This window comes from Aquarana catesbeiana, linkage group LG04, assembly GCF_042186555.1.
Source record: "Aquarana catesbeiana isolate 2022-GZ linkage group LG04, ASM4218655v1, whole genome shotgun sequence".
Lineage (NCBI taxonomy): Eukaryota > Metazoa > Chordata > Amphibia > Anura > Ranidae > Aquarana > Aquarana catesbeiana.
The window spans coordinates 128807634-128951812 of NC_133327.1; the positions used below are offsets into that span (position 1 = coordinate 128807634).

General features: G+C 44.9%; 2 protein-coding genes across 2 annotated transcripts; one reads left to right on the forward strand and one right to left on the reverse strand.

The window, feature by feature from the left end:
* Positions 1–1624: 1624 nt before the first annotated feature.
* Positions 1625–33118, reverse strand: LOC141141192 (uncharacterized). Its single transcript, XM_073628889.1, has 3 exons — positions 32873–33118; positions 2315–2476; positions 1625–2166 (listed from the first exon to the last, which is right to left on the reverse strand). Exons 1-3 carry the CDS (start codon positions 33116–33118, stop codon positions 1909–1911), a joined length of 666 nt encoding a protein of 221 aa, XP_073484990.1. The 3' UTR covers positions 1625–1908.
* Positions 33119–40401: 7283 nt separating this feature from the next.
* Positions 40402–67689, forward strand: LOC141139458 (apolipoprotein L3-like). Its single transcript, XM_073625555.1, has 3 exons — positions 40402–40487; positions 61472–61559; positions 66832–67689. The coding sequence occupies exons 2-3, from the start codon at positions 61491–61493 to the stop codon at positions 67600–67602; spliced, it is 840 nt and encodes a 279-aa protein (XP_073481656.1). The 5' UTR covers positions 40402–40487; positions 61472–61490; the 3' UTR covers positions 67603–67689.
* The last annotated feature ends 76490 nt before the right edge of the window (positions 67690–144179 follow it).

Genomic DNA, 144179 nt, shown 5'->3' on the forward strand with positions numbered 1-144179 from the left:
GAGTGTGCGAGTGAGCGGTTAACTTCCACCTATGACAACCCTTCCTTATCGATGATCGTGACCCAAGGGACAACACCCGGGCGGATTTCACGGGAGGTTACCTCCACAAGCTCTAACAGACATACTGCTATATGGCAGATATGTCCTACAAGATCTGGTAAGAGTACCTAACCATAGATGTCTATGACGTGTTCCCTGTGGTTGCCTTACATCTAAGTCTCCAGTCAACGTTCTTGTTCGAGCACCTCCTCTGTTTGAGAAGACTCCTTTATTTTTATTTTATATTTATGGACTCTGGTTCCAGAGCATATTACATTGCATATTAGACATTTTTGTATATTTCACGTGTTTTTGTATTGTGTTGATTCACAATTACTTATAGGTTCTTTATGTCACAGATTTATATTTGTTCCATACACGATTTCAGTTTTTGTTTGGGACTCTAGCGCTGTTTTACATACATATTTTTAATAATCCAATAGAAGCCGGCTTAAAAAAATCTCCTTTCATTTTGTGAGTTCTGCCTGTCTGCTGCCCATCTCTTTCCACAACTTCCTGGATTCCCAGCATGCTTTGCAGCTTCTCCTCTTCACACTCAATCTCTAAGGACTACATGTCCTATGGTACCTTGCTGCCTGCAAGCAGTGATTCCTGTACTGACTCTGCCTCCTGAAACTCCTCCTCTCAGCACCTCTGTAGTTCAGAAGTCTGGCTTTGTGAAATGTGTGACACATCCAGGGCTGGTGCAAGGATCTTTGATACTCTAGGCAAAACCTAATTTTTGCGCCCCTCCGGCTCCACCCCTGACTCCACCCTCTTTGCCCTGCCCATGTATACCCCACCTTTTAATGAAGCACCTATCAAATGCAGCCCAGCAGCGCCCATAAAATGCAGCCCCACCAGTGCCCATCAATACAGCCTACCAGTGCCCATCAATGCAGCCTACCAGTGCCCATCAATTAATGTTTGCTTGCTTCCATTCACTTGGGAGTCGGGACACAGACACAGTCCTCCGCTGCGCCTCAGACACTATATGCAAATGGAGCAGCTGCTGCCTGCTGATGCTGAGACTTAGTTGCTTGCTGCAGGGAGAAGGGAGTAGGAACACCGGTGGCCGGGCGCCCAAGGCAGCAGTGCGCCCTAGGCAGCTGCCACTATGCACAGGGCGTAGTGGCAACGTGTCACAGAATTCAAGGTAGTAAATATGTAGGGATCTTCACAAAGTAAGTTTGCACACTTCAAGATCATTCAGATGAAAAGCAGTAGGCTAGAAATAATTAAAATACAATGTGGAATATGAATATATGATTTTACACTTTGACCATAGATATGCTTTAAGTAAACATTCAAACAGACGGAAGCCAATCAAATTCTGTAAGCAACATTATGGTTTGCGAGCCATGGGTTAGGAAGGGCTGATAAATATACATACTGTGTATATAGGTATGCATTCTACTCATCACTAACTTCTGATATAAGTCCCATAATTTCGGCAAGCAGGTTTTTATTATTTTCTCGCATGTCATGCCTTGTTCCCAGCAAGCTAAAAGCAACCTCCCTTATTTGTTCTGCTGTCTCGGTTTTGGCACCTTCTTGAAGCTCTGCTGTTCCTTGTATAAAGCTGGATTCCGGCTTTAAGCACTGTAGCTGCTTACTTTAAATAAGTAGACTTACCTGTCCTGGGTGCCCGCGATGTCGGCCGCCCAAGGCCGACCCGTCCCTCAGCTCTCGGGTCCTGGCACCGCCATCCTAGGTAAGGGAAACAGGCAGTGGAGCCTTGCGGCTTCACTGCCAGTTTCCTACTGCGCACACACAGTTCCCAGAAGGCAACGGGGCTGCTCAGCTAGGAGCAGAACAAGCCGCAGAATAGGAACAGGCAGATTAGGGAGATTGCCTAGCAACAAGGGTTCAGGAAAGTTTAAATTTTTTTTTTTCAAATTTTTTTTTTTTTTTTTTTTTTTTAGGATTTTTGGTGCAATTTTTTTTCTCAGGGTGACCCTCCACTATAACATAAGCAGTATCAGTGAACACAAACAATGCTGCAAATACTCCAGAAATGGCACGCATTGTTCGAGCTCCCTGTGTTTCTAACTTAGCCCCATGAGCTGCAGCTGCTGATATCTTCCCCAGATGAATCTGCCTGCTTCCACCACAGCAAACATTCCTCTACCCCCCATTCTGGCTATGTCAGTGGCTTGTTCTGCTAAGGGAACAGTCTTGATCACTTCAATTGTGTCACTGATATTTGTAGCAATGTTTTGTACCGCATTTATCATGTTGTCAATTTCGTTTACCTTCTCAATTACTGTCTCACATTTCTTTTTGGTGTTAATAGAATCATCCACAGAAGCAGATACTCCAGTGACTCCTCCAGTGTCAGTGGAGCCAGAGCTACCCCTATCAGAGTGGTGATACCACCGGCAATCACAACTGCACTTCCTACAACATTGGCGATGACTGCATTCCTATGGAACTTCTAAAGTCTAAAGTAGCCTCCTCCAAAAGGGATGATTCTTTTTAATACTCTTCATGATAATTCAACTGTTCCAAAAAAAAAAAAAAGAGAGAGAAAAAAAAAATCAAAAATATTTAGTATATATCATGTTTGTTGCAAAGGCATGGCTGGATTTCTGTATAGCCATCACAGACGCTGACCTAGAGTGACAGGGCTGCCCAGTACAGCACACAGTTGCTTATACATCATATTGCTTTTTGTAAGCATTGTATTTATGGATATAATAAAGATTAAGGCTGGGTTCACATATAAGCTGCATGCGGCTCACAGCAGGGGTCCGGTGCGTCCTGGTTCACCGTTTAAGGTTCCGATTTCAGCCCAAAGTTTTGGCTGAATTCGGACCTGAAACAGACCAAAAGACGCACAGTATTCTTGTGCTAATCGCACCGGACCCGCTCCGGAGATATGTGAACCGTTTTCATAGAGAGACGGTCAAAATCGCCTGCTATTGCAAAATCCAATGAGCAATGGTGTGAACCCAGCCTTAGTCATTTTTTCGGACTGGGCAACCCAGCTAGTTCCTGTTATCATGCTTCCTCTACAGTGTATTACTGTTGGTAGAATTATGTACCTACAGTTCGCACAGTGGATGTGTACACCTAGAATTGAACCGCTAGCAAAGTATGGTTGAAAGCTGCCGGTGAAGAGTGGGAAAATCAACTTTTTCATCTATTCCTTTCCCAGACCGTGTATATTGCTTGGATTTGGCTTCTGGTTGTGTTAAAGTGGAACTAAACCATTCAACTATACCTACCTTGCAAAGCACCCTCCTCTAAAGCTCATAAGTCTTAAAGGTAGGAGGAAGTGGACACAAGATAGTTGCCCTAGGTGAACAGGAAGTTTAAAATGGTCCAAAGCATAAATACAGGGAATGTTTCAGGCATATGAATATACAGTATATACACTATATTACCAAAAGTATTGGGACGCCTTTGCATGCACATAAACTTTAAGGGCATCCCAATCTTAAGGTCTGTATACACTATATGAAAATCGGATGGAAAGATTCGTACGACGAGCTGTCTGCCGATTTTCGGATCCTTAGTACAGTGCTTTCGATAGCCGATTTCACTTTTTCGTCAGACAAAAGCTGGATGTGCAGACTATAAAAAATGTTGTCGGATGTAAACTCAACATCCGATTTTCATTTTATCAGTATGGTTTTCATACGAAAAAAATCGTAAGAGCAAATCTACGCATGCTCAGAAACAAAAGAATACATACAAAACTATTCAACACATTGGGGTTATTTACTAAAGGCAACTCCACTTTGCACTACAAGTGCAAAGTGCACTTTAAATTGCACTGAAAGTGCACTTGGAAGTGCAGTCGCTGTAGATCTGAGGGTGACATGCAAGGAAAATAAAAAACAGCATTTTAGCTTGCACATGTTTGGATAATAAAATCAGCAGAGCTTCCCCTCATTTCAGATCTTCCCCTCAGATTCAGAGCAACTGCACTTCCAAGTGCACTTTTAGTGCAATTTCAAGTGCAGTTTGCACTTGTAGTGCAAAGTGGATTTGACTTTCGTAAATAACCCCCAGTAAGTAATCTGTTCATTTTTAACATGAGACTAGCATGGCGCAAAAAACGGACGTTCGGTCGTCCGAAAATCTAAGCGTGTGTACGAGGCTTTAGTCCATGGGGTTCAATATTGAGTTGGCCCACCCTTTGCAGCTATAAAAATTTCAACTCCTCTGGGAAGGCTGTCCACAAGGTTTAGGAGTGTGTCTATGGGAATGTTTGACCATTCTTCCAGAAGCGCAATTTTGAGGTCAGGCACTGATGTTGGACAAGAAGGCCTAGCTCGCAGTCTCTGCTTAATTTATCCCAAAAGTGTTCTATCGGGTTGAGGTCAGGACTCTGTGCAGGCCAGTCATGTTCCTCCACCCCAAACTCGCTCTTCCATGTCTTTTTGGACCTTGCTTTGTGCTCTGGTCCAAATCATTTGGTGGAGGGGGGATTACGGTGTGGGGTTGTTATTCAGGGGTTGGGCTTGGCCCCTTAGTTCCAGAGGAATTCTTAAGGCGTCAGCATACCAAGACATTTTGGACAATTTCATGCCCCCAAATTTATTTTTGGGTATGGCCCCTTCCTGTTCCAACATGACTGCGCACCAGTGCACAAATCAAGGTCCATAAAGACATGGACGAGCGAGTTTGGGGTGGAGGAACTTGACTGGCCTGCACAGAGTCCTGATCTCAACCTGATAGAGCACCTTTGGAATGAATTAGAGTGGAGACTGCGAGCCAGGCCTTCTTATCCACATCAGTGCCTCACCTCACAAATACGCTTCTGTAAAAATGGTCAAACATCCCCATAGACACACTCCTAAACATTGTGAACACCTTCCCAGAAGAGTTGAATCTGTTATAGTTACAAAGGGTATTGAGCCCTACGGACTAATGCCCCGTACACACGGTCGGATTTTCCGATGGAAAATGTCCGATTGGAGCGTGTTGTCGGAAATTTCGACTGTGTGTGGGCTCCATCGGACATTTTCCATCGGATTTTCCGACACACAAAGTTGGACAGCAGGAGATAAAATTTTCCGGCAACAAAATCCGTTGTCGGAAATTCCGATCGTGTGTACACAAATCCGACCGACAAAGTGCCACGCATGCTCAGAATAAATAAAGAGATGAAAGCTATTGGCCACTGCCCCGTTTATAGTCCAGACGTATGTGTTTTACGTCACCATGTTCGGAACGATCGGATTTTCCGACAACTTTGTGTGACCGTGTGTATGCAAGACAAGTTTGAGCCAACATCCGTCTGAAAAAATCCATGGATTTTGTTGTCGGAATGTCCGAACAAAGTCCGACCGTGTGTACGCCCTATAAGACTGGGATGCCATTAAACACTTCAGCCCCGGAAGATTTTACCCCCTTCCTGACCAGAGCACTTTTTACAATTTGGCACTGCGTTGCTTTATCTGGTAATTACGTGGTCATGCAATGCTGTACCCAAACAAAATTTGCGTCCTTTTTTCCCACAAATAGAGCTTTCTTTTGGTCACCTATGCGGTTTTTATTTTTGTTCACTATAAACAAAAAGAGAGTGACAAATTTCTTCATCAGTTTAGGCCAATACATATTCTTCTACATATTTTTGGTTAAAAAAAAAATAATAATAATATGCAATAAGTATATATTTTTTGGTTTTCGCAAAAGTTAGTGTCTAAAAACTATAGGAAAGATTTATGGCATTTTTTTTTTTTTTTTTTTTTACCAGTAATGGCGGTGATCTGCGAATTTTAGTGGTACTGCGACATTACGACAAACACTTTTTTTTTTTTTTTAAAGATGTGACACAGATATAAACAAAAAGACAACTTCGTATTGCATAAAGGTTGCTACTAATGCATCAAGTACATCAATCATACATATCGATTGCTTGTGAGTGGAGGGAACTACTTGATCAAGCTCACTCCTTTAGCTGAAGTCTAATACAGGGTAAACTAAAACTTCTGTGCTCATCACTTTTGTCTTTTAATTGAAAAAGAGAAATGGGGGGGGAGATGGGCGGAGTCTAGCGGAGCAGACATGCATTGTTAGAGCTCCGCACCGCTGAGGAGAGAAGAGAAGGACAAAGCGGAGCCTGCAGGCTCAAAAGGTATCCATTTGAACCTTTTTGCCCCAGGGAACAAACTGTGAAAGTTTGGGCAGGAAATATGGTACTGGGAGGAAACCGTGGCAGAAATAAAAATCACCTCACAAAGAGCTCACAGGCACTCACTGCAACTAAAGCAGCTCCAGTCACCTCACAATATACAGCATCAGGGCGCTCTCACAGACAGAAAATGTCACAGCAAGACTCTCCATTTGAGTCAGATACAGAACAAATCCTCTCACAAACCTCTCCACAAGCCTCCTCAGCATCCCCAGTAATATTATTACAATTTGAAAAGATGCTTCATAAGGCTTTAAAACAAACCTCAGACCAAATAACAAAAAGCCTAACCAAAGAAATAAGAGAGCTGGGAAACCGCACCGCAGCCTTAGAAATAAAAATGGATGAAATTGAAATTACAACCCAAGAAAATATAACAGAATTGGAACAATTAAAAGAAGAGAATTTAATACTTCAAACTAAGCTCAAAGATTACGAAAATAGAGCCAGACGTTCAAACTTGCGCATAAGGGGAATACCTGAAACTGTGACAGACCTGCAATCTACTATTACTGCTCTATTACAAGAACTAAAGCCAGATATCCCTAATAAACGTTTAGAACTGGACAGAGTACATAGAGCCCTCACAGCCAAAAAGAAAGATGGACCCCCACGTGATATAATCACAAAATGTCATTATTACAGAACGAAAGAACAAATACTAATTGCTGCAAGAGAAAAAAAGGAACTTAATTTTCAAGGACACAATTATCAAATTTTTGCTGACCTATCCCAACTTACTATTACTAAAAGACGATCCATGAAACCCCAACTAATGGAACTGCAACGCCACAACATTATGTATCAATGGGGCTTCCCCTTTTCAGTCAGATTTAACTACCAAGGTACAATTTACAGAAGCAGATCAGCAGATGAACTACAACAAACCCTTTTAAAATTAAATCTGACAGAACCCACAAGCAGCAACTCTCCCACACGCAGAAGAATGGCATCATCTTCACCTTCAGGCAGCACCCAGAAAATTTCAGAACAAAATGGGAATCATCATTCTCACAAAAGAGGCCGTTATGCCACATCATCCATGGACCAAGAAGATTCAATGGACTGACATCCTAATTCCTGATATCTCTTCATTTATTATACTAAGAGATGGTTCTCTATAAAAAACCTGTATTTATAACTGAATGTAACTGCATTCTGATAGTCACACACTGTGTGGGATCATGTTACATTCCAGTTATATTTCTTATTACTTCTGATTCATATAGCCTTAGAATATATAAGTGAAATAAGGAAATTCTTGTTCAGTTATATATTTTCAGGTAATAACAATAGATTTATTACTTTTTAGGACAAATATGTTCAATAATCCAGAAGTAATAGATGCTTTTTCTTTCTTTTCTTAAAACAAATATATTATTACCTAACTAGTTCCTAGAACTATGTTTTTGTTTATTCTAATCTGAAGCAATACAACCTCAATTTTATGAGTTAACATATCTAAACAGTTACATATGAATAAAATATGTAATTGTTTACTCTAAAAGGGTTAAAATCCCAAAATAATTCAAACTATCTTCATCAATACCAAAGTTATTAACAGTACCTTTCTAACTGAATTATTTAGCCTAGGGCAAGACTAACTATATACAACCACCCTGGAATAAATCATTTCAACAAAAACTATATTCTGCACTCCAATTAATGAATCATCATTTTGATGTCTTTTGACATAGCACTTCTCTCCTGTAAGCGGAAGATTCGTGTACCCCCATTAGCCCTCCTCATTCTCCCAACCATATTATGTGGGAGTGTGACGAAGGCACTTATTCCCCTGAGAGAGGTATTTATTCTCTTTCACGGGTAAATTGTGATTACTTGCAAAAAATAATTTATACAATGTATCATCTAATCTCATATGTTTTTTGTTTACTCTTTACTCCAGAATTCACTGGTTTCTTTTCTATCTTTTCATCTCTTCAGTCCACACAGGTTGATCTGCGCAGTCAGCTCTGCATAACAAAAAGTAAGTCAAAACTATTTGATCTGTTGCCATGGCACCACTGAATATACTTTCCCTGAATGTTCAGGGAATAAATGTCCCTCAAAAAAGGACCAAAGCCTTCCGTACTTTCCATAACAAGAAGGCTCACATAGTATGCCTCCAAGAAACACACTTCACCAAAGATTCTACTCCAAAATATATTTCTCCTTTTTATCAACAAATTTACACGGCTTCTGCCTGTACCAAACAAAGGGGAACTCTAATTGCATTTCACCGATCCACACCATTCACCTTATCATCAGAAATTAAAGACCCAGAAGGTAGATACCTGATACTCATGGGTTATATAATGGATACAGCAATCACGGTGATTTCCTACTACGCTCCTAACAAACAACCTACACCATTCCTCTCACATATATTACAAGTGATTAATACACACAAAATAGGAACAGTGATAATGTGTGGGGATTCAAACCAGGTCCTCCTCCCATTTCTAGATAAATCACCTTTTACACCATTCAAAATAACCTCTAGATTACCTTTTTCTCAACTTCTTTCCAAATACAATCTGGTAGATTCGTGGAGAGAAAGTAACCCAATGAAAAAGAAATTCACTTATTTCTCGCACCCTCATCAAACCTTCACCAGAATAGATCATATTTTTCTAACAATAGGAATGATACCAGAAATTATTGCATCAGATATAATTCCGATTCCGTGGTCTGACCATAATGCAGTATACACTACTATAGCCTCAGCCATACCAAAAGCGCATGACCCAACGTGGTACTTACCGGACATAATGCTCAAACACCCACTACATCAGATGGCCATTGAACAAGCTTTAAAGGATTACATATCAATTAATAATACAACAGACATCTCCCCAATAACACTGTGGGAAGCTCATAAGCCTGAATTGCGTGGTACAATACAAAGACAAATGGCACTATTTAAACAGGAACGCAAAAATCTAGCAAAAAATCTAGAACTCAATTTTAATGCAGCCTACATATCATTCCAAGATAATCCATCTCAGAGTACAAAATCTCATCTGGAAAAATCTAGATTGGAATACGATCTATTTCTCACTGAGTCAGTTGATAAATCCCTCAAACGCTCCAAACACAATTTCTACATGAATACAAACAAACCAGGTACATATTTGGCTCGGGCATTAAATTCAACTAACAAATCTTTCAAACCAATACGTTTGAAATTATCAAAAAATGTTTATACTTGTAATCCAGTTAAAATAGTCCATAAATTTCACTCACATCTCGCAACTTTATACAAGACAAACAATGAATTTAATCCTACAGAGGCTGAATCCTTCTTCTCAAAAATAACCTTACCTGAGTTGTCTCAGAATCAAAAAAGCAGTTTGGATGAGCCTATAACTATAGATGAAGTTGCTAACGCCATAAAAGACCTAAAACTTAACAAAAGACCAGGCCCAGACGGCTACTCGGCTTTATACTATAAAACATTCTCAGAAATACTCTCTCCCATTCTCACTGAAACTTTTAACAAACTTCTAGAAGGACATTCTTTTCGGCAAGAAACACTAATGGCAATTGTTTGTATGATCCCAAAACCCCTTTCTGATGATACTTCCTGTGTGAATTATCGGCCTATCTCTCTGTTAAACCTTGATATTAAATTATTAGCAAAAATAATAGCAAAACGCCTCAATAGCATTATAGGAAAATTAATACATAGAGATCAAGTAGGCTTCATGCCAAATAGACAGGCAGGCGATAATATACGCAGGGCAGTGTTATTGGCACATATTGCTAAAAAACGGAAAATCCCTTTATGTTTTCTATCTCTCGATATTAAGAGGGCATTTGACACAGTATCCTGGCAATATATGCAATATTCATTACAAAAATGGGGTTTTGGACCCCACTTTTTAACATGGATCAAAGCATTATATAATAAACCCAAAGCCTATATAAAATATGCTGGATACAAATCTGATGCCTTTAATATCGAAAGAGGTACCCGACAGGGTTGCCCATTATCTCCCTTATTATTTGCCCTTATACTCGAACCCATGGCCCAATATATCAGAACAAACCAAACTATAACTGGCATTGAAGTAGGAGGTATTACACACAAATTATGTATATTTGCAGACGATATATTACTTTTTCTATCATCACCACAGGTCTCTGGTCCTAACTTAATACCAGCTCTTGATGGATTTGCAGCCCTATCCGGCCTTATGATTAATCCTAAGAAATGCCTAGTGCTTAATATTTCGCTCACAAACATGGAATTGATCCCGGCTAGGGCTGCACTCCCATTCACATGGGCAGAAAAATCAATCCCATATCTTGGAATTCATTTAACAGCATCTCATTCTGACTTATTCTCAACCAATTATCCTCCTGTATTAAGACAGATCACAAATCTAATAAAACAATGGTCGCAACTTCCTTTATCCTGGATAGGGAAGATTAATGCAATCAAAATGACTATTCTACCCAAATTGCTTTATCTATTCAGAGTCCTCCCTATTCCAATTCCTTCCTATTTTTTGAGAATAGTACAAAAAAGAGCAACTTCGTTTATATGGAGCTCTTCTAAACCACGTATACCTATACACACACTACATCTTCCCAAAAATAAAGGAGGCCTGGGATACCCTAATTTTACTAACTACTACAGAGCAGCACATTTGGCCAGTCTGTCCAAATACCATGCAAAACAGGAAATCCCATTATGGGTATTTATAGAGGCTTCAGAAAATGACCCTCTATTAATATCAAACTTGTTATGGCTTGATCCTAAAGACCGCTTTAAAATTCATAATCCCATAACTAAACACTTCTTATCTCTCTGGGATAAACTAAAAACCAAATATCAGTTACAATCTCCACACAATCCTCTCCTTTCTTTTATCAGATATCCGGCCTTTTATCCGGCATGGATCTACCCAAATTCTTTTAAAGCTTGGACAACATCAGGCATTCAGACACTAAATGACTTCATAGCATCTAAATCATTCCTTTCATTCCCATCGCTTAGAGAAAAATATGATCTACCAAACTCTGAGATATTTAGATATCTCCAAATCAAAAATTTCTATACACCATTCCTAAAGGGCGATACACCATTATCCCAATTATCCATTTTTGAATCAATCTGTACAAAAGATCCATTTGCTAAAGGTACAATTTCATCACTTTATAATCAATTATATGGAGTAGTAAATCTTAATAGACCCTCTTACGTTCAGAGGTGGGAGGAGGACCTGGGACGAACTTTAGAAGACACGGACTGGTCTAACATATGGCTCACATCTAAGTCATCTTCACCCAACATCTTAGCACTGGAGACAAATTATAAAGTCCTAACTCGCTGGTACCTTGTACCCGCTAGAGTGGCAAAATATTCACCTAATACCTCAGCTCTTTGTTTTCGAGGATGCCCAGAAATAGGCACACATTTACACATATGGTGGACGTGCCCAGTAATCCAAACCTTCTGGAAGGAAGTCTTCGTGATTGCATCTAAAATATTTAAAAAAATAATACAACCAGATCCATATATAACTTTACTTAATCTAAAACCGGAATGGTTAACACTCTCTCAATTCAAACTTATGATCCAACTAATAACGGCTGCAAAATAAACAGTATGGAGCAAGAGGCAATCCCAAAAAATGTGTAAGAGGGTGCCTGAGTGTAGGCGGCAATGCCAACAGCGATCAGTTTGTAGCAGATATATCTTAGCCAGCACCGAAGGGGTTCTGTACCAGCGCGCCACTATTTTATATGCGGTCTCTTGATATTTGCTACAAAGAGAAGATTTCTGTGTGAAAAAGAGTATGCGTTCTTTTTGGGGTTCTGTGAAGGTGATTTGTCTCTCTCCCATTTTGCTAAGAATGGGGGGTCTCCAGTGGCGTGAAGGTCTAGCAGGGACTTGAAGGAGGTTGATAAGGACCTCCGGGTTGGTCCCTCTCCCAAGCAGAGTTCCTCAAAAGAGTGAAGCTTTCTGACAAAGTGGGTTGGTTTGGGCAACGAGCCAAGAAAATGAGATAGTTGATTGACCCTCCAGCGGTCTAATGAGAGTGGAGCCCGGCCTGAGAGCAAAGTCTCCGTAGTTAGCCAACCGGAGGAATGTAAGAACAAGGAGGCCCTCATGAGTCTTCGAGGAGCCTGCGAGAGGAAGGATACGAAGGACACTTTTAACCCATTTTTGGGACCATTGACACTTATACAGCGATCAGAGCTATAAAAAAAGGAATGATTACTGTGGAAATGTCACTGGTAGGGAAGGGGTTAACACTAGGGGGCGATCAAGGGGTTAAATGTGTTCCCCAGTTGTTAGTGTTTCTTACTGTATGGGGATGTTACTGACTGGGGGGGAAGACATATCGCTGTTCCTACTTTCTAGGAACAAACGATCTTTCTCCTCTACCCTGACAGAACAGGGATTTGTGTGTTCACAATCCCCGTTCTGGCTCTCCGGCATGCGTTCGCGGGTGGCCGTCGGCGATCGCACCAGCTGGCCATGCGCATCGGGTCCCCCGCCATGCCGCAGGCGTGCGCACGCGCCTCTGACGGCTCTTAAAGGAGACAATGTACCCATACGTTGTTTCGCGCACCCGTGCCTTTTTGCCGACGTATATCGGCGTGAGCCGGTCGGCAAGTGGTTAAAGTTCATGTGCATGTAAACGCAGGCATCCCAATACTTTTTGTAATTTAGTGTGTGTAATATAATATAATTATATATATATATATATATATATATATATATATATATATATATATATATATATATATATATAGGGCCAAAAATATTGGCACCCCTGTTTTACTGTCAGACAATGTACCACTTTGCCCAGAAAATTGTTGCAAAAAAAAAAAGTTTAGGCATTCTCATGCTTATTTCTTTTTTTGTATTGGTGTGAAACAAAAAGCCAAATATGATACATTCCATGCAAAACTCCAAAAATGGACTGGACAAAATTATTGTCACCTTCTCAAAATTGTAAGATGATTCTGTAATTTGTAATTAGGCTCACATTTGTAGTCAGAGTCAGGATACTGGATGAGACGTAACCCCACCTGTGGCGACCTGAGGTGTGCCGTGGTCGCCCGTGAGAGTAATGCCGCATACACACGAGCAGACTTTCCAGAATACTTGGTCCGACGTTCTTCCCACTGGACTGTCCGGTGGACTACCGCCGGAGTTTCAGAGTGAACGGACTTGCCCACACACGGACAAGTCCGTTCATTTTGAACGTGACTCGGGTACAACGGGACCAGAAAAGGAAGTCAATCTTGCCGCTTTTATTGGCGAGATTGACACCTTGCGAGCACCGTCGCAGGGCATACCAGGCCCTTAAGTCTGGTATGGATTATAAAGGGAACCCCTTACGCCGAAAAAATGGTGTGGGGTCCCTCCTAAAATCCATACCAGACCCCGATCCGAGCATGCAGCCCGGCCGGTCAGGAAAGGGGGTGGGGATGAGCGAGCGCCCCCCCTCCTGAACCGTACCAGGCCGCATGCCTGCAACATGGGGGGGTGGGTGCTTTGGGGGAGGGGGGGCGCCCTGCGGGCCCCCCCACCCCAAAGCACCTTGTCCCCATGTTGATGAGGAGAAGGGCCTCTTCCCGACAACCCTGGCCGTTGGTTGTCGAGGTCTGCGGGCGGGGGGCTTATCGGAATCCGGGAGCCCCCTATAATAAGAGGGCCCCCAGATCCCGGCCTCCCACCCTATGTGAATGAGTATGGGGTACATGGTACCCCTATCCATTTACCTAGGGAAAAAGTGTCAATAATAAAACACTCTACACAGGTTTTTAAAATAATTTATTAGACAGATCCGGGGGGGTCTTCCTCCGGCTTCGGGGGTCTTCTTCCGGCTTCGGGGGTCCCTCCGGTTCCTCTTCTCCCGGCGTCCGGTTGGTTCTTCTCCGCTCTCTCTGGCCTGTTCTCCCGGTGTTCCAGTTCTTCTGCCGGCTCCTCCACTGTCTTCATGCCGCTCTTTTGCCAGCAGAGGCCCTGAAGAACTGAAGGCCCTGAAGGAGCCGGCAGAAGAACTGGAACACCGGGAGAAGAGGCCAGAGAGAGCGGAGAAGAACCAACCGGATGCCGGGAGAAGAGGAACCAGAGGGACCCCCGAAGCCAGAAGAAGACCCCCGAAGCCGGAGGAAGACCCCCCCGGAGCTGTCTAATAAATTATTTTAAAAACCTGTGTAGTGTGTTTTATTATTGACACTTTTTCCCTAGGTAAATGGGTAGGGGTACCGTGTACCCCATACTCATTCACATAGGGTGGGGGGCCGGGATCTGGGGGCCCTCTTATTATAGGGGGCTCCCGGATTCCGATAAGCCCCCCGCCCGCAGACCCCGACAACCAACGGCCAGGGTTGTCGGGAAGAGGCCCTTGTCCTCATCAACATGGGGACAAGGTGCTTTGTGGTGGGGGGGCCCGCAGGGCGCCCCTCCTCCCCCAAAGCACCCACCCCCCATGTTGAGGGCATGCAGCCTGGTATGGTTCAGGAGGGGGGCACTCGCTCGTCCCCACCCCCTTTCCTGACCGGCCGTGCTACGTGCTTGGATCGGGGTCTGGTATGGATTTTAGGGGGGACCCTACGCCGTTTTTTCGGCGTAGGGGGTTCCCCTTAAAATCCATACCAGTCCTAAGGGCCTGGGATGCCCCGCACTTGCCGCAATAGGAAAATTTGTTTTTTCTATTGCAGCGAGCGCGAGATGCAATACCCTGTCCATCGGACCAGCATACAGAAGAACGAACTTTCTGTCAGGAACGGAGTTCGGCAAGTCCGGCGGACTAAGATTTGAAACATGTTTCAAATCTAGGTACGGCGGACTTTTGGGAAAAAAAGTCCGCCGGAGCCTACACACGATCAGATTATTTGGTGGACTCTGGTCCGCCGGACCAAGTATGCCAGAAAGTCCGCTCGTGTGTACGCGGCATAAGCTTAAAAGAGGGCAAGAAGAGAGAACAACTAGGTACAGTAAGTGGAATTTAATGAAAACATGACAAATAACTTAATTCAATAAAGTAGCAAAAGCACGTTTGACCTCCACATGGGGATCAGGAATGTAACGACTATAGCAAGATGATTGCCAGCGTCCCATGTATTGGATGACATTAGATGGGACCCCCTGCTTGGATGCTGAACCGATCCTAAATGAATGACCCAAGAACTGTTTCGGGTTCAACCCCAAGTTAGCAATCAGAATCCTAATATGAGAGATAAACTGACTGGAAGTCAGAGCCCGTGTAGGGAAAGGAAGCAATGGGCTATCGTGAAGGGCTGCTGGAAACAAGACGGCAAGCTGATCCAAAACCTGTACTGGACACCAGACAGTGTTGGTAGCGTAATAACTAACCACAAAACCCTGCCCAACCTCCCGATTCTTGTTGTTGGGGAGTTGAAGAGCATAGTGATCAGGAAACCTGGTGAGATTCCCCTTGAGGAGAACTGGTGCATGCAAACCCGCTCGGGACACCTCCCAGGGTCTGAGGAAACCAAAAGTAGCTAAGGTAGATTGCCGCCCTGAGAACCAAACTGGGACCCAACCCAAAGGGAGAAAGGGACAATAAATCTGCTAGATCACAGAACATATGCCCGGAGATAGGCAAGCGTGTGACTCCTGGTTTCCCCTGCATTTTCTGGATACCTTTAAGCATAGCTTTAATAGGATGAGCTGCAAAAAAGGACGGTCTGTCAGGATGGAGAAGTGAAGAGAAATGCTAAATATCTGCAAGGTATAGCTTAATGGTATTAACTGATAGTGACAACTTGTTGTGACAATAGGCCATGAAAGACATCATATACTTGACATCCCCCACCCAATTGCAGGGATAGAGGGACCTAAAAGCACCGAAACACCTCCATGCTGTCTTGTATGCCCTGAGCGTGTTCCTTGACAGTGACGCATTCACCAGGATGGATGCCTGCACCCTGAGTGCGACTAATCCAATGTCAGCAGGGTCAATGGCGGAAGCGGCTGACCCACCTGATTCGATGCGTTTCGTCTGCATAGGACTTCAACTGGGGCATAGTTGAAGTCCTTTGCAGACGAAACGCATCGGGTTTTGATATGCTTGTTATGCCATGACTCACGTAAGCACTTTTTAACATTTGTTCATACCTGGTCCTTCATTGTCCTAAGGAGCCAGAGTGCTTTTATACGAATTTTTTATTAAAAGTACTTTTTGAAGCAGTCTCACACTATGTGGAGAAATTTTTTTCATTTCCTACCTTGAGGGCTATATCTCTTCTATGCTGCTTTGGAGATCCGATTTACCCATCATTACACAACCTGCTACTGTGAAGATCCCAATGCAGGAGGACCCCGAGTAGGTGATTGGTGAGTGATGCGGCCATCTTAACATCAAGTCGGGATGTGGAATTAGATCCGTTCTCCCTTGGACAACCATTTTTGGTCCTCCTTCTACAAGCCTGTTAGACTCTCAGCCGTATGGCTAGTGAGTCCACCTGCTCCGGTAAGGGTGTTTAATCTGCTTATACATGCTTTGGGCACTTAAGTAGTACATCACTTCAGAGTCCGTCCCAGCCATGGATGATTGATACACTCTGCTGAAGGCTCCATAAGTCTGCTGATACACTCTGCTGAAGGCTCCATAAGCCAAACTCCTAACAACCTTTGATGCATGTTTTGTGAATACTCTACGAACTTCATACATATTTGTTTTGGTTGCAGTGTATCCGCTGATTTGTACACTATTTATTTGAATGCATAGCATATTTAATTTTTTTGGAGTTATATATTTTTTTTGCACTTAATAATTTTTGCACTTAATAATGTTTGTTGCACTTATTTTCTAATTTTTGTGACTATTTTTCACATATTTATATATTCCTTTATAGTCTTTGGACTTTTAGGGGCTCTTTTGTGCACTATTTAGGTTTGTTTGGATTCACAGACACATCTGTGTCCTTATATATACCTTTATTGTGTTTTCTCTCCCAATCTTTTAGTCAGAGACACGTTTCATCAAAACTTTATTGTGCATTTTGACTCCCAGATGACCATTCTGGTTTGTCTTGCCCAATAACGAACACCATTTTTTTAGCGCCACATTTTGTTATTTATATTTGCTCACAATTGGTCTGATTGTTATGTTGGCTGGTCTATATATCTTAGTTGGCGCAGTATTTTTTTATATACCCAAATGTGTTGAAGAGCCAAGGACTGCTTTTGGAGCCAAATGTCAACTTGGTAGCGAAGTAATAATGCTCCCGCCATTTGAACCCATGCCATTGCCAGAGAGAGGGTTTGATGGGAAGTAATTTGAAGGCATCTGAAATGTCTGCCTTAGACAACCATGTGCCCTGACCCAACTGTAAAATATGTTGGATGGCTAAGTCTACCGATGAATATTGCAATGAAAATTCTTCTGAGGGAATGAGAGAATTTAAACTAGGTATGGGTGAAGAATGAGGAGCTGACAGGTCATAGATTAAACTAAATGTATTAGAAAATTTAGCTCTTACCACACCAATGGGGCTAACCCTCCACATGCTAAATGGTGAGGACACGAAAGGCCCAATGACGAACCCCTTGGCTAATTCATCTACTACCTGGGTGTTGGCAGCAGCAGACAACAAATTAGCACATTCCACTGTCTGCAAAGGTAGTGTGATAAGACCTGTATGAAACCCCTCAGAAAAGCCTTCAACCAGAAACTGCCTCAGGGCCGGGGAAGGGTGGTGCAACAACTAAAAAACTAGCCTGGGGATGTTAACTCGGCTCAGTCAGGAACTGGATGCCTTGATGGGACAGGCAGACTTGGGGTGTGCCCTGAAACAGTTGGCACAAATATGAAGGAGTCTGCACTGGTTGTAATTGCAGACCGTGTAGTTAAAATTGTTGCACAACTGAGCTTTCCCTAACAAATGGATGGGCCTGCCCAGTTTATCAAACTGTCCCGAAGGCCCTGACACTGAACCCTGGCCTGTTAGACCCTGAAGCCACCGGATGATCCAGGTTAGGACACCAATTGGCAGTGTGGGAAGATGACTGACAGTTGGCACAAGTTGGAGACTTTTGACTAGCAAAATGCCTACAAAAAAGATCAGTGTCAATGTTGCTCCAACAAAAGACCAACTGAAACTGTGCCCAAGTGGCAGCGACTTTACCTGAAAAAGATCGGTGGTAATCATAGAAGGTGGAACCACCATATTTGTGGGCCAGATCTACCACCTTGTGGAGATAAAGGTCCATCTTCTCCCTTCTACCGGGACTGACTTCACAAATAACATCCCTGTAAATACCAAAAGCAAGGACGAATTCAGCAATGCACAACTTGTGATTAAGCCTCGAATCACGGGTTTTGAGGACCACCGAGACTCCCCGCAAGCATAATCCTTGTTTTCCACGACGTCCTGTGACGCTATGAGCAAGGAAGCCAAAATTGACATCCTTTCCCTCCAAAATATCCTTTTTAAGATTAGCAAGAATAAAATGGGCAGGAGACAGATGGTAGTATGGACAAAGGAGATGGAACAGCCAAAGGTAGCGGCACACTGGTGTTACCTAAGGAGGACCTAGATGGCCCAGGATCTGCAGAAGATGTTCTAGCTACCACGCTGGCTGCAGGAAAATCGAGGAAAAAAAGGAAGTCGCACACCGGTGTAATGATGAATGCTTTTATTGGTAAAAAGCTAAATCATAAAGGAACACAAAACACTACAGCAGAAGCGTACAGAAACAGCTGACGCATTTCACACTCACAACGAGTGCTTACTCATAGCTGACATGCATGGAAATACATAACATATATAAAGCCTATGTTGGAAACCTGTGTGGTCATATGATCATGTTAATAATTGACAACAGCTGAAGGTCAATCATACCAATTCTCGGCACCTGTTGTTAAACTGATAGGCTTTTATGGTAGAGACTCCCATGTGGATGATATATAAGCAGTAGTGGAAAAAAGAAAAAGTAAATAGTGGAAAAATTGTGAAAAAATAAAAAAGTGAAAGAGTATGTAAAAAGAAAAAAATGTTATTGATATGTGAAATACAATATTGTGTGATGTGTATATATGCAGAAATGTATTTGCAAATGAAAATATGTAACCAGAATATAAAAGAGATAATGTGAAATCAGAAAAAATCATTGTCCAAATAAACATGTTTCAAAAAGTAAAAATCTATATATATAATGTTATGTGTACAGATATATGGAAATAAAAGACGTATATAATTATACATGTATGATAATGTGATAATGTACACAAGAAAATCGCCTATATAGAGCGATACGTGCAATGAAACTGAAGAGTAAAACCAATCAACGTGTGCCATATATATTCAAATGGATCTAAAATAGGAGACAACGATTTTAATAGGAAATATTGTTGAGTGAAAAAAAAGAGATAAGATTAATAAAGTGACGTTGTATAGTGTGTGTGTTTAAAAGCCATAGTGCTTAAATCTGAAATGAAGATCGGCTTGTGTATGTTCTCCTGAGCGATTAGAATTCAGTTTAAATCCTGGTCTAGAATGTAAATGAAAAAGAAATAGATGAAAATATTTCTAGCAAAAACGAAGGTCGCTGTCAGCAGCAAACAGAGATGCCAGGATAACTTGTATCCAAATTGGCTTGCTCGTGTGCATGTATCTGTCTTTGTCCGTATAGAGCTACAGGCTGGGTGTATAGAAACTTGTTTCAGTCTGTACGAAATGTATAAAGAACATGAACGTCAACAGATGGAATAGAAAAGGAAACACAAAACAACAGGTGCCATCTGTTGCTACTATTCTGTGTAAAATGTAGTTGACATTAACTGTTGATGATTATACAGCAGTGTGTTATAAAGTACAGAAATGAAACAATGTTAAACAATTCACAGAATGAATAATACAATGTCCCATGCTAAGATGGTAGCCATCGATCAAAATCAAATTCCAAAATTTGAAAAACTTTGGCATCCTTGGATAAAACAACAGTTCCTGTCAAACTTCAATGACTCTGTCCTGTTGCCATGGTAACAGATTAAATGACTTACAGAGAAACCCATTCTAAGGCTTCAAAGAGAACTAAAAAGAATAATAAACTGACGAGCGGGACAACCTTGTGGATCATACCTCTACCTTTCAACCCTTTTTCTTCTTTCTCTTTCCTTTTCTCCACCTTACGATTAAAGCTCATTATCAGAATTTATTTGACCTATATACACTCTACTTGTAAACAATATGTATAGTAGGTATAAATCATTTAAATACCTACAAAAGTAACTAAGGAAATTATATATATCTTTAATTTAGGTTTACGTGAACCCAATGTTTAATATTTGAAATTTCATGATATTTACCTATATAAACCCTACTGTAAAACAATGAGCTTACTTTATAGATCCTTGTAAACTTACTTTATGTATCTTTATAACATTGTATACTCAATAAACTTCTTTTGACAAGGAAACAATGTTGATAGTTTTTCATAGGCAGACATTTAACTCAAGAAACAAATCCAATCTATAACAGAAGAATAAAAAAAACTGAAAATAAGAGATTTTACTCAATCATAACAATAATGTAGACAGATTAATCTAAGACTATGATAAAGAATTTGTTAATCAAAATTAAATAGCATGATAAATGAATAATTCCAACAATATTAAAATTATGTTGTTTACAAAAAAACTGAACTGCGCTTATCAGGACAGTGGATGTATTTCAAGCAACAATGAAAATGTTTAAATAATCAAGTGACAAAATTATAATTCTAATACATACTGATATTGAATACTGTATATACTCGAACCGCTAGTCCTGACCTAAAAAGGATTTATAGATTTATATATAGGAATCCAAGAGCGAAAGGACATTTTTATATAAGATAGCTATTGTCCCAACCAACGTGGATCCCACAAAATACTCCCAAAAGGTTGTTGATTATATATTGAAAACCATAGTGAATTATATGTAAAAGATTTTATATATAGAGTATCCTATTGATTGAGCAGCGTCCAACTCCCGTGAAGTTGTAAGGCTACAAAGGTAACTCATGTATATGGAAAAACACGTATATGTGGATAGTGACAATCAAGGGTACAACCTAATTTGTCGCACCTTCTGACAAGAGATGTATAATGAGGGAGCAAAAAATGAAAGAGAAAACATTAATATTCTGATGAAGACTATAATAGAGATTAAAATGTGACGGACATAGGGAGGGTAGATATCAAGACTTTACTCATAATAATAGGAAACATCCCATTCAAAGTTCAAACCTAGTGGGATTCTGGTATTCAAAAAGAATATCCAGTGCACTTCGCGTTTACAAAGTAGTTGAAATCTGTCTCCCCCTCTAATGGGTGTCACAACTTTCTCTATGCCTTGAATGTAAAGGCTCGATACGTCCTTCTGGTGCACAAAAATCCAGTGTTTAGCTACCCTGGTTAGTTTATCCTTTTCTATGTCATGTAAATGGTCATACAGACGATCTCTAAGACGTCGTGTCGTGCCTCCTACATACTGTATTTGACAAATATCACAAGTAATGACATATACTATATATTGAGTGTTACAGTTTATGAATGAGGGGATGTTAAAAGTTTTGCCATTTGTGCAGGATTTTATCTGTTTGCCTTTTCTAATATGGCTGCAATAATTGCAACCTCTTTTGCCACATTGGTAATTGCCCACAAGATTTAACCAATTTGATTTGGATGTTTCGGTCAACACCAAACTAGGTGACAAAGAGCTCCCCAAAGTGGGTGCTCTGCGAGAAACCACTTTGATGCCTTTGGAGAGAACTTTGTCATATACAGAGTCATTTGATAAGATAGGAAGATATCGAGTAATTATGTTTTTAATTTTATTGAACTCTGCACTGAAGGGTGTTGAAAAAACTGGGATGTTATTAAGAGAGGAGCGTGGTAATTTTTTATCCTGTAAGAGTGACTGTCTAGAGATAGTGCTGGCCCTGGTAAATGCTTTATTAACCAGGGCGTCTCCATATCCTCGGGCCTTAAAACGCTGGGCCATGTTGTTCGCTTCCATTTGGAAGCTCTCAGGTGTGCTACATAGGTGTTTTAGCCTATGTAGCCTATTTTAGATCCATTTGAATATATATGGCACACGTTTATTGGTTTTATTCTTCAGTTTCATTGCACATATCGCTCTATATAGGCAATTTTCTTGTGTACATTATCACATTATCATACACGTATAATTATATACGTCTTTTATCTCCATATATCTGTACACATAACTTTATATATATAGAATTTTACTTTTTGAAACATGTTTATTTGGTCAATGATTTTTTCTGATTTCACATTATCTCTTTTATATTCTGGTTACATATTTTCATTTGCAAATACATTTCTGCATATATACACAGCACACAATATTGTATTTCACATATCAATAACATTTTTTTCTTTTTACATACTCTTTCACTTCACTTTTTTATTTTTTCACTATATTTCCATTATTTACTTTTTCTTTTTTCCACTGCTGCTTATATATCATCCACATGGGAGTCTCTACCATAAAAGCCTATCAGTTTAACAACAGGTGCCGAGAATTGGTATGATTGACCTTCAGCTGTTGTCAATTATTAACATGATCATATGACCACACAGGTTTCCAACATAGGCTTTATATATATTTATATATATTTACTTTACTTTATATATATTCACAGAGAAGTCACGTCAAGTCACCGTGCGTCAGAGGGGGGCGGGGTCACCGGGTGGCCCCCCACCATTATTTAAGAACCGTCAGAAGAGGAGACGCGTCCCACAGCGGGAGCCTCCCACCATGCCAGCATGGATGCGGAGCGACCCGGAGAAGAAGATGAAGAAGAGAAGAAGATGAAGAAGAGAAGAAGATGAAGAGAAGAGCGGGAGCCTCCCCCCCATGCCATGGGTGCGGAGCGGCCCGAGGAGAAGAAGATAGAAGACGCCGCGGAGGAGATGCTGGACGAGAACACCGGAGGAAGAACCAGAAGAGCCAGAAGAAGAAGAAGAAGATGAAGGAAGATAGAAGAAAGAAGAAAGAAGAAGCATTTAAATAAAGGAATTGTCAAAAACTGTCTCTTGTCATTTTTAACATTTTTGACAGTTTTTTAGTGAAATGGTAGGCCCTTACCATTTCACATGGGGCGGCGGGATCTGGGGGTCCCCTTGTTAAAGGGGGCTTCCAAATTCCGATAAGCCCCCCGCCCGCAGACCCCCACAACCACCGGCCAGGGTTGTGGGGATGAGGCCCTTGTCCTCATCAACACGGGGACAAGGTGTTTTGGGGGGATACCCCAAAGCACCCTCCCAATGTTGAGGGCATGTGGCCTGGTACGGTTCAGGAGGGGGGGCGCTCTCTCATCCCCCCCTCTTTTCCTGCGGCCTGCCAGGTTTCGTGCTCAGATAAGGGTCTGGTATGGCTTTTTGGCGGAACCCCACGCCGTTTTATTTTTTAATTTTGGCACGGGGTTCCCCTTAAAATCTATACCAGACCTGAAGGGTCTGGTATAGAATTTAGGGGGACCCCCACATCATAGGCGTGATCCCTCGCAAGATACATTCGGCTCACCGCCCGCTCCCTTGGGAGTTGGTCCGACACGGGGGAGACAGGGGAGCAGAGGAGAAATCGCACCACCTAAAACAATCTACAATGTTTAAACCGAACGTAGAAACGTCAGAATTCCTGTAATAGGTAATTACACGATCTAGGCAACTATAGTAGATGGTACACATGTATAAGTTTGGTACTGTTGAATTTGATGCTATGTTTGACACATGTTGACCTCTTCACAGTGGACAACCATCCTCTGAAGAAGACCCGGGAAGGGTCGAAACGCGTCAGGATTTACGCATAGAACTTCCGTTGTTCCACATACACCGTATTGTATTGCCCCCAATTATAGGCATTGTCTGTTGTTACCTATTTTAAGAATCTAACATTTGAGATAACCTTGGTTGCCCTTTAACACATTGTGCCTGGCATTGGTTTTAATTGTATGCTTTGTTCACTGTAATTGTACGCCATATCCAGTTCATGTCCTGACTTTAATAGTCAGTATTTATTTTCAGTGATTTTTATAATATGCTATCTATACTTTTTGTACTAATAAAATTAAATTTTTTCAACTACCAATACTGCACTTTATTGGCTGCTTTAAAGCCCCGTTAGGGGGTTTTCGTATAATTTTTTAGCCTTTAAAATTAGTACTTTTGATTATTCATGTTCGTGTCCCATAGACTTTAACGGTGTTCGCGTGTTCGAACAAACTTTTTTTCTGTTCGCATGTTCTGGTGCGAACCGAACAGGGGGGTGTTCGGCTCATCCCTATTCGTGAGGAGACATGTAACATGTTCCTTAGCACCCTCACACCAACCCCAGAGGCCCATCCCCTGTGAAAGGGGTTCCTCTTCCCTGCAGCCGCTGTCACATTTAAAATCTGCATGGCTGTGCAAAGCTCCATCTAAACACCTGCTAAATATGATGATCATCAAAATATTCCTGTCTGTACACAGACTTAGAGCTTGTATATATGAATTGTAGCATTTGCTTTTACAGGGTATTCATTAAATTACCATTTTTAGCAACTGTTCCATATCTTCCTGTAAGCCATCTGTTTGCATAAGATAAAAAATAGATGCGCAACCCACAAGTAAAAACCTAATTAGGGTTGCCACCTTTTCTTCAAGCCAAACCCAAACACATTAGCATCGCACAGCAATTTTTGTTTTTCAGTAATACATTAAATTTATTACCTCTATACAATGCAAGGCAATTTTTATGTATTTATGTAGTATACACTATACATATATTTTGTGATTAAATAACATTTCTAATCATATGGAGTTAATCACAAGATTAATCCCCCTTTACATCAGAGTCAACAAAGTTGACACTCTTGGCTTACAATTGCAGTGAGCAACCCTTATGGGTAGCCACAGTCTGGGCCAGGGGTGGACTGATAACTCATGGGGCCTCCGGGCAATTGAAGATCATGGGTCCCCCAGGTTTAAAGATGGCTGTCTCATGAGGGCCAACATTAATGTGGCAGGCCGAAGCTTAGAGGCACCGAGCTCTGCGACATGCAGAGTGGCAGAAGGAGTGTGGTGGGTATGATGGGGGCAGTATGTACAGAAGAGGATTGTGGAGGGTATGATGGGGGGCAGTATGTAGAGGAGAGGAGTGTGGAGGGGATGGTGGGGGTAGTATGTAGAGGAGAGGAGTGCGGAGGGGATGGTGGGGGTAGTATGCACAGGAGAGGAGTGCAGAGGGGATGGTGGGGGTAGTATGTACAGGAGAGGAGTGCGGAGGGGATGGTGGGGGTAGTATGTATAAGAGAGGAGTGGGGAGGGGATGGTGGGGTTAGTATGTATAGGAGAGGATTGTGGAGGGTATGATGGGGGCAGTATGTACAGGAGAGGATTGTGGAGGGTATGATAGGGGCAGTATGTACAGGAGAGGAGTGCGGAGGGGATGGTGGGGGTAGTATGTAGAGGAGAGAAGTGCAGAGGGGATGGTGGGGGTAGTATGTAGAGGAGAGGAGTGCAGAGGGGATGGTGGGGGTAGTATGTACAGGAGAGGAGTGCGGAGGGGATGGTGGGGGTAGTATGTACAGGAGAGGAGTGCGGAGGGGATGGTGGGGGTAGTATGTACAGGAGAGGAGTTCGGAGGGGATGGTGGGAGTAGTATGTATAGGAGAGGAGTGGGGAGGGGATGGTGGGGGTAGTATGTATAGGAGAGGAGTAGGGAGGGGATGGTGGGGGTAGTATGTATAGGAGAGGAGTGCGGAGGGGATGGTGGGGGTAGTATGTATAGGAGAGGAGTACAGAGGGGATGGTGGGGGGTGGGGGTAGTATGTATAGGAGAGGAGTGCGGAGGGGATGGTGTGGGGAGGATGTATAGGAGAGGAGTGGGGAGGGGATGGTGGGGGGAGGATGTATAGGAGAGGAGTGCGGAGGGGATGATGCCAGCTGGATGTATGAAGTGGTCTGGGGGTGATGCACCAGGGGGGAGTTGGGGGCTGAGAAATAGTGATGTATATAAAAACAAAAGCTATTGTACTCATCCACTAATATTTTCAACAGTGAAAACTGCCAGCTCCTAGCACTCTGTATGTACAGATGATGTGAAGGTAATGTATGACCATTCATATACCCCTGTGTTATCCAAGCTCTGTACAATCAGAAGTTTACACTCTCCACATTCATACAGGGTTAATGAATGGTCATAAATTACTGCACATGATCTGGACCAGTGTTTCTCAACTCCAGTCCTCAAGGCACCCCAGCAGGTCATGTTTTCAGGATTTCCCTCAGATGAAACAGCTGTGTGCCAATTACTAAAGCAGTGAAACTGATCAAATCACCTGTGCAAAATAATAGTAAGCCTGAAAACTAGACCTGTTGGGGCGCCTTGAGGACTGGAGTTGAGAAACACTGATCTGGACTGAGGATGGGGGATGTTTGTATAGACAGAGGTGTGAGGCTTGGAAGATATCTATCAGACCAATCCTCCTGTCACTTTAACCCTTCACAGCCACTCTTGCAAAACAAATCCTGTCAGCTTTCCACCCTAGGAGACTCAGACAAAAACTGAGTCTCCTAGTGACAGTGTGTTGTGTAGTGGAGAGAGGAAGGGGGCTTGATCCGTGCAGCCAATGAAGCGGCTTCTTTAGCTGCACGGCCCCTTCCCTCTCCACTGAAGGAGAAGACAACGGTGACGGCGACGTGTCTTGCCGAAAGTTCCCCAGCCCCGTACTGCGCAAGCGCTGCGCCTGTGCAGTACAGGGGGTCCATACTTGCCGAGGGGAACTTTCTCGGCAGGCAGAACACCGGCCGGCCGCACCTGCACTGAGCGGGGGGTGAGCGGGGGTGAGGGGGGGCTGCATTGAGGGGGGGAGTCTGCACTTATAGAGGGGGGCTGCACTGAGGGGGCTGCACTAATTGAGGGGGTCTGCACCTAGGGGGGTCTGCACTAATAGAGGGGGGGCTGCATTGAGGGGGGTCTGCACTAATAGAGGGGGGGCTGCACTGAGGGGCTGCACTAATTGAGGGGGGGCTGCACCTAGGGGGGGTCTGCACTAATAGAGGGGGGGCTGCACTGAGGGGGGGCTGCACTGAGGGGGGCTGCACTAATAGAGGGGGGCTGCACTAATAGAGGGGGGTCTGCACTAATAGAGGTGGGGTCTGCACTGATGGAGGGGGTCTGCACTGATGGAGGGGATCTGCACTGATGGAGGGGGACTGCACTGAGGGGGTCTGCACTGATGGAGATGGTCTGCACTGATGGAGGGGATCTGCACTGATGGAGGGGGTCTGCACTGATGGAGGGGGTCTGCACTGATGGAGGGGATCTGCACTGATGGAGGGGGTCTGCACTGAGGGGGTCTGCACTGATGGAGGGGATCTGCACTGATGAAGGGGGTCTGCACTGATGAAGGGGGTCTGCACTGAGGGGGTCTGCACTGATGGAGGGGATCTGCACTGATGGAGGGGGTCTGCACTGATGGAGGGGGTCTGCACTGATGGAGGGGATCTGCACTGATGGAGGGGGTCTGCACTGAGGGGGTCTATACAGACTCTGCCATGGGCACCTGATGCAATGACAGGCACTACCGGGGGCACCTTATGCAAGGACAGACTCTGCCGGGGCACCTGATGCAAGGACAGACTCTGCCGGGGGCACCTGATGCAAGGACAGACTCTGCCGGGGGCACCTGATGCAAGGACAGACTCTGCCGGGGGCACCTGATGCAAGGACAGACTGCCGGGGGCACCTGATGCAAGGACAGACTTTGCCGGGGGCACCTGATGCAAGGACAGACTCTGCCGGGGGCACCTGATGCAAGGACAGACTCTGCCGGGGGCACCTGATGCAAGGACAGACTCTGCTGGTGGCCGGCGACGTGGCTAGTGACACGCTCAGGGATCCCACTATTCGGCATTATGGTGAGTTGAATGACTTAATTTTATATTACAATGTAATAATAGAAATAATGTGCTTCAATCATCCTGACACCATAACAACCATGGTCCTGGGATGATTGAAGCGTTAACACCTGGTGTTTGGAGTATCTTTATCTGCTGATTGTTAAACTTTCTAGAATACACATATTTTTATTGTGTAGGATCTGGGGCTGCTGTCCCATCATTCCCCTCTCCCCCTTTCCTTCTTCCCCTTTCCCTCTCCATCCCTCATTCATCTCAGACTCTAACCACACCCTCTTGAGCCACGCCTGTTTAAGCCACGCCCACTTTTCCACGTAAGTCACGCCCAGCTTCGAAATTTTTGCTGGACCACGCCTACAAACGAATGCCCCGCCCCCTAATTATTGTACGGCTCCTCCTACAGCCAAAAAAGTGACCCACATTTTTTTTTGCAATGTTGGCAACTATGCCTACACTCAGCAGCTACTTTTTTCTGTACAGCTTTTCATTAAAAAAAATAATAATAATCTCAGCAACACAATTCATTTATGCATCTAGATGTATTGAAGACGACTTTATGAAGTTCAAACGGGCATATTAATGTTGGAAAATAGGGCTTGTGTTTTGGTGTTATATGGGATGGTGGGAGTATTTAAAAAACTGCTTATTTGCAACTATTTACACAAACAAATTTCTCTATGTTACATAGATAATCGTGTTAAAATTGAGAAAATATTCCCCCATCACATCGCATCGCCCCCCCGCCAAATCGCATCACCCCCAGCAAATCGCATCGCCCCCCACCAAATCGCATCGCCCCCAGCAAATCGCATCGCCCCCGCCAAATCGCATCGCCCCAGCGCATCGCATCGGCCCAGCAGATCGAATCGCATCAACACATCGAATCGCATCGCCCCAGCACATCGAATCACATCTCCCCCAGCACATGGAAACGCATCGCCCCCAGCACATTGCATCACCCCCAGCACATCGAATCGCATCGCCCAAAGTACATTGCATCACCCCCAACAGATCGAATCGCATCAGCACATCAAATCGCAACGCCCCTAGCACATCGAATTGCCCCAGCACATCGACTCGCATCTCCCCCAGCACATTGCATCACCCCCAGCATATCGAATCGCAACGCCCCCAGCACATCTCATCTCCCCCAGCACATCTCGCCCAGCACAGCACATCTCCCCCAGCACAACTCCCCCAGCACAACTCCCCCAGCACAACACAACTCCCCAAGCACAGCACAACTCCCCCAGCACAGCACAACTCCCCCAGCACAGCACAACTCCCCCAGCACAGCACATCTCCCCCAGCACAGCACATCTCCTCCAGCACATCTCCCCCACTCGACACTGCGCCCATCACACTCTTTTTTTAAATACTTTAATATGCTGTGGTGTCCCCCTGGATGACAAATGTACTAACTTCCACTAGAAAGGCGCTTGTACTCTGCCCACGATGTCGCTGCTATGGACGCTAGATTAACACTGGCAACAAAAGCCACGTTGCCCTTATTGAAAATGATGCCGGCCTCCGCCGCCTTGCACCGCGTCATTTCCAGTTTGGAAATAACGCGATACTAGGGCCCAACGGCGCCTATTGCCTCCTGGGATTGATAAAAAACATCACCCAGGAGGCATAGCGGACAGGGGATGACGCGTTCAGGCCGCGGCCGGAACCAGGAAATAAAGAACAAAATTAACAATAAAACCGTGAGTTAAAAAAAGTGAGTTAAAAAAAAATGCCAAATGTGTTTAAGGGGACAAATAAGCAGGGGATGCAGAGGACTTGAAAAAGAGGGTGGAACTCCACTTTAAAGAAGAACTTTAGTCTCTCAATCGACTATATTTAAACCTTATGTTACTAGCATTTGTAAATAAATTTGGTTGGATAGGTTGGTATATCATATTTACTTATTTTCAACTTTTTTTTACATTTCTACAGTTACTTTCTGGTTTCCAGGCCTAGGAAAATGATGTCATGCATCCCAGGAGTCTTCAGGAGGGGTAGAGGGTCTTTCTCGGCTAAGCACACCCTCCTGCCTGCTTGCCTGGGCTATGGGCAGATGGATTCCAGGAAATAAATTCTACATGAATCAAAAAAAAAAAATGGACTTCAGGGAATTATCTCTCCCCTCCCTCCCAGGCACAAACCCCACCTGATAATTATGTACCCACCCGGTTAGCCAAGCTTTCAACCTATCAGCAAATATTTTGGCAAAAATTTTTATATCTGTATTTAATAACGAGATTGGCCTATAGCTTCCAGGCGCTGCTGGGTCTTTCCCTTCTTTCAATATAAGAGTGATGTGGGCCAACAATGACTCCTCCTGGGGCATCTCTTCTGCTCCTAAGGCATTAAAATAATTGCACAGTTTAGGTACTAAAAATTTGGAGAATTTTTTATAATATAGTATAGAGTATCCATCGGGGCCAGGGCAGTATTTCCCAGGGCAGTATTACTTATCGCTCTTTCCACTTCCTCCTGCGAGATAGGAGCCTCCAAGGACTCTACCTTCTCCTTCTCTGCCCTGGGAAGGTCTAGGCCCCGCAGATACTCCCCTATCAGTTCCCTCCTCCCTTTCCCCTCTTTGTGATCCACCTTGTATAGACAACTATAATAGGAATGGAATATTTTAGCAATGTTGGGGGAGGAAAATTCTAATCCACCCCCTTCATTTCGAATCTTGGGTATAAAAGCTCTATTTTTTTTTCCTTAACTCTTCTCGCCATCCATTTCCCTGATTTATTGCCACCCATATACTTTTCCCTATTTATAGAATGGAAAGCTCATTCCCTTTCTTGTTCCAACAACTCATCTAGTTCTCTTCTTTTTCCTATTAGTTCTTGCTTCTCAGGGATCCCTCTAGGTCGCATGCCTTGCTCGAGTTCCTGGATTTCCCCATAGAGTGATGTCATTCTTTTCCCCCTCTCTCTCTTTTTCCCCACTCCAATCCCGATCAAAATCCCCCTTATGTAAGCCTTATGTGATTCCTAAAGGGTGGCCCTAGAAATTTCCGTTGTGTGGTTGATCTCAAAATACACTTTCAATTCTTGTTCTATTTTACGGATTGTATCCGGGTCCTGAATGAGGGAGTCATTCAGTTTCCAATTCCTCCCAATTGGGACAGCCCCAGTTATCTCCAGTCTGATTTTAACCGGAGCATGGTCGGACAAGGTGATGGCTTTAATTTCAGCGGCCTGCAAACATGGGGCTAACTGGTGTTCTATCAGGATATAATCAATCCTTGAATATGTCTTATGAGCAGGAGAATAATATGTATAGTCCCGCTTCCTTGGATGGCTGATCCTCCATGCATCAAGCAGCTGAAAATTCATAAGCCATTTTTTAAATGCCTCATACCTATGAGCCGTAAATCTAGGGGTACCTCCTGAGGAATCAATACGTGGATCCATGCTCCAATTTAAGTCCCCTGCGATCATCAATTTGCCTTCTTTAAAAGCTTCAAGTTTTTTAATACTTTCTTCAAAAAATTATCGGGGTCTCTATTTGGAGCATAGATATTTGCTATTGTACACATCATGTTGAACAGTTTCCCCTTTATAAAGAGATACCTTCCTTCAGGATCAGCCAGACGCTCCCCTTCTACAAACATCATCGTTTTATCAAATCCAATAGCCACATCCCTAGAATGAGTTGATCCTGTGTCCCCACAGAACCACTTTGGAAACTGATATGACGCTAACTCCCCCCCCCCCCCGACACATGCGTAATATAAGTCTCCTGGAGGCACGCCACATTTGCTCCCAAGAACTGCAATTCCTTATTTAATTTATACCTTTTTTTCCCTGTATTTAATCCCCTCGCATTTTTTGTGACCAAGTTCGCAACCCCCATACCTCACCCTGGTAAGAGCGTCTGACCGATCCAAGAAGCCACCCCACATGGGGAGACACCGAGACACCTATAGGGGTAGGAGAGAGAGAGAAAAAACCCCCGTCCCCCATACCCTCCAAAATCCCCAACCTTTGGGCCCCCCCTCCCTCCATCACCTCACCTCCCCCCATGTCTGGAACGAAGTGCCTACAAAAAGGCCAGGCAGACCTCCTTTTTGTTGCAATATATGGTCCCGATGCCACCCTGTTACCATATGCCCAATGGGCTCACGTTCCCGACCCTTCCAAGCACGCCCCAGACCTCCCGGTCCTTCCCTTCTAGCTCCGCTCACCCCAACTCAGCGCTTCCCAGGAATACTGCTAATTAGTGCCTCTCCCCCCATCTCCCCCCTTTCTCCAACGCAGCCTCCCCTGAGGGACTATCGGGCCCTCCGCCTCCCCCCAGCAGGGGATGTGTGAGGCGGAATGTCCAGCCTGCCACAGAAATCCTCCAGATCCCCTGGAAACCTCAGAACCACAGTCCGGCCATTCTTTTTCCCCACCAGGCAAGCAAGAAACCCCCATTGATAAGGTATCCCAGATGACCTCAGCAACTCTGTAAGGGTCTCAAAAATCTCCTTCTAGTTAAAGTCTCGGTCGCCAGATCTGAGTAGACCTGCAATTCTGCCCCTTTATAACATAAACCTGGCACATGCTGTGTTTTTCCATAATTCTGGATTTTTCTTCTGCATAATGGAATCTCACTATCACATCTCTCGGACTTTCAGAACTATGGATAGAATAACGTGTAATCCTGTGTACTCTATCAAGTTTCAGGGGTTCTGACATTTCTCTCTCTAATAAAGGGTTAAATAGTTGCTGTATTGTTGTCAAATCCTCATTTTTATATTTCTCCGGGAGTCCTTTAATTCTCAAGTTGTTACGTTGGCTACGATATTCATGCTTTGTAGAGTTTTAATTTGATTGCTGATATCCTCAAGTCTTTGATCATGATCGTCCAATCTACCCTCGGCCTCCTCCACCCTTCCAAGTACTTGGCCGATATGCGTTCTTACTGCAGCTATATCCACTTTCAGTGAGTCCTCCATTTTTGCTAACATTTCTGCAAGGATCCCTTTAATCTGCGGGACGCTCTCTTGGGTCAATGGGTGCAGATGTCTTTCTCCCATTATTTCCTCCTCCCCCCCACTTTTCCTTTGGGACCCCCCCTGAGCCTTACTACTTTCTTGAGGGTTACTTCCATTACTTCTCGGCCTTATAGTTTTCCCCTCCTGCCCCTTTCCAGTTTTATTCAACCCTGAGCGTATTGGTGCCCCCTGTGGTATTAATAGGATCAGAACACCAGCAAATGTCTTCGGGTAGCCTTAGGTGCACATTGTGCAGAGGACACAGTACACTAACTGTAAATACTGCAGCTGTCTGCCTGTGGTACTTATAGGATCAGAAGAACACCAGCAATTGTCTTCAGGTAGCTTTAGGTGCACACCGTGCAAAGCACACAGTACACTAACTGTAAATACTGCAGCTGCCTGCCTGTGGTACTAATAGGATCAAAAGAACACCAGCAATTGTCTTCAGGTAGCTTTAGGTGCACACTGTGCAGAGGACACAGTACACCGACTGTAAATACTACAGCTGCCTGCCTGTGGTACTAATAGGATCAGAAGAACACCAGCAATTTTCTTCAGGTAGCTTTAGGTGCACACTGTGTAAAGGACACAGTACACAAACTGTAAATACTGTAAATACTGTAAAAAAACCTGCCTGTCAGTATATTAGGAAGAGAATAACAGGAACGGATTTAGCTAAACTGAATACAGTGTATATATATATATATATATATATATATATATATATACAGGCGGCCTTATATAGTGTGGCTCGTGTACTAAACCCCCTGAGCCATAATTGGTCAAAGCCACCCTGGCTTTGGCCAATTATGGCTCTCTGTACAGACGGCGCTGTGATTGGCCAAGCATGCGGGTCATAGTGCATGCTTGGCCAATCATCAGCCAGCAATGCACTGCGATGCCGCAGTGAATTATGGGCCGTGACGCGCCACTGGAATTTGGCGCAAACGGCCCATAACGTTTGCAAGTCGACGAACAATCGAACAGGCGATGTTCGAGTCGAACATGGGTTCAACTCGAACTCAAAGCTCATCCCTACTCTCCAATGACCATAGCATTTTTGTGGTATAAGAAAACAGGAACAAAATATAACTGACACTTCAAAAGTTTTATTATGACTTCCCATATCTCCACACTGAAAAATGTCACATGGGAAGCCTTTTGCCGAAATGTAGTTTATTGAAGTAGACAGTTTCATTCTGCCCAGTGCCTGACAAGGTGATGTTGTGATGTTCAATAAAATTGTTTTCACTGTAGAATTTACCAGAGAGAGATTTGGGCCATAAGGGGTCAATGAAGGCCTAAATTATATTGGTGGTCAGTGTAAATGCTTCTGTTCCATTGACAGTGTAAATGCCCTTATAAGTTGATTGGCTGTGTAAATCAAGCCCTACGGTATTGAAGGATTCTACACTAATGCCCTGTACACACGGTCGGATTTTCCGACGGAAAATGTGTGATAGGACCTTGTTGTCGGAAATTCCGACCATGTGTAGGCTCCATCACACATTTTCCATCGGATTTTCCAACACACAAAGTTGGAGAGCAGGATATAAAATTTTCCGACAACAAAATCCGTTGTCGGAAATTCCGATCATGTGTACACAAATCCGACGCACAAAGTGCCACGCATGCTCAGAATAAATAAAGAGATGAAAGCTATTGGCCACTGCCCCGTTTATAGTCCTGATGTACGTGTTTTACGTCACCGCGTTCAGAACGATCGGATTTTCCGACAACTTTGTGTGATCGTGTGTATGCAAGACAAGTTTGAACCAACATCCGTCGGAAAAAATCCTAGAATTTTGTTGTCGGAATGTCCGAACAAAGTCGGACCGTGTGTACGGGGCATTACACTGACTACCAATGTAACAAGGGTTTTTACAGTGACCACCATGTGACAGGGGCATTTACCCAAAATGATTAGAAAGTACACAGGAAGAGGCTGGGAATAAGATGCTCTGTCATATATAATTCTTTTGAGGTTTGATATACAGTCAGATCCATAAATATTGGGACATCGACACAATTCTAATCTTTTTGGCTCCATACACCACCACAATGGATTTGAAATGAAACAAACAAGATGTGCTTTAACTGCAGACTTTCAGCTTTAATTTGAGGGTATTTACATTTAAATCAGGTGAACGGTGTAGGAAATACAACAGTTTGTATATGTGCCTCCCATTTTTTAAGGGACCAAAAGTAATGGGACAATTGGCTGCTCAGCTGTTCCATAGCCAGGTGTGTGTTATTTCCTCATTATCCGATTTACAAGGAGCAGATAAAAGCTCCAGAGTTAATTTCAAGTGTGCTATTTGCATTTGGAATCTGTTGCTGTCAGCTCTCAATATGAGATTCAAAGAGCTGTCACTATCAGTGAAGCAAGCCATCATTAGGCTGAAAAAACAAAACATTAGGTGTTAGGTGTGAGAGATAGCAAAAACATTAGGTGTGGCCAAATCAACTGTTTGGAACATCCTTAAAAAGAAAGAACACACCGGGGAGCTCAGCAACACCAAAAGACACGGAAGACCATGGAAAACAACTGTGGTGGATGACCGTAGAATTCTTTCCCTGGTGAAGAAAACACCCTTCACAACAGTTGGCCAGATCAAGAACACTCTCCAGGAGGTAGGTGTATGTGTATCAAAGTCAACAATCAAGAGAAGACTTCACCAGAGTGAATACAGAGGGTTCACCACAAGATGTAAACCACTGGTGAGCCTCAAAAACAGGAAGGCCAGATTAGAGTTTGCCAAACAACATCTAAAAGCCTTCATAGTTCTGGAACAACATCCTATGGACAGATGAGACCAAGATCAACTTGTACCAGAGTGATGGGAAGAGAAGAGTATGGAGAAGGAAATGAACTGCTCATGATCCAAAGCATACCACCTCATCAATGAAGCATGGTGGTGGTAGTGTCATGGCGTGAGCATGTATGGCTGCCAATGGAACTGGTTCTCTTGTATTTATTGATGATGTGACTGCTGACAAAAGGAGCAGGATGAATTCTGAAGTGTTTTGGGCAATATTATCTGCTCATATTCAGCAAAATGCTTCAGAACTCATTGAACAGTGCTTCACAGTGCAGATGGACAATGACCCGAAGCATACTGCGAAAGCAACCAAAGAGTTTTTTAAGGGAATGAAGTGGAATGTTATGCAATGGCCAAGTCAATCACCTGACCTGAATCCGACTGAGCATGCATTTCACTTGCTGAAAACAAAACTGAATGGAAAATGCCCCAAGAACAAGCAGGAACTGAAGACAGTTGCAGTAGAGGCCTGGCAGAGCATCACCAGGGATGAAACCCAGCGTCTGGTGATGTCTATGCGTTCCAGACTTCAGGCTGTAATTGACTGTAAAGGATTTGCAACCAAGTATTAAAAAGTGAAAGTTTCATGGATGATTGTTAATCAGTCCCATTACTTTTGGTCCCTTAAAAAGTGGGAGGCACATATACAAACTGTTGTAATTCCTACACCGTTCACCTAATTTGGATGTAAATACCCTCAAATTAAAGCTGAAAGTCTGCAGTTAAAGCACATCTTGTTCATTTCATTTCAAATCCATTGTGGTGGTGTATAGAGCCAAAAAGATTAGAATTGTGTCAATGTCCCAATATTTATGGACCTGACTCTAATTTGTTAGTTAGTATAAATTTATTTTGCAGGATAATATGCATTTTCACATTATATACTTTGTGACATTATGAAAGGTGGGTTGATTGCTCAAAGTTATGTTTCACCTCGCATGCGTTCATTTGCAGAGAACTAAGGTGGAATCCGGTCCGGGTTTTACCAGCCACCTTGTCAGGGTTGGTTCTGGACCAGATTTTGCAGTCCACTTGTGTCTACCAACATGTGGTATAAATAAAGCAGGACTGGAGCAGAAGTTTGTACTTGGCCTGGGACTCAGCAAGCCATACCTGGGACTCAGGAAGCCATACCTGAGAAAGCTACTGATCTGATGTTTGCTTTGTGAGGAAAAAGAAAAGGTTTGCATTATCTTTGTTTTGTGGGTGACTGGGAGAAGCCCTTCACCTGTGAGTTAGGAACCTGAAATGTTTAGTTAGTGCCTGGATGGCAAGGATTTTGTTTCTGTTTTGTTTGTTTGATTTTCATGCAACCTTTTAAAATAAAACTGGCTACAAGTCAGATTTTAAGAAAAAAACTCAGTTTGGACTATCCTTTTATCCAGGGAAGGTGATCCCCACTGAGCTAACCCCCTAAAGCTTCTACACACAATATGCTATTGTAGTCTAAAATCATTTGCTGTTGCTTGTTGATCTAATTTGCTATTATGTTGTGATATGTTCTTCCAGTCCTTTTTCCTCATTTCCTGTAATGGAGTCATACAGTATATTGTGCTGTTAGTGGATGATGCTGGATGATTTGGAATGCTTACACAACAGGCATATTAAAATGTTACTAAATGCTAAGCATTTTGTACCCTAATGCATTTTTTATTAAAGCGGAGCTCTACTCAAAAGGGGAAGTTCCACTTTAAGCACTCCCCCCCCCCCCCCCTCAAATGCTACATTTGCCATGTAATTTTTTTTTTTGAGGGAAGCAGGTACCTAGTTTTGACAGGTACCCACTACCCCCACCCCCCTGCAATCTTCTGGGACACGTCACAGAAGATTGCCCGACCATTTGGGAGACGCAGAGCGACTTGCGCATGCGCAGTGTGCACCAGTCTGTGATGCTGTAAGCTGTCACAGCCGGGTGCCCACAGTTGTAATGCTGGTGCTGGCAATAGGAGAGGGAGAGAATCGAGGGTTCGGGCGGCCACATCGCTGGATCCTGGTTTTGGGTTTAATACCGCTTTAACAACTGTTGTAGCCATAGCTCCCAACTGTCCCTGATTTCGAGGGACTGTCCCTGATTTGGAGCAATGTCCCTCTTTCCCCCTAATTTGTCCCTCATTTTGGTCTGATCTATATAGTTGTATATGTAGCACTACCCCCGTAGGAGCTGCTGATGAATGTATAATCCTGTACCCTATCAACCCCAAGAACAGTCTCAACCCCTCTGGCACACCTGTATGGTAATATTAGTGTGAGACCCAGTGGTAAAGAGAAACACAGCAATGGTACACTACACAGTATATTACCGTAACTTTGGAACCCCTCACTTCACTAGGTGTAGTAATAGATGGAGTCTCACACAAGTTGTAAATGAACCACTTAGGAAGTTTACTAAGAGAATGTTTAGCACAATAAACACTGTGGTAATTTAGATATAAAGAATGACAATAGAAAACAGTCAACGTGTACATGAACTGAGAATTCAATGATCACATGGAGGGTATATGGAGACAGATACACAGTGGGACGAATGCTCAATATCATACAACACTTATGTTAAGCACTTTCCCACTGCAGCCTCAATGCACACCCCAAACCCAAACATATTACATTCACATAAACAGGATAATGCAGTATAATATTCAGTCCTATACTCTAGGGCTCCCCCTAGGCTGCAACTCAATGTTCAGAGAGTATAGTGACACCCTGATACCACGCTGAGGGTGATAAGAGTGCTTTATCTTGAATTATTCTTCAGCTAGCCTTTTGAATTGACTAACTGCAGTTATTTGTAATCCAACATGAGGGAACATAAAGAAACAGACTGTAGAATGATGAATGTAATGAGAATTACTCCTTGGGTGGTGATGAACAAACAACACTCCTTTAACTCTTCCTTGTGGATTGTAATGATAATGCAGTCTCACCTCTACAGCATGGGTAGTAATAGACCTCAGAGTTCCGCTGTGCACGGCCTATGAATAAGCAGAACCACCTCCGTGGAACTACAAGTCTCACTAACAAACAGTGTATTCTATTGGTCTGGGCAAGTGCCCGCTCACCACAACAGACCCAGGTACTGTAGAATTTCTTCTGAACTCTTTTCCTGAGATCTCCGTCTGATCCAAAGCCGGCGCCGTCACACCGCACCGCTCCTTAAGATGGCTGATGACTTGTATACAGGAAAACTCAAGATGTCTTGGGTCCTCAGGTCCGTCCGCACACAGATCCAGCTGGCTGTGCTCTGGAATTCCTCAGAGGCCGATCGATTCCACTCCGTGCCTCACAGGCCACAGTCTCCCGGTCACACTCACAGACCTCACTGCAGGCATGTGTTGAATGGTGTCCCAAAAGGCCCAAAAATGGCCATGCTGTTCTTTTTATTCCTGCTCCTAGCATGCAGCGCAGTAACTTTGCCTTGTGGGTCTGTGTCCGGGCATTGTGGGTTTAGTAGTTCCAAGAATTAAGTTAATACATGAGTCCTTTCCTCATTAAACTACATCCCCCACAATGCTTTGTAACTCTGATTACAGAACTGGTTCAAAAGTCTCAATAGCATTAAAAGGACGCTAGAGGGAGCCAAACTCTTATTTAAGAACCAACTTATCATTAACATGATAGCTTGGGTAGTAAAACCCCTACGCTACATATATAGAATGCACTTTTTATCTTTCAAAAAGTGTTTCCCAGTGCTAAAGCTTTCATCTAAATTCTAAATTGCTGCATTTGTAAATTTTAAAAGCCAATATAAAGAAATAGTAGTGATAAAAAAAAGCCCTTGTGGATTTTTTTTTTTTTTTGGTTAATTCTCCTTTTAAGGGGGTGTGACAGGAGGGTGTGTCCTTTGCGTCCTAGAGCGTCTGTCCTTATTTCCTGCATTGACAAAAAAGAAAGCAAAACAATACGAAAATAAAATCATGTGTGCATGTAGAATTGTTTTCTAGGAAAATGGTTTGATGCATTGGCACCCATAGTACCATACCTTATCAAATTTTTTTTAACAACCTCTAGTTTTATAAGTTAGTTTATACAACGTCTAATCTTGGTTAAAAAAAGTCCTAATTTAGGCCTCATGTACACTGCTGCTGGTAAACGGACGTTCTGAGGCAGTTGGCTGCTTTTTTCAGCTGCCCCTGAACTCATCCAATGTTATCTTATGTGTACATGTACACAGGTTCGTTTAATATAGTTTTTAGGCAGTTGCCTTTAGAGGCTTTTCTTTGAAGGCAAAAAAATGAGTTTAGACGCCAACGTTTCTGACATTTCAGACGCCGTGCCCGCGTTAAGCTGTGTTTCATTTATAGGCGTTTTTCATTTTTGGCTTTTTGGAAAAAAAAAAAAATGCTTCCAAACACAAACATGACAAAACGCCACTAAACGTGGCATGTGAATGCGGCAAAACTGACGTTTTAAACGTGGGTTTTTATCTGTCAAGTTGAATTGTTCAGGAGAGGTTGTAAAAACGCCCTGTGCACATTGAACCTTAAGGGTGAAGATGGAGTTTGCCTTACATCAATATCATATTTTTGCTTTCACTTTGCAGATGAAGACAGACCACTACGCAGCTAACATCTCTCACTATCCAGCGAACTGTATGTATTTCTTCATCAGTTGCTAATCACATTTTTTTTTACATTTTATACAATAGCAGAATGCACTTGAAGTCTGTTCAATATTGATTAAGGCATGCTTAGAATTGTTTTTGTTTGATTACAATTGAAATGCTTTAACTATGTGCGGTGACTGTAAACTTTCTGCACTTGATAAAAGCCAGTCACCACAAGAGCACAAAGAAAAACGTTTTCTGTGTACCCCATTCACACCACAACACTGCTGTGCATGCAGTGTGTAAAAATGCATTAGCACACTGGATAGCACCACATGTCACAGCAACACACTGCTGTGCGGAAACATGAATGAAGCACCACTTTGTGCACTAAATATAAAAAAAGAAAAAAGCAACCAGTAAGGGCCCTTTCACACGGGCACTTCCGTTGGATGGACTCTGCTTTGTTCAGAAGGGGATAGCCCTGCTGATCCCCACTGAGCAGGCGGGTGACAGGTCCTTCTCCGCTCACGGTGCAGAGCACAGACGGACAGAGTCCCGCTCTCCTCTATGGAAAGATCGGGTGAAAACGGACCGCCTGTCCATGTTCATCTGATCCAATCTGCCAGATGGATGGAAAATAGGACTACCATCCGTCTGGATTTTGCAGACAGGATCGGATCAGATAGCAGCAGGTGTCAGCGGACATGACATCAGCTGCTCCACAGGGGTGAATGGATGGTCCACAGGGTCGAATGGATGACTTAAAAACTGACAGGCGAACCTGATCGCACAGCCTGTGTGAAAGGACCGATAGATGTGTATCACACTGCCCTGTCACAGCAGTGCTCCACAAGGAAAAACTGACAGCTGATTGTTATTTTAGATAAAGATCCCAGAGATATATTTAAAGTGTTCTTGTATATTTAATTTCCAATCTGCTTTCAAGCAGATATGCATGTAAATCCTGGTATGCAACAGTTTATTCAACAATAACTTATCAAATACTTTGCATACCAAAATTATTTTCATACTATTTCTTTACCCTACGACAAAGAATAGGACTTTTTAGGTACAAGTATGTAATGGTAAATGAAATAAAAGATTTTATTATCATAAAGTCCTCAAATCATATTAGATAATATAAAACTATGTGAATAGAGCAGCGCTAGCGACAATAAACAAAATAATAAATATGTTACTGCTGCTGTAAGAAAGTACTAGTACTTAAAAATTATAAAACAGACACATGCAGCACTGGTAAAATATGTGCTATACCATGAATATCCTATATATAAAGTGCTCTGTGCAATACTGATATCCATAAATGACATGGGTAGTGAATATTAGTGTACACTGGGTGCAATACACAAATAGACTACTAATTCCCCATAAACCTCATACATAAAGTGCAAATTACAATAGATCCGCAATCGGTATTACCCAATTGCTAGTGAAATAATAAATATATTTTATGTGCTAACAGAGTTGATATAGTGCTAATAAATATATTTTATGTGCTAACAGAGTTGGTATAGTGCTAATAGATAGTCCTAAATAAATACCGGCTGGGCTACTAAACAAGGCTCTCATTAGCAGTCTCACTAGAAGCAAACAGCATCTCTTCAGCCTGCGCTGTCAATCAATCACCATGGATGTTTATGAAGTGATGCCTCTAATGTAGGAGCCGATATAGATGTTCATGCAGATAAGTCATATACTTGTGGATGTTGACCCCAAAAGAAAAAGAAAGGCAATATGGTGAAATATTGTGGCGCTGGGAAATCACTTGCGCATCACAGCGCTACTCACAGAATTCACTAGCAATTGGGTAATACCGATTGTGGATCTATTGTAATTTGCACTTTATGTATGAGGTTTATGGGGAATTAGTAGTCTACTTGTGTATTGCACCCAGTGTACACTAATATTCACTACCCATGTCATTTATGGATATCAGTATTGCACAGAGCACTTTATATATAGGATATTCATGGTATAGCACATCTTTTACCAGCGCTGTATGTGTCTGTTTTATAATATTAGATAATATGACAGTCATCAACAAAATGTTGATATTAAAGCAGTATTCAACCAAAAAGCATTTATTATACTGCACATCTAGTATATATACGCTCAGAAGTATGAGCTTGAATACTAAAATATAATGCTATAAAATATTTTAAAGTGATAATAGTGCAATACATGTAAACAATAATGTTATAATATAATAATAAATAACCATGCAATATTGTGATAAAATAAAGTGACAATGTGCAATCACCTGATGAATGACTGTATGTTTAAAACACAAAAGTCCAAAGGATCATAGAAAGCAATTGATCCAAACTCCTCAAGATAAGGTAAAGTGAAAGTGCTTCTATTTGTTGTGCTAAGTTCAAAATGATAACAATCTATAAGTGCTCCATAAAAATCATGTGATTCGGAAAATGCTGTGAAGGTGATCCAATAACAAGATGCTGTGTTCTCACTCAGGTGCTCCCCCCTAGGTAATGGACGCTCACCTTAGAGCGTGTGACCTTGCTGTTAAGCCTGGACAATACACGCATTAGAACCACTTCTGGGTTCAGCAGTATATCCGGAATCCTGGACTGGACCCACCACTGTAGGGCTGTGCGGGGCAACAGGTGTTATGGGTCCGCTCTTCTACAAGGAGCCGGTGTAAGGAAGGTGAGCGTCCAATACCAAGGGGGGAGCACCTGAGTGAGAACACAGCATCTTGTTATTGGATCACCTTCACAGCATTTTCCGAATCGCATGATTTTTATGGAGCATTTATAGATTGCCATCATTTTGAACTTTGCACAGCAAATTGAAGCACTTTCACTTTACCTTATCTTGAGGAGTTTGGATCAATTGCTTTCTATGATCCTATGGACTTTTGTGTTTTAAACATACAGTCATTCATCACGTGATTGCACATTGTCATTTTATTTTATCACAATATTGCATGGTTATTTATTATTATATTATAACATTATTGTTTACATGTATTGCACTATTATCACTTTTAAATATTTTATAGCATTATATTTTAGTATTCAGGCTCATACTTCTAATAGCGCAGTGTATATATACTAGATTTGTTTACCCCTGCATGCTGTATGAGACATGTGTAATGCTTGCAGCTGATTCATAAGAGAAAAGCGATATTACTGGATTTAGAGTTATAGGACGTTTTTTATTCTTATTTATTATACTGCAACTTACTAATTTTTAGATGTGATGGTTGTGTTCGTTTACTTTTTTTAGGCTTTTTTGCTTTTATATTTATCTGGTGATCTGGCCATTAAAGTGGTTGTACACCCTCTATAACCACTGGTAAGCCTATAATAAGGCTTACCTGTAGGTGCTGGAAATATCTCCTAAACCTCCACGGTTTAGGAGATATTTACAAAAAAGCCGAGTGCCGATGACATTGGTGCATGCGCACTTTAGAAAGGGCACATCGTGCCGTTTCTAATAGGGGCCATGACGTGACTGGCAGCTCTCGCGCGCATGCATTTTTTTGGGATATATATATATAGGATAAAAATGATCTGTCACAGTTAAAACCTCAAACGTAAAAGAACATCATATCCAAGCGGCGCTTTTGTCAAAATTCTAAATAATGACACATCTGCATATAAGCTAATATACATGCAATTGTGATAGCCAAACAGTAAATCGCAGATACAGAAGTGAATAAACGTGAAGATCAAGTCCATGGCAGGCTTCATATGTAGATATAGAGGAGAAATATTCGGATAGTGCACCAATCACCTTATTCCACACCCCATGCTCCACACGCCCCTTTGGGGTTCAAACTCACCACAAAGATGTAGATAACAAGCCTTCATGATATCCCACTAGTTTCCTGTGTCGGCCAGCTCGGAAGATCACAACATTCAAGGATATAGAAAAAGATAGGCTCCACATAGAGTAGTTCTATTTTCAAGTTGTTTTATTAAAGATGTGTGTCATCCAAAGCGTTAAAAACCTTCTGTTCCATACAGCTACTCTCATTACCAGTACATCCAATGGCTTGATGTCAACTATAACACTAGCAGTGATTCACCAAAGGGCCGGAGATGTCTGAAAGTACTGCGGGGGACACTGCAGGTCCGCTCACCGGTCAGTACTAATGTCTTCTGGAATCAATGCTGGATGATAGAGCGCAGCGTCCAATGCGTGTGTTCAGTGCACCGTAAGGTCATTCCCTGATCGATTTCGTCATTCTGACTTTTTTCAAAAGGACGCCCCTTTGACAAAGTCGGAATGACTAAATCGATCAATTATGGCTCAGGGGGTTTAGTACACACCCGATATGATCCGAGGTAGAGGAGACGTTGGTGGAAGTGGCAGCAGAGGAGCCACGCTGCATAGAGGGATGCCTCATTGCTGGCTGGGCATCCGGATCTGAGTTCACTTATGTGCCCGGTTTGCTTGCTATCCGTCGCGCTGTATAGAGGAATGCTTCACTGCTAACTGCATACCCGGATTTTGGTCTATCTACGTGCCTGTTGTGCTTGAAATTTGGTAAGTGTGCATTTTAGGTGGTGGAGGATCACTGTGAGGGGTGTTTCCATTTCCTACCTTTCCACATTGGCCCTTATGAAGAGCTATTAGGGGATTCTCCCTATCTCCCTAGAAGATTCTCTGGATTTCTGACTTATGGACTTTGCTATATAATATCATTTTGTACACTTATGTTTTGATGAATTTTGATGTCTTTGCATATTTTTATTTAGCATAAATTGATTTTTATGCACTTATTATCATTCATGGTATAGTGCAGTTTTTTCTTTGTTTTCCTTTAGTACACACCCCACACTATATAAGGCCGCCTGCGTGGCGGCCTTGTGTAGTGTGTTGCGGCGGCAGAGAGAGATAGACAGAGAGACAGTGTCATTTTATTTAAGTTAGATAGAGAAGGCATTCGAATCAGTTAGCTGCACTTACAGTGTATTGTGTATATATATATGCATCCTAGGTGTTGTGTATATATAATATATATACACTGTATTCAGTTTAGCTAGATCCGTTCCTGTTATTCTCTTCCTAATATACTGACAGACAGGCAGGTGTTTTCACAGTATTTACAGTTAGTGTACTGTGTCCTTTGCACACTCTGCACCTAAAGCTACCTGAAGAAAATTGCTGGTGTTCTTCTGATCCTATTAGTACCACAGGCAGGCATCTGCAGTATTTACAGTTAGTGTACTGTGTCCTCTGCACAGTGTGCACCTAAAGCTACCTGAAGACAATTGCTGATATTCTGATCCTATTAATACCACAGGCAGGCAGCTGCATTATTTACAGTTATGCCCCGTACACACGGTCGGATTTTCCAATGGACAATGTGCGATCGGAGCGTGTTGTCGGAAATTCCGACCGTGTGTGGGCGCCATCGGACATTTTCCATCGGATTTTCCGACACACAAAGTTGGACAGCAGGAGATAAAATTTTCCGACAACAAAATCCGGTCGCGTCATTTCCGACCGTGTGTGGCCTGTTCCAACGCACAAAGTGCCATGCATGCTCAGAAGAAATTTCGACACGGGACAGCTCGTTCTGGTAAACTTAGCGTTCGCAATGGATACAGTACTTTCGTCACGCTGCAATGTTAAAAATGGTTTAATACAGGGCACTCTCTTCTTCTTTATAATGTGACAAGAATTAAGTAGTTTTGCTGCTCATATTCACACACACTTCTCACAAACTTCTTTTGTTACTATTTATCGGGATTCCCTCAATATATTTTGATTTCTCACATCTGACAACATATTTTTGTATATTTTTTTTTTTTTTGCCTTTAATGTAGAATCTTTTTTTGTGTTTCTCTTTTTTTTTTTTTTGGTGATTTTGATTTGTACTCCCAAAAATGTTTGTGTGTTTTTTGTGACAAGTTCCCACAACACCATTGATATGTTGTTCTATTTAATCTGTAGGAGATTGTTTGGTGTTGTTGTCCCTTGTTAATTTCACATTTTATGTTAGAAATGTACCTGAATCGTCACCAACAAACTGTCCTTTTTGGATGAAAACACACACAGGAGAGTAGAATTTACCTAAAAAAATTTTATTAAGGGGTCACAACTATAAAAAAACAAAGAGGGAGGCAACGCTGGAGAAACTGCAGAAGTGGGCGAAGCCTTGGACCCCCAGGGCAGACATCAATTATTTAAAAGCAAAATTGGTGGCCTGAGGAGTCCATATCTAAGGGAGGGCAGTCTGGTCCAGAAGTCCCAGAGATCCGGAAAGCAGCAGATGACATCTGTGTCCCCAGGCTGTGGTCATACGAGAGACTGCGTCTTCTGTCAGACCAGACTGAACCCAGGGCAATCACTCTTTGGTCTTCTTTCCACGCCTCCTTCCATGCGGTGGCTGTGGTGGTGGAGTTGTGGCAGCAGGAGGAGGAGGAGGAGGAGGATCATCGATCTCAATGACATCCGTCTTGGGTGTCAGTTCCCCACTCTCCCCCATACGTAGGACTTTATAAATCAGGTCCTCAGAGAGCTTGCGTTGGCCCTCCTGCATGCCCTGCAATTTGGTGGCAGCCATGCAGGCAAAGGCCTCTGCAGGACTGGGGAAGGCTCTGAGGGACGCAGAAGCCTCCTGGATCAGCCTGTATGCTGAATCCTGCACAGGACTGAGAGTGGCCTTCCTGGCCCTTTTGTATGGCAGGTGGAGGGGAGGAACCTGAGACTCAGTCAGGCTGCGACTTGTCCCAGGCTTCTCTTGGCTGACACTTAGCCCCGCCTCCTCCTGGCTGACACTAATCCCCGCCTCCTCCTGGCTGACACTAATCCCTGCCTCCTCCTGACTGCCACATTCCACAGCCTCCTCCTGGCTGAGGTCTTCCTGTGTATGAAAAAGGGACATAGTTTTAGTATTTTTTACATCAATCACACACAATTTTCACCTCCTGACTGCTGCAAATTGAATGTTAACAAATATAACAGACTATCATTCTGAGCCCAGCATTTTGCATTCTTGTCCCAATTTTGGGTGCCCACTACTGTCTATTGATATGTAAAACACTTTTTTTAATCAGCAAATAACGATCAATAATAACATCTAGTAAACATCATTTATTTATTGCCCAGAAATCTGTAGAAGAATGCTATACCTGACTCCAGCTGGGCTCCTCCACTTCTTCCTGGCTGGAAGGCCCAGGTTGGACATCAGAAGCCTCAGCTGGTATGGAAGGAAGTGTGGAAGGAAGAGTGGAGAGGGATTCCCTGACTTCAGTGTGGTCTGACAGAAATCGCAGTCTCTCATAGTACCACAGCCTGGGGACATAAACGTCATCTGCTGAAGCTCCGGACCTCTGGGAATCTGTGACCTTCTTGCGCTCCCTAAGATACATGCTCCTCAGGCCACCAATTTTAGCTTTTACATAAGGGATGGTTGCTGTGGGGACCACCGGCTTCACCAACACCAGCAGTTTCTCCAGCACTGCCTGCCTCTTCTGTTTGTGGTTATAATGGGGGTGTCTCACTTGCCACAGACAGGGCAGCTCCCTGTATTTGTCAATAAACAGGGGCAGGAAATTGTGGTCGTTGAACCCATCCATTTTCTCTGCAAGACACAACACAAGACAAACCCTAATGTCAGGCCAAACTCCCCTAATCTTGTTACAATATAGGCTTCCATTTCGAAGCAGTATAGGCCCAAGTTTAGATCCTACCTTCGTTAGCACGATCGGCGTCTCCGATGCTCCTTCCTCCGCTCACAGATCGTACGTAAGACGCGCGCGTGTTATGATTTCTACACACTGCGCATGCGTATAACTCCGCCCGCCCCTGACGTTCTTTCTAGTCTATTCCCCGCCCCTTTTCGTTCGGCCCAGTGGGGGAAGAGCACATGGCGGATAGACAGCAGGATCGTGCTAATTGTACCAACGAGGAGGAGGAGGAGGAAAGGCCGGATCCGGACACGTCCCGATCCAGAAGGAGATTGAAGGACTCAAATATGTCCTTTGGGGAGATGTTGGAGATGGTGGACATCCTGAAGAGGGCCGACTATGATGGAAAGTGTGGGCCTTACCCCAACCCCAATGTCCAAAAGGCCAAGATCATGGCGAAAGTGGTCAGGAGTCTGCACCGGAAATTCGGGGTACGACGATCGAAAGATCAGCTCAGGAAGCGGTGGTCGGACCTGAAATTACGAGAACATGAGCAGTACAGAAAGATCCGGAGAGTGCTGCAAAAAAGTAAGTAGTAGTGCTGTGTTCCTATTGTTCTTGTGTTTATTACGTTCGTGCTGCTCCATGTGCTTTTAGGAACTGTTGTACAGTTTAAAATGGCAACTTTCATGTTCATGGGCACATTATTGGTTCGGATCACACATTTTTATTTCGGACTATAAAATACCATTGCTTAGCCCATATGCATTTGGCCACCATTTTGAAGTCCTATACTTGGCTTCAAAGAATTGGGTTGTGTAGATGGCTTTGTTACTAGAATGAAATGCCAACTAGATTGTGTGTAAGGAGAGGACACTCAGCAGCTGTTTTCACATCTGGACACTGGAGCACTAGTGTGGGACACAAGAACACCATTTTTATTACGGGGGGCACACAGGTGCTCCAGTGTATACTATAGGGGGGGCTACATCTGTGAAGCTTGTACTAAACAGGTAAAGTATTGCAGCTTGACAAAGGCCACTAAAAAATATACATCTTGGAACTCTGCTAAAATAGATAATTGTACCCCACTTCCAAGCAATGTTTCATCTTTATAGTTCTGATATTAAATATCTGTGTGCTAATTATACCATTTTTGTTTTACATAGGGGAGAAAAGACTCTGAGGACACCCCTCATCCGAGGAGACCAGAGCCCCCCCCCCGGAAGAAAATCCCCCCAACACAAGATGAGCAGGAGGAAGAAGACGTGGTGGAACTAGTCACCACAACAGGTGAGTGTCTGCGACCACTGGCTCCGATAAAAGATGGCTGGCGGCATTTTTTTGTAAACCTAATTTATTTTGGGGTTCCTCTCTTTTTAGGTGATCGTGAGGTTGTGGATGAAGATCCTTTCACATCCGAAAGTGCCCAGACCCTGATCGGGGAGATCATGGGGTGTAATTTACAATTGGAAAACATCAAGCAAAACATCAATGATGTTATTCCAAAATATAAAAACATCATTGATGTTTTGGGGCGAGTTTAAAACCCCTCCAAATCACTTTCTTCTTTTGTGTGCTACAATGTGCGAAATGTTTTTGTGATTTTTCCCAAAGCCAAATTTGGAGGATGCACACAGCGTGCCAACATGTGCTATCTGCCATCACGGGAGATCAATGGACGCGTTTTGGGGGTGCAACCCCTTCCTCAATGATAATGTAGCGGTGAGGAAGGGCTTTCTCCCCCAAAACACATCCCTTGATCCCCCCTGATGGCAGATAGCACATGTTGACATTGTGAAATTTGTGTGCATCTTCCAAATTTGGCTTTTTCAGGGGTGATTTCACCCCATCTGAACGCTATATCAAACACAGTTCCTAAATACTCATGTCTGATATTGCCTTCAAGTTCTACCAAATGTGAACTTTGTAAGATCAAGATTTGTGTCTTTCTTGTGGGTTTTATACAGGCCTGTTTTCTATAAAATGCACATTTTGATTTTGGATAATGACACCACAAAAATTGATATACAACAAACATGTTAGTTTGTCAGAAAAACCTTTGGTAAATGCACATGTGATTGTGCAGGTATTAAAAAGATTGTTCATCAAGAATGTGTGGATTATTGTCTCAACGCTACAACACTTTTGGGGTGATGTAATTGTTGTTTTATGAGAAAATGGGGGTAATTTCCTAAGGGCAAATCCACTTTGCACTACAAGTGCTGTTTCAGTGCAGTTGCAAGTGCACTTGTAGTGAAAAGTGTCTTTGCATTTAGTAAATAACAGCCAACAGTGCTTTGTATAAGGTTACACAATCACGACATTTTCTGGACTCCACACATTTCTGTCAGGGTCAGCTCAAACAAACACAAGCAGTAAATGTCCACAAAGAAGAGCCTGGGGGGAGATGCCTGTCGAGAACTTGAGGTCCTGCAGACTTCTCCCTGTGGCCAAATACCGCAAGGTAGCGACCAACCTCTGCTCCGAAGTGATGGCTTGCCTCATGCAGGTATCCTGCCTGCTGATATAGGGGGTCAGCGAAGCCAACAAACGGTGAAACACGGGGTCCGTCATCCTGAGAAAGTTCCTGAAATCATCAGGATTATTCTCACGGATCTCACGGAGCAAAGGCATATGAGAGAACTGGTCACGCTGGAGCAACCAATTCTTGGTCCATGAACTCCTCCCCACCCTGTTCATGGACTGGACTTGTGTCAAGGTCAGGACCCCAACACCAAGCCCCCGCACAGCACGAACTGTACGAGGAGTACGCATACGAAACATGGCTAGAAAACGGTCGGCTGCTCAGAACGAAGTAACAGGACGCACTGAAGAACAGCAAGGCCTGTGAAGAGCGACCTGAAAACCAGTAACGAACGAACAAGAATACAATGACTACCTAAAGTCACGCGGAACTTGCTGCACGCACTGAAGAGCAGATACAAACCCACAAGCACAAACTGAACGGCAGAAAACGATCTGAAAGCCACGAGTCTGAAAAAGCGCGAATCGTCTCTCACCAAACTTTTACTAACACGAGATTAGCAAAAGGAGCCCAAAGGGTGCCGCGCTTGGTTCTGAACTGGCCTTTTCTAGTCTCGTCGTACGTGGTGTACGTGACCGCGTGGTTGTCGATCGGAAATTCCGACAACTTTGTGCGACCGTGTGTAGGCAAAACAAGTTTGAGCCAACATCCGTCGGAAAAAATCCGAGGATTTTGTTGTCGGAATGTCCGAACAAAGTCCGACCGTGTGTACGCCCTATTAGTGTTCTGTGTCCTCTGCACAGTGTGCATCTAAAGCTACCTGAAGACAATTGCTGGTGTTCTTCTGATCCTATTAGTACCACAGGCAGGCAGCTGCAGTATTTACAGTTAGTGTACTGTGTCCTCTGCACAGTATGCACCTAAAGCTACCTGAAGACAATTGCTGGCGTTCTCATACTAATAATACTACAGGCAGGCAGTTGATTCTGCTAGCTGCAGTATAATCATAGTTGCCAACAGTCCCGATTTTCCCGGGACAATCCCGATTTTGGGACCCTCGTCCCGATTTAATCTTGTCCCGGGTGTTTTCCCGAATTTTTGGGTTTGTCCCAAGAAAATAGTGAGTGTTTTTGTAAAAAACGGCAACGGCTCCACAAAAATGGCCGCTGTCGCCTCCACGAGTCAGTCACAAAGTTCCCCTTGTGTTCAGTGCAGGGGAGAGGGGCAGCCAATCGGCTTCTCTCTTCAGTGTACAAATAGAAAATTCTATTGTACACTGAAGCCTATTGGCTGGAGGGATTGGCAACCCCTCCCCGCTCTACACTAAGCACAAGGAAGACGTGATCAGCCTCCACCGCCATCACCCTCTGCCCCCGTGTGTCCGACGGGGCTCAGGGAATGGTGGGAGTGACGGGAGGGAAGAAGGGAGGCTTCACCTGGCTGTTCAGGAGTTGTCTGACGGACCTGTGAGTAGTTGTGGCCTGTCAGTGTAGTGGGGGAGAGGAGAGATAGGGGGAGGGGGTGTACTCAGTGTATGGGAGGCTTGGAGCTTTCCCTGCAATACACTTCTCAAAGGCTGAGGTCCAGCATGGAAGGACCGGGGCTCCGCTGGCTGGGGACATTGATGGTCCTGGCTCCCCTCTTGCACCCCATGTCACCACCATACCTGCACCCCCCTCCCCCCATGTTACCACCATACCTGATTCCCCCTCCCCCCGTGGCACCAACATACCTGCACCCCCTCTCCCCCCCTGTGTCACCACTATACCTGCACCCCCCTCTCCCCCACGTGTCACCACCATACCTGCACCCCCCTCTCCCCCCCTGTGTCACCACCATACCTGCACCCCCCTCTCTCCCCCGTGTCACCACCATACCTGCACCCCCCTCTCCCCCCCATGTCACCACCATACCTGCACCCCCCTCTCCCCCCCCTGTGTCACCACCATACCTGCACCCCCCCTCTCCCCCCCTGTGTCACCACCATACCTGCACCCCCCTCTCCCCCCCGTGTCACCACCATACCTGCACCCCCTCTCCCCCCCTGTGTCACCACCATACCTGCACCCCCCCTCTCCCCCCCGTGTCACCACCATACCTGCACCCCCCTCTCCCCCCCTGTGTCACCACCATACCTGCACCCCCTCTCCCCCCTGTGTCACCACCATACCTGCACCCCCCTCTCCCCCCCTGTGTCACCACCATACCTGCACCCCCCTCTCTCCCCTGCGTCACCAACATACCTGCACCCCCCTCTCCCCCCTGTGTCACCAACATACCTGCACCCCCCTCTCCCCCCTGTGTCACCAACATACCTGCACCCCCCTCTCACCCCTGTGTCACCACCATACCTGCACCCCCCTCTCCCCCCATGTCACCACCATACCTGCACCCCCCTCTCCCCCCGTGTCACCACCATACCTGCACCCCCCTCTCCCCCCCGTGTCACCACCATACCTGCACCCTCCCTCTCCCCCCCGTGTCACCACCATACCTGCACCCCCCTCTCCCCCCTGTGTCACCAACATACCTGCACCCCCCTCTCCCCCCTGTGTCACCAACATACCTGCACCCCCCTCTCACCCCTGTGTCACCAACATACCTGTACCCCCCTCTCACCCCTGTGTCACCACCATACCTGCACCCCCTTCTCCCCCCTCTGCTGGGGGCACCTTATGTAAGGACAGACTCTGCTGGGGGAACCTGATGGCATCTGGTGGCAGGCGACGTAGCAGGTGACACACTCAGTGGTCCCACTGATTCTGCATTATGGTGAGTTGAATGATTTAATTTTATATTACAATGTAATAGAAATAATGCGCTTCAATCATCCTGACACCATAACAACCATGGTGCCGGGATGATTGAAGTGCTAACACCAGGTGTTTGGAGTATCTTTATCTGCTGATGGTTAAACTCTGGAATAAACATTGCTATTGTAGTGTAGGATCTGGGTCTGCTGTCCCTCCATCCCTCTCCCTCTACCCCCCTTTCCCTCTGCATCCCTCATTCATCCCAGACTCTAACCACACCCCATTTTAGCCATGCCCATGTAAGCCACACCCACTATTTCATGTAAACCACGCCCATTTTTTTGGCTTCGCGCGCCACATTTTTCCCTTTTACTATGCCATGCCCGCTAACGCATGCCCTGCCCCCTAAATGTAGGCTGACTCCGCCTACAGCCCAAAAAGTGTCCCGAAAAATTTTTTTCCAACGTTGGAAACTATGTATAATCAGTATATATATACATCCCAGCTTTGTGCAGCTACATCTCACTGCAGGCCATTAGTATGTCTGGAAGGCCAACAAGGAGAGGCAGACAGTCACAAGCCAATAAAAGAGGTCAAGCAGGCTCTGTGTCTAGAGGCAACAGTGCTGGTCGTGGACACGGTGCATCCTCATCAGCACGTGGCCGTGGGACATGCTTGTCCTTTTTTTCGGCAGCTGGCCGTGTTGAGCCACAACATGCGGAAGACTTAGTAGAGTGGATGACCAAGCCGTCCTCATCCTCCTCATCCTCTCTCACCCAGGCTCAGGGTGCTTTGTCTGGCAAAGCAGCTGCCAACACAGCCTGTTCCCTCGGCTCAATGGCATCAGTCACTCCTTCCCTTGCCCCACCATGTCCTCCTGAGGAGTCCCCCAAACTGTTTGACCACAGTGTTGGGTACATGCTCCAGAGTATGCCCAGCTTTTTGAAGGTTCCGATGATGGTACCCAGCTAGAGGAAGGCAGTAATGTGAGCCCAGAGAGAGGGGGTGCCCAAGAAGGACAGCAATCTGGCAGTCATGTTCCCCCAGCTGCAGCATACTGCCAGGTTTTCTCCAGTGATGAGGAGGGAGGGGATGATGAGGAAGTCAGTGACTCCACGTGGGTGCCTGATAGAGAGGAGGAGGGGGAGGCACATCTCCAATGAGGCAGGATGCCCTCCAGGGGCCAGCCTAAGGGCAGCACACCGACTGCATCACACCGCAGAGCTCCGCACGTGCAGGGTGCTGCTGTCTCTGCGTGTTATTCCAAAAGTTCTTTGGTGTGGCCTTTTTTTGAGACGAGTGCATCAGATCGCACCGCTGCTATTTGCAACATATTTCTCAAGCGTATATCGCTTGGCCAAAACATCACCCGCTTGGGAACCGCATGCTTGACCAGACATATATTGACCTGCCATGCAGTTCATTGGCAAGCGTACCTAAAAGACCCACACCAAAGAACAAAGTGGATCTCTCCTTGCTCCTCATCAGCTGGGATCTCCAACCCACTATACCTTCAGTCCTCTCTGAAACCTGCACTGAGAGGAATGAAGGTGTAGAATTAGGTGTGTCACAGCCAAGTACTTGCGGGCAATCTGCTATCGGTACATGGATGTCAGATTGTACCAGGCAAATTCGTTCCCAGCCATCCACATGCCCAGCGGTTGAATGCTAGCTTGGCTAAATTGCTAGCACTTCAACTGCTGCCTTTTCAGTTGGTAGACTCTGCCCCCTTCCGTGAATTTTTTGAATGTGCGGTTCCTCAGTGGCAGGTTCCCAAACGCCACTTTTTCTCACGGAAGTCGGCTCCGGCTCTCTACCAGCATGTGCAAGGCAATGTCTTGGCCTCACTGAACAGGGCGGTCAGCGGTAAGGTGCATATTACTGCTGAATCAGGGTCCAGCAGGCATGGACAGGGACGTTACCTATCTTTCACCACACACTGGGTAACTCTTCTGGCAGCTGGGAAGGATGCACGACAGGGTGCAGTAGTGTTGGAGGCTGTTCCGCCACCACGCCTCCAAAATTCTACTGTGGTGATTATGCCACACCTCTCTCCTCCACCCCCTCCTCTTCTTCTTCCTCCATGGCCTCTTCCTGTGATGATTTGTCCTCGGAACCAGCGATGCTCCGTAGGCGTTCAAGGGGCTACGCAGGCAAAAAGATGCCATGCGGCGCTTGAGCTGGTGTGCTTGGGGGACAGGAGCCACACCGGGACAGAGATTCTGTCAGCTCTGCAGGGGCAGGTTCAGAGGTGGTTGACGCCAGCTTAAGCCAGGAATGGGGGTTTGCGACAATGGCACCAACCTCCTCTCCGCCCTCTGACAGGGACAACTGACCCATGTGCCTTGCTTGGCTCACGTCCTTAAATTGGTGGTGCAGCGGTTCTTGGGCAGGTACTCGGGCTTACAGGATGTCCTGAGGCAGGCCAGGAAAGTCTGTGTGCATTTCCGGCGGTCATATAATGCCAGTGCTCAGCTGGCTGACCTCCAAAAGGAATTTAACCTGCCCAAGAACCGCCTAATCTGTGACATGCCCACCAGGTGGAACTCAACGTTGGCCATGCTGCAGCGGCTGCACATGCAGCAGAGGGTCATCAATGAGTACCTATGCGACTATGGCACCAGGACAAGGTCAGGGGAGCTTGCTTCTTTACCTCTCAAGGCCCCCTTTATCCAGACAGTGTTCCTGCGTGCCCACCGATGACACAGGAAGAGGAGGAGGATTGTGTCAGCATAGAGGTGGAGCCTGGCACTCAGTATCAGCAGCAAGTCTTCAAGGGATCATTTACAGTCCGAAGAAACCCATGGACTTGTACATGGCTGGGAGGAGGTGGCTGCAGATCATGTTGTCCTTAGTGACCCAGAGGACTCTGGACCGAATGCCTCAGCAAACCTACGCTGCATGGCCTCCCTGATCCTGCAAAGCCTGCGGAAGGATCCTCATATTCGTGGTATCAAGAGGAGGGATGATTACTGGCTGGCAACCCTTCTTGATCCATGTTACAAGGGTAAGGTTGCGGACCTTATCTTGCCGTTGCAGAGGGAGCAGAAGATGAAACATCTTCGGGAGGCCTTGCAGAAAGGTTTGTGCAACGCGTTCCAGATCCTGGGAGGTTACAATTTCCTGGTCCTCCTGGACAACGTGTTGCTGAGGCTTCAGTCAGTCACAGAAGGAGCGGTGGAGAAGGTGGCCATCTGACCGATGCGTTCAGAAAATTTTTTAGTCCACAGCCCCAAGGTCTGATCGGTCCCAGCAACCATCGCCAGCGTCTGATTCATATGGTGCAGGATTACCTAGGGGCAAGATCAGACTTGGACACCTTTCCCACCGAAAATCCTCTGGGTTACTGGGTCTTGAGGATGGATCACTGGCCAGAGTTTGCACAGTATGCAATTGAGCTACTGGCCTGTCCTGCATCCAGCGTTCTTTCGGAACGCACATTCAGTGCTGCTGGAGGCTTTGTAACCGATCACAGGGTGCGCCTGTCCACCGAATCAGCTGACCTTCATAAAAATGAATCAGTCTTGGATCACCAGCTACCAAGCACCTGATGCTGATGTAACCGATTGATTTTTTTTTTTAATGTGAGATCCCTTCAAGACTGCCTATTCTGATGCTGAGTGACTATCCTGTTATGCTGAGTGACAATCCTTTTCCTCCTCAATTTTCATGCTGATAGCTTGTAAGAACATTTTTGGTTCTGGGCACCGCCACCAGTGGCAAAGGCCCAATTTTTCTGCCCCTGTTTAACAGGGGCATGTAATTACAATTTTTGATGCAATACTTCGCAGCAGGGCTCATTCCTGCGCTCCAACTATAGTATCTGTGAGGGGTTGCAGTGTTGTTACACCAACACCAGTCCCCAAGGTCCTAATTTTCAGCCCCTGTTTAACAGGGGCGTATAATTACAATTTTTGATGCAATACTTTGCAGCAGGGCTCATTCCTGCACTCCAACTATAGCATCTGTGAGGGGTTGCAGTGTTGTGGCACCAGTGCCTAAGGCCCAATTTTTCTGCCCCTGCTCAACAGGAACATGTAATTACAATTCTTGATCTAATATTTCACAGCAGGGCCCATTCCTGCGCCCACCAAGAGTAACTGTGAGGGCTTACAGTGTTGTGGCAACACCACCACCACCAAAGGCCCAATTATTCTGCCCCTGTTCAACAGGTGCATGTAATTAAAATTCTTGATCTAATATTTCACAGCAGGGCCCATTCCTGCGCCCACCAAGAGTAACTGTGAAGGCTTACAGTGTTATGGCAACACCACCACCACCACCACCAAAGGCCCATTTTTTTAGCCCCTGTTCAACAGGGGCATATAATTACAATTCTTGATATAATATTTCACAGCAGGGCCCCTTCCAGCGCCCACCAAGAGTAACTGTGAGGGCTTACAGTGCTGTGGCAACACCTAAGGCCCCAATTTCTGCAGAGTATACAGGGCAGGCCCCTACTTTCAAACATCCAACTTGCAAACGACTCCTACTTGCAATCAGAAGGAGACAACAGGAAGTGAGATGAAATCTACCCCTAGGAAGGGAAATTCTCTCCTGTAAGAGTTAATATGGGAAAAACATGTCTCCTCTCCACTGATGCTTTATCACCAATCCTTCTTTCACTAAAAAACCCCAAATTTTCAAAAAACATTTGTCATTGGGACAGAAAGTGAGGTGAAATCTTCTGAAGAGGTGCACAGACAGCAAAACAAATGTTACAGGGGTGATAACCCTTCCCTATGTTTTCCAAAAAGCTTAAAAATAGATTTTTTTGGCTGGAGCTACACTTTAAAAATGTACCAGTTCAAAATTACAAACAGATTCTACTTAACAACAAACCTACAGTCCCTGTCTTGTTTGCACCGCTTGTATACTGCTGTTCAGAGTATAAAGGGCCTGGGGACCCCACGCCTTTCCTTTTTTTAATTTGGGTGCGGGGTTCCCCTTTATAACCATACAAGACCCAAAGGGCTTGGTAATGAACTGGGGGATACCCATGCCATTTGTCTCACTGATTTTCATACATATTGCCGGGATCCGACATTACATTAAAGCCGCAAGCAGTTTTAAATTACTTTTATTTCTTTAAAAATGTCATTTTGTGCAGGGACTGTTCTAAGCACGGGAAACATGCGCCACTTTACAGGCATACTATAGACACCCCCCAGGTACGATATTTAAAGGAATATTTCACTTGTTTTTTTGTTTTTTTTCACTTTAAGCTTTTATTAAAATCACGGCCGTTTTTAAAACTTTTTTTTGCATTGATACATGTCCCCTGGGGCAGGACCCGGGTCCCCAAACCCTTTTTAGGACAATATCTTGCATATTAGCCTTTAAAATTGGCACTTTTGCTTTTGAACGTTCAAGTCCCATAGACTTTAATGGGGTTCCAAAGTTTGCGCGAACTTTTGGTCCGTTTGCAGATTCTGGTGCGAACCAAACCGGGGGGGGGGGGGGTTTGGCTAATCCCTATTGTGCACATGTTAGCATGTATGCATATACACAAGTAAAATAAATTCTAGCTCCCTGAATACAATTCTAACTTAACATTTTATGCAGTTTATGAGCTTTTTTTTTCACTCATCTATACACAGCGCATGTTTACGTACCTGTGTGTACAGGCACATTGAAAACAATGGGCTGCATTTAAATCAGTGAAAAAAAATTGTCTGTATGCCTAAAAATGCTGAGTTTTTAGGCAGAGGTGCAAGAGGCCTTATAATGGTGTCTGTATTTTATTAATGGTTGAGAAGGGTGAAGGTCAGCTTTAAAGATTTTGTACAAACAGTTTACACATTTGTTATAGCATATAAAATATATACATTACCCGTATACATACACTTTATATATACACTGTATATTAGGGTTGCATCGATACCAGTATCAGAGTCGATGCTAAGCATTTGCACGAGTATGGGTACTCGTGCAAATGCTAAATTACCTGGAACCAATACGTTCAGGCTTGGTTCTTTCAGCTGTCAGCAGGATTCCCCCACTGACAGCTGAAATGTAAACAAAAAAAGACGGCAATTATTGGGTGTTAACCATTTCAGCCTCAGAAGGATTTACCCTCTTCCTGACCAAGCCCTTTTTTGCGATATAGCACTGCATCGCTTTAACTGACAATTGCGCGGTCGTGCGACGTGGCTCCCAAAGAAAGTTGACATCCTTTTTTTTCCCAGAAATAGAGCTTTCTTTTGGTAGTATTTGATCACCTCTGTGGTTTTTATTTTTTGCCCTATAAACAAAAAAAGAGTGACAATTTTGAAAAAAAAAGCAATATTTTGTACTTTTTGCTATAATAAATATCCCCAAAAATATATAAAAAACTGAATTTCTTCTACAGTTTAGGCCAATATGTATTCTTCTACATATTTTTGAGAAATCGCAATAAGCGTATATTGATTGGTTTGGGCAAACGTTATCGCGCCTACACAAAAGGGAATAGATTTATGGCATTTTTATTAATAATTTTTTTCGGCGATCTGCGATTTTTATCATGACTGCGACATTGCGGCGGACAGATCGGACACTTTTGACACTATTTTGGTACCATTGGCATTTATACAGCGATCAGTGCTATAAAAATGCAATGATTACTGTGTAAATGTCACTGGCAGGGAAGGTGTTAAACACTAGGGGGTAATCAAGGGGTGAACTGTGTTCCCTCAACATGTTCTAACTGTAGGGGGGATGGGCTCACTAGAACATGACAGAGATCACTGCTCCCGATCACTGGGAGTAGTAGATCTGTGTCATGTTGCTAGGCAGGACAGGGAAATGCCTTGTTTACATAGGCATCTCCCCGTTCTGCCTCTCCGTGCCATGATCGTGGGCCACCAGTGGACATCGAGCCTGCTAGCCACGGATGACGCAGCAACGTACGGGTACATTGTTTTGCGCACCCGTGCCACTTTGCTGACATATATCAGTATGAGCCAGTCGACAAGTGGTTAAGGAGCTGGGCTGTCACGTCCTTGGGGTTACCTTTTTTACAGATGAAGTGTAAACAAAGTTCCAGCAATTGAAGCTGTCAAAAAAAAGCATCAACAACATTGCTCAGGGTTGAAACAGAAAGATACAAAATGAAACATTGTTTCATTTTGTATCTTTCTGTCTATTTATCTAAAGATCAAAGGGATGAACTTCAATCTACAGATGAAGTCAGTTTAAAGCAACCTGTCAAGTAAAAAAAAGTTTTTTCTTTTATTAAATGTTGCTCTGTTTAACCCTTTATTAACCCTTAATTTTTTTCTTGTTCACTTCTATTTTATAAACTATTAATTTCTTTTTTGGTTTTGTTTGCTTTGTTCGTTAATATTTTTAGACCTTTAACATATATTTACATGTTTTACGTTAAAAAAAGCGCAAAATTAAAAAAAATATATATTTATTTCATTTGTAACTAACTTTTCAATGCTTTATATTATTGCTGACAGCTGAAGTGTAAACAGAACAGTTGCCGGTAGGTATCGGTAATTGTTATCAGCGAGACCAATGATGAGGAAACACCGCTCAAGGTGTGAGTGCTGCAAGTCTAGTGTTCCTTCCAAATCAGAAGTGCTCACCTCTGAGATCAAAAGGGAAATAAACATGTTAATGCGCTTCTCGCAGATAACAGTGCTTTTATGATTAAGCGCTGTTATCTATGTGAAACGCGTTAACATTTTCATCTCATGGTGCTCGCTGTGCTGTCTATGTTTTTATATGTTGATTACTACAATAAAGATTTTGGCATCCTTCCGGAGTGTGTACGACCATTCATCCATTTTTCCTAATTGGTATCCATGAGTACTAAATAAAAAGTATCAGTACTCATACTCGCTGTAAAAAAAATGATATTGGTGCATCCCTACTGTATATTCCTCAAAAAAACGCTAAACTATTTTTTTCATTACATTCATTTTATTCTTCAAAGACTGCAGTTACAGCTGGAAGGACAAATTCTAAAGTAACAGTAAGGATATAAATTACAGTAAGGATATAAATTACAGTAAGGATATGCATAAATGTAGTAATACTGCACTTCGTGTGATGGGGGCTTTTGTGGTAGAACAAGATGCAATGCTTTTTTGTTTTGATGTATTTACTTATAAGATTTAAAATGATTAGTACACATTTATAAAAAAAAATGTTTATTGGTTTAAAACAGAAGAACTGCAACGGACACCATGGACACAAGTTCTGAGTGGAACAATTCTCAAATCACAGAGTTCGAGATGTCAGAACTAGAGGAAAAGGTATTAGCTCACTATTTTGTTACATTCTCAGGTAGACGTATTTGCTTTTACTATAATATAATAGAAATGTGTTTATGTTCCTGTAAAAATAATAATATCAAATAAGATATCTAAACATTATAACCCTAGGTTCACAACTATACATTTGCTGCGGTTCATGTTTGCCTGGGCATAGCAGATCATTCATTTTATTGGTCTGCTGTACCTGTGGGAAATGCAGGTAAAAGGTTCCTGCGCCTTTTTAAAAACACAACTGCAGAGAAATTGCATGGAGCTTTTGAGTTCTCAGATGCATGGGGGTGCTTACTTGCTCTGTGCAATAGTTTTGCAAAGAGCAGCACCAATCCTCTTCTCGAGCAGGCTCCCTCAAGAACTGCGCTCCTGTGAATGGACATTGTTCACAGTGTGGCTCTGGCCCGCCCCTGCTCTCTCCACATTGGCTCACTGGCTGTGATTGCCAATGGCTCCCGCTGCTGTGTGAGCCAATGAGGTAAGAGACACCAGGAAAAGCCGCTGCTCTCATGCACATCGCTGGATTGAGATGGGGCTCAGGCTTCCTTAAGTATAAGGGGGGATGGGGGGAGCTGCACTGAGAAGGTTTTTTACCTTGATGCATAGAACACATTAAGGTAAAAAAACCTTCTGCCTTTAGAACCAAATCAAGCACCTGTCATGTCATCTCAGCGGGTACCAACTGCCAAGCACCCAATGGGCTCTTATGCCCCGTACACACGGTCGGACTTTGTTCGTACATTCCGACAACAAAATCCTAGGATTTTTTCCGACGGATGTTGGCTCAAACTTGTCTTGCATACACACGGTCACACAAAGTTGTCGGAAAATCCGATCGTTCTAAACGCGGTGACATAAAACACGTACGTCGGGACTATAAACGGGGCAGTAGCCAATAGCTTTCATCCCTTTATTTATTCTGAGCATGCGTGGCACTTTGTCTGTCGGATTTGTGTACACACGATCGGAATTTCCGACAATGGATTTTGTTGTCGGAAAATTTTATATCCTGCTCTCAAACTTTGTGGGTCGGAAAATGTGTGATGGAGCCTACACACGGTCGGAATTTCCAACAACAAGGTCCTATCACACATTTTCCGTCGGAAAACCTGACCATGTGTATGGGGCATTAGACTATATGAATAATAAAAAGCAGATACTGCAAAGCCAGATTTGTTCCTGTACTAAAATGGACAATATTTACATATTCATAACAAGCAGTTAAAGAGTTTTAGAACAAGCTGTCACTGACCTCTCTAGCTGCATGTACTGTGAAGTAATTGATTCCCAAAAATCCTCAAAGATCACAACAAAGTTTCTAAAGTTAGTTTTATTCAGTTTCTCACACCTTGAAACGCAGTATGTTTTACATCAGAGGGCTGTCAGGCTGCCAAGCTACCATAGAAAGTAAAAGGGAAAAGAGATGTGATTCCAGTGTCTCTGATGTGAACTTTGAAGATGAATTTCTTGAAAAAGAATATAATTACAGGAGGTGAAAGGGGGGCTCTGAAATGATATTACTACTGAGAAAATGCTCGCTCATGCCTGATAGTACACCCACCCACTTCAGTGTACCTAAACGTGTTTACCTAAGCAAGTCAACATCGAGAAACCCCTGTTACAGATATAGTTTAGTAATACTCTGACTTAAAAGTAAAACAATGCATACACAACAATCAGCTGAATTGAACTTGGCTTTGATGTTTCTAAGTGGCCAACCTAATGGAAAATCTGTTATATCCAGGCTCTGAAAGGTTCCTGGCAACTCACTAGACTATTTAGTGTCCCCTTTCCCAGAAACTACACAATGGCACATGCAGCGACAGTAACATAAACTTCACTGCAATTAACACCAGCAGGCAAACAGATCAGATGAATCTCACAGGAGGTTTTTCACAGACATGCAAAGCTTCTGTTAGAAATCACAAGGCCCCATATGGCCTACCTGCAGGACCCTCTTCCCCCGTCCGAAAGTGACTGAGGACATAGATTTATCAGTCCTTTTCTCTGTAGCCTCAGCTGTACATATGAATGAATAGGAAGCGCTCTAAAGGCTTCCTGCTCATTCACAAACTGAAGCATATTAAACACAGTGTACTATGCTTCAGTGATGAATGAACACAGGAGTGATTGGTACCAATTCAGGAAAGGAAGGGGCAAGTAAATTAAATATTTACTGTCTCCTTCCACTGCTCTCCATCTTGAAACATCCCCCTGTGTGCCTTCAGCAGCTGCTGGCAGGAGGAGAGGAGGGAGGGAAGCTGGTAAGACTGTGGGGGAAAGGGGCACACAGGGGGGCTCAGACAGCAGATGGAAGGGGTGCATGTGCTAGAACCTATCCCCCTGCAGCAGGAGGAGGAAAGAAGAGGAGAAGCTGGCAGCACTGCAGGTGGAGGCAGAAGAGGATCTGTGTCTGAAAAAGACAGTACAGTCAGACCTCCTGCTCAACAGGTTCCTGAGCCCCCCTTTTGAATTGATGAGGCTCGGGCCCAGTACAAGAGGGCTGGCTGTACTGCCTCATCAGCGGCCCTGCACACTTGGTACACTGGCAATATTGAAGTATGACTGACTGACTGCTTGATGTAATGCCATAAGTACAGGACTGATGTGGGCTACATTTTTGACAGATGCAGCCCATTAAATGAGTTGTTTAATACCGTTCCTGGTGAGGCTGTCCAATAAAGGCATCAATCTCTCCTGTCCTGAAGTGAACCTGACTTATTATTGTTACCAATAACCGATATAAGACAAAGCTATAATACTGTCTTACAAATCCAAAATGGCACAGCCTTTTTTTCATATTACAGTGGAACCTCGGTTTGCGAGTAACGCGGTTAACGAGCGTTTCACAAACCAAGCACTGTATTTCTAAAATTCCTAACTCGGCTTGCGAGTGTTGTCTCACAAAACGAGCAGGATTCAGGCTAAAAACGGTGTGCAGTACCGCTTTTGGCCTGAGGTGGGGGGCGCCGGAGCCGAGCAGAGCTGAAAGTCGCCGTTCGGAAATGCACGGAAAGGCCCGAGGACAGTTCGGCTGACCTCGACAAACCTCGGAAAGGTTCGTCAACGGAGTCTTTCTGAGGTTTGCCAAGGTCCGCCGAAGTGTCCCTCGGGCCTTTTTGGCAGTTTCCGAGGCTCTCCGGCGCCCCCACCTCTGGCCGCATGCGGTATTGCATCCCATTGAAGTCAATGCAGAACTAATTATTTTCGTTTCCATTGACTCCAATGAGAAAACTTGCTTTGATATGCGAGTACATTGGATTACGAGCATACTCCTGGAACGAATTATGCTCGTAATCTGAGGTTCCACTGTATGCTGTTAGCTTAAAGCTAAAGTTTAGTCATTTTTGGGGGTGTTACAGCACCAAACACATTAGTTACATGTAAGGGTGTGTATCCCATCACCTGAAACTGCTGCTTCCATCATGCCACCCTCATGGCTGTCGAGAATTGCTCTGAACAGCTATATTCCGGAGCTCTAAGTGTTAACAGATGTCTCTGCTAATGTAAAAAGTACTGCTGTTGCGATGTTCACCCCACCCCTCTCTGTCTTCTCTGCAATACAGAGACCTTGAGATCTCATACTGCTATTCTCCCACAATGCATCCTGTTCTGTGAATGGATGAGGAGCAGATGAATGACAGAATCTCCACTGCCCGTTCACAGAATGTGATGCATTTGTAATACAATAACCCAGTGACGTATCCTCAGTGTGTGCAGTGTGTGCCATGCACACATGTTCAGAGGGGATAGTGACTGAACACATTGAGGATTTAGGTTATCTGGGGCTGCCTGTGCTCGCCTCTCCACTTTCCACTGTAAACCCCCATGTTGTTGGTTGCTAAGGGCTGTGATGTGAACTGGGGACTAGGATGTGAACTGGGGGGATCCTGATGTCAATTGGGGGACACTGATGTCAGCCGGGGAACTCATGATGTAAATGGGTCTCTTGATTGAGTTGATTGAGTTGTTACTTGCTGCCTGGTTGCTAAGTAGATACAGACTATTTTATTAAGTTCTTCCTTAAAGTGGAACTGTAGTCAGCATATAAAGTCCTGCTGAGTCACTTCAGGCTGGCCCCTTTTGCGGGTATAGCTATGTAACACATTAAAAATAAGTGCCTATACTGTTTAAAATCCAGTAATACACTGTCTCACATGCTCAGTTGTTCTCCATTTTTAGGCATTTTTAGGCACTGCCGGGTTTGTAGAGGCCGATCTCCTGACAGCCTTAAAGCAGAATTATACCCTCCTATCCTTTACAGCCAAGGAAGCTGCTTCTGTGTGATCTGCAACTGCCATGGTGCTGCATGATCAAATATGACACCAGCCATTTGATGGTTTGACAGTTTGGTTGAGAAAACAAACAAATGTGACAGTTAGCAATCCCAGCATTCCAGTAATGTAACTGCTTTAAAAGTGTTAAATCAATGGGTTTAGTTCTGCTTTATGATTTACTGCTGTTCAGGGGCTCTGGGCTTCAACAAAATGGCAGCCTCCACCAAGAAGAAACCGGAGCAATGCTAAAAGTAATTTACAGCACGGACTAATTTTGGTAGCATAATTATTAATGTGGAATGTATGTTCTTTGCAAAAGAACATTATTTTTTTATCATTGTTATGGGTAAAGTTCCGCTTTAAGGTAGGTTGAGAAGCAAATTTAATGAAAGAGTTAAATAATAATGAGTGTTATGTGTTGTACATGTCTGTTAGACTCAGGCTTTAATTTACCATGCCCTTTTAGGACCCTTCACTGTTAATGCAGTCTGGCTACTGCCATCATTCGTTGCGGCACACTATGTGCAACACTTTATTGCTACACATATAGTTTGTGTAAGGGATGTTAAAAAAAGTTTATGTAGGTGACTAGAGAGTAGCATGGCTCTCCCTTGTTGCGGGCCAGGGGACCCATCTTGCACACAAACCCCCTGATTTCAGAAAACACCCCTGTTTTAACCCATACAGCACTGAAAGGGTTAAAACAGTGCAATATCTAATGACCATGAAGGCGATATCAGGGCAATATCTAATGACCATGAAGGCGGCATGAAAAGAGGATTGTTACAAAAAGCATTTTCCTGCAAGATATGGAATACACACCATAACACATAACTAGTCTGTTTAGTGTTGTATCCCCCCTCCTGTAGTATACACAGATATTTTCATACTCTACATATCCTATTCAATTGATTACTGCAAAGATTATATTTTTTTCTCTTGGCATGTATTTTATATACTTTTTTTATACTTCTTTTGTGCAGATTGGACTGTACATAAAAGAGTTCAAAGAAACCCATAATATGCTGCAAGAGCATCTTAGCAAGTGTATCAAGGAAATGCGTGACATTGCAAACTGCATGGATGAGTTTCATAGAAAAGCCACCATTGCTAGTGTAACTGGAAGTTCTGTGGGCATAGCAGGAGGGATCACTACTCTAGCAGGCCTGGCCCTGGCACCTTTTACATTTGGTGCTTCTTTGATCGTTGGCGCAGTTGGCATGGGTGTGGCTACAGCAGGAGGACTCACGGGTGCTGTTGCCTCTATAGTTGACAATGAGAACATTAAAAAGACACTCAAAAGAGTAGAAGAAATTGTTGGAGAAATACAGAAACATATTGAGCTGATACAAGAGATTTCTAAAAGAATGCACTGTGAATTTCAAAAACTGGGTATCAATGACATCTATAATGCTGCCACACTTGGGGGCATACTCACAAATGCAGCAGTTCAGGTAGGCAGGTTGGTTCGACTGGGCAGAATAATTGCAACTGCAGCTCGAGGGGCCGAAGCAGCAGCCCAAGGGGCCCGTCTGATTACGGCTATTTCTGGGGTTCTTGCTGGATTCTTGTTAATTGTGGATACATTTTTTATTGTGAAGGGAGCACAGGATCTAAAAAATGGTTGTAAGACCAAGGAAGCTGAAGAGATTAGGGACTTGGCTGAAAAACTTCAAAAACTCCAAAGTGAGCTACAATCTAATGAAGAGGAGATGACAAAGGCACTTGAAGAGAATTCAAGCCTGCTCACATAAATTATCACATAATTGGTCTCATCAGCCTTGGGTCCCATGCTTTGCACCTTCTTCTTAAAGCCCCCTCACAATGCTAATGGGCATGCAGACTGGGAACATCATGGCAGCCAGACTACATGTCTATCTCCCCAATGCCCGAGGGATATTAGGCCATATGTTTGGTGCATAAATAATGACTTTAATGTAATAAAGTATTAGGCAACTCAGTAAATTTAGTCCAGAAGCACTACGAAAATCACTACTGATTAATTGCTGGTAATAGCAATCAGTCACTACACAAAAGTTACAAATACCTTTCTATTGAGTTAGGTACAGTACACAAGCAGCGTGTAATAACTCATAGTAGTGGTTAATCCCACACATTTGGAGCATTGTGCAACTATTCAATTACGTCTACATGCTACTCGTGTACCTCAAGCCGTAGCCATTCGTTCCATATGTATAGCGATTGATCACTACTACTATGCCCTGTACACACAATAGAATTTTCTGACAACAAATGTTGTTGTCAGAAAGTCTGACCGTGTGTATGCTCCATAGAACATTTGTTGTCGAAATTTCCGCCAACAAATGTTAGAGAGCAGGTTCTCAAATTTTCCGACAACAAGAGTTTTTGTCAGAAATTGAACTTCATTTTTCTCGGCTCGTCGTACGTATTGTACGTCACCGCGTTCTTGACGTTCGGAATTTCCCACAACATTTGTGTGACCGTGTGTATGCAAGACAAGTTTGAGCCAACATCCTTCGGAAAAAAATCCAGGGTTTTGTTGTCAGAAAATCCTATCGTGTGTACATAGCCTTATGCCCGTACACATGATCGGATTTTCCGACAACAAATGTTGGATGTTAGCTTGTTGGTGGAAAGTCCTACTGTGTGTATGCTCCATCGAACATTTGTTGTCAGACTTTCTGCCAACAAATGTTGTCTAGCAGGTTCTCAAATTTTCCGCCAACAAATGTTTGTTGTCAGACTTTCTGATCGTGTGCACACACAAGTCCATCGGACAAAAGTCCACACATGCTCGGAATCAAGTACGAGCCGGAGATATAACTAGCGTTCATAATGGAGATATCACGTACGTCTTGTATGTCACTACGTTCGTAATTGTTGGCCAAAATTTGTGTGACCGTGTGTATGCAGGACAAGTTGGAGCCAACATCTTTTGAACAAAAATCCACAGTTTTGTTGTCGGAAAGTCCGATCGTGTGTACAGGGCATTAGTGTTATTATTACCATGGTTTAGGTATTAAATATTGCCGATATGCTCCTTGCCTTAACATAAAGCTTTTGACACAGAAAACATTGAATAAATGACTCAGACAATGGTGTAATGAATTGTAAGTGTTTGACATGGTACTTCCCAGCTGCTTGAACTGAACATGATTTTCATTTACATATAGTAAATGCTGCAATTTTCAATTGATGGTATACACATGTTTATCTACAGACTGTCATTTTTATTTTACTATTAAATATTGATTCTATTCTGTTAAAAAGGCATAGTAAATATTTTAAAGCATTATATCAATTATATATATTCCTGTAATGTGACAATAATTGAATTAAACATTTATTCCAAATCACTTCCTCAGATTTACTTTACATCTTGCTTAACAGATATACTCTGCACCATAGTACATGTATGAAAGCATATAGAAGTTTTAAGCACCCGGAAGTCCATATAAAAAATCTGCTATACTTCAGCTATATTCTTCTTAAAGAGTAATTCCACTTTTGTTGAGAAAAATGTCCCCCTCTGTGTGATGTACATTACAAGGATTTTAACAAATATTTTTGCAGATTTCTACCCTTTGTTCTTCTGAAGAAATTGCTGTTTGTTCGTTTGTGCCAGTGTGCTTAGTGAATTTGTATGGGAGTGGTTTTATAAGTATCAATCAGCTGCTGCACCTGCAGGGTTCTAATGAGGGAAGCTGCAGGGTCTGCATCCCTTTAGATATGATTTCCCTTTGAGAGTATCTCACCAAAAATAACATATTTTTTGCAGATTTTTGAAAATCTGATTTGTATCTTAGTGCAGACTTCAGGAAAATCAGTGAGCCACACAAGCAGTAAATTACATTTCTGGGGGGCGTTCTGTACACCATCTGTGCACAGAACACCTCCAGGTAGCCATATTGCATTGTATTTTACAGAAAATGACAGATCTGCAGATTGAAAAGGAAAGGAAATTTTTTAAATTACATTCAATCACAATATGACTTGTGTCGCAATTGTATATGCTATATATATATATATATATTTTTTTTATTGGCTAATGTTTTTTCCCACAAAAGTGGAGTTACCCTTTAAAGTCTAATTTTAGTTACAACTAGGCAATAAATAAGACATGGGTTCAACTTTCTACAACTCAAGCAGTTTTGGCTCAGAAAAGAAAAAAAGAAGCTCCCTGGGAAACAAGTGGCCAATTTTGCCTCAGACATAGAAAAAAAATCAAATTATGTTAACCACATCTGTTCTTGTGCCTCTATACTCCATATGGTTGGGAGCCTTTTTCACATTTTTGCTATGGACCTATTTATTTGGTGATAACATTTTCTAAAGTTACAGAGTAATATATAAACAGTTGTTTTTTTTTTAATCTGGGAAAACAATGCTTTCTTTTGGTGAAATTGTCTTGCAAGTTATTACTTCCATGCAATCTCTAGACAGAAATATAAAAACAAATTAGGAAAAACGTTTTTCTATGTTGAACATTGTTAGTTTAACAACTTCCTCTCTGAAGCTATTTTTTTTTTTTGTACAAGTGTTAAATCTGTATCCCCCCCCCCCAGAAAACATATATTACCTGAAAGTAGAGGCCCTGTAGAATAAAAAGATGGTAGTTTTATGTTGCGCAATATTTAGGCAACCGTTGATCAAATCTATATTTTCAATACAAAATATACTAAAATAAATTTTAGTGGATGCAAACACTTTACTACTTTTATACTTTATGAAGACATCTGGGGTCTCTTAGAACACCTAATGTCTTCCCTTCCCTCTGATACAGCTGACCAAGCACAGCACTGTACTTGGTTTGCTCTTTACCCAGATTTCTACCAGGGATTCTGATACCTCTGAACTGGAAGCACTAAGAGCTAAGTGCTTCCATTTCAAACTTCAGCAGAGGAGATCAGGGATGTTTCATGAGCTCTTCCCATTGTACATTATATTGTCATTTGTTGTGGTTTAGGGTTCCTGGGAGGAGCACACAAGCCTAAGAACCACTGGGGAGGGTGCTGGCAGCTGCAATCCACGTAAAAGTGATCTGGTGGCTCAATAGCCACCCGGATCACTTTTACAGTAAGGAGCTAAGCCCACTGATTAAAAACAAACTACTGCAGCTGTGAGCTTGTTTAACCTCCTTATTCTTTGGAAGTACCAAAGAGAGGAACTATTTAAAAAAATATATATATATGTAAAAAGTAGCCATTTTAGTCTATAATTTAACCCATTCATAATACTAAAATTAGTCCTCCAGTACAAAGCACCGCAAAGTTATTTACAAATTAAATAAAGTTTTTTTTTTAATTTTGCACATTTTGTTAAAGTGCCCTTAAAAAAAGAACAAGCAAAATGAGTACAAATAAAGAAAAATATGTTGAAAAAAAGAGTTTAAAAAAAAATAGAAAAATAATAGCTAAGGTGAGAAGGGGTGTTAACCACTTGAACTCTTGAAGACTTACCCCCCTTCATGACCAGGCCATTTTTTTGCGATACGGTATTACTTTATGTTAACTGACAATTACGGGGTCATGCAACACTGTACCCAAGTAACGTTTGTGTAATCTTTTTACCACAAATAGAGATTTATTTTGGTGTATTTGATATCACCACTATGTTTTTCATTTTTTGCCATTTAGTAATGGCGGCAATCAGCAACTTATAGCAGGACTGCGATATTGCGGCGGACAGTCGGACACCGACTGACACTTTTGACACTTTGTGGGAACCAGTGACACTAATACAGTGATCGGTGCTGAAAATATGCATTGTCACTGTATCAATGACACTGGCTGGGAAGGGGTTAAACATCTAGGGCAATCAAAGGGTTAACTGTGTGCCCAGCCAGAATTTTACTCTACTATGTGTACTGCTTTTACTCAGGGAAGTGATGGATATTATTCCCTGCTGTGTAGAGACACAAAATCCATCCCTTCCCCCCTGTCAGAACGGAGATCTGCCTTGTTTATATAGGCATAGCTCCATTCTGTGTCTCTGCCCGATGACTGGAGGGACATCCAATGCCCGGCACCCGCAGATCGGCTTTTGTTGTGAGTAATCACAGCAGAAGCGGCCCACGCGTGCATCCCCTAGGCGGGAAAGTGCAGAATCAGGTATATATACCTGATTCTGCGCAGTAAATCTGCTATAGGGAGGTCCTTAACTGGTCCTTAGGTGGTTAATTAGGGCTAACTAGGATTGAATTCAATGCTAGAGTGAATGGATTTCATAAAATCAACATACACTGTACATATCACAATCAGCGGAAGTACCTTTCTATACAATAAAAATGTTATCTTTGCAGTGATGCCAGGTAAGTACCATACATGACTTTGGTACATAGGTGAAAGAAAAGTTTGCTTCTCCTCAACTAATCTCACAAAAAAATTGGCAAAAGAAGGTGCCACAGAGATTTCCTTCGCAGTGCCGCAGTTTCTTGTAGATGGAATCTTCAAATCTAAAATACTGTAGTTGATTTCAACAATGAGCTCTAAACCCTGTAAGATGATTTCCATGAGAATCAAAGAGAACTGTTTAGTTAAGAATGTTTAACAGCAGCAATACTGGTTAGGACAGAGTACAGGGAACTGATGCCCATTCTGTTTATGGCAAAATCATACGGAAATTCCATATCATATGATTTGGGAAGAAAAATTAAACTGCCTGAACTGGATACTATAGGCTGATATTTTAATGCTGAGAAGCCTTTATGGACCTTAGGAATTCCATATAGAACAAGAAAGCTGGATGACTCATGAGGATGAGCTTGGCTTTTTCTTCAGTTACCATTTCTTAATGCCTTTTCTGTTCCCCAACCAACTGAGATTACTTACCAATTGTTCCTTTATTATTTTTTCTTCCATGGTATTTATTTTTGTTTGCTACTTTCATTTTTTTTTTTACCATTATATTGCTGTTTTGGCCACACTCCAAGACTGGACTTACTAGCCTACCTTTTAAAAGACAGTGTCCTTGCTTGTGTTTTTCCCCTGTCTTCATCCAAACCTATAGACAGGGACATTTACGTAGAGATCGGAGACATGTCCCCAACCAGGAATGGAAAGGAATAGGACCTTTAGTGTAGCATAGGAAGGTTTCCCCGGGGGGCTTAAAAACAGCAATGCAGGCAATTCAGAAATGGATTATATAAAGTTATTTTTATTGGAAACATGTAGGGTCAATAGCATGTTGCCGTGACATACAGTATAATCTGGTTAGCGGATAACAAACACATTTCACATTTACAGAAAACAAACACAAAGTTACAGCATCACATATAATTGGTCTGTTGTGACGATGCCCCGACGCATTTCGACCCATGTGGTCTTCTTCAGGGGGTAGGTTTGCTATAAAGAGATATATTAGATATATTTAGTATATCAAAAGAAGGAGATATTCCAACATGTATTCAGTTATATATATTCAAGGTATAGTTACCACTGAAAGGTGAAAAGAAAGAACTCCTGACCAGAAATTTAAAACCATTGGATGATTCCCGAGGGTCAATACCCCATTCGTGTCCCAAAGATGGGAAGGATCGGTCCGATGCGACTTGCAAGCAGTCACGCTGAGGACACCCTCAGAGGATAAGGGAGGCCAACACCTGCAGCAAATTCCCAATGATATCAGTGCATCAAGAGGGGATTCCAAAAATCTGAACGTCATACTAAATGTCAGATGGATTCCAATTGTTCGTTAATATCTGTCTCCTTTATGAAGATCTGGAACACCAAATGCCAAACAGATTCCATATGTTTGTTGGGTATTAAGATGGTCATATATTGTTATAGTAATTCATTTGTATTAATTGGATAAAGTGTATATGTGTTGTTCTGACAATAGTATGGTGTTGTGTGAAAGGGAAAAAAAATGTGATGTGAAGGGTATGAGATAAGTGGATGTGTTATGTGAGGATAATGGGGAAGAGGAATGGAGTGAGTGCAAAGTGAAATAAACAAGGACAAAAACATGTGAGGCGTGAGTGGTGGTGTGAGAGGTGAAGGGGTGCTGGAACCTACAGAGTATGAAGTGAGATTTTTGGGGTGTGCAGCTGCTGTACCTCTCCTGTATGTGTTGTTCCTTTCTTTAGGACAACACCTTTAAACAATCATCCAGCTTTACAAAAGCTCACTCTCTAGATAAATATGAAGTAAGATGAATTCAGTGCTTCTCATTCTTTCCTAACTGGTGGGGCCAGCTTCAGGTGGGATCCAGGTGCTAATCAACATCCAGCTGCAAACTCCAGGTTTCTTTCACTAACCTGAAACTGAGATTTGAGAGGATAAGTACACATTTCTCCTGAAGGTACCTCCTTTAAGAAGCTGGAGACCGATTTCCAACTCCCCTCCCAACTGGAACAGGATAAGGACCCAAAGATGAACGCAGTACCTTACCTGGAGACCTCAACAACAGCTGTGGGTTAGCAGAGAAATCTCCAGATTCGTGGCGTGGCCAGCAAGTTGCCCCCTTCACACATTGGATAACGTCTTTCCAACATCACCCTAGACATCAGTCAGCCTTCTTCTCTTCCTGATTTCTTTACAAGCTGTACTGTACTATTATTATGGATTTCTAAAGCAAGCACAGTTTGTGCAGTACTTTAACCTTTTCACTGCCAGGTTTATACAGCGCACGGACCTACAGCACTGCTTCTAGCTGGCCAGGTTCGTACGCCGTATGGACCTAATTTCTCCTTCTGCTATAAGCTCATGGTCACTTTAGTGACCATAAATTTATAGCAAAACTGTTCAGCAGACTCTGGTGAACAATCCTATAGCTATGATCAGTGGATGACAATCCCCTAATCAGAGCTATTCCCCCACAAACGTGACCACCCCCACCACCACCACCACTACCACCACCACCAGCCGCTGCTGCCTCTGCCACCTCGCCACTGCTGCACCTGTCTCCACATACCCTACATTTGTTAAAATTACCCTCCCCACTGCCACTGTAATTTTCTCTACCCTCCTGCACCAGTCCTCGTGGCATTGATAACCCCCCCTTCCCCCATCGCTGGCATATGTTTGCTGCAACTGCCAGCTTCCCTCTGTGCCCTCCCGCCAGATTTAGGTGCTACAGTGAAGCCACAGGAACATAGAGCAAGTAAAGTCAACACTCAGGGAGGCTGTTCTGACCCCTCCTCCAGTCGCCAACGTGCTCATCTGATCCTGGGAGTCCTGTGCTGTGCTGTGCTGCAATCAGCTCTCCCTCCTCCCCCTCTCGCCGGCTGCAACTTCTGTGGGACAAACCGAAACTGTCCTGTCAGGATGGAGAGCAGTGTGTGGGGGAGGGATGAGGGACTTGGTAAACATGTGTTTACCACCCCCCTTTTTTTCCTTGGATGGGCAAAGTCCTGATCTCTCCTATGTCTATTGATCACTGGAGAATAGTAAATGGTGTTTACTAAACTCCAGTTTTGTGAATGAATAGCAATCTCTCTATTCATTCATTCAAGTACAGTTTAGCTCTCAGGATGCAGAGAAACGGACTGTCTTGGGTCCCTTCCTCTGTGTCAAAAAAGAGACATCAGGGGTCTCTTTAGATCTCTTTAGACCTCTGGTATCTCACCAAAGAAACCCCCCCCACCGAAAAAAAGGTACAAAATATTGAAAAATAAAATATTTAAAAAACAAAACAAAAAAAACACCATAATAAGGTCCCTTTCACACAGGCTGTTCAATCAGGCCTGCCTGTCAGTTTTTCAGGAGGACCTGATCGGACCCTCCATTTACCTCTATGGAGCGACGGATGTCAGCAGTGACATGTCCGCTGACATCCACCGCTATCCGATCTTATCCGCAAGATCCAGACAGACAGTGGTCCTATATTATATCCGCCTGGCTGATCGGATCGGATAGGATGTCCGGATGAAAATGACAGGCAGTACATATGTTTGTCTCTTACTGGCTTACCTTTTAAAGGGCAGTATCCCTGTCTTCACCCAAACCTATAGACAGGTAAGTTTACGAAGAGATCAGAGATATTTCCCTAACCAGGAATGGAAAGTAATAGGACAACACCTTTAAACAATCATCCAGCTTTACAAAAGCTCGCTCTCTAGATAAATATGAAATATGATGAATTCAGCGCAGGATAAATTGACACTTCTCCTGAAGGTCCCTCCTTTAAGAGGGAGACCAATCCCCAACCCCCCTCCCATCCGCAACAGAATAAGGACCCAAAGATGAAAGCGGTGACATGTCCACTGACATCCTCCGCTATCCGATCCGATCCTGTCTGCAAAATCCAGTGTAAGAGTCCAAGGCTTACTCATACTTGCCAACAGTCCCAATTTTACCGGGACAATCCCGATTTTGGGACCCTCGTCCCGATTGGAGCTTGTCCGGATTAAATTCCTGGGATTTTGCTGTTTTGTCCCGGGAAAATCAGGAATGTTTTATCAAAAACAGCAGGCGGGCTACAAGAAGATGGCCGCCGCTGCCACCGTGAGGACTACTTATCTTGTGTTCAGTGGAGAGGGGAGGCCCTTCCCCTCTCCACTGAACACACGGAGAAACCCGGGAACGCACTAGCTGCCGCTGAAGGGGACACAACAGACGCGGCCGGCATGAAGGAGGGAGGCAACAACATTTCCAGGGTAAGAAGTACCTGTAGGCTTAGGTGATCCATTGGATCTGGGACATGATTTTTGTTTGACACAGATGTAAGGAGGGGCTCCGCTGATGGGGACACAGATGTAAGGAGGACTCTGCTGCTGGAGACACAGATGTGAGGAAGGCTCCGCTTCTGGGGACACAGATGTGAGGAAGGCTCTGCTGGGGGCATCTGGTGGCAGGCGACGTGGCAGGTGACACGCTCAGGGCTCCCACTGATTCTACATTATGGTGAGTTGAATGATTTCATTTTATATTACAATGTAATAATAGAAATAATGCGCTTCAATCATCCTGACACCACAACAACCATGGTGCCGGGATGATTGAAGCGCTAACACCAGGTGTTTGGAGTATCTTTATCTGCTGATTGTTAAACTTTGAAATACACATATTGCTATTGTGGTGTAGGATCTGGGGCTGCTGTCCCTCCATCCCCCCCTTTCCCTCTCCATCCCTCCCTTTCCCTCTCCATCCCTCATTCATCTCAGACTCTAACCACACCCTCTCTGAGCCATGCCCATTTAAGCCACGGCCACTATTCCACGTAAACCACGCCCATTTTTGGGCGCGGCGTGCTTTGCGCACCAAATTTTTCCGTTTTCCCTAGGCCACGCCTACAGACGCATGTCCCACCCCCTAATTATAATGCAACTCCACCTACAGCCAAAAAAGTGTCCCTAAAAATTTTTTTACAATGTTGGCAACTATAGCTTACTACGCATGCACCAAAGCCGCGTTGCCAGAAGAGGAAACCTGTGCCAACTTAGCATGCGCCAAAGACGCCTCAGGGCGCCAACCCGCACCCGCGCAGAAGACTTGATGGAAAAGGGCAGGAAAATGCCCAGGACGCGCACAGGAAGTGACAGCCCTGCCCTCACCCGTGACGTATGCTGTTGTCGGCTGGAGAAGGTCAGGCCTGCAGAATCCGGAACCGGAGGTAGAGCGGACCACCTGTAAGCAGAGCCTGGGGCTTGTGTTGTGGCGGACATGGACTGCTGCGGTCACTGCTTCCCAGGACAGTATGAAGCTCCGACCAGCTTCTGAGCGGCCAGAGATTACGCTGCAGAGGGGAGGCTGTAGAGTTTCTTTCCTTTTCACTCGTGAATGGTCCTTCACCCTGGTGTTGTGAACAAAGAGGATATCCCAGTAGAAGAGCACCGGGACCGGGATTACATTACTTATTCTTCACACTTGTACCTCTGCAGGGGTGAAGTGCTCTGGTGAGTCAAAACACAAGAGGGGAGCACAGCCACCACTGCTAGCACGTTTTTTGTTTTAAAAACTGTCACCAACTGGATGAAGCACTTTGTCACTTTTCATGGACACTATTTTGATTTTTGTTTGTTTTTTTTTCATTTCTTTTTGTAAAATGGACATATTGTGGTAGTTTATAACACTATTAGGTTTATAATTGGTTACCATCAACAGCAGTTGCCGCATATTTATTCAAAAGTTTTTTATTATATATCACCTTTCACTTAGATGTTTATTGAGTATTTTACTAGCGCTGATCAATAGTCTTTACTAGCACTGGTTGATGATTTTTATATATACTTTTATATGTTTTATATGTTTTTATTGCTGATAGGCGTTACTTCACTTTCCATCTTTAATATTATTTGTCAGCACACGTTACTTTCCTGTCGCATCATGGCAGCATACACGTTGGGGTTGTGACTCCGCCTCCACAACCTGATAGGACCACATAGCTATAAATTAGAGAGTAGACACCTGCCCCAGTATTCTCTTATTTTTCCTCACCTGTCAGGACGCACGGATCAGCACCCCCTTACCGCTTCGCCCCAGCCAGGTTCTAGCCTCTCCTGGGTGGAAGTCCTTCTTGTACAGCCTCTAAACGAGCTAAATGGAAGGAGCCCCACTCTGGTGGTCTCAGGGGCACTCATCTCATCTTAAACTGTTTGCCAGAAGACAAGCCTTAAACAGGCTTCAAGTGCAACAGCCCGCAAAAGCCTTAAACAGGCTTGCTGGAGGATTGGCCAGGGAACCATCTATATGGCCTCAAGAAAGTAAGCCTTAAACAGGCTTCATTGTGTGCAGCGGTCTCCATTTCCCCCTTCCCCCTCTCCCCCCCCCCCCTCTCCGGCATACCGTGGGTGTCCTGCTGGGCTCTGTGGTCCATGCAGTGCTGTGGGGGACTGCCGAGCGTTCTCGGCGTCCTCGCGCATGCGCAGTACGGCTCTTTGGGCGCTTCTAAGCTATTTGCCAGTCTCCAAGATGGCGCCGGGTGCCTCGCGGCGCTGCTGCGCATGCGCGGGTGTCCAACGCTAATGGCGGCGGATTTAAAAACCACAGCATTGCTGTGGAGGCTGCTGATGGTTGCTGCACGCTACAGACGCCTGCTCTGCGATCCATAGCAAAGGAAAACGCTCTACAAAGGTGGGTCTCCCCCCCCCCCCGTCCAGGCTGGGTCAGTTTCTACATTGCTGCTTGTCTTTTCCTTGCAGGTTTCCAACCTACTCACCATGGAGACCGCTGCCCCAGCAGATCACCGCCAGCCGACTAGGTAAGGGGGGGGAAGAAGTGGGTAAGTAGAGAAGATTGAAAAAGAGAGAACTTCTAACGCTACCTAAATTGGTCAGCCCTACCAGGTCCTCAGGAACGTCTGCGTCAAGACATAGAGAGTCCTCACGCAGGAGAAGTCGCTCCAGACATAGACGGAGCCGCTCCTACCATAGGAGAAGTCGCTCAAGAGGAAGCCGCAGAAGAAGCCGCTCCAGATCACGTTCTCGGCATGGTCGATCCCGCCACAGAAGGTCGTCCTCACGTAGGCACCGCTCCCCTGCACGCCATTCCCGTCCCGCCGGGAACGCATGCTGGATCTGTGGTACAGCGGCTCTTCCGGATAAGCTGGTTTGTCAGAGATGCCTAGAAGAGGCCACAAGAGAGAGAGCCTCAGAAGTCGGGGACTCAGCCCCTCAGGCCTCAATACCAGATGTGGATCTTTCCACCATTACCTTTCCAGCCCGGGCCAGCACATCAAAGGAGCAAGACTCCCTATCTGATAATGAAGGCCTGGAGGTGTCGGCAGGTTTCGACTTTGGCCTTATAGAACCGTTTGTTAAATCGGTCAAGGAGGCAATAGGATGGGAGGAACCCCAGGAAGTCCAGCCAAAGCAGAGAAAATATTTTCCTCAGCTTAAGAAGGAGCCTGAAACCTTTCCGTTCATCGAGGAGCTGGAAGATTTAATCAAGGAAGAGTGGCAGAGACCAGAGAAAAAATCTAGTCTGAACAACAGACTCCAGAAGCTGTACCCACTCAAGGAGCCCAAAGTGAACCCTCTGGTATCCCCTCCGGTAGTGGACGCATCTTTAATGCGCCTCGCCAGGCATGTTACCCTCCCGCTAGAAGATGCGGTTACGTTTAGAGACGTTCTTGACCGAAAGATCGACACGGATCTCAAGCGGGCTTACCTTTCGGCCGGAGGTGCATGCAGGCCTGCGATAGCACTCGCGGCAGTAGGAAGGGCCATCTCGAGTTGGTCTTCAAACACGGAAAAGCTGGTATTAGAGGGGGCAGACCAAGAGAAAATTGTGAAGGCATTACAAGAGTTAAGCTTGGCTGGTGATTTCGTGGCTGAGGCCTCAGTTGACACTATCAGATCTGCTTCAAAGTCTATGTTGGCCTCAGTGATGGCCAGAAGAGCTTTGTGGCTGAAGCCCTGGACGGCGGATCCGGCATCCAAGTCCAACTGGTGCCGTATTCCGTTTGACGGTGAGCACCTTTTCGGAACAAAGTTAGATACGGCCATCTCCAAGGTAACTGGTGGAAAATCCGGGCTCATTCCCTCAGATAGGAGGCCCAAACAGAGACCCCCTCCTTTTAAGCGGAATCTCCCAGAAAGGTATAGAGACGCGAAAGCGTACAGACCAGGGAAGGAGTACCGAAGGAACTGGAAGAACCCTCAAATTTCCTTTATGAAATTCCAAAAGCCTAAGACCTCCGCTCCCAGTGACCAGAAGCCTTTTTGAAGGTGCGCCCTTCCGGCCAGCAGTAGTAGGAGCAAGGCTTTTCAGTTTCAGGCTGGTCTGGACGGAAACCATACACGATACCTGGACCCTGGCCACCGTCAGTTTCGGCCACAGATGGGCCTTCAAAAATCGACCCCCAAGAGATCATTTCTGCCCAACCCGTATTCCTCCTCCCGGGGAGAAAAGGTTATCCCTTCTAACTTATGTCCTAGAGCTGCTTCAAAAGCGAGCGATAGCAGAGGTTCCGCCAACACAACGAGGCAGAGGATTCTATTCTCCACTATTTCTCGTCAAAAAGAAGTCAGGGGACTTTCGGCCGGTTCTAGACCTGAAGAAACTCAACAGGTCCATCAAAGTGGAGTCGTTCAGGATGGAAAGCCTGCAGTCTATCCTCCAGGCCATAAACTTGGGAGACTGGATGCTCTCCATAGATCTCCAGGATGCCTACCTACACATACCAATTCACGTGGCATTCCAAAAGTTCCTGCGGTTCTCGGTGGGCCAGGAACACTTTCAATTTCGAAGCCTCCCTTTCGGGATCTCTACGGCACCCAGAACATTTACAAAGGTTCTGCTTCCAGTAATAGCCTCTTTGAGGGAGAAGGGTCTAAGGGTCCACCATTACCTGGACGACATTCTTCTCCTCTCAAACAGCCAGGAATCACTCGTGCAACATCGCGAGATCTTAGTTTCCACCCTAACGAGTCTGGGTTGGATAATCAACTGGCAGAAGAGCAACATTCAGCCTACCCAGAGGATGGTCTTCTTGGGAGCCGAGCTGGACACCCGGGCCAACACGGTAGAACTGCCAAGGGAGAAGTTGTCCCTACTAATTCAGAAAGTGAAAGATGTGGTTCCAGCATCATACTTACCGGCCAGAGCATACCTCAGCCTGCTGGGGTCCTTATCAGCAACCATTCCAATGGTCAGGTGAGCGCAATGGAATACCAGACCTCTGCAAGCCTCCTTCCTGTGCCAGTGAGACGGATGGTCCATGTCCCAATCGATTCGCATCTCAGAAGAAGCCAGACTATCTCTACGGTGGTGGACTCACCCCGGCAACCTCAGCAGATGCAAACGGATAGTCACTCTCCATCAGGAGGTAGTAACTTCGGACACCAGTCTGGAGGGATGGGGGGCACACTACCTACATTATGCAGCTCAGGGCCGCTGGCACTTCAGAACCAGGGATGTTGTGTCAAACGTCCTAGAGATGAAGGCAGCCTTCCAAGCCCTCTTGGCATTCAGCTCTCTTTCTGAGAGGGAAACAGGTCCTCATCCAAATGGACAACCGAGTGGCTGTGGCCTACATCAACAGGCAGGGGGGTACCAAGAGCATCTCCATGATGCGGGAAGTTGGTCCGGTGATGCGATGGGCTCAACTGAACCTGCAGGACCTGAAGGCGGCTTATATTCCGGGAATTCAGAACAAACTGGCGGATTCTCTCAGCAGGACATTCGTTTCCAACAACGAGTGGTGTCTAAGCCCGCAGGCCTTCGCCCTCATATGCCAGACATGGGGTCATCCAGACATAGACCTCGCAGCAACACCAGAGAACAGGAAATGTCAAAGGTTTCTGTCGAGGAACCCCTTCCCCTCAGCGGAGGGAACGGATTGTCTCCAGCATACCTGGAACTTTCGCCTAGGTTACATTTTTCCACCAACCCCACTGATTGCCAAGTTCCTTTTGAGGCTCAAACACTCAGCAGCTCTAGTCCTGGCCGTGATTCCCTTCTGGCCACGGAGGCCTTGGTTCACCACCCTCCTGCAACTGAGCACAGCGGATCCAATTCCTCTTCCGGTGACAACGGATCTACTAACCCAGGGCCAGCCTACATCCGAATCCAGAGAGATTGCACCTAGCGGCCTGGAGACTGAAAGGTCTAGGTTCCTAGATCAAGGCTGTTCGCAGAAGGTAGTCGAAACCCTGCTTTTAGCCAGGAAATCTTCCACGAATAACACCTACGAGAGAGTCTGGGGGAAGTTCTCTTCCTTTGCTCAGGAACAAGGTTGGGACCCTTCTTCCCCATCAGCAATACAAGTACTTGAGTTTCTACAGTCAGGCCTAGACAAAGGCCTTAGATCTAGCACCCTGAAGGTCCAAGTCTCTGCCATCTCTGCTCTGACAGGGGTTAGATGGGCACTTAACCCTCTTGTAGTTCAATTCCAGAAAGCATGCCTGAAGCTAAGGCCTCCCAGAAAGCCTTCATTTCCAACATGGGACCTATCAACTGTCCTAGAAATTCTATCCGGAGAACCATTTTTCCCTCTTGAAGATACCTCCCTTTGGGACCTGACTCTAAAAGTATCATTCCTAATTGCCATCACTTCAGCGAAAAGGGTCTCGGAAATGCAAGCTTTACTGATCAAGGAACCATACCTGATGGTTTACCCAGACAGGCTAACCCTGAAACCTTCAGACAAATTTATCCCAAAGGTTTCCTCTGCATTCCACTTTAACCAGGAGATTGACCTCCCGGCTTTGAGCACAGATCAGGGCGTTCCTCATCCCCTGGATGTTAGGGGCAACATTCTGCATTACCTCTCGGTGACCAAGTCTTTCAGGAGATGCGAGAACCTTTTAGTCATCCCACATGGGTTCAGGAAGGGCCAGGCAGCTTCTGCCCGTACCATCGCCTCATGGCTCGTGAAAGCTATCAAAAAGACCTACTCCTTAAGCACCTTGCAAATCCCGGAAGACCTTAGAGCGCATTCCACCAGGGCAATGGCTACTTCATGGGCAGCTTACTGTAAAGTTTCAGCGGAAACCATTTGTAGAGCGGCCACTTGGTCTTCAAGAAACACCTTCATATCCCATTACAAAATAGACGCTGCACGCTTAGCAGCAGTTGAATTTGGGAGGGCCGTCATACAGGCCAATTCTTCTGTTCCTTGTCAATAAATTTGATTTTTTTTGCACTCCCACCCAGTTTGGCGAGTTACTCCCCAACGTGTATGCTGCCATGATGCGACAGGAAAACGGAAAATTGTATACTCACCTTTCCGTAATTTTCCTTTCCTGTCACATCTTCATGGCAGCATACAATCACCCACCCTCTGAGGTGACATGTGTATATATTTACAGAGAATACTGGGGCAGGTGTCTACTCTCTAATTTATAGCTATGTGGTCCTATCAGGTTGTGGAGGCGGAGTCACAACCCCAACGTGTATGCTGCCATGAAGATGCGACAGGAAAGGAAAATTACGGAAAGGTGAGTATACAATTTTCCGTTTTATATGAACATTTATTTATTTATGGCAGCAAGGTTTTGTCCTTGCTGGACATACACAGTTTTTTCACATTAAGCAAAAAAGTTTTTGTTACCTCATGTTAGATACACAGGGTTTTTTCACATAAAACAGCACCACCAAAATAAAGCTCTATTTGTAGGAAGAAAAGGACATAAATTTTATTTGGGTACAGCATCACATGACCGCGCAGTTAAAGTAACGCAGTACCGTATCGCAAAAAATGGCCTAGTCAGGAAGAGGGGTAAACCTTCCGGGGTTAATGAGGATAATCTGTAACTCACTGAGCTAAGCTGCTTTCTCTCCTGTGCTCCGGAGGTCTGTCACACGTTTTCTCCTGAGTTTCGAGCACACACCACTGCTGACACTCCCCCTGCACGCTGTAACTTCTTACCACTGGACGGTAATGTCATGTGGGAGGGGCCACGTCCTTATAAGGAAGTGCCGACGGTTGGAGGCACGGAAGCACCCCCTGGAGAGTCTATCATAGTGAATACACAAAGGGAAAAACAAAACGATGTGGGCATGGCTCTGCAAGGACCCCATCCATCTCCAGCCCTGCCCATGCAATCCCTGGGCATGATGATCCAAGAGATGGGCAGAGATTGGAGACATTATACAAGAGACTGAAAAATGAATAGCAGCGCCAGGGCCGCCATCAGGGGGGGCACAGCCGATATAAATGTAAGGGATCCGGTCGGGATAAAGTGACATGTGCCCATCAGGACAGTGACATGCTCATGGATGTCCGCAAATAGGGGCAAGGCAGGGCAATTGCCCCCCCCCCCCCTCCCTGGAATCATCAGGTGCTGTTGTTGGCTTGCAGACTGTGTGTTGAACTGTCCGCTGCGGCCGCCGCAGACTTTTTTTCCTATGCCTATTTCTCTGCTCTGGTCTGGTCTGTTTTTCCTCCTCGCTCCTCCCATCACTGCTGCTCTGCCGAGCCAGGCCTGTTACTATTCTCCACCCGAGCGGCGCAGCTGCTACATGCACACACTGTATCTTCCGGACCTGGTGTACGTGTACCTGAGGCTGAGCCAGCCGCCCTCCCTGCCAGTGTCCTCCAAGGTGAGCTTGTGATAAGGGGGTGTGAGTTGGCATGGTCGGTGTTTGCTGCTATATATACACCTGCAGGAGATCACATACCCAGCCCTTAGTGATACTAAAGGTTTGTTTAAAAAATAACAAACATGTCATACTTGCCTCCACTGTGCAGCTTGTTTTGCACAGAGTGGCCCCGAACATCCTCTTCTGGGGTCCCTCGGCGGCTCTTGTGGCTCCTCCCCACATTAGATAACCCCCTAGGAGAAGCGCTCTCCCCCGAGGGGGTTACCTTGCGGGCATGCTCCTAATTCATTCATTCGGCGTCCATAGACGCCAAGTGTATGACTTGGCCCCGCCCCCCAGCAAAAGGGACCAAGCATGGATGTCCATAAAATTATGCCCCCCCCCGAAAAAAGTTCTGCGGACGCCCATGGACATGCTCATTATATTTTATACATAAACATATGTAGCGCTGGTAGATTTGCAATATACCGCATGTTAGGTAAATTTAGTAATTTGTGCATTAGGAAGGTTAAGTTTGCCTCTGTTCCAGCTTGGCTGACGTTGTGTGCGTTTCCATGCTGACCGGTGGGTGTCGCTGTTACCACTGGTTAGTGTTGGAAAGGCAACAAGTTGAAGCGTATGGATGCTCTTCTGTCCCGGAGACAACTTGGTGGAGGTGGTCCTCCGAGTTGCATTCTGGGCGAGGGTATTTATGGGACAGACGCCATATTTTGGGGTTCATTTTTCAGCCACCTGCTGGCCCTCCTGGCCGACAGGTATGCGTTAAAGAGCTACCTCGTGGCCCTCCGTTCTGGAGGCCCACAATACTGCGGCGCAGGGGTGGGTCCAGAGGCTTGTCTGGGGCCTACCACCGCGGCCGAGGAATGGTCCTGAGCTGTCGGTTCTGTGTGACGAAGCTGGACAACCGAGGAGTTTCCAGGGGAGGACCCGTCTTGGAGGGATCACGCAGAGTGCTGGTCTATAGAGGGGCCTGGTGACTCGGTTGGAGGGCGTATCCGAAAGTAACTATACAGCATAGTGTTGCCGGGTTGGCTTAAAGGTTCAGCACTGTGACTGACATTCACTACAGAAAATCTGATACATCCTGTGGCAGAGGATCGTACGGGTTTTTTTTCCCAAACAAGTCTGTGGCAGAGACTTTGATTCATGCTGCGTACTGGCTGCTAGACCGGTGAGAGAGGCCTATCCAGACGAGCAAGGAGCGTGTCCCACGAGGGGAGCGCATTCCCTATAGTATCAGAATTCTACCAGGACATTTGTCAAAAGAACCCTACAAGAGGATATTTGAGTTTCTTCTGCAAGTTTCCTTTCCACCTCTTTCCTGCTATTTCCTAAGTTGTTTGTTTAATAAAGCATTGAAAACGTACTCCAGTGTTGGTGCGTGTGTCATCCAGAAGTAGACTCAACGGAACCCCTAGACCCGGTGCCGGTGAAACAGAGGGAAGCAGAGTGAAGGTAACAGACCCGCTTAAACCAGCAGCTCCACCGAGAGTTATTGCTACACATATTAAAGAGGCGCTCCAGTCATATCTGTTTATTAAAGGTCAGCAGCTACAGTTTTTGTACATTGTAAATTTTAGAGCCATTCACCTGTTCCAGGATCCAGCGCTGTGCTCACCCCAGCCGATTCCTCCACCGTCTTTAGTCTAGGGTTGCCACTTGTCTGGGATTCACCCGAACAGTTTGGGTTTGGAATCATGCGTCCAGGTTTCAGACTGCCTGAAACCCGGACACATTATTCAGACTGGACTATGGCTTCCCAGCATGGTTCCTCGCTGCAGTTGTCTAAGCTGAGAGTGTCTGTTACACTCTCTTTCATGCTGCCCAAAGCCAGCACTAACAATCCCCCCCCCCCCCCCCAAACACACACATTGACAGGAGAGAGGGCTCGATTTGCACCTCTTCCTCCTGCCTCTACTCCTCTGTGTCTGTCCACACTCCAATCCCCGGCGCTGTGCCTCAGAAAAGGAAAGTTGGGGCCGGAAATTTGAAGTCCAGATGCTTCAGGTACATCTGGATGAGAGGTGCTAAATGCCAAGGGGTGAGTGAGCTCACCATCCATCCCTATCTGTGACTGAAGTCTCCCCCCCCTTCTCTCTCCTGCCTCTGAGTGAATACAATAAAGTAAATCAGGGTTCTCAGAGCACCCTTTACATCAGAGTTCCGCTTTACACCAGAGGCCACAGTGTTCCCCCTTACATACGTCAGAGTCCTCTCCATACATTAGAGTTCTCAGTGTTCCCCCTTAAATCGGGGTTCCCAGAGCATCCCTTATGTTAGTGTCCCCAGAGTTCTCCCTTTTATCAGAGTCTGCAGAGTCCCCCTTTACAGTGAAAGGGAAATCTGCGAGTTCAGATGTAAAAAGTGAACTCTGTGTTCTCTGGTGTCAAGGGGGAATCTTGTTATTAGAAATGGTATTTATTATCAAAATATATGTATAAAAAAAATTTCTGTGCATGGCTAAAGTGTTCGAGTTTGACTTGAAGAAAAGGTGGCAACCCTACTTCAGTCCCCGGCATCCCAACTGTGGGCACCCAGCTGTGTCAACTTGCAGCTTCATAGCCTTGTGCCCACTGCACATTGTAAATGGTCTTGCAGTCTTCTGGGACCCGTGGCATGTTCTAGAGGACTGCGCAGAGAAGGGAGAACTTATGCCCCCTCCCACCACCACACAGAGAAACAAACAAAAAAAGTGTATTTTCTTAAAGTGAAAGTCCCCAATATCCCCAAACTTTGGGTTGTCGCCAGAAAAGTAATAGAGGGGAAATCTTCCAATGGGGACACTAGTTCTGGTAAAGTGATTCTAAAGTATGTTTTTTCATTTAAAAATAACAAACATGTCATACTTACCTGCTCTGTGCAGTGGTTTTGCACAGAGCAGCCCAAATCCTCCTCTTCTCGGGTCCCTCTCCTGCTCTCCTGGTCCCTGTCGCGTGCCCCCACAGCAAGCAGCTTGCTATGGGGGCACCCGAGCCACTGCTCTGTGTATCCATTCACACATGGGGAGCCACGGTTCGGCCCTGCCTGCCCTCTCTCCTCATTGGCTCACTGGCTTTGATTGACAACAGAGGGAGCCAATGGCACTGCACTGCTGTCTCAGCCAAGAGGGAGAATCCTGGATCGAGATGGGGCTCAGGTAAGTATTGGGCAGAGGGAGCCTGTTGCTCACAGAATGTTTTTATCTTAATGCATAGAATGTATTAAGCTAAAAAAACCTTCCGACTTTACAACCACTTAAATTTGCAGGGATTTCCCTCACTTCCTGTTTGACTGTGGGGCAGGAAGTGAAGGAAAAATCTCTTAAATGGGACACAGATAGTGGAAAAAAATCTGACAGGGGTTATAACCCTCCCTTACGCGATCCAAAATTTTAAAAAAGTTTTGCCTATAGTTCTACTTTCACCATTTTAAGACGGCAGTACATATATATGAATTGGGGGTTTGAAGTGGTTTACTGGGGCTATGGCTGAAGATATCAGTCCCCTCCCACCGCTCGCCGGTGTCCCTCGGGCTTACCATTTCTACCGGCTCGTCCAAGAAATGATTAGATGGTACAATGGGCTGGTCCCAGAGGCGATCAAAGAGTAGATAATCTTTGATCATCACTATGGCCTTGGAGTGCAGGAGCGACGTCAGACGTTATTGCACAAAGCAATGTATTAAAGATTCTTTGACACGGATGGACTTTATGGTGTTTTGTACACATATGGACTTTTCATAAAACATTTACTTTATTTTCTGTTTTTTTCAGTCTTAATACGGTTACGGATAAAATATAATGCGCACATGCAGGGCGTAACTATAGGGGGAGCAAGAGTTGGGACCTGGCCCCAGGCTGCAGGGGGCCTGTGTGGCTCCCCTGTCAGGTTTGTCTACACTTGTATGAGCCGGAGTTGGGGGGTGGAGCTGGGAGGCGGAGCTGGCGGTCCTAGGTACGGATGACTGCTTGCCTCTTGACTCCACACTCTGGATGCAGGCTGGATTGGAGAGCTGGCGGGGCAGCACATAGGAGAACCAATCTTCTCTATTCTCCTCCTGGCTCCTGCATGGCTTTCAGCGGTTGCAGGAGCAGGATCAGTTCTCCTATATGCTGGCCCTTCTATCCAGCCTGGTACTAGCTGCATCCAGAGTGTAGAGGCAAGTAGTCATCCATACCTTGGACCGCCCCCCCCCCCCCCCACTCTGGTTCCCGCTTCTTGCCACCGGATTAGTAGAAGAAATGCTCCCTGCCCCAAGGCCACTCCTTGTAAACCACAAACTCTCCATCACAGCAGAGCGAGTATAGTGTTCCAGGTGTGCTGCTGTCACTCTGCTCCCACTTATACTGCCCTCCTTCCATCATGAGGTCCCCACATACTGCCCCCCCTTCCACCATGCTGTCCCCACATACTGCCCCCCCTCCCATCATGCTGTCCCCACATACTGCCCCCTCTCCCATCATGCTATCCCCACATACTACCCTCCACTGCCTCCCTCAAATCAGGAATTAAAAAAAAAACCTATAAAAAATAAAATTGTAAAATAAAATGATAAAAAAATAAAAAATAACAAAAATTAAAAACGACTGATTCCATCCACTGCGCTACTGACCCTGCCCACTGCCCTACTGACCACATCCACTGCCCTACTGACACCGTACACTGCCCTACTGACACCATACACTGCCCTACTGACACCGTCCACTGCCCTACTGACATTGTCCACTGCCCTACTGACATCGTCCACTGCTCCACTGACCACGTTCACTGCCCTACTGACCACGTCCACTGCCCTACTGACCACGTCCACTGCCCTACTGACCACATCCACTGCCCTACTGACCATATCCACTGCTCTACTGACCATGTCCACTGCTCTACTGACCATGCCCACTGCTCTACTGACCACGTCCACTGCCCTACTGACTGACACCATTCACAGTCCACATTGACACCACTGGCGGAACTACCAGGGTTGCAAAGGTCGCACTTGTGACTGGGCCCTGGCTTTCTGCCACCATGGCGGGGCCCAAGACTGCAGGACTGCACAACATGTGAAAGGTATCCACTGCGGGACCAGATCAGTGGAAAGGGCTCTGAGCAATGAGGGAATGGCCCAGGCTGGAGGTTAGAGGGCTCTTCATGGTTTGTGCACCAGGGCCCTGAAGGCTCTAGTTACGCCTCTGAGCACGTCACTTTATTTTAATGGCACGTGTCACTTTTTGAATTGATGCACTATATTCTATGAATATATTGATTGATTTTTGTACACAAATTAATTTACAATCTGAGCTAGCTCTGCTATTCATTTTAAAATTTTAGTGAAGGTTTTTTTTTTTTTTTATTCACTCCCAATACAGACAACCACTGCACTGATTAGAACAAATTTTTATGGCACAGTTCACCAATATTTACTATGATACAAAAGATTAAAGTGGTTAAAGTGGTTCTAAAGCCTGAGGCTGGGTTCACACTAGTGTGAATTGGATGCAGGTTTCCCGTATCCAATTCGCATGACAGGAGAATGTGTCCGGCTCTTAACCACTTCAGCCCCGGAAGGATTTACCCCCTTCCTGACCAGAGCGTTTTTTGCGATTCGGCACTGCGTCGCTTTAATTGACAATTGCGCGGTCGTGCGACGTGGCGCCGAAACAAAATTGACGTCCTTTTTTTCTCACAAATAGAGCTTTCTTTTGGTGGTATCTGACCTTTTTATTTTTTGCGCCATAAACAAAATAAGAGCGACAATTTTGAAAAAAACTCATTATTTTTCACATTTTGCTATAATAATTATCCCCCAAAAATATATAAAAAAAACATTTTTTTTCCTCAGTTTAGGCCGATACATATTCTTCTACATATTTTTGGTAAAAAAAAATCGCAATAAGCGTTTATTGATTTGTTTGCACAAAAGTTATAGCGTTTACAAAATAGGGGATAGTTTTATGGCATTTTTATTAATTTTTTTTTTTTTTTACTAGTAATGGCGGCGATCAGCGATTTTTATTGTGACTGCGACGTTATGGCGGACATGTCGGACATTTTTTACACATTTTTGGGACCATTGTCATTTATACAGCAATCAGTGCTATAAAAATGCATTGATTCCTGTGTAAATGACACTGGCAGTGAAGGGGTTAACCACTAGGGGGCGGGGAGGGGTTAAATCTGTACTAGGGAGGTGTTTCTAACGGGTTGGGCTGGTGTGTGACGTCACTGATCTCTGCTCTGATGACAACGAGCAGAGATCGAGTGACACTTGTCACTAGGCAGAACGGGGAGATGCTGTTTACAACGGCATCTCCCTGTTCATCCTCTCCGTGAGGCGATCGCGGGTATGCCTGCGGCGATCGAGTCCGCGGGACCCGCGACCCGACTCACGGAGATCGCGGCAGGCGCGCGCACGCACACGGCGGCAAATTCAAAGTAACGTACGGGTACGTTACTTTGCGCAGCCGTGCCATTCTGCCGACGTATAAGTACAGGAGCCAGTCAAGAACCGGTTAATGAATCTCCGTGGCGGCTGCGGAGCAGATTGCACAGGTGTCCTGTGCGTCTTTGGCGCAGTTTCAGGTCCAAATTCAGGCCTGATTCATCCCTGAAACGGAGAACAAAGAAGCACCGGACCCCTGCTGCGAGCTGCTCTGCACAATAGTGTGAACCCAGCCTGAAGGTTTTTTTCTCTGCATTAAGGTAAAAAAGCCTCTTTGTCCAGCTCCCCAGTCCCTTCTATATACATACCTGAGCCTGATTGAGATCAGTCTTAATCCAGCAATGTGCATGAGAGCAGAGGCTGCCTCTCTCTCTTCATTAGCTCAGACACAGGCTCCATTGGCTCCTGCTGCTGTCAATCACAGCCAGTGAGTAGGGGGCAGGCCCGAGCCACACTGTGTATTTCTTATGGGCACACAGAGCTGGCTAAGGAGTGAGCACACACAAGTGCCCCCATAGCAAGAAGTTTGCTATGGGGGCGCTCAGCAGGGTGAGGAGCCAGGAGCGCCGATGGGGACCTGAGAAGAGGAGGATCAGGGCTGCTCTGTGCAAAATCATTATACAAAGCAGGTAAGTATATATATATTTTCTTTTAAAAAAGGAACATTTACGGTGACTTTAAGTCTAGGTTCACATTTATGCAGTGCGGGAAACGGTGCAATCCATTCACATATCCCACACTGCATGCAAAACACACTGCCCTTGTGATCTGCTCAGGTTGCCAATGTTATTGACACCCCAAACACAGTGCGTTTGCCTGCATCATATCGCATGGTACAAAAATGGTCATGCGATCTAGTTGTGGTGTGGTTCAAAAAAAAGGTGCATGCAGTTTGTTGGTGTGAGTTGAGCCCAAAATAGAATGGGCTCAAATCGCAATGCACTGAATCAGATGTGAATTGCAGGAATGCATTCAGTTTCTTATGTGCGATTCACATGCGGTTGAGCCTAAAGACTGCAAGCATAATAATACAAGATATGGTTAGTAACTGCAGTCAGGGGACAAGAGATGGTCAGAGATTGTGGGCATGATACAAGAGAAAGTGGGAGTATTACAAGAGACTACTGTCAGAGACTGTGAGTAGAATATAGGAATTGTTGGGAGTCTGGGAACATGGTTCAAGAGACATTCGTAGACTGGAGACACATCACATGAGACTGCTAGAAATCCCGGCTATTACAGGGAAATGGAAATCTCCGAAGAGGGATTTGCCATCAAACTGAATTTTGCACCAATTCTGTTTTGACGCAAGATCAGCCGTCCATGGCTTCAGCCATAAGGCCCTTTTCGCCATAACCGAGTGTAACATTGAGTTGGCCGAACAGCGGACCATGTTAATGGCTGCTTCACCCACAAAATCTGCCGCCAACGTAAGCTCCTCCAGAGCTTTGATTATATTGTCCTTGGGGACATCCTAGCAGAGGGCTGCTTCTATGTTTTCTGTCCTTGACTTAATAGCGTTAGAAACAGACTTTAGCACAATAGCAGGTCTGCAAGCATCAACTACAGGCATGGAACTTAAATATTGTGTATCCTTATCAGCTAAAGGATACAACTTGGACAAACTGGCTCAGGAAAACTTTTTGTCTGTTTTGTTCCATTCATCCACTATGACTTCTTTGATCTCACCCATCAATGGGACAAAAAACTTGTTTTCTCTTGATATAATAATTTAATAAGTCTTTGACTTTTGAGGTGGCTCTTCCGGGTCCTCCCAACCAATGGCATTCTTCACAGCCTCCATGAATGGCTGGGCCAAGGAAAAACTGAAAGCAGATGGTTCAGTTTCCTCCAACGACTCTCCAGAAGGATAGTGAAGTTGGTAGCAGGTTACTGCCCGAAGAAGGACCCGGAATGTCGGGGTCTAGGCCTTGCACCTGAACAGCTTGAGATACCGCATGAGCAGGGATTATGGCCGCCAGCTCTGAGAAAGAGTCCTTCATGGTCTGTTTGAGCAGATGGACCACCTGACGGTTCTTTAGCTCTCGGTTAGCTGCGTAGTCCCTGAGACAGTCTTTACAGACCAATTTATCAGGGAGTTCTACAACGCCACATGCCCAACACCTCTTGTTTAACCCTCTAGATGGGGGTGAGGGAGAGCAATGATGTCTTCTAGAGCCAGATCTCCGGGAAGACTTATGACGTGAAGAACGTGACTCACGCTCAGGGCTGTCGTCATTATAATAGCGTCTTGAAGACTTTCTGGACCGCTTGGTGAGAGCAGGGCTGCAACAAACAGGATTTGTTATAAGTGGCACACAAGAGGGTCTTGACTGCGAGACGAATGGCTCATGGCGAAATGGGCAGAAGGATCAGCTGAAGAAATACGGAAAAGGAAAAAAAGAACCCCAAAAAGACACCTAACAAATTCCATAATGGCAGTGTAATGTAAAAAATGGTGACACATACCTGATTGCTGAAAAGTTTGAGTTACAGGGCACACACTGGTCATGAGGAGCAGCCCTGAGCTCAAAATGGAACCAATTGATTAATTAATCAATTAAAAAAACCTATTAACCAATTAATCTAACCCCTTCCTTGCAACAACTACTAAATTGGAAGATTCTTCCCTCAAGGAAGATGGTGGCCGAGGCTTCACCGCCCTATGCGCCTGCACGCGTGCATGCTCACCGAAACGTTCCCACTGACATCTAATTTCTCTCTTCACTCTTTTCTCTCAAAGAAAAAAATTCTTATAACCAAAAATTTAACCATACTCCTCTTATTGAAAGAAAAAAATGAACAAAATCTAACCTGACCAAGGGGACTGAAAAGAAGCTGATCCTCCTGCTGCATCCACCAACATTCGTTTGTTCTTGAATTGCCAGCAGACTGCGTTCCTATGAGGAAACGCTGCAAGACCCCAAAAGTTCCACAGAAGGGGTTCCCAGTCTTATCAGCGCTAATAGCGGCCCAAGAACAGGGACTGCGCATGGGAGAGGCTGAACCCAGCGGAAGCTGCCGACTGCAGAGGTATGGAGTAGCCAATAGCTTTCATCTCTTAATTTATTCTGAGCATGCGTGGCACTTTGTGCGTCCGATTTGTGTACACACGATCGGAATTTCCGACAACGGATTTTGTTGTCGGAAAATTTTATAGCAAGCTCTCAAACTTTGTGTGTCGGAAATTCCGATTGAAAATGTGTGATGGAGCCTACACACAGTCGGAATTTCCGACAACAAGGTCCTATCACACATTTTCCATCGGAAAATTCTATCGTGTGTACAGGGCATAATGGGGAACTCTGTGCTGGCTGTGTTATATTAACATGACCTTCATGTAAATAGTAAATAATTGTTTTTTGACTTTTATTTAACTTAAACACATTTCTGGGGCGTGGCCAAGATGGCGCTGTAGGTGGCTGTGTTTTAGAGAGCTCCGCAGATCCGCATAGAAATCCGGATCCATCGGCCCCCAAATCACGCCAATTTTACTCCTGCTGCCAGGCAGGGGATAGGGGATCCTGTCTCTCCTAACATCTGGGGGAAATTGCGACTCCCGGCACGAGATTGAAGGCCCGGCCTGCCGCGGGCGACTAGCCCGAAGCCGCGGCCTTTCCTGACGGCCGCGCGGCGAACCGGGACCTCCTGCCACGATCGGCCTAAGCATCGGGCCTAGCTAACTGCCTCGGATCACAGGTGAGGACGGGAGAGGGAACCCCGGACTGTATCCAGGCCGAATCCTGGGCCTGAACTCCTTTTACTCCCTCCGCGACTTGCTAGGCCGCGACCGCAGCCTTTCCTGCAGCCCCGGGGCCGCCGGATAGAAGGGGGTAGTGCTGTGTCTTGCTGGCCTAGTGGAGGGGGCTCTGTGACCACTCGGAGACACTGCCAAGCTGCAGGACCAGACCCTGGAGTGCATATATCCCCCCTTACCCCGGTGGTGAAGTGTGGTGGATGAGCTGGCTCTCCCTATGGGCCTGTGCAGATCGGAAGTCAGTGGCTCCTGTGCCATTTGCATGCAGAAGAGGAGGGAAGAATATTAAGGGGACACAGACTGTATCCTACCTGCCGCTTGAATACCCCTGACTTCGCAGACAGGCTCCCTATACCAATTGCTGAATACTGCCCGGACCTGGGCCCCCGCTACCTGAATGAGGCGCCGGAATTCCAGCGCAAGATACAGTAAAGGGGGTAAGAAGTTGACCTTCCCGCCCCAGCCGGACTCCCCCCAGACGCCCACCGGTCCCCCTTCGGAGGTCCCTAGAGTACGCGACACCCACAGGGCCCCACAGACAGACATTATGGAGTCGGATGACTCTCGCCCCCCCCTGGTTGGCGTACGTCATGGCAGCCATTGCCACTTGCCAATCAACACTAACAACAAAGATCGAAGCAGTTCAGTTGGACATGGGTCTAATCCGTCAAGATATAGACAAAATCAGATCACGAGTCACTGAGACGGAGCAAAGACTGAGTACCACTAAAGACACCATTGTGGAACATGAGAGGTCACTCCGTACTCTCCAAACTAAAGTAAAGGCCCTCGAATACAGAGCCGAGGACGCAGAGAACAGGAATCGGCGAAATAACCTTCGTATTGTTGGTCTACCGGAGGGGGTGGAAGGGAGTAACCCTACCTCCTTTATAGAGGGTTTGCTTCGTGACCTTCTACCTGAGGCCCGTTGGTCACCTTACTACAGGGTGGAGAGGGCACACCGCATCCCGCCTAAGCCGGGCCCTCCTGGATCCCCCCTCGCACCTTCATCCTACGCCTACTTAATTTTAGAGACAGAGACGAAGTTCTCCGTGCCTCTAGAAACGTTGGGGATCTCAGATTCCAGAACTCGAAGTTGATGGTCTTCCCCGACTATACGGTAGATACCCAGAAGCTTAGAAAATCTTTTGACCAAGTCAAGGCGGCTCTACGTTCACGCAACATTCGTTACAGTGTACTTTTCCCTGCTCGCCTGAGAGTCCAGGATGGCGAGACAACTCGTTTCTTTACCTCTCCAAGGGAGGCCTCCACCTGGCTGGACTCGCTACCACGGATCCGCTGACGGTTTACCTGGCATGCTAGGTGAAATCCTTCTCCATGACCTTTTTCATTGGTCCCTCTCCACGGCTTGAATCTGGGTCTGAGTTATCACACGAACTACTACATGGATGATTTTGTTATGTTACACAGGTTATGCCCGGTTCAATCCATGGAGTGTGCGGATCTGTGGGGGGAGCACTGGTTATCCTTATCAGGGAAACGTTAAGTTTATGCCCCTGCCAAAGAACTTGGCCAGGAGACTGTTGGAAAAGAAGTTCCACTCCAGCTGTTTGACTCCAAGAGGAGCGTTGGAGTCTTTGTTCTGTATCTTCTACTATAAGATGGATCGTAACTACTGTGAGGTCGCATTACCGGATACTTCCTTATGTCTGACTTTCCACGTCCTCACAGCCTGCTGCATTACAAGCGGAGATCTCACTTGTGTAGGGCCGCCTGAACTGCTGTTTTCCCCCCCCCGTGTGAAGTCTCGGGGGGTGGGCTTGCCTCTTCCACGGACCCCCCGTTGCAGCCGGCGAGCTGAATAAGTTTGGGATTGATACCCGCCTCAGTTTTGGGAGGTTGGGTGGGGTGGGGGGTGGGGTGAAGAAAGTTCCCCTAACGGGGCTTGTTTCATTTACTTTGGTTACTGATATCCTTTATCTGTTTTTAGTTGGGTTTATTTGTTTTTGTTTGATGTTTATACCAAAAAAACTTAACTCATCAGCATTGCATTGTTTCCAGATGTGTCCGTCTTGGGTCCCGGGGTCCAGTCCAACAGCCGTGATCTACATTGATCCTAATATTATTAAAATTCTTGACAGATATGTCCTCCCTTAATATTATCTCCTGGAATACCAGGGGACTAAACTCCCCGGTCAAGCGCTCCCTGGTGTTCCAATTTATTAAATCTTATAACCCGCATATATGTATACTCCAAGAAACACACTTAACAGGACGAAGGGTTATGGCTCTTAAAAAACCTTGGGTGGGCCACCACTATCATTCCACGCACTCCTCTTTCTCTAGGGGTGTTACTATTTTGGTATTGAAGTCACTCCCCTTTCGGCTCTTGGATTTGGCCCTTGACCCCGATGGTCGGTATGTCATTATGCATGCCAAAATATATTCTTTAACGTGGACCATTGTGGGCTTATATTTGCCTCCCCCGGCTTCCTTGGTGGTGCTTAACCAGATCACTAGCAAGATAGCCGATTTTGCATCTGACAATACTGTTATACTCGGTGACTTTAATCTGGTCCCTGACCCGGATTTTGACAGGCTAACTCCTGCGGGACATCATTGTTCTGGGTTGGCTGAGTGGGCAGATACCTATGGCTTGACGGATGTCTGGAGGTGGCGTCACCCCCAGACCAGGGCATACAGATGCCACTCGGCCTCTCACAGAGCTTTTTCCCGTATAGACTTGGTCTTTGCAGGGAGCCAGGTACTCCCACGGGTCACAGACATACAAATTCTCCCTAGAGGTATTTCCGATCACGCACCCTTGCTGTTGTCTTTGGATCTCTCCCTAGGCCCAGTGACAAGGGTATGGAGGCTCTCCAGATTTTGGATCTCAGACACTGCAGTAGATTCCCAATTTAGGACGGAACTCCTAGACTTTTGGGCAGTAAATGTGGGCTCGGCAGACCCCACAGTAGTGTGGGACGCCTTTAAGGCCACAACACGGGGGCGGTACCAGACCATCATTGCCAGAGTCCGACGAGAGCGTAGGGCAGATTTGATTAAGGCTGAGCGGGATGCGGGCAGTGCGGAGACTCTTTTTGTTCGTACTCGAGACCCTGTGCACTATTCGCATCTACAACTCATGACGAAGGAGGTGGTGCGTCTTCGCACCTCTCTCACCCAGAAGAAAATGCTGGCTCAGTCTCAGCGGATTTTTGAGCAGGGGGAGAGGTCAGGCCGTCTGCTGGCCTGGCTCTCCAGGGAACAGGCTGGTGGGATGAATATCTCATGTATTAAAGACCTATCGGGACAGCTGATCCATACACCGGAAGGGATAAATGGCTGTTTTGCGGAATTCTATGAATCCCTCTACAGCTCCAGGGCAGACTATAGAAGAGAAGATCTAGGAGCATACTTAGATGATATTGACATCCCAACCCTTACAGCTACGTACCACGACAAGCTCGACGCCCCAATTACGTCTCTGGAAATACTCCGGGCACTTAAATCAATGCAGTCAGGGAAAACACCGGGTCCTGATGGCATCCCAGTGGAGTTTTACAAACAGTACGCAACAGAACTAGTTGATAAATTACAGGACCTCTTCTCTGCGTCGGCGCGTCTTGAAAAACTCCCGGACACAATGAGTGAAGCAATTATAGTGGTGATTCCTAAGCCGGGGAAAGACCCCACGTTATGCTCCTCGTATCGCCCCATATCCCTTCTAAACGTCGATGCAAAGGTGCTGGCGAAAGTGTTGGCCAACAGGCTTAATTTGGTCATTACTGCCCTCATCCACAGGGACCAAACGGGCTTCATGCCCGGAAGGGGAACTGACATTAATATCAGACGCCTTTATACCCACATAGATAGAGCGGATGAGGCGACTAAAGGAGTGGTGGTCTCACTCGACGCGGAGAAGGCTTTTGACTCCGTCGAGTGGGGTTACATATGGGAGGTGCTCTCGCGATTCGGGTTCGGCACGGGTTTTACGAACTGGCTCCGCATGTTATATCATGGCCCCTCAGCTAGAATACGTACCAACGGATGCTTATCGGGGAAGTTCGGACTCTTTCGTGGCACGCGACAGGGGTGTCCTCTCTCCCCGGGTCTATTTGCTCTGGCGATGGAGCCCCTGGCTATATTGCTGAGGGAAGATCCGGGTGTCAAGGGTCTCCAGGTAGGTCCAATTGAGGAGAAATTATCATTATACGCGGACGATGCTCTGCTCTATTTAGCGGATGCGTCGTCCTCTTTACAGACTGCACTGGACCTGATTAACCGATTCGGTGAGTACTCGGGGATACGCATCAACTGGGACAAGTCGGTTCTTTTCCCGCTCCACCCCTCGACCCCTAGGGTACCACACCCACAGCTCAAATGGGTAGATGACTTCAAATATTTGGGGATCCAGGTTAGCGGCAAGGTCCAAGGCTACATGGATAACAACTTACGACCACTCATGACACAGCTCACGGCTAGATGTGCTGCTTGGCGTTCCCTTCCACTGACACCTGTTGGCAGAGTTAATCTGCTAAAAATGATCTTTCTTCCCAAGTATCTCTACTTCTTCCGTAATACACCTATACACATACCTGGGACTTTCTTTCGAAGGTTGGAGAGTCTGCTGATACATTTTGTCTGGGCCGGGAGGCCACCTAGGGTGGCTAAGCAGATTTTATATCTCCCGCTCTCGGGGGGGGGATTGGCCCTACCGAACTTTCAAATCTACTATTGGGCAGCTGTTCTGGTCACGATTCGGTGGTGGTTCTCCCAGCCCATACAGAATCCGGCGGTCACTCTGGAGGCAACTATTTTGGGTTCCTATGCGGCCCTGAGCAATCTCCCGTTCCGTGGACTTAGAGCCAGCCTGACCATGACAACACTGATGCGAACTACCGTGAAGGTATGGCAGGAGGCTAGGAAAATATATGGGAAGCCCAATTTCATCTCACCCCATATGCCCCTATGGGGTAACCCTATGCTCCCCCACTTTTACAGCATACCGGATCCCTCGCTTTGGGCAAAAAAGGGAATTCTCACATTAAAACATATAGTCAAAGAGGGTAGACTTATGTCTTTCCAAGCCCTGAGGCAATCTTTCGCTATTCCGCTCTCCTTCCAATTTAGGTACTGGCAGCTGAAACACGCCTTTGAAGCTCAGTTCCATGCCCCCCTCATTCTGGAACCAGACTCCATTGAACGGCTCTTGACTTCCAGCGTGATGGGGAAGCCCCTCTCAACATTATATCTTTACCTTACAGTGGAGTATGATACCAAATTGACCAAAACCTGGGAAAGGTGGAGGGTCGATATTCCCTCTTTGAACGAGGAGGAATGGAAGGAGTGTTTAATCTCCTACATTCCCTCCATGATAGCTGCAAAAGATAGGTTCATACAATTTAAGTTCCTACACAGAGCGTATTTCACCCCACAGAGACTGGCGCGCATTTACCATCAAAGAGATCCCAACTGTCAGAGATGTAGGCAGGAGGAGGGTACTTTCTGGCACATGGTCTGGTCCTGTCCCAAACTTCACCCCTTCTGGTCAGCAGTGGCCTCCACAATGAGCAGGGTTATAGGCTCACACTTGCCGGTCGATCCGCAGGTACTACTGCTTAGTCATTTGGAGGAAGTGGAGGGAGATAGATATAGTAAATTGTGTCTAACCTTTGCATTATACTACGCCAGGCGTGAAATCTTATTGCGATGGAAACTAGCGGAGCCTCCTACTCTGGCCTCGTGGAGAAGGTCAGTGAATATGGCACTTCCTCTTTATAGACTGACATATGAAAGTAGACAATGCCCAGGAAAGTTTGATAAAATCTGGTCCTCTTGGGTTGATGCCTCCGGGGATTCTGAACCCCCATCCCCATAACCAAGAAGTGAAACATTTTAGATGACATCCTACATCTCATGTTCATTTTTTGATGCTCGCCCCCCCCCCCCCATCCCCTTCCTTTCCCCTCCCCTGGTCCCCTCCCCCCCCCTCTTCCCCCGTCCCCCCCCGCCATTCCTACTAGGTTTGACTGCATATTGGTTGCCTACTTTATTCCACCTGAAGAGGTTATTACGCTTTAATGCCATAAGAAGTATTGCTGGGTGTAATTTCTGACGTTTGCATAACTGACATGTCTGCTAAATAGTGGCTTTTGATTGAAGGCAGATCCTATTGTCACTTTTCTCATCGCATTGACTGTACTAATTTATTGTATTGTAATGCTGATTTGTTCAATAAAATCTTCTGTTAAAAAAAAAACACATTTCTAATAGCACTAGCTACATGTTTATTTTTTATATAAAAAATGCCCAGATGGCACAAACCCCCCCCCCCCCCCTCAAATGACCCCATTTTGGAAAGTAGACACCTCAAGCTATTTGCTGAGAGTCATGTTGAGTCCATGCAATATTTTTGACACAAGTTGCGGGAAAGTGAAACCAATCACCGCCTTCAGGATTTCTAAGGGTGTAAATTTTTGATTTCACTCTTCACTGCCTATCACAGTTTTGGAGGCCATGGAATGCCCAGGTGGCACAATCCCCCTCCCCAAATGACCCCATTTTGGAAAGTAGACACCCCAAGCTATTTTCTGAGAGGCATGGTGAGTATTTTGTAGCTCTCATTTGTTTTTGAAAATGAAGAAAGACAAGAAAAAAAATTTTTTTTTTCTTTTTTCAATTTTCAAAACTTTGTGACAAAAAGCGAGGTCTGCAAAATACTCACTATACCTCTCAGCAAATAGCTTTGGGTGTCTACTTTCCAAAATGGGCTCATTTGGGGGGGTTTTGTGCCACCTGGGCATTCCATGGCCTCCGAAAATGTGATAGGCAGTGAAGAGTGAAATCAAAAATTTACGCCCTTAGAAAGCCTGAAGGCAGTGCTTGGTTTTCGGGGTCCCGTACGAGGCAAGGCTGCCAAAAAGTCCCACACATGTGGTATCCCCATACTCAGGAGAAGCAACAGAATGTATTTTGGGGTGTAATTTCACATATTCCAATGGCATGTTTGAGCAATATATCATTTAGTAACAACTTTGTGCAAAAAAAAAAAAAAAAAAAATTGTCTCTTTCCCGCAACTTGTGTCACAATATAAAATATTCCATGGACTCGACATGCCTCTCAGCAAATAGCTTGGGGTGTCTACTTTCCAAAATGGGGTAATTTGGGGGGGGGTTGAACTGTCCTGACATTTTATGCACAACATTTAGAAGCTTATGTCACACATCACCCACTGTTCTAACCTTTAGAAGCCCTTTCTGACACTTTTTGTTTACATGAAAAAATAATTTTTTTTTGCAAGAAAATTACTTTGAACCCCCACACATTATATATTTTTTTAAAGCAAATGCCCTACAGATTAAAATGGTGGGTGTTTCATTTTTTTTTTTCACACAGTATTTGCGCAGCGATTTTTCAAACACATTTTTTGAGGAAAAAACACACTTTTTAAAATGTTAATGCACTAAAACACACTACAGTATATTGCCCAAATGTTTGATGAAATAAAAAAGATGATCTTAGGCCAAGTACATGGATACCAAACATGACATGCTTTAAAATTGCGCACAAACGTGCAGTGGCAACAAAATAAATACATTTTTAAAAGCCTTTAAAAGCCTTTACAGGTTACCACTTTAGATTTACAGAGGAGGTCAACTGCTAAAATTACTGCCCTTGATCTGACTTTTGTGGTGATACCTCACATGCATGGTGCAATTGCTGTTTACATTTGACGCCAGACCGACGCTTGCGTTCGCCTTAGCGCGAGAGCAGGGGGGGACAGGGGTGCTTTTTTTTTTTCTTTATTATTTTTTTTGCTTTTTTATCTTATTTTTAAACTGTTCCTTTCATTTTTTTTTTAATCATTTTTATTGTTATCTCAGGGAATGTAAATACCCCCTATGATAGCAATAGGTAGTGACAGGTACTCTTTTTTGAAAAAATTGGGGTCTATTAGACCCTAGATCTCTCCTCTGCCCTCAAAGCATCTGACAACACCAAGATCGGTGTGATAAAATGCTTTCCCAATGGCGCTGTTTACATCCAGCGAAATCTAAGTCATAAAATGCTCTTAGCTTCCGGTTTCTTAGGGCATAGAGATGTTTGGAGCCACTCTGGTCTCTGATCAGCTCTATGGTCAGCTCACCGGCTGCATTCTCAGGTTCCCTGTTGAGACAGAAGAGCCAGAGAAAAACACGGAAGACGGTGGGGGGGCATTCCTTCCCACTGCTTGTAAAAGCAGTTTAGAGGCTAATTAGCCACTAGGATTGCTTTTACATGAAAGCCGACCACTGGCTGAAAAGAATGATACCAAGATGATACCTAAACCTGCAGGTATCATTCTGGTATAACCACTCAAAGTCGTGAATGGCGTACCTGAAGACAAAAAAATGGTTAACAATAAAACACAGTAAATGGTAAAGTATAAAAAAATGCATACCTGAAAAGCAAACATGATAAAAAATAATAACAATAAAACATTGCAGAATAGAATACAGTAAAAAAGAGCAGAACAATAGAGAGAGAATAGAGAGAGAGAGAGAACAATAAAACAACAACTATTTTTTTTAATTTTATAATTTTTTTTTGTTTTTTTTTTTTTACACTTTTTTTTGTAACTGTAACTTTTATAACTGTAACCGGTTCCAGGTTCGGTTCTCTCAAAATGCTATGGCATCTTGGGAGACCCTGTGAAAGTGTGCCTAGTCTGTGCAATGCTGTACCCTACGCTAATACTCAACTAGTGAATGGTAGCGTTCAAAACATTCACCAATGCAAAGACCAGGATTGTCAGGACAGGAGGGAAAATAATAGCAGGTGTCACGCCTATATCCGCGCTTGCTGCAGACACAACATCTTTTTTGGGTAGGTTCGCTGGGTAGGGGTACTCGGGAGGACATAAAGAAAATGCCTCTCATGCAGCCGACTGCATTTGGTTGGGGATGTGAATGGGGGAAGTACGGGCGCTGCAGAAGTGGTGGGTTCCCAATTAGGATTGGCGAATGCAGCAGGAAGGGCACTATGGGCACGACGGGCCTGTGTTTGTCTTCTTCTTGGTGGCAGCGGGACACTACTTGTGCTTGCCACCTCACCAGCTCGAACTGCACTTATGGGACTCGCCACGTCACCAAGTGTTACTGCAGTGCTGGTTTGACTACGACCAGGGTAGTTTACTGCATGCCACCAGTTCCCACCCGGTTCCCCTCATCAATAGTGTGCCCTATGGGCAATATCTGCGAGCTAAACGTAATTGTAGTGATGAGTCTGACTTCGAAAAGGAGGCCAAGTGTTTACGTTTGCGCTTCCTAAACCGAGGATACAGTAAAAAATGCCTTAAAAAAGCATACCTCAGAGCTAAGAATCAAAACAGAGTTTCTCTTCTACATAACACTAGACCCAAAAAAGCAAATTCTGGAGTTAGACTCATCACTACTTACTCTAATCAACACAAACAAACACGTGAAATTCTCAACAAATACTGGTATTTGTTGATGGGGGACGAAAAAGTAGCCAAACATTTAAACCCTTATCCGGAGATCACGTTCAGACGTTGCCGATCCCTGAGGTGGGCTAAAAACATACATTGTTGTGCTATGTTACATTGCAATAGTATACTACTTATCTGTAACTGTATTATTGGAATATAAATTGTACTCTTACTGTTCACTCATAAAATTCAATAAAACCTTTTCTGACAAAAAATACTGGTATTTGTTGATGGGGGACGAAAAAGTAGCCAAACATTTAAACCCTTATCCGGAGATCACGTTCAGACGTTGCCGATCCCTGAGGGATTCGTTAGTACACAGTCATTATGAAAACAATACTGTCAAAGTCAAAGAAACTGATAGAGGCAGTAGGCCGTGCCATCATTGTTCCTTTTGTAGGTATATTTTGGCGACTCGAAGTCTTCTATTGCCCAATGGGCATCTATACAAACCAAGATTTGCAATAACGTGTCAATCCATTGGCATTGTGTACATTATGCTATGCGAGTGCAATATGTTCTATATTGGTAAAACTAAGAGACCCTTTTTCTGCCGCATCAGGGATCATGTCTCCCTGATACGAAAAAAGAAAATGGAGACTCCGATCAGTCGCCATGTAGGTCTGCATCATAATTTTGACACTAAGTGCCTACACTTTTTTGCGTTGGAACATATTCCCCCTGGGGATAGAGGGGGAAACTATGACAGGCTCCTCCTTCAGAAGGAGACTCGCTGGATACACGAGTTATCGGCCCTCAAATATCCGGGCATGAATGAGGCGTTCAGTTTCAAGCCCTTTCTTTGAAAACCGTGGTATCAACAGCCCAAATTTGGCTTTTTTTCAGTTCCTTTTCACTTTTTCTTCCCCCCCCCTCCCCCCCTTCCCCCCCCCCCCTCTTTGTTCTGGTTATTTATTCTATCTAATATTCTCAATTCTCATTCAAGCTGGTATCATCTGTATTTATATGTGGTATGAAATCGGATATTAAACAGATGTATTAGGATCGTGTACATTGTATTGTTGTGTGTGATATCATTGGATTCCCACTGGAATGGTTGCCTATCTTGCAGGCTGTAGTTATCAATATACTTTTGCTCCCGCTTTTATTGCCCCAGTCAGGAGAAAAATAATAATTCTGGTCAATGGATTCTCTAAGAAGGTTGGGGCCATCCCTGTCAATCTCGACCACACGGACGCCCGGGGCACCCACCGTTGGGGATGAAGAACCAATCACCCCCACGATGGTGGCCCTAACAATTGAGTCTGGTCATGTTAGAATTAGACCTTTGGTTCAGATTAATTCTTTTAGGAGCCTTTAATATACCTCTAGGGAACATCCTCTTTAAAGCCTTAGAGCAGTGATTGTATACTGGGACTGGTATTCTATGTTCCAGGGTGATAATGTTTGTTTTTCCCTTATCCTTTCCCTTATCCAAAATGGCGCCGTATGGCGCTCGTATGTTTTACAGGCTCCAAAACCATTCAGACATGCGCACTAAGAATTATGAACGCCGCTGACGTCAGAATGACGCCGCGGCGCCCTCCCACGTCATGACGCAGGCAGTCTCAATGAACGTCCGCATCCCGGCGGTGAAATCAGACGCCGCCGGGATGGGGGTATTTAAAGGCGGTTATACACCGCTTACACTCTGATATCGGTGCTCATCCACGGAGGACGCTTCAAGCCCCCTCAAGCCCATGTGCCGTGTCTATGCCTTCAAAGTAAGTCGCTCCCCTGCAGCCTTGTCATCACTGTTAGTGTCTTGAGCACTTTGATCTTCAACGGCCCTTTTCATTACATTTTCTTCCTCTTTTCCTCTTTACTCAGAAAACTGCTGTGAAGGGAATCGCTCCCTCAGGACAATTCAACTGTGCCTTTACCAGGGACTAGACCATTAGAATTTTGGTGTCTATCTCCATTTGTAGAATTTGCACTGGCTGGGAGACTTTCATGTTCCGGGTCAGGATTAACAATTGGTTCTATTTAAGGTAATACACTCTTCAAATTAAGGGTGTTTTGGTATCAAAGTGATATCCGATGCGATCCCTTATCTAATCTACACTCTATCTGTCATTTCTTAAAGGGCCTGTTTAAACACTTTATATACCCCTGTGGTCACCCTATGACAGTGAGGCTCCACCTTTATGAGAATCCCCCATTTCTAAGTTGGTATCAGCTCTATCCTATGCGGGCATTTACGCTACATGGTTGTACTACAGCTTGGTAAGATATGCAAATTAAAATCTTCTTTACTTATAATTGTTTGGTTTATTTGATTTATGTATATATACTATAGTGTTCTGTACTCACTTTATTAACCAAATCCAATATCTTGGGTTATATTCTGTATATATTCTGTATATATTTAAACTATTGATGTATTGATTTCTGCTCATTTTCTCATCATTCAGAGTCCACTACAATCATTTGCCTTTAAATACTCCTGAAGAAGCTCACATTTGAGCGAAACATGTCGAGCAAGCGGCAGATTGTCATGGCACCTTTAAGTAGTTGCTTTATGTAGCACTGTATAATGTTAATGAATTTAGGTCTAATCATTTATGTTTAAGCATTTTTAGAATTATGTCTCTTCCTTTCCATGTGAGACACAGATGTTTTTAATCTTTATCAAATAAAAATAATAATTTTATAACTGGTACGGAAATTATTGTTTAAATCGTTGAGTTAAGAAGCACCTTAAAAGTCCCAGGGGAAAAGGGAATATTTCTCTTCTTTTTTCCCCTATCCCCTTACAGGCTAATATAGCCCTTGTCTTCACTTCACAGTCAATTATGGGATGTGGTGCTGTCAGTTGACTATCTTTGTCCTTCCTAAATTCTATTCATAAATTGGGGTGTTACCCACCCTTCACCTTATCAGGACAAATATAGTCACTGGATTATCCATTTTTTGGATCTGATTAAATTTAAAATATTCAGTGGTATTCGATGTCCGATGATAAATTTCTTTCTCCCTTTTCTGTTCTGTTTTTCTCTTTATTATACTTTGTTGTTTTTTCCTTGAACAAGCAGACATCTATCCTTGAGAGGTAAGGTCAAACTTGGGGTCTGTCTCGGTGAGGTGTTTTTCTTTTGGTCGCCTCTCGGGGGTTTGATTGTAGAGAATTATTGATTCTAAATAATGGCTAACTACTGTGGGAATGCCTTCGATGGTTTGATGGATCATATCCATAAATCACAAAATACCTCCAATGGAGGTCTATCTATGGAACGTTTCTTCTTGAGACTGCAACGCATGCTCGAGAAGAAATCAAGATTATTTTGGAATAAATGGTATTTTCTAAAGTACACTGAAGAGAACATCTCTCCTTGGGGTTTAAGAATTCAGATCTTCCCCACTATTACCCAATTAGAGCCAGATTTCAAATTGGAATGGGAGGAGAATTTGCAGAGTTGCTCTAAAAAAATGATGGAGCTCCTATGCAAACACTATACAACTGAGTTATCCCTTGTAGATAAGGAAATTGAGAAGTTACACTATGATAATCCAGCAATCATTGCAGATGCCCTCTTTTCTACACGAGAAAACAAACTCAAATCAAATTTAGAACTATATGTAACAGAAATTTTAAAAACAAAAGAAAAAAAATATATTAGAGACAAATTAGCGTATGACAACAAGCAAGCCTATAATTGGTCACAAAACAATTATAAAAGAAAAAAACGTAACAACCAAACACGCCAATCTAAACAGGCGAATAGTGAACCTAGTGATTCTGACTCATCTGTCTCTTCTGTTTCTTCACTACAGGCACAAGATTTCACACGATTCACAAGAACCCAGGATTCATCGAATTCTAAACACGTCAAAGAAAATGCACTTACGGGTTCAGTTAGACGCACTCCAAACCCCAAGACACCTATGGTCACTCGGGCGGGTGCGAATAAGAGTTCACTCACTAGCGCACCGGCTCACCCTGAAACATTTCCTAACACTTGTACAACCACCTGTGCACCCACACCCGGTTTGAACACCTCGGTAAGTAACATTAATACTTTCCCTTTGCAGCAGGATTTTCGTCCGGCCCCAATTTTTACTCAGATGATGCCGGATCCCAAAAGACCCATAAGTTCAGATTTGGGGAATCCCAAACCACAGAAACTCAACTCGAGGTGATTAACATCTCCTCCTATCCTTTATCGGCAGAACAAGTTTCTGTGTTGAAACTTGGCCTCACCTTCTGCCCCACGCGAAAGATAGACCCCTTCGAATTGATAAAAGATCTCAATTTATTTTCAAGGAAACTTATGTTTAAAATTCTATATGATAGGCCTCCTCCAGCTATCCGGAGTTCATCTTTTGATAATCCCCTTTGGAAGGAGATGTCCATCAATGACATCAAGGCTATGGAGGATCTAATGGAGCTGTGGGAGGAGGGGGGGATCAATGAAACAGACCTGCTCGAGGCTTGTGCCCTCGAAACGGCTGTTGACCCCCCGCCCCCTCCCCCACCTCAATTGATCCATCCCCATCTCCCCAATACTGCTCCATCTGGTAACTATAAACCTAAATCTTCCAAATTTCCTGCTCTGCAAGGTAATCCGAACGTATGGGCGTTCACTAACCAAGTCACCAAGGAGATTATGGAAACTAAATGGAGGAACACCTCTGAGACCAATTTAACCCCCTCTCAAACTCAGGCTCTAAAATCCTTACAACAAAATCAAAATATTATCATCAAGCCTGCCGATAAGGGTGGTAATCTGGTAGTGATGGACAGGGGCCAATACGAGTCCATGGTACTGGCTATTGTCCAGAACCAAGAATGGTATCGCAAAATATCACCAACTCATGTCACCTTAACTATTAACCGCTACCAACACCTAATTGGTTCTGCTTATCGTAGCGGCCTCATCAATAAGTCCACCTGGGAATTCTTGAATGTTACAACTCCACGAATACCCACTTTATACGCACTTCCCAAGATCCATAAAAGTCAGACTAAACCCCCGGGCCGCCCAATTGTCTCTGGTAATGGCAGTCTCACCGAGACAGCCAGTCAATTAATTGACGACTTCCTCAGGCCCCACGTCGAGGGCTTGGTGTCCTACCTTCAGGACACCAATGACCTGCTACGCGCCCTTGATGGGATTTCCCTTCCCTCGGGCACGTGGCTGGTGGCCCTTGACGTGGAGGCCTTGTACAACTCCATCCCCCATTATCAGGGGGTGGAAGTTGTCAAATATTTCATTTTTCAAAATCATGAAATATCTTCTCAGTACAATGAGTTCATTCTGAACCTGTTGATGTTTATTCTTTCCAACAACATCTTCCTATTTGGAGGATCCCACTACCTCCAGATACAGGGGGTGGCTATGGGGACCAAGTGTGCCCCCTCTTATGCCAACCTGTATCTGGGGGGGTGGGAACGGGAACTATTCTCCAGTAATGATATGCAGAAATTTATGGATCAAATCCCCCTATGGAGGAGATTTATTGACGATGTTTTCTTCATATGGGTGGGCCCCCAAGATCTTCTCTTGTCCTTTTTGGAAAGTTTAAAAATCAATAGGTTCAACCTCAAATTTACGGTTGAATTTAGTCAATCTAGTCTGACTTTTTTGGATACTCTAATCACAGTGAAACCAGATGGTAGCATCAGAACGACCCTATACCGCAAATCCTCTGCAGCAAACTCTTTACTGCATGCCACCAGTTCCCACCCGGTTCCCCTCATCAATAGTGTGCCCTATGGGCAATATCTGCGAGCTAAACGTAATTGTAGTGATGAGTCTGACTTCGAAAAGGAGGCCAAGTGTTTACGTTTGCGCTTCCTAAACCGAGGATACAGTAAAAAATGCCTTAAAAAAGCATACCTCAGAGCTAAGAATCAAAACAGAGTTTCTCTTCTACATAACACTAGACCCAAAAAAGCAAATTCTGGAGTTAGACTCATCACTACTTACTCTAATCAACACAAACAAACACGTGAAATTCTCAACAAATACTGGTATTTGGGGGGCGTGGCCTGACCTGGCATGGAGAAAGACGTGTGATTCCGGAGCTCTGTCTGCCACGGGAGTAATCTTCAAAATTACAGAGGTATTTTCTCGGCACCTCACCCCTTAACTATGGGAACGGCTTCCCGAAACTCATCTGCCTCCCGCTCTCGCTCTCCCAGAGATTTAACGGGTTCACAAGCCCAGAACATACCGGAGATGTTCAGGGCCGGCAGAAGCAACATGGCGCCTTCCCGCCGCGGGCTCCCTCACTCTCCTCAGCTATCGACACCACCATCTGACCACAACACCTCACCCCAACAGCCCCCACATCCCCATGGCGGGGAAGCAGGAATAGAGCTCCTACCCCCGCCGCCAATTAACCTGCAGGACCTTAGATCAGTTGCAGATGACATTAAGGAGACCCTGTATGCAGCCATTTCAGAACTCAGGCTGGACATGAGGGAGCTCAATGACAGGGTACATGCCGTTGAATGCTCCACAGAACGACAAGAGGAATCTCTTCATACGATCACTACCCGCATTGATTCGCACACCTTACAAATGCGTGACATGCAGCGACATCTGGAAGACCTCGACAATCGAGGTAGAAGGCATAACTTACGAATCAGAGGTCTTCCAGAGTCCTTTGAAGGAGAACAGGTCCCGCACTCTGTAGTGGCCATCTTCAACAATATACTACAACGTCCCCCTCACACTCCCATCGAAATGGAGAGACTACACAGAGCTCTGCGGCCAAAAGGCAGGGAGAACGAGACCCCAAGAGATGTCATCTGCTGCATTGTAGATTACAAATTAAAAGAAGACATAATCAAACGAGCCAAGGGTATGCAGCAGATTCTACACGAGGGCCACCCTATCCAAATCTATCAAGATCTCTCGGGTATTACGCTACAGCACAGGCGCGATCTCAAACCCTTGCTAGATGCCCTTAGAGACAAAAATATTGTATACAAATGGAAGTTTCCATTCTGCCTCACAGCCTCCTCAAATAGCCGCACGGCTGCTCTTAAGGTCCCTGAAGATTTGCCACACTTCTGCTCCACACTCGGCCTGCCCCTGATATCAGTACCTCTCTGGTATGCAGCTTTTCGCCCCAGGCCTTTCCACCGAGACGGGCGTAGGGATGAACCTATGGAAACGCAAAGCCCTGGACATCGCAGGCACCGTTCGCCTTCCATCTTGAGGAACCACGCCACACACCGCCCAGGATCACAAGAGGCTAACCCTGCTGTCTCACCGCGAGAACGGAGAGCTCGTAGAGGCCGTTAATGGCGAGATATGGCGACCCTACCACCAGTCTCCGATTGCCCAGTTTGACCCTCAGCGGGTCGTTTACCCTTCCTTTTTTACATCAGTTATATACTAGGAACTTCTTTTTGTTTTTATTATTTTTATTTTTTATGCTGGGGGACTCTCACTGACAACAACTCAGCACCAACAGCAACACAGTTGCTCCTCCCGCCCGACATCTTGAGTGCTGCTTAGGCAGCACATATCAGCCGGCGACTTATCCCCTCGTCAACTCCTGCACATCTACTTCGGGATTTGTTTCACTTTGCTTCAGTAGCTGGCGCCACAAATACACGGATGGACTAAATGGATCCGAATGACGCAGAACTACACTCCCCATGATGCTCAGCGGATGTAAACCCCGCCTGAATATGACGTGCAGTCCCGCCCATACGAACGGCATACTTGCACGCTGCATGACACTCCCAGGAATCCTCTCCGTACAGTTCTGCTGATCACTACAGCGCTTCAATGGGACTCAGCTTACCCTGCTTTTACATAGATACCTCCTCTTCAAACACAGCGAATCTTCACCAACATTGCCAATGGCACATCCAGCGAAGGCTCCTATAGCAACCACCGTGTTATGTGCAGGAACTGCTGTTGCCATTGGTCTAAACATTCTACTCTTCTCACATTGCAGGACTGTTCCGGTAACATGTCACTAACTTCCTTTTTTTTTTTTTTTTTTATTTTATTTCTCTCCTTTTCCTGTCTTGTTATGTAATCCTCCTTCTTGACCAGGCAGTTTATCTTGGTTAATGCCTGTACTGTTAATGTTTCACACGCATTTTCTGTTTATTTGTGATGGTTCACAGGGCCACGTAGATTTCCCGGAGTAGTCCTGGAGATTGGGGACTCCCCGGGAATCACATGTTATTAGATACGTTTACTCCACACACGATCGCTATTTTTGATGTTTGTGGCGACGTGTGTGGAAGATGTGGCGCATGTTCGCTGCCTTAACACACAACGTCATTTTGGACATTGGGCATTGCAGACCTAAGGAAGGTGGCATGGATTAGGGAATACCCCCTATTTCAGGCCACAACGAGGGAGGGCCCCATGATCCAACATACACTGTTGGGCTGACCTGAAACTGAAGGCCCTATTACTGATACAGCTGTTTGAACTATATACACATCCACATACGACACCAGAAGCTTACCTTGCCCCTCCCATAAAAACTCGTTGACAGCTTTATACCTCCTCCACTGCTACTTTCCATCCCGTGGCGACGGACCACACCCTATCACCTGTACCTTAGTCCTATACTATCTCCCTTTCTCCACCGCCTGGTTTTAGGTCAACCCTCACACAGGCACGTTCCGGGGTTCAGTAATCCTTATAGGACGCTGTGACTCGAGCGCGCTCTGTACCACACCGACCTCCCTCAATAGAGGCTCGTAGGAGTTTAACTCCACGCCTCTTCGGTTCCCCCCTGATTACATAAGCACCCCGCTAGTACACACACCCATTTAAAACAGAACACACCACTTACCTCTTATCCTCTATCCTATCCCCTACTCCTCCCTATGGCGGCTACTTCAGCCCCTCCCCCACACAACGAACTGCACCACTCTCAGCCACATACCCTCAAATTACTCTCTATTAACATTAGAGGTTTAAACACGCCTGAAAAAAGATCCCACCTCCTCCACTCACTTAAACAAGCTAAAATTCATATTGCTTTAATACAAGAAACGCACTTTCGAACAGACTCAACCCCCAAACTACACAACAGCCACTTCCCAATGACATTTCATGCCACCAATTCTGAGGCAAAATCGAAAGGGGTTTCCATCCTTTTCGCAAAACATTGCCCCTTCCAGGTGACGGACGTCCAAAGGGATCCGCTCGGCAGGTTTCTTTTCATAAAAGGGAACATCCACCAGAAAACCTTCACAATTGCCAATATATATGCACCCAATTCTGGCCAAGTCACTTTCTTTCATAGCACACTGCAACTACTTTCCAGCTTTTACTCGGGAACCCTCATAGTCGGAGGGGACTTAAATGTTCCTCTCACCCCATCCGTTGACACATCCAATGGGACATCCTCACTCACATACAGAGCCCTTCGATCCATCAAACAACAACTGAGCAGCCTCCTGCTCCATGACACCTGGCGTACTCTACATCCTAAAGAAAAAGATTTCACTTTCTTTTCTCCCCCACACAACAAGTACTCTCGACTAGACCATTTCTTCCTATCCCAAAAAGACCTGACATTTCTTACCAAGGCGACCATTGAACCGTCTCTACTATCAGACCACAGTCCTATTACCATGACTTTACAATTCTCTACACTTCGTCCACGGACACGTATTTGGCGACTAGATAGCTCCTTACTGACTGACGAGGCCGACGTCCGTAGACTGTCTACATACCTTTCTGACTTCTTCTCCACAAATACCTCGACTGATGTCACTCCAGCAATCACATGGGCGGCCCATAAATGCGTCATCCGCGGGGAATTGATGTCCATAGCGGCTCAACGCAATAAACTCAGGTTTACACGAATTAATGATCTTACTACACGCATACGCAGACTTGAACAAACACATAAGGCTTCCCTAGCAGCTGCTACGCTAACTGAACTTATTCAGGCAAGAGAAGAGCTGTTAGAAACACTGAACGTGACACTGAAACGCAAATTTGCCCTTACGCAAAAGCTCTATTATGAATTCGGCAACAAGGCTGGGAAGTTCCTGGCTAGAGCTCTTCAAACGAGAAAAGCCTCAAACACTATACACAAAATTATCAGTCCTGCTGGGGAAGCTTTAGTGACTAATGAAGATATAGCAGAACAATTCACTCAATACTTCTCTAAATTGTACAACCTTCCTCCATCCACCTCCACCACGGACGCCCCGATGGACCGCCCATCAGCCATCAAAGAATTTCTAGCACAATATGGCCCAACCCCCTTATCTCCTGAAGACGCCCAATCCCTAGACCTTCCCCTCTCTGTGACCGAATTGCAAGCGGCACTAAAACAGATGAAGAAGGGCAAAAGCCCTGGGCCAGATGGTCTTTCAGCCTGTTACTACACATCCTTTGGGAACATACTCCTCCCACATCTAACCAAAGCCCTTAACAATCTTACCCCTGACTCTATAGCCAACAAAGACCTACTCGAAGCCCACATTACTCTCCTTCCCAAACCGGGTAAAGACCCCACCCTAGTAACCAATTATCGTCCCATCTCCCTTCTAAATGTAGACCTGAAACTGTATGCCAAAGCTTTGGCTAACCGCATTTTACCCTTCATCCCGAACCTGATCTCACTAGACCAAGTGGGTTTTGTCCCCGGCCGTGAGGCACGGGACAACACCACCAAAGCACTGAACATCCATCACTGGCTTCGCAGAACGTCCACGCCTGGCTTTTTTCTTTCATTGGATGCAGAGAAGGCGTTCGACAGAGTCGCATGGGACTATATGGAGGCCTCTTTGAGACGTATAGGTCTCCCGCCCCTCATGCTGCAAATGGTCCTGGCCCTGTATTCATTCCCGAAGGCCAGGATCAGGGTTAACGGGGAGCTGTCGGGCGCCTTCTCTGTATCCAATGGTACCAGACAGGGCTGCCCCCTTTCGCCATTAATATTCATACTAACAATGGAACCTATGCTCCGCAGACTGAAGGACAATCCTGCCATTAAAGGGGTGGGCGTTCTGCATAATCAGTATAAATTAGCAGCCTATGCTGACGACATTTTACTTTTCTTGACAGACCCCATTACGACCATACCAAACTTATTAGCTGACTTTACACTCTTCAAAAACCTATCTAACCTTCAAATCAACTTTGAAAAGTCGAAGGCCCTTAATATCACCCTGCCAATCACTACAGTAGCCTTATGCAAACATAACTTCCCGTTTAGTTGGGAAAATTCAGACATCTCCTACCTAGGCATTAAACTTACCACAAACCTATCTGACCTCTATGCAAAAAATTTTTTACCTCTGATCCTGTCCATCCAATCGGACCTCCGGAAGTGGCACCTGGGCTCCTTTTCTTGGCTGGGCAGGATCGCTATACTAAAAATGAACATCCTGCCCAGAATACTCTACGTCCTCCAAGCTATACCGATTAACCTCCCGACGTCCTTTTTCCTTTCCTACAAACGTATTTGTAGGAACTTCATATGGGCAGCCAAAGCCCCACGACTTAGCTGGGTCAGACTAACCCTCCCCAAACAACTTGGAGGCTTAGGCCTCCCGGACATTCAAAAGTATCATTGGGCATGCCATTTAACCAGGGTGGTTGATTGGCACATCCACCGCCCCTCTAAAGACTGGATAACGCTGGAAGACTCCCTGACCAGCATCCCAATTGCCAACTCTCCATGGATCACTCCCAGACTTATCCCTCGCGACTTCTCATCACACCCCCTCATTGGTGTCACATTATCCATTTTCAAATTGGCCTGCAAATTACTCAAAACCTCTCCCTCCCCTGGCCCCATGACGCCTCTAGACAATAACCCTGGTTTCCCCCCTGGCCTCACCTTGAAAGACAAGACGCTCACTACACATACCACGCAGGCTAGAGCAAACCAATTTTTCAGGAACGGATCACTCCTTTCCCAACCACTACTCGCTGCAAACCTACCCAACCATGAGATACCATTCTTCAAATACCTACAGCTCCGACATTTTTTACAAACCACACCACACATGTCCCATTGGCATAGAGATCACACACCGTTTGAACTCCTTTGTCTCAGCACTGAACCTCAGAACCACTTAATATCCACGCTTTACGCCCTACTTTTCTCAGGCCACCAAATTAAACAGGACAAGCTGGTACTCCAGTGGGAAAATGATCTATCTATAAATCTCTCACCCAATGAATGGGGTCAAATTTTCACCCTCATGCACAAAGGTTCCATTAACGTATCCACACAGGAAAATAGATACAAACTATTCTCCAAATGGTACAGGACGCCTGAAAAGATCCACCACTTCCACCCCACCATTCCACCAACCTGCTGGAGATGTGGTGCGGATAGAGGTACCCTGCTGCACATATGGTGGGACTGCAACCTGATCCGACCTTTTTGGCAAGAAATAAACCAGCTGATTACACAAATCACTACGTTCCAAATGGCTCCCTCCCCTGCACTCTACCTGCTCCATCATACTCATGCCTCCCTCCGTTCATATAAAAAATCCCTCACTTTGCATCTCATCAACGCAGCCAACCTGTGCATCCCTGCCCTTTGGAGGAACACTACTCCCCCTACAGTCCAAGATTGGATCCGCAGGGTAGACCGAATAGCTGATATGGAAAATCTCATTTCACAATCCACAGATCATCCTACTAAATTCTATGTCACCTGGGCAAGTTGGTTACACTATAAACAAACCCAATCACGAACATCAATGTCTCAAATTCTTCATCAGTTTACCTTCATTTATATCGCATACATTGTACCGCCGCCTCCCCTCACCCACCTTTCCCATTCGAATTCCTACAGACAGTGCTATCCCCACACTGTTTTCCATTTAGATAAACTTCATACTCCTAATAAGGGCATGTTCCTTTTCGTCTTTACCTTAGAGGTAAAGGTTCAGGCCTGTACTGCTATGTACACTCCAGATCACATTACAATCCCATTCTCCGGATTCCCTACCGGGACCTTACACAACCCTCAACCATACCACCGACTTTAGCTTTACCTACTAGCTTCTCGAATCTCCCGGTTCATTCACAGCGCAGTTCCCTTTGGGGGTGAATGACGCCGGGAGTATCAATTGGTGATGTGTACACTACACTTCCCATAGCTTTATCCCGGTCTATGTGTTATTTACTGTATATCTCAGCAGAAAATGATGAAGATAATATATTGTATATCAATCGACACTGCAATTAGGCCTCTTTCCACTTCCAATAGGCTCTCTAATTACTACTGGTCGTCACACCTACATTGCACTTGCACCAGGTTTGTTGCATATTTCAATATTTAAATGTTCTTTTAGGTTACACCGCCTGATTTAAGGCGCTCATTGCTTCCCTAGTGGGCTAAAAACATACATTGTTGTGCTATGTTACATTGCAATAGTATACTACTTATCTGTAACTGTATTATTGGAATATAAATTGTACTCTTACTGTTCACTCATAAAATTCAATAAAACCTTTTCTGACAAAAAATACTGGTATTTGTTGATGGGGGACGAAAAAGTAGCCAAACATTTAAACCCTTATCCGGAGATCACGTTCAGACGTTGCCGATCCCTGAGGGATTCGTTAGTACACAGTCATTATGAAAACAATACTGTCAAAGTCAAAGAAACTGATAGAGGCAGTAGGCCGTGCCATCATTGTTCCTTTTGTAGGTATATTTTGGCGACTCGAAGTCTTCTATTGCCCAATGGGCATCTATACAAACCAAGATTTGCAATAACGTGTCAATCCATTGGCATTGTGTACATTATGCTATGCGAGTGCAATATGTTCTATATTGGTAAAACTAAGAGACCCTTTTTCTGCCGCATCAGGGATCATGTCTCCCTGATACGAAAAAAGAAAATGGAGACTCCGATCAGTCGCCATGTAGGTCTGCATCATAATTTTGACACTAAGTGCCTACACTTTTTTGCGTTGGAACATATTCCCCCTGGGGATAGAGGGGGAAACTATGACAGGCTCCTCCTTCAGAAGGAGACTCGCTGGATACACGAGTTATCGGCCCTCAAATATCCGGGCATGAATGAGGCGTTCAGTTTCAAGCCCTTTCTTTGAAAACCGTGGTATCAACAGCCCAAATTTGGCTTTTTTTCAGTTCCTTTTCACTTTTTCTTTCCCCCCCTCCCCCCCCCCCCCCCCTCTTTGTTCTGGTTATTTATTCTATCTAATATTCTCAATTCTCATTCAAGCTGGTATCATCTGTATTTATATGTAGTATGAAATCGGATATTAAACAGATGTATTAGGATCGTGTACATTGTATTGTTGTGTGTGATATCATTGGATTCCCACTGGAATGGTTGCCTATCTTGCAGGCTGTAGTTATCAATATACTTTTGCTCCCGCTTTTATTGCCCCAGTCAGGAGAAAAATAATAATTCTGGTCAATGGATTCTCTAAGAAGGTTGGGGCCATCCCTGTCAATCTCGACCACACGGACGCCCGGGGCACCCACCGTTGGGGATGAAGAACCAATCACCCCCACGATGGTGGCCCTAACAATTGAGTCTGGTCATGTTAGAATTAGACCTTTGGTTCAGATTAATTCTTTTAGGAGCCTTTAATATACCTCTAGGGAACATCCTCTTTAAAGCATTAGAGCAGTGATTGTATACTGGGACTGGTATTCTATGTTCCAGGGTGATAATGTTTGTTTTTCCCTTATCCTTTCCCTTATCCAAAATGGCGCCGTATGGCGCTCGTATGTTTTACAGGCTCCAAAACCATTCAGACATGCGCACTAAGAATTATGAACGCCGCTGACGTCAGAATGACGCCGCGGCACCCTCCCACGTCATGACGCAGGCAGTCTCAATGAACGTCCGCATCCCGGCGGTGAAATCAGACGCCGCCGGGATGGGGGTATTTAAAGGCGGTTATACACCGCTTACACTCTGATATCGGTGCTCATCCACGGAGGACGCTTCAAGCCCCCTCAAGCCCATGTGCCGTGTCTATGCCTTCAAAGTAAGTCGCTCCCCTGCAGCCTTGTCATCACTGTTAGTGTCTTGAGCACTTTGATCTTCAACGGCCCTTTTCATTACATTTTCTTCCTCTTTTCCTCTTTACTCAGAAAACTGCTGTGAAGGGAATCGCTCCCTCAGGACAATTCAACTGTGCCTTTACCAGGGACTAGACCATTAGAATTTTGGTGTCTATCTCCATTTGTAGAATTTGCACTGGCTGGGAGACTTTCATGTTCCGGGTCAGGATTAACAATTGATTCTATTTAAGGTAATACACTCTTCAAATTAAGGGTGTTTTGGTATCAAAGTGATATCCGATGCGATCCCTTATCTAATCTACACTCTATCTGTCATTTCTTAAAGGGCCTGTTTAAACACTTTATATACCCCTGTGGTCACCCTATGACAGTGAGGCTCCACCTTTATGAGAATCCCCCATTTCTAAGTTGGTATCAGCTCTATCCTATGCGGGCATTTACGCTACATGGTTGTACTACAGCTTGGTAAGATATGCAAATTAAAATCTTCTTTACTTATAATTGTTTGGTTTATTTGATTTATGTATATATACTATAGTGTTCTGTACTCACTTTATTAACCAAATCCAATATCTTGGGTTATATTCTGTATATATTCTGTATATATTTAAACTATTGATGTATTGATTTCTGCTCATTTTCTCATCATTCAGAGTCCACTACAATCATTTGCCTTTAAATACTCCTGAAGAAGCTCACATTTGAGCGAAACATGTCGAGCAAGCGGCAGATTGTCATGGCACCTTTAAGTAGTTGCTTTATGTAGCACTGTATAATGTTAATGAATTTAGGTCTAATCATTTATGTTTAAGCATTTTTAGAATTATGTCTCTTCCTTTCCATGTGAGACACAGATGTTTTTAATCTTTATCAAATAAAAATAATAATTTTATAACTGGTACGGAAATTATTGTTTAAATCGTTGAGTTAAGAAGCACCTTAAAAGTCCCAGGGGAAAAGGGAATATTTCTCTTCTTTTTTCCCCTATCCCCTTACAGGCTAATATAGCCCTTGTCTTCACTTTACGACCAGGGTGTACTAGGCCGCTGGTGCTTGCCAGTTCACCAAAACGCTACCAAAAAAACTGTTAGCGATCGCAGGGATCAGGCCTGACTCTGTGAAAGCTGCAGTTATGCGTTTAGTGTTTTGTAAGTGACAGTGATCGATCGATACTGCACTTGGGTGGGCTGGGCTGGGCCGGGCGGAGGGGCAAAACGCAGGTGCTAGCAGGTATCTGGGCTGATCCCGCTAACACTGCGTTTTTGGGAACCCTAAACTGCTGGGGACGCTAGTATAGATCTAATCGGATCAGATATTGATCCGTTCAGATACTATACCACTAAGGGAGGCGTATGCTGCATGCGTGGGTGCTAGCGGTACTGGCGCTAACCTGACGCTGCCTGGGGCGAGGCATATCACCGCCAGGCGATCAGGGGGCTAAACCTTTATTCGGTAATAAACGGCGGGTGCCCTGACACTATAAAAAATAAACTAACTAACCAGCGTCACCCGTAACACTTATACGGTGATCACTGGTGAAAGGGTTAACTAGGGGGCAATCAAGGGGGTAAAACATTTATTAGATAGTATATGGGGGTCCCTGACGCTATAAAACGCTGACGGCGAACCTAAATATTTACCTCCCTAACTAGCGTCACCAGTGACACTAATACGGCGATCAGAAAAATGATCGCTTAGTGACACTGGCGACGGGGGGTGATCAAGGGGTTAAGTCTTTATTAGGGGGGGTTAGGGGGGTACCCTAGACCTAAAGGGGGCTAACACTAACTGCCCTACCACACTAACTGTCACAAACTGACACCAATGCAGTAATCAGAAAAAAAAAAACAAAAACTGCTTGGCGTCAGTGTGACAGGGGGGGAGAGGTGATTGGGGGGGGGATCGGGGGGGATCGGGGGGTAATGGGGGGTGTATTGTGTGCCTGGCATGTTCTACTGTGTGTGTAGTGTTGGTGCACTCACATTGCAGTCTTCTCTCCTCGGCGCCGGAACGGAAAATACCGAGCCGAGGAGAGATGACATCATTTCCTCTGCTGCTGTTAAGCATACAGCAGCAGAGGAATGATCTGATTGGCCGGGAGCGATCGGGAGGGGGGGCCACGAATGGATGGCCTCCCCCTCACCTTCGATCGCCGGGGGACAAACACTGACCGCCTCGGGCACCGGGGGGGGGGTCCGATCGGAACCCCGCCCGCAGGAGGCAGATTACGTACAGGTATGTGATTCTGCCTGCCCGTGCCATTCTGCCGACGTATATCGTCGTGAGGCGGTCGGCAAGTGGTTAACCACTTGCCGACTGGCTCACAACGATATACGTTGGCAAAGTGGTTCATTCCCGTGAATCGCCGTAAGGGTACGTCTGTACCTTTAAGGGCGATAACAGGCGCGTGCGATCACGTGTACAAGAGCAAGAACAGGGATTTGTGTGTGTAAACACACAAATCCCTCCTGTTCTGTCAGGAGAGAAGAGACATATCGTTTGTTCCTACTAAGTAGGGAAAATGATATGTCTCTTCCTCTAGTCACCCCTATCCCCCCATAGTTAGAACACACATTTAACCCCTTGATCGCCCCCCAGTGTTAACCCCTTCCCTGCCAGTGACCTTTACACAGTAAATTTAGCAATGATCGTTGTATAAATGTCAATGGTCCCAAAAATGTGTCAAAAGTGTCCGATCTGTTCATCGCAATACCGCTAAAAATCGCAGATCACCGCCATTACTAGTAAAAAATAAAATAAATAAATAAAATTAAAAAAAACGAAATAAAAAAAAAATACAAAACTGTTTTATATTTTGTTAATAAATTTTGCAAACAGGTAATTTTTCTCCTTCATTGATGTATGCTGATGAGGCTGCACTGATGGGCACTGTAGCCTGCACTGATGGGCACCAATAGGCTGCATTAATGGGCACTGATAAGGTGGCACGGATGGGCACTAATAGGCGGTACTGGTGGGCACTGATGATGTGGCACTGGTGGGCACTGATAGGTGGTATTGGTGGGCACTGATAGGTGGCACTGATGGGTGGCACCAATTGGCAGCACTGAAGGGCATTGATAGGTGGCACTGAAGGGCACTAATAGGTGGCACTGATAGCTGACACTGATGGGCACTGATGGGTGGCAGTGATGGGCACTGATCGGCACTGGTAGGTGACACTGATAGGCAGCACTTCTAGGTGGCACTGATGAGGCACTGATTGGCACCACTGGTGGGCATTAATAGGTGGCACTGGTTGCTGGCACTTTTATGTACTGGTGGGCACTGATTCGCGGCACTGTGGGCACTGGCAGGTGGCACTGGCAGGCGGTACTGGTGGGCACAAATGAGGCGCTTCGCCTCTTCCTCTTTGGGACCGATTTCCCTTCAACAGAAAGCCGGTGATCGTCTTTTTTTGTCTGCGTGAGAAGAAGCCAAAAACGATTACCGATCTTCTGTTTAGATCACGTGGTCAGCTCTCATTGGCTGACAGCTGATCACATGTTAAGGGGCCACCGCTTTTATACTTATATGAGCCTGATCTTGATCTAGCGCCATGCACGAAAGCAGAAGCACTCCCAGTTCTCTCCCTGCTCATTGGCTCAGAGACAGCAGAGACTGTCAATCAGGATGGACACAGCCTGTACAAGTGCCCCCCATAGTAAGTGGCTTGCTGTGAGGGCACTTGGCAGGTGGGAGGAGCCAGGAGGGCTGAAGGGGACCCTAAAAAATGAGGAATGAGCTGCTCTGTGCAAAACCATTGAACAGAGTAGGTATGTATGACATGTTGATTATTTTTTAAAAATAAAATGTAAACCTTTACAATCACTTCAAAATATTTAAAAAGTACCTCCTACAGCAATGCTCATCTCCCCTCTGGTGTTGTCCCCAGCATTATACCATTCTTGCCTCAAGATGTCCTGTATCTTTCTGGCTGAAGGCTGAGTTGAAGGGTAATATAGACCTACTCCCTGAATGGCATTATAATGGCACCCCTGCACTCACATTGTACTAATGCAAAGGGTGGGGGTTGAGCTTTACAAAAAAAAAAAAAAAAAAAAGAATACTGTACTATCCAGATACATTATACAAAACTCAGGGACAAAAATTTCTACAAAGCAATCCTGCGATTTTCATAGAAAAGATCACTTAGAAACAATAACTCAATAGATCCATCTAGTGGTTAACATGAATAACAGCAGCTTCAATGTCCATAAAGACATTTACTTTTGGTAATATAGTGTATATATGTCCCCCAAGACCATTATTGCCAGGTTTTAGATTTTTGGGGGGAAATGCTGGTTCCCTCATCTGAGGCATTTAGCTGTGTGTGTAAGGTTATCCCTTTTTTTCACAGCCAGACCTTCAGCCTCCTAAAAAGTGGTTCTGTAGTCTATTATCTGTTAACTGCAAGAGGTAAATATGAAATATGTGAGTATTTCATATTTACCTGACTGAAGGGAATAGTACAACCTTTATGATTGTGGTGTATAAAAAAGGACCAGAAAAGCCCTCCTCTAAAGTACTGCGAGATTTTCTTCAATCAAGATGTCAAATATGCTGCTTGAGCTAGTGTCTATATAGAAGCTATCCGGATCAGTGTATCATCAGCAACAGCAATGGAGGCCATACTCAAATCCTGCTGAACCAAAGATTGTGAGGTACCTTGAAATGGGACCAACGGTTACAGGCACTTTCCAGACCTTGGTGTACTTTTTTAGTTACCCAAAGTGTGCTCTCCAGGTCCAGAGCCATTGCAAAGCTTCTAGTTTAACCCTGTCTCTGAACGCTTACTTTTTAAAGCGGAATTCCACTCAAAAGTGGACACTCCACTTATCTGCCTCCTCCCCCCCTCTGGTGCCACATTTGGCACCTTTCGGGGGGAGCAGGTACCTGTTTTGACAGGTATCTGCTTCCACTTCTGGGTGATCTCGCCGCGGCCCCTCTCCTTCTACCCCCTCCACCGGGCCATCCAGAAAGCGCATGCGCAGTAGGGAACCGGCTGTAAAGCCGCAAGGCTTCACTGCAAATTTCCCTTAGAAGCAATGGCAGCGGCAGCACCCGAGAGCCGATAGAAAAATCGGCTAGGGTGCTGACATTGCGGGATCCCTGGACACGAAAGTGTCCTAATATTAAGACTTCTATTTTTTTCTGAAGGAGGCTGGACCTCATCTTTAATTAAAACCTCTGCAAGTGGTAGGTATAGTCTGAACTGTGCCCTTGAGGCACTGTCCTCTGTATTGGGGCACTTTCCAGACTTTTGTGTATTGTGTCAGCTAACTGCAATGCACTCTCCAGGTCCAGGTCTCCGGCACAGCCTCTGCTGTGATCCATTGCCTGTTGACTGACTCTGTGAGTAAACCTCTTATGCCGCGTACACACGACCGGTTTTGCTGTCGGAATAAACTCCGAAGGTTTCTCTGACGGAACTCCGACGGAATTCCATTCAAGCGGTCTTGCCTACACACGGTCAAACCAAAGTCCGACCAAAGTCCGACCGTCAAAGAACGCAGTGATGTACAACACTTACGACGGGACTAGAAAAAGGAAGTTCAGTAGCCAGTAGCCAATAGCTTCCGTCTCGTACTTGCTTCAGAGCATGCGCCGTTTTTGGTCCGCCTGAACAGCATACAGACGATCGTTTTTCCCGTCGGAAATATTTAGAACATGTTCCATTTCTAGGTCCATCAGAATTTTCGAAAAAAAAGTCAGATGAGGCATACACATGATCAGAATAGATGATGAAAAGCTTCCGTCTGACTTTTTCTGTCGGACATTCCGCTCATGTGTACGCAGCTTTATTGTGACTATCACATCATGATAAATGATATGAGCAGGGCTTTTTTTCAGCTGGAACTCGGTGGAACAAGGTTCCACCACCTCTGACTAAGGCCCTCTGCTCACCACTACTACTTGAAAACATAAAAGTCCAGCTTCTATGCTTACAAGTGACAGCTTGTTCCCCAACAGCTCCCACAGATCTGATCTCCTGAGTGCCTCCCACTAAGTGGGATAGGGACAAGGGAGATGCAGGTGCCCGGGGTGCAGTACAAATGCTAATATCACCACTGGATGATCTCCCCACAAGTGAGAGAGGAGGAGCCAACTACAGTATGTAGGGAGGTACTAGAGCCGACTGGGTGCTTCAGCTTAATACAGCAACAAAAATAAGACGCGTAGAAAATGGTGGAGATGGGGAGAAGATGGGGGCAGTCGAGGGGGGTTGCATGCAGAGGTAAGAACTGAAGAGGGGTAAAAGTGAGATGTGGATGGGGGATGCAGAGGTAAGCAGCTGTGGAAGAAGGCTGAAACCTGCACTTTGTATGCAGCACACCCCTGAACTCTGCACTATTTACGTAGCACACCCCAAACTCTGCAGTCTGTGTGTAACCCCCTCCCCGAACTCTGCACTCAATATATAATGCAGTTCTGGTATTTGACGGCCCTGTCAAGACCCCCCCACTGTTAGTGAAAATTGACCACACCCACTATTTGATGCGGTTTGGAGGGTGTGTGTAAGGGGGGGGTCATGATTGAGTTCCTGTACCTATGTTCGGAGAAAAAAAGCCCTGGATATGAGACTCTGGACATTTTTGTACTGTCCTAGCGACCCACAGAGTGTGATCTAGGCCAGGAACTATTGAACAACCTTTCAGTGTTACCCCGTCTCTCTCATAAGAGATAACAAGGTAAAAAGGGGGTTCTCTAGTGTCACTACCTGCAACCATAAATTATAAGCCAGATACAAATGTAGAAAAATCTACACTTTATTAATAAATATAGTGTAAATGGATACAATTGATACACATATCCAATATATACAAACACATATCCAATATACAGGGATAGGGACAATTGTAGACATGCACCCACACTCACTCAGGATGGACTGGTGTCTTTATTCAACCTTACTAACTATGTAACTATGTAACACTGACTACTACTATGCCCACCTAAGTGCCCCCTTTTTTATTGATTTTCATCTGAATGAACTTGCAACATTCCTGTTTATTGTTCTGCCCAGATTTAACAGTTAGTAAGGAGTGCACCGACCTTTTCCCCTGTGGCCCTCCAAACCCTCTCGCTGGGAACACCATACAGCGGAATACATGTGATTATAATACAGTTTTGTAATAATAAATCATTATGCAATGATTATGCATGTCTCATTACTTGCACATAGAAGTATATAATGATTGTATGAGTACTACCATTTTTTTTTTTTTAAATGTCCTGTAGTCGAATGGTAGATACACAAACTGGAAATGCAGATCAGTTATCGGAAAGTGCAGAAAATGTGCCAAGTGCAGAACCAGCTGCTGAGAAATAGAGGGATAGCTGTTGATGAGATGAGGGTGAGTCCGCCAAAGGGGATAACATTTACTTCTTCACCAGGTTCCTAAGAGAATGGGTAAAAGTTTCCTCTCTCTAATTTTTGTTGGTTTGAAAAAAATGTGTCAATGAAAATCACGAAGCAGATTAATGCCCCGGCATGTTTTATAGTTCCGGCCAGATGTGATCGAGGCAGCATACCTCCCTCCACAGCTCCGTTACTCCTGACTAATTTTTCGGGACATTGGAGCAATTTCTACCGGCTTGAGCTGCACCAAACAATCACAGCTGGACAGGGGAAGGTGTGCTGAGCCTAGTGATGCCATCATCTGCTTCGAAAAAGCCAGCTAAGCCTCCCACGGACCAGAGACAGACCCGCTCCGTCAAGGACACGGCTCCTGGCCCCGCCCCCGCCATCTTGGTTTCTTCTCCAAAGAAACAACGTGCTAACACCGCAGCAGCTAAGATGGCACAGGCTAAAGCAGCAGGAGAGACAGCTCAGGCGCCTGATCTGAATCCTGTAATGGACACAGAGGCGATTACCCGGCCGATACTGAAGGGAATCAGCGCTAGTAAGGCAGAACTTATGGGGCGAATAGATCACCTATCCTCTGAGTGCAATTTAATAAGACATGATTTGGACAAGATCCGGGGACGCCTAACAACGGTGGAGACGCGTGTCTCGGATATAGAAGACACGTCCCATGATCATGGTGCCCAGCTTGCTGAACTGAGAGATCAGGTCAGGGCACTACAACATAAAGCCATAGATGCAGAAGACCGTCAGCGACGGAACAACATTAGGGTGGTGGGGCTTCCGGAAGGGGCTGAAGGAGACAAGCCTGCTCAATTCGCGGAACTTTTCTTCAAAGAGTTGCTGTCCATACAAGACATGCCCACCACATATGTTGTGGAACGAGCCCACAGGGTTCCTACTGGTAGCAGACCTCCTGGTGCCTTTCCTCGGCTGTTCCTGGTCAGATTTCTGAATTTCCGAGACATGCTCCTGACCCAGGCCAGAAAATTACAGGAACTGCGACATGAAAACACGCGGGTGATGTTATTTCCTGATTTCTCGGCAGCTACGCAACAGAAACAGAGATCGTTTAATGAAGTTCGAAGACGACTTAGGGAAAAGGAAGTCAAATATAGCATGCTATACCCCAGCAAGCTCCGGGTCCAACATAAAGGGATGGTAAAGTTTTTTGAGCACCCAGAGGAAACGTGTGACTGGATGGATAAGGAACTTTGAGGCCCTGCACCAAATCTACAGACCTGCGCTGGAAGCTGGTATATTTCATTTTTCCTCTCTCCTTTTTTTCGGATGTGTTTCTCTTTTACCATGAGCATGCTCTGTTGCATGCTAGGGGTATCGCCCTGTCAATTTTCCTTGTTTTGTTTTTTTTTTTCTTTTTTGAGGTTTTTATTATCTCCTTACATTCTACAATGTTAATTGAGGGGCAGGAGAAGGTTTTTCCTGTACTTACATTGGGATATACAGGCCCCTGAAACTTTGTTTACACCTCTCCTAAGGTAACCAAGTGTGCAGCTCTTCCATGGGTTATACGTGGCTTCACTAATTTCATACTGGAGCAGATGGAGGTGAAAAAGGAGATACAAGGAACTGCCGAACTTTAGATTACAGCGGCGGGAATTCACCGCAATTTTTTTGTTTTTCTGTTTTGGGATGAAGCTACATACCGGTCTGTTTTTGTTTGTTTCTGGTATGAAGGCAAGGGTGGGATGTTCTGGAACCACAGCTCGACCTAGGGTTTTTAATATCATAATTGTTATTGCAGTAGATAAAATGTGCATAGTATTTAGGTTTAATTACCCACTACAGAAGAACCTATGGTTTATATTTGAATACACAAATTACAATGGCGAATGATATCAAGATTGTGTCTTGGAATGTTCGAGGCCTTAATCACAAGCTTAAGAGGGCCTCAGTATTTCAATACCTTAAGCAAACCCGCCCACATGTTATACTCCTACAAGAGACACACCTAGATGGCAGTAGAATACTTTCACTGCGGAAACCATGGATCCAAAGGGCCTTTCATTCGACTTATTCCACCTTTGCAAGAGGTGTCTCTATTTTAATTAGTAGAACTATACCCTGCACGATTCAACAGGTGTTCTCTGATCCAGGAGGCAGATATGTGGCGGTTGTTCTGGATATATGTCAAAAAACCATTGTGTTGGTGAATATTTATGTACCTCCTCCATTTCAGGCCAAGATATTGTATGATCTTTCAGGTAAAATAGCACCATTTGCTCATCTCCCTATGGTGTTGTTGGGGGACTTCAACGCTGTTCTTGATGCGGCGTTGGACACTTCCAACCCAGCTAGGCGAAGCTCTTCTGATCTAAATGGCTGGAAGTCGGTGGCGGACCTCACGGAATTGTGGCGCTGGAAACATCCAACTACCACTAGCTTCTCACATGTCTCGACAACCCACGGGTCCTCGGCTAGGATTGACCTAGCCTTTGGAAATAACCTATTGTTGCCCTTTGTGAAAGACATATCATATTTAGCTGGAGGCCTGACTGACCACGAACCCCCTTCAGGTCACTCTGACTTTTGTGTCGGGAAAAATAGGGGGGGAATATGGCGACTTTCACCTGGATGGCTACAAAATGAACAGGTTGCTGTCCAACTGACAGGAGCCATGCAGTCATTTTGGTCGTTTAATGTTGACTCAGCGGACCCTCCACTGGTACGGGATGCCTTTAAGGCAGTGACCCGGGGGGAATGCATCTCGGCAATTAAAACGGCACGGAAACATGACAGGGAGGAGACTGAGCTTCTACAGCACAGGGAACGGGAGAGTGCGAGGACTCATGCGGAGAACCCTACTGGGGCCTCGTATGAAGCCTTGCTGGAGGCGAGACGTTCCTTATCTATGTTTTTTACAGGTCAAGCTCGTGCAGACATGATAAAAAGGGCTCAGACTGTTTTTGCAGAGGGAGATAAGAATGGGAAACTACTGGCTATGCTAGTTGCGGACTACCACCCACTCACTAATATTCCGATTATTAGAGATCAAAGGGGAGATTTAATTAGTGAACCCAAGTGTATTATGCAAGAGTTTGTCAGTTTCTTTTCATCTCTCTATTCCCCAATTCCTCCTTATGACCCTGCAGACTTGGACTCCCTTTTAGCTGACTTACCTATACCAAGACTCTCAGACGACGACATGAATACTCTTGAAGGAAAAATCACAAGACCAGACGGCTTCCCTGACAATTTTTATAAGGCTAATGTTGAAGTTTTGGCCCCTAGAATAAATTTACTCTTGGACTATTGCCACGAGCACGACACTTTGCCTGATTTTATGCTAGAGGCCTATATGGTTCTTCTTTTGAAACCAGGGAAAGACCCGAAGGATTGTGCGTCATACCGACCTATAGCTTTGCTAAACGCGGACTTGAAGATTTTGACTAAGATTTTGGCCCTTAGACTGACTACGGTACTCCCCTCTATTGTAAACATCGACCAAACAGGTTTTATGCCAGGGAAATCAACCGACACAAATTTAAGAAGACTTTTCACCCACCTACAAATTCAGTCGAGGAATGCTAACTCCAGAGTAATGGTTTCTATTGACTTTGAAAAGGCCTTTGACTCTGTAGATTGGCAGTTTATGTTTAAGGTCTTGGAGGTTATGGGGTTTGGCCCAAAATTCAGAAAATGGGTTGTCATGTTATACAGAAGTCCGAAAGTGGCTGTCCGACTCGGATCATCCATTTCAGACTTCTTTGTGGTGGGACAGGGAACTCGACAGGGTTGCCCGCTATCACCCTTTTTGTTTGCCCTTGCCCTGGAGCCTCTGGCGGTAGCGCTAAGATCCTCAAAACATATCAAATCTATACGGGTGGGAACGATAGATGAGTCTCTGGCGTTATACGTAGACTATATGTTGCTGTTCCTTGAGGACCCGGAGGAATCCCTAAGGGCAGCATTGGGAATTATCAATCTTTTTGCTACCTTTTCAGGATTAAGGGTAAACTGGGGTAAATCATCCATTTTACCAATAGATGAGGGGGCAAAAATAAGGGCAGATCCTAATTTGCCACTACAGTGGGTCACGGCTATCAAATATCTAGGGGTACAATTTACAATGTCCAGGAATACACGTCCCTAAATTTGCTGCCATTGTTAACATCCCTACAACAAAAGATTTGAACATGGACTAAACTTCCACTGTCCCTCATAGGTCGCATTAGTTTAATCAAAATGAAATTTCTCCCTGTCATTTTATATTTTTTATGACATGCACCTGTCTGGATTCCGAAATCCTAAATCCTACTTTCCGAAGCTTGACAGTATCATCTCATCCTTTTTATGGGCTCCAAAGCCTCAGAGAATAAGCCTTAAGGTCCTGCAGGAACCGGGGGATCAGGGGGGCCTGGCACTGCCTGATTGGCAAAAATACTATATAGCGGGACAAATGGTATTCGCTCGTAGGTGGTTGATTACTGAGGATGGGGATGCGGCCACGGTGTTGGAGGCGACGTTGACAATGAAAGCCACTATTAAGGCATGGGTGACAGCGGTGAAACTAGCATGCCCTAGCTATGGAGGGGTGTCACCTTCAACCCCTATTTGGATGAATCCGACATTGCCACAATTCTACAACCTACCGGATCCTATGATTTAGGCGGTAAAAGGAATTAAGACTTTAAGAGACATAACATCTTTTGGAGAGTTATTGACCTTTTCTCAATTACAGTCGAGGCATGATCTTCCAAATTCGTACCTGTTTAGATTTTTACAGGTCAGACATGCATTTCAGGAGCAATTTAGAGAACTGAGGGTGGAGTCCCTGCCCTCGTCTCTTGAATCGCTATAGGCGGATGGAGACCTGGTCAAACCTTTCTCAGTGGCGTATAAAGAATTCTTTAAGATAACCCCACCGGCAATTACCAGATGCAGGGAGCGATGGGAGGTAGAGGTTCCGGATGTGCAAGGGGAAGACTGGGATGAATTATGGAATCAACCATTTAGGCACTTGGTATCTGCCAGAGATACCAAGTTCAAATCCAGTTCAAATGTTTACATAGAAGTTATCTTACTCCAGCCAGGCTGAGTAAGATTTTCCCTACAGTATCGACAGAGTGTTGGAGACGTTCTCATTCACCTGCGGATGCAAATCACATTTTTTGGCGCTGTCCAAAGATCCTGAAATTTTGGGAAGATATTACCTCCTGTATTACGGAATTGATATCAGTACCAATTCCGATGACTATTAGAGTCTGTCTGTTGGGCCTAGTGGATGATTTAGTACCAACACGTGCCATGCGAACACTGTTGAATATACTTCTTTTTTACAGAAGAAAAGCTATCTTGTTGGCCTGGAAAAAGCCAGAGGCTCCAACTATTTCATCCTGGAAAGGCCTAGTGAACTCCATGCTACCCTTCTACAAGGCTACGTATGAGACTAGAGGATGTATAAAGAAATTTGATAGAGTGTGGCAAGCATGGTTTAAGTCTAACACCACGGTGGGGTAAGGGAGGAAGTCTTTTTTCTGAATAAAGGCGCTATCTTTGGATGAAGATGTTTTTATAAAGGTCTCGTGAGTTTCAATAATTACTTATAGAGGAGTAGAGGTTCATAATCTATCTATATCTGTATACTTAAGCTTCTAATATAGTTTTATGGAAGGGATCCTGATAATCTTGGCGAGCTGTGGTTCGTGGGTGGGGGGAATTAGGGGGGCATTGGGATACTTTTATAGCTAGTAGTTCTTTGTTAGATAGGCATGAGGTCATGTTGACCTAGTATGGACGCTGTCTTCTTGGACACGTCCTTAATGTTGTAAGATATGATATGTTGATAAAAAACTAATAAAAAGAATTAAAAAAAAAAAATAATAATAAATACTTTTTACAATTGTTGTTTCTTTTTGTCTGTAAATTGTATTTTCTGTATTCACAAACGTTTGTCGGTGTCTTCGGCAGCTTTGGGAGAGCGAGGAAGCTCATTTGTGATGGTCAAATCGGGCACTTGGCTCCCTGTGCCTTGCTTAAAGTGGAAGTAAACTCCCATCTCTGACTTGTACCTATAAGTAAGCCTTATAAGTACAGCTGCAGCTGATGATGTCACCGGCCCATCGGGGCCATTCCTTCAGAGCCCTGTGCCATAAACGGCGGCTCCCCCTTGCATGCGCGGGAGTGACGTAATCGCGGATACGGCCAGTCACACAGCCGGAGTCTGCGGACCCGGAAGGAAGACCAGGTGAAGATGTAAGCGGTCTCCAGCGGTGACAATGCGGCACTGGATGGCTTTGTTTTCAGGTACATTTTATACAATGTGCTAGTATGTGATGCATACTACCACATTATGACATTACCTTTCAGGTCAGAAAAAAAAAACAGCGATTTACTACCGCTTTAATTGCTGTTGTGGATGTATAGAATGTTGCAGCAGGTTGGATGGCAGCAGCACACATTGATTAACGCTGATGTCAGCAGGTCAGCTGATAAAAGGGTGAGTTAGATGAATGTCCAGAGCATCACAAATGATATTATGTCAATATACTGTGAAAAATTATCTCATCTCACCAGAGAGAGAAGTTGCTTAGCATACCAAGAGGATTGAACACTGCGATCTTGGTTTCAAGGCAAGTACCTGGGTTTCACCAGGATTGCAAACTCCATATTAATGCCATTGTTTGCTGCTTTTCTGTCATGCAATGCATATCCCTTGCCCTAGCCAATAATCTGTAGAAATAGATAACTGAGCCCCACAGCAGCCATGTTGCCAGAGTGTGTAGGAGCTGTAGGGGAGAGCCTAAAGTTCTGCATAGGGTGAGATACCATGTTATATGCAGATTGCAGTGATGGGCTACATATTTTTTGGTACTCCCTCCCCCCCCAAACGCCTTTTGTAGAACAGCATTTTTTTCCGTATAAGCAACAAGTGTATTTGCCCACTCCCCTTTTGCAGCCATTTTTTGTTTCTTTTGTAATTTATTGGGGTCCGTTTTTTCTAGGCTTAAAAAAATATTAACCACTTGACAACTGGGCACTTAAACCCCCTTCCTAACCAGACCAATTTTCAGCTTTTGGTGCTCTCACATTTTGAATGACAATTACTCAGTCATGCAACACTGTACCCATATGACATTTTCGTCCTTTTTTTCACACAAATAGAGCTTTCTTTTGGTAGTATTTGATCACCTCTGGGTTTTTTATTTTCTGTGCTATAAATGAAAAAAGACCGAAAATTTTGTAAAAAAATGCATTTTTCTTCATTTGTATTATAAAATTTTGCAAATAAGTAATTTTTCTTCATAAATTTGGGCCAAAATTTATACTGCTACATATCTTTGGTAAAAATAACCCAAATTAGTGGATATTATTTAGTCTGTGTGAAAGTTATAGAGTCTACAAGCTATGGTGCCAATCACTGAAAATTGATCACATCTGATCACACCTGATGTACTGAGGCCTATCTCATTTCTTGAGACCCTAACAAGCCAGGAAAGTACAAATACCCACAAAATGACCCCTTTTTGGAAAGTAGACATTCCAAGGTATTTAGTAAGAGGCATGGTGAGTTTTTTGAAGTTGTTATTTTTTCCCACAATTCTTTGCAAAATGAAGATTTTTTTTATTTTTATTTTTTTTCACACCAAATTGTCATCACAACAGGTTATTTCTCTCACATGGCATGTACATTACACAAATGACACCCCAAAATATATTCTGCTACTCCTCCTGAGTATGGGGATACCACATGTGTGAGACTTTTACACAACCTGGCCACATAAAGAGGCGCAACATTGAAGTAGCACATTCAGGCGTTCTGGGAGCATAAATTACACATCTAATCTCTCAACCACCTATTACACTTTTGAAGGCCCTGGAGCACCAGGACAATGGAAACGCCCACAAAGTGACCCCATTTTGGAAAGCAAACACCCCAACGTATAATCTATGAGGCATAATGAGTCTTTTGAATGGTTCATTTTTTTCCAGAAGTTTGTGGAAAATGTGGAAAAAATGAAAACGCATTTTTTTTTTACACAAAGTTGTCCATTTCTAAGATATTTCCGACACATAGCATGTACATAGCAAAAATGACACCCCAAAATATATTCTGCTACTCCTTCCGAGTATGGCGATACCACATGTGTGAGACTTTTACACAACCTGGCCACATACAGAGGCACAACATTGAAGTAGCACATTCAGGCGTTCTAGGAGCATAAATTACACATCTAATCTCTCAACCACCTATTACACTTTTGAAGGCCCTGGAGCACCAGGACAATGGAAACGCCCACAAAGTGACCCCATTTTGGAAAGCAAACACCCCAACGTATAATCTATGAGGCATAATGAGTCTTTTGAATGGTTCATTTTTTTCCAGAAGTTTTTGGAAAATGTGGAAAAAAAATGAAAACGCATTTTTTTTTACACAAAGTTGTCCATTTCTAAGATATTTCCGACACATAGCATGTACATAGCAAAAATGACACCCCAAAATATATTCTGCTACTCCTTCCGAGTATGGCGATACCACATGTGTGAGACTTTTACACAACCTGGCCACATACAGAGGCGCAACATTGAAGTAGCACATTCAGGCGTTCTAGGAGCATAAATTACACATCTAATCTCTCAACCACCTATTACACTTTTGAAGGCCCTGGAGCACCAGGACAATGGAAACGCCCACAAAGTGACCCCATTTTGGAAAGAAAACACCCCAACATATAATCTATGAGGCATAATGAGTCTTTTGAATGGTTCATTTTTTTCCAGAAGTTTGTGGAAAATGTGGAAAAAAAATGAAAACGCATTTTTTTTACACAAAGTTGTCCATTTCTAAGATATTTCCGACACATAGCATGTACATAGTAAAAATGACACCCCAAAATATATTCTGCTACTCCTTCCGAGTATGGCGATACCACATGTGTGAGACTTTTACACAACCTGGCCACATACAGAAGCGCAACATTGAAGTAGCACATTCAGGCGTTCTAGGAGCATAAATTACACATCTAATCTCTCAACCACCTATTACACTTTTGAAGGCCCTGGAGCACCAGGACAATGGAAACGCCCACAAAGTGACCCCATTTTGGAAAGAAAACACCCCAACATATAATCTATGAGGCATAATGAGTCTTTTGAATGGTTCATTTTTTTCCAGAAGTTTGTGGAAAATGTGGAAAAAAAATGAAAACGCATTTTTTTTACACAAAGTTGTCCATTTCTAAGATATTTCCGACACATAGCATGTACATAGAAAAAATGACACCCCAAAATATATTCTGCTACTCCTTCCGAGTATGGCGATACCACATGTGTGAGACTTTTACACAACCTGGCCACATACAGAGGCGCAACATTGAAGTAGCACATTCAGGCGTTCTAGGAGCATAAATTACACATCTAATCTCTCAACCACCTATTACACTTTTGAAGGCCCTGGAGCACCAGGACAATGGAAACGCCCACAAAGTGACCCCATTTTGGAAAGAAAACACCCCAACGTATAATCTATGAGGCATAATGAGTCTTTTGAATGGTTCATTTTTTTCCAGAAGTTTGTGGAAAATGTGGAAAAAAAATGAAAACGCATTTTTTTTACACAAAGTTGTCCATTTCTAAGATATTTCCGACACATAGCATGTACATAGTAAAAATGACACCCCAAAATATATTCTGCTACTCCTTCCAAGTATGGCGATACCACATGTGTGAGACTTTTACACAACCTGGCCACATACAGAGGCGCAACATTGAAGTAGCACATTCAGGCGTTCTAGGAGCATAAATTACACATCTAATTTCCTTACAATCTATCACATTTTTGAAGGCCCTTCATATTTCTAACACATAGCATGAACATACCAAGAATTACACCCTAAAATACATTCTGCTGAGCAAAGGGTAAACAAAAGATTACCTGTAGTTTTAGTAGTGCAGTTGTCCACAGGAGGAGAGCCCTGATCCAGGCAGCAGGCAGGGACGTGGTCATCCACAGTGAATGGAATTGTCCAAGCAGCGGGCAGGAATATTGTCCATAGTACAGGCAGGGATAATGTCCTTGTACAGTCCAGGGTCAGTGCACGTAGAGACATTGCCAGCAGTGCCAAAATATTGGTCCTGGTAGTAAGCAGGAACATGGTCCAAGTAGCAGACCAGGAAAGAATGGGGACAGGGGTAGAGGCTTCTCCCACCCAAATCTCTTTGAAGCCTCCGAGTCTCCAGACCCTAAATCTGGGAATGAGAAAACTAAAAAGTTAGATTTCTTCATCCAGAAAAACATTTCTGGAGCCCCTCACATATGTGAGACCCCTGTGTTCCCACTAGCATAGCAGGGTAAATGATCAGTCCAAGAGGCAGGCAAAAAACGTGGTCAAACAGTCCAGGGTCAGTTCCAGAGCAGGCAGAGGTAGGTACAAATCAGCGTTAGGCATAAGCTTGGTCGTATAACAGGCCAGGGTCAGTTCCGGAGAAGGCAGAGGTATGTTTATCGTTAGGCAGAAGCTTGGTTGTATAACAGGCCAGGGTCAGTTCCGGAGAAGGCAGAGGTAGGTACAGTTTTAGTGTTAGGCAGAAGCTTGGTCGTATAACAGGCCAGGGTCGATTCCGGAGAAGGCTGAGGTAAATCAGGTTCAGTGCAGTGGCATAAGGGGTGTGGAGGAAAATTACAGGAAATGAGAATTACGTTTACCATACTTCCCTAATATTGTAGAGAAGTATGGTAACGGCGGAAACATTCACTTATACAGAGGCCTGGTTGGGAAGGACAATCGGGACAATAATACGTGGTGTCTCTTCTAATTCCTCTTCTGGAGCACACCCGGCATTTTTTCTGACGTCTGTGGCCTGTTTCACGGGGGGGGATTTTGTCAGGAAAGTGGCGTTCGTGGAGTCTGCTCACGGAATCAGAGCGAATATTTTATGGTGGGCTTTCAGGGTACAAAAGGGAGGAGATTACTTGTTCCTGGTATTGCAGATAGGATACGGGGGTCTCAGTAGATTCTTGGTAAATTACGTAAGTGTTGTACATGGCCAAACTGAAAAAATAAATGGACACTTTTTTTATACCAGTGACGGGATTTTCTTGTGGGAAGGTAGGGTTCAATCATCTGATCGTTGAAGTCCACTCCCCCCATAAATAAATTGTAATCATAAATACAAGCAGGTTTCTGGATTGGGCCGTTTCTTCTTGGGACTTCCACGTAGGTGTCATTGTGGATTGTCGTCAGCATGTGGACGTTTCGTCTGTCCCTCCACTTGACAGCCAATAGCTCTTGGTTCCGCAAAGCCACCGTATCCCCTCGGCGTAGCCTTTCATTGACCAATTTTTGCGGGAAGCCTTTTCTATTGGTTCTTACAGTACCACATGCTGGGGTGTCCCTCCGGTGAAGATTGCGGAAGAGGGGCAAGCTAGTATAAAAATTATCCACATAAAGGTGGTACCCCTTTCCAAGCAGTGGATAAACAAGCTCCCAGACAACTTTGCCGCTGGTTCCAATATATTCTGGACATTCAGGGGGATGCAGTTGGGTGTCCTTGCCTTCGTACACCCGGAAGGCGTAAATGTACCCCGTGGCTCGGTCGCAAAGTTTATACATTTTAACCCCATATCGGGCCCTTTTGCTGGGGATAAACTGTTTGATGCCAAGCCTGCCTGTAAATTTTACAAGGGACTCATCAACAGAAATATTCTGGTCGGGGGTATATAGCTGGGGAAATTTTTCTGAGAAATAATTTAGGAGTGGCCGAAGTTTGAATAATTTGTCAAATGCTGGGTCATTTCGGGGAGGGCACTGGGTGTTGTCATTATAGTGAAGGAAGCGCAAAATCATAAGGTATCTTGATCTTGGCATTTTTGAAGAGAAGAGTGGCATGTGGTGGACGGGGTTAGTTGACCAATATGAGTACATTTCATTTTTTTTGTGAGACCCATTGTAAAAGTTAGGCCTAAGAAAATTTTAAATTCTGCTATGGTAAGCTCTCTCCACTCAAAGGGACGGGCATAACTAGAGCCAGGGTTGCTTACGATGTACTGCTGTGCGTAAAGGTTGCACTGGGCCACAATGGATGATAGAAAGTCTTCGGTGAAAATCAAATTAAAAAAATCGAGCATGACAAAATTATCGGTGTTCACCTGGACACCTGGCTGGGCGGTAAAAGGGGGGATATTTGCTGCTCCGGAATTAGGGGGAAGCCACAGGGGGTTTTGAAGGGCATAGGGTAGGCTGGCATGGCCTCTATCCCTTTGGGGCTGAGATGACACCCTACTGGTGCCTGGCCTTTGTTGCAGTGGCTCTTCGCTGGAGGTGGACGGCACTGCGCTGGAGGTGGACGGCACTGCGCTGGAGGTGGACGGCGCTGCCCTGGAGGTGGACGGCACTGCCCTGGAGGTGGACGGCACTGCTCTCGAGGTGGTAGTAGGCTGCTGCTCCACGCCAGAACGCCTTCTTTTCACGGGCACACGTTCCTCTTCTGATTCTGTATCGGACCCGCTGCTTGTCACGGGTTCATAGGCCGAATCCGAATCGGACAGAGACTCAGAGAGCTCCCCGCTGCTCTCATCGGTCATGCTGAGACGCTGGTAGGCCTCCTCGGCCGTAAATAATTGTTTTGCCATACTGGTAGCTGGTGAGGTTGATGTGGCGCAAATGAGCACTGATGGGCACAGGTGGCACTGGTGTGGCTCTGGCTGCACTGGTGTGGCTCTGGCTGCACTGGTGTGGCTCTGGTGGGCACAGAGGTGGCTCTGGTGGGCACAGAGGTGGCTCTGGTGGGCACAGAGGTGGCTCTGATGGGCACAGGTGGCTCTGATGGGCACAGGTGGCACTGGTGTGGCTCTGGCTGCACTGGTGTGGCTCTGGCTGCACTGGTGTTGCTCTGGTGGGCACAGAGGTGGCTCTGGTGGCACTGGTGGGCACAGGTGGCACTGGTGGGCACAGGCGGCACTGGTGGGCACAGGCGGCACTGATGTGGCACTGGCGGCACTGATGTGGCACTGGCGGCACTGATGTGGCACAGGCGGCACTGATGGGCACTGGCGGCACTGATGGCCACAGGTGGCACTGATGGGCACAGGTGGCACTGATGGGCACAGGTGGCACTGGTTGGGCACAGGTGGCACTGGTGTGCACTGTAGTGGCACTGGTGTGGCTCTGGTTGCACTGGTGTGCACTGTAGTGGCACAGAGGTGGCACTGGTGGGCTCAGGCGGCACTAGTGGGCACAGGCGGCACTGGTGGGCACAGGCGGCACTGGTGGGCACAGGCGGCACTGGTGGGCACTGGTGACACTGATGTGGTACTGCAGTGGCGCAGATGAGCACAGGTGGCACTGATGGGCACAGGTGGCACTGATGGGCACAGGTGGCACTGGTGTGGCACTGGTGTGGCACTGGTGGGGCACTGGTGGGCACTGGTGTGCACTGGTGTGGCTCTGGTGGCACAGAGGTGGCACAGAGGTGGCACAGATGGCACAGATGTGGCACAGGTGGCACAGATGGCACTTGTGGCACAGATGACACTGTTGTGGCACTGTTGGGGCACTGTTGTGGCACTGCTGGGCACTGGTAATAAAAAAAAACTCACTGTTCGGCACTGTGAAGCTCTCCTCTCCTCTCAAGCTGCATCGGTGTGAGGAGAGGAGAGCGATGAACTTGTGCTGACCCTGCAGCACAGCCTTTGTTGACATTTGTGATCGCTCCGTCATTGGACGGAGCGATCACATGGTAAAGGGCCGCTGTCATTGGCCCTTTACCGCGATCCGTGTTGCGCCGGGTCCCGTGGACCCGGCGAACACGGATGTTCCCGTGTGCGCGCCCGGGGGGGCGCGCGGGACCGTTTCTCCGGGAGGACGTCATAGTACGTCCTCCCAGAGTTATCCAACCGCCCTGCAGCCGTCATTCGGCTATGGGCCGGTTGGCAAGTGGTTAAATATACTGTATATCAATAAATATGTTTTTATTCTACGTTGCAAGGGCCTTTTTAGGTTTAGGGTGTGCAGAATATACTTGTTGCTGAACAGTTGTTGAAGTTTTCCTTTTGTGTAAAGCACGGTGCCTTGCTGTATGGTAACTAGTTTGCAATACAGCACCACACATTCATCCCTTATCTCTAGAGTATAAATAAAATCTAGGTTTTCCAGCCACCTCCATAAAATACTACAAGTACTGGCAGACCTGAACCACTTGCAAAATACCCTTGCCCCAAAATAGAGGGATAAGGGCGTTTTCTACAACTCCACATGCTCTACCAAAAAAAGAGACTATAGCTGAAGCCTGTCAAACAAACCAAAGAAAGCTCCCATCTCAACTCACCAACCAGCCTGCAACCAACCAAATTTATTCAACAAGATTGTTGGTGAGTTGAGCTGGGAGTTTTCTTTGGTTTTATTTGACATGTATTGCCCTTCCATGTGCTCCTTGCTGCAAAGGCTAGTTATAGGTGGGGGCAGTGGCCACTTGTTGGTACTGTAGCTGAAGCCTGTACTTTTACTTAGAGACATGGCTGTTATAAACAGAGTACAACCTGGGGCTTTTTGTATCATTGTGGACAAACACATACCTACCAGCTTTTAAAATGAAGTTTTTAAAGTTCCAAGAATAAATCCAGTGGGATTCATGGTGTCTAGTAATGTATCCATCAATCAAGTCATCCAGCCAAGAAATCCAAGTCAATCACAATGGCCTATCGGCCGCCAATTTGTAGACGCAGGACTCCCGCTACTGAATGACAGATTCCCAATTTAAATTTATTGCCAGGAATCCCTTGTAATGTCACTGACCAAATGCCAGTATTACGCCAATGCACCTTAATTAAAAGCTGAGCATACTAAATGGACATGTTGGAGTTGAATTGTTTTTTTTTTTTTTTGAGACAAACAATACAATAACACTTGGTTGCTACAATACATCGGTACCACGACAGAATAGGTGAACATCAGTCAACGTGAGTTGCCAGGTTAATTAACAGCATCAGAGTTATATACATAGTCCTCCTCTAAAAGAGTCAATCAGTTAGATTCAGTAACAAATTGAGCCTGAATTTACGGTTAGCTGCTCCTAGGAAAACAATATGGTGTCCGACATTGTAGCCTGATGACTCGTATAGATCTATATTCATTGTGCAATGTTCATTATTTCCATCCATTTACGCCAGACTTTGTCAAATTTCAAAGGGCAACCTCTATTGGCGTATGTATCTTTATATAGCGGGAGGCTATCATTAACTAAACATTTCCACTGTGTAATTGAGGGGAGGGTTAGGTTTTTTCCACTGAATTGCAATATTTTTCCTAGCATAAAAGAGTAATAACCCGGTCAACGTGCGTTTGGCTATGGTTGGAACAATGTTTTCTATTAGACCCAGTATGCATATTTCCATCAGCAGTGGTAAATTGGTTGATGCCACTTTGTTAGTTAAATCAAGCACCTCTCTCCAATACTGCTGTATTTTTGAGCAATGCCAGAAGATGTGTGCGAAGTCCCCTGGAGAGAAACCACATCTCCAGCATTCCGAGGAATGTGTAGGGTTCATCAAGTGGAGTCTATGTGGGGTAAAATAAGCCCTATGTACAATTTTAAATTGCACTACTCTGTCCCTTGTGGAAACAAGTGACCTGAACGGAAAATCCCAGACATCATCCCAGTCGTCGTTATCCAACGCAGGAATATCGCGTTGCCAACGGGACCAGAGCCCATCCAGAGGTGGCAGGGACACATATACTAGATGCGCGTATAAACGCGATGTAGGTTTCTCCGCGCAACCAGATCTAAGCGTCTTCTCCAGCTCGGATTGAGTGAGGATGCAAGAGGAGTGGGGAAATTGAGCCGCGAATGCATGTGCTAGTTGAAGGTAGCGGAACTGGTAATGTTTCGGTAAGTTGTACATAGAGGAAAGCTGGGCAAAAGAAAGCAAGGAAGTCTGTGACACAACTTGTGATATTAATTTAATACCATACTTGGTCCATACCTGGGGGTCTGTGAGCTTGTATATATGTGGTAAATTAGGGTTTAACCATAAGGGGGCGTTGGGGGAAATTTCTGAGTGTTTGCGTTTCCCGATATTGAGACCCATTCGCCAAGCTCGCAATGTGGTGTGCATGGAGGAGGTTAGTGGGTGCAAGGCGCGTGGCCCTCTATGAATTAATAGTTGAAGGGTCTCCCAGGAACCCACCACCGTAGCTTCTAAAGCTGAGGCCACATTAGTCTTGTCGGGGGTTAACCACCAGACCACCGTTACCAACTGAGCAGCTAGGAAATATTTATGGCAGTCTGGAAAAGCCATACCACCTTGTGATGTTGGCCTCATCAGAGTCGATAGCTTATATCTAGGCGGGACGGGGCCCCACAAAAAGTCTGAACATTTTTGATTGAGTTTGGTAAAGAATGATTTGGGGATCCACTGCAGGGAATGGCGAAAAAGGTACGTGAATTTGGGAATAATTTTCATCTTGAGGAGATTAACTCTACCCCAAACAGATAGGGGTAGATTGCACCATGTTTTGAGTTTAGTTTTCATATCTCCCACCACCAGGTCAAGATTGAGTTTAAGGAAATCTTGGGCCTGAGTAGAGACCTGAACCCCAAGGTATTTAAAGGTGTCCACCCATCTCAACGGGCTGTCAGGGGGGGAGGTGTTTTTTGCATCCTGATCTATTGGCAATAAGGTAGATTTTGACCAATTGACCCGAAGTCCCGTAACCTCAGAGAATGTGTCTAGGACTGATAATGCACCCTGTAGAGACGGGCCAGCATCTGTGAGAAAGAGGACCATATCATCTGCGTACAGGGCTACCCTCTCCTCCAACAAGCCAATACGTAGTCCCTTAATGTGGGGCGATGTACGCAGGGCTTCAGCAACTGGTTCAATGGCTATGGCAAACAAGGCCAGAGAGAGGGGGCAGCCCTGCCTAGTTCCCCTGAACAGTTTGAAGGGAGATGACAGTTTGGAACCCAGGCGTATCGAAGAGGAGGGGCACTTGTATATCGTCTGTAACCATGAGATGAATTTTAATGGGAAGCCCATTCTCTGCAGAGTCTCCCACAGAAAGGGCCATTCCACAGTATCAAAAGCCTTTTCTATGTCTAATAGGGCTATGGCCCTTGTCCCCGAGTTGTGATGTTGGGTGTGGATGTTAGTGAAGAGTCTCCTAAGATTTATATCTGTGGACCTCTTGGGCATAAATCCTGTTTGGTCGGGATTGATCACTGATGGTAGCAATGGGTATAGGCGGGAAGCTAACAGTTTGGTTAAGATTTTAAGGTCGTTATTTAATAATGCAATCAGTCGATATGATTCACATAGCTCCGGGTCTTTGGGGGCCTTATGTATTAGGGTCAGGTATGCCTGGTGCATAGATGAAGGTAAATCACCCTTGGACAGGCAAACAGTATACAGCTGAGCCAGTATGGGTGCCAAGAGATCACTATGTGTTCGACAGAAATCTATGGGTAGTCCATCTGGGCCTGGCGCCTTACCGGTGGG

Coding starts and splice junctions, on each gene's coding strand:
- LOC141141192 (XM_073628889.1), bottom strand. CDS start 33,118: ATGGGAGAAAGACATCTGCACCCATTGACCCAAGAGAGCGTCCCGCAG. Junction 2,477..32,872: donor GCATGAATATCGTAGCCAAC/GTAACAACTTGA, acceptor TTTAGACTTTAG/AAGTTCCATAGGAATGCAGT. Junction 2,167..2,314: donor TATTAACACCAAAAAGAAAT/GTGAGACAGTAA, acceptor AATGGGGGGTAG/AGGAATGTTTGCTGTGGTGG.
- LOC141139458 (XM_073625555.1), top strand. CDS start 61,491: ATGGACACAAGTTCTGAGTGGAACAATTCTCAAATCACAGAGTTCGAG. Junction 61,560..66,831: donor TGTCAGAACTAGAGGAAAAG/GTATTAGCTCAC, acceptor TCTTTTGTGCAG/ATTGGACTGTACATAAAAGA.